At 45.2% G+C, this 121,896-nt stretch overlaps 4 protein-coding genes across 8 annotated transcripts in view; 2 read left to right on the top strand and 2 right to left on the bottom strand.

The window, feature by feature from the left end:
- Positions 1-3,604: 3,604 nt before the first annotated feature.
- On the bottom strand, positions 3,605-15,850 carry star (steroidogenic acute regulatory protein). The gene is made up of 7 exons (XM_041209897.1): positions 15,787-15,850; positions 14,101-14,214; positions 12,536-12,663; positions 10,858-11,016; positions 8,573-8,757; positions 7,114-7,207; positions 3,605-3,715 (listed from the first exon to the last, which is right to left on the bottom strand). Exons 1-7 carry the CDS (start codon positions 15,848-15,850, stop codon positions 3,605-3,607), a joined length of 855 nt encoding a protein of 284 aa, XP_041065831.1.
- A 16,588-nt stretch (positions 15,851-32,438) lies between these two features.
- On the top strand, positions 32,439-55,611 carry LOC121289983 (phospholipid phosphatase 5-like). 4 transcript variants are annotated; one of them, XM_041210024.1, is made up of 8 exons: positions 32,439-32,457; positions 38,692-38,803; positions 40,088-40,196; positions 40,618-40,708; positions 43,500-43,563; positions 45,560-45,684; positions 48,206-48,376; positions 52,447-55,611. In XM_041210024.1, the coding sequence occupies exons 2-8, from the start codon at positions 38,733-38,735 to the stop codon at positions 52,611-52,613; spliced, it is 798 nt and encodes a 265-aa protein (XP_041065958.1). In that variant the 5' UTR covers positions 32,439-32,457; positions 38,692-38,732; the 3' UTR covers positions 52,614-55,611. The 4 variants fall into 4 exon arrangements, with proteins under 4 accessions (XP_041065958.1, XP_041065956.1, XP_041065957.1 ...); XM_041210022.1 differs by lacking the exon at positions 32,439-32,457 and adding an exon at positions 34,254-34,291; XM_041210023.1 differs by lacking the exon at positions 32,439-32,457 and adding an exon at positions 38,387-38,405.
- A 9,128-nt stretch (positions 55,612-64,739) lies between these two features.
- Positions 64,740-102,492, bottom strand: LOC121290085 (phospholipase DDHD2-like). 2 transcript variants are annotated; one of them, XM_041210241.1, is made up of 17 exons: positions 102,350-102,492; positions 93,496-93,875; positions 91,405-91,615; positions 90,217-90,410; positions 88,748-88,837; positions 87,709-87,901; positions 80,763-80,904; positions 79,442-79,650; positions 75,560-75,666; positions 74,620-74,709; positions 74,112-74,207; positions 72,301-72,468; positions 71,487-71,642; positions 70,211-70,313; positions 68,822-68,986; positions 67,302-67,464; positions 64,740-65,637 (listed from the first exon to the last, which is right to left on the bottom strand). In XM_041210241.1, the coding sequence occupies exons 2-17, from the start codon at positions 93,856-93,858 to the stop codon at positions 65,556-65,558; spliced, it is 2,532 nt and encodes an 843-aa protein (XP_041066175.1). In that variant the 5' UTR covers positions 93,859-93,875; positions 102,350-102,492; the 3' UTR covers positions 64,740-65,555. The 2 variants fall into 2 exon arrangements, with proteins under 2 accessions (XP_041066175.1, XP_041066176.1); XM_041210242.1 differs by lacking the exon at positions 102,350-102,492 and adding an exon at positions 101,951-102,263.
- Positions 102,493-113,142: 10,650 nt separating this feature from the next.
- LOC121289615 (matrix metalloproteinase-21-like) overlaps positions 113,143-121,896 on the top strand; it is a 12,623-nt gene continuing 3,869 nt past the window's right edge. The window contains exons 1-5 of the mRNA XM_041209237.1: positions 113,143-113,286; positions 113,950-114,637; positions 116,319-116,458; positions 120,482-120,623; positions 121,580-121,837. Of these exons, the coding sequence (XP_041065171.1) occupies positions 113,143-113,286; positions 113,950-114,637; positions 116,319-116,458; positions 120,482-120,623; positions 121,580-121,837 (1,372 nt within the window). The remainder of the gene's footprint in view (positions 113,287-113,949; positions 114,638-116,318; positions 116,459-120,481; positions 120,624-121,579; positions 121,838-121,896) is intronic.

Genomic DNA, 121,896 nt, shown 5'->3' with positions numbered 1-121,896 from the left:
GGGAGCACTTGTTTCCACAAAGCTTTGAAAAGTAAAAGCTTCGCTGTTAGTAACTATCTTTTAGTCTGACCCAGAAGATTTGACACTTAGCATGTCTGACCTTCAAGTGGCTATGGATCTTAGTTGTGAGAATAAGCAGTTTGCAGGATATATTTGTGTGGTGGGGGGTTGGGAATTAATAGTCTGTCTAGTGTCCAAAGGATTAGAGGTGGTGTGGAGAGGCTGATGGAGGAATTAACTATCAGTCTAATTCTGTGTCGGCTGAAGGCGAGAGGGTGGTTTGAGTGAAGTAGGACTAATGGACACCACAAGCTTCATTAGAGGCCAAACCCTGGAATGGGTTCAGCAGTTGAATAGAATGGGAAATCGCTGTGGTCTTAATACATGGAATTGTGGAAAGGGAAGGTGAGAGTTGATAAGCTAATTGCCCAGTGTAGATCAAAAGATGCCAGGTTTAATTCCTGCGCTGCTCTCAGTCAATTCAGCAATTGGGGCACGGTCAGGCACGAGAGTGAAAAATCAGCCCAGTTGATATCTGTGCTTGAAACCTAAAAGGGAAATGCTTGCCTATGATCAAATAATGCGCATCTCCTAAATCGTGAGGCAGATACAGGAATAATGGGTCATTAGGGGAGGTGGCAGATGGCTGTCTTGGGAATCCGACCCCAGCAATCGGCAGCATTGAGAGGAAAGTATGGCGAGAACGTCTGGGGGAGCTAATGAAAAAAGTTCTGCTGAATGAGCCCTAAACCTGTTGTGTCCTGACACAACTCTTCCATTGCACAATTCAGTGTTCTGACCTTCTCCACTATCCTGAAGTCAGCCGCTACAGCTGTTGACCATCCTCTGTTTCAGAAAACACATGTAGCCCTCAGCTTGCCTTCTCCCTGCCTCAACCTGTCCTTTCAATCTTCCTGTGCTTCATCCATTGAACTATTTGATACATCTATGAGGTACAAGTGAGGAGTGTGATGGAAAACTCTCCACTTGCCTGGAAGAGCGTAGTTCCAACATGACTGAAGAAGCTTGACATCATCCAGGACAAACCACTACCACTTGTTTGGCACCCATCATCCACCAGCTTTAACATTCACTCTCTCCACCACTGATGAACAGTGGTGGCAATGTGTACCACCTTCAAGAGGCACTGCAACAACTTATCCAGCCCCCTTAGGCAGCACCTTCCAAACCTGTGATCCCCACCACCTAAAAGGACAAGGGCAGCAGATGTATGGGAGCACCACCACCTACAAGTTCCTCTCCAAGTCATGTGGAAATATATCACAGTTCCTTCGTGATCACTGGGTCAAAATCCTTAAGCTCCCTCCCTGACAGCAGTTTGGGTGTACCTACACCACATGGACTGCAGCAGTTCAAGAAGGCAGCTCACCACCACCTGCTCGGGGGCAATTAGGGATGGGCAATAAATGCTGGCCGAGCCAGCAACACACGCGCGCTCTATCAAAGAATACGCAAAAAACACCTCTACAGCACCTCATCTCAGCAACACTGCAAGAAGGCGGCAGAGGTGAACAATTCAAGTACCAATGATAAGTATTTCCCCACTGGTTTCATAACAGTTCCAATTTCGAGAAGGATTTTCATAGTGCTCAGTGTGGAAATTTATTTAAAATATGTAATAAATACAAATCACAGAGCACTTTATTTGCAGTGTGCTTGTTATTAAACATTAACATCAATAAATAGCAAAGTTAATAATGCTGTGCATTTTCAATTTTAAATATAAGAACTGGAGTATATACATATAATATATATACATACACAGTGCAAAACCCAGGCAGCATCACATTGCCATCTGAGGACATGTCTATGACGAGGTAACCCAACAATTTCATTTGTTAGAAGTTTTTCATATCTCAAGTACAATATTGCAATAAACCTTCAACTGTTGAATGGGAAATGGGAGGAGGTTTGTGTGGAGGCACAAATTTTGTTCCAAAGCTGGTGATTGACATCTACCTGTGTCCTGTATGTTCTGCAAAGGAGGGAGGAGGCTTTCTACGTTATTGCCCTTGCACAAGGCTGAACATGACTGTGCAAATATTTATTTTAAAACTCACTGTATCATGGGCATCAATCTCTTCAGAACCGGGGTCGGGTCCTGAAAACTTCCAGTGCTGTTGGTTTGATCCTGGCTGCTCTGTACCTCCACTCTCTTTACCAGCCTCTGCTTTTTGCTTCAACAATAAAAGCTGACTTGTCTTTTAAAGAATCAGAAGAAAACCTATCAAAGCTGGAACTAACCAAGCATCAGGCAGGTGCTGTGTATCTGTCAGTATCTGGTACACGATCAAGCAATGCAAAAGGAAGGGGCAATTAAAACTGGGGTAACTAATGTCATCCGAAAGATGAGTTGAAGCTTACAAGCACTGCAGTGCTTGGTTTGCACCTGTTCCTGGTTGCACAGTCAGCCTGTGGTTTGAGTTTTACCTTTGCTGCAGGCATGTCAGAAGGAGATAGTAACCCCCAGGGCTTTGGTCCCTGTGTTCCTCCTGGCCTTGCATTGTCTGGAACCTGATAACAGGTTTGTGTGAGGCTTGGCGCAAGAAGAGCAAGGGCAAAGGAACAAAACAGCAGAGCACTTAAAGCAGAATACTGCAGATGCTGGAGATCTGAAATAAAAGCTCCAATCAGTCCAACATGACTCGTCTTCAGAACTCAAAAGAAGAGCTCTGGAGCAGAGTCATATTGGACTTGAAACATTAACCACGTTCCTCTCTCCACAGATGCTTCCAGAGCTAAGTTTTTCCAACACTTCCTGTTTTTAAAGCAGTCGAACAATTTGAAATGTTTTGCTCCCCTCACCTGTGGAGCACGGGGGTTTGCTCACAGGTTATGAGGATCCAGCTCTTGTAAGCTGGACACCTCAGTAAAGATCTGTCTGTATCAGGGACCTTGCGGTTCTGCGCTTGCTTGATGAAAGTGATGGAGCCTCCAGTGATATAGATTCAACGCAATTCTGCAGAGAGATGGCTCAGGGTGAAAAGTGGACCCTTTCACCTTTTTGAAATGTGGTTTTCAATCCTCCCTTCACCACCAGAATCAAAAATTTTTTTTTGCCAGTTTTAAGAACTGTGCAGCAAGTCTTCGGTCATGGATTGGGTGTCCAACTGGAATCAACTCCACAGCAAATTGGTGTCCAGTAAATGAGCAACCTCAGTGTACTCGAAGCACAGGGGACTGTTATGGTTCATGAAAAAGATGTTGGCAGGAAAATGAAACAAAAGGAGAGGGCTAAGACAGGAAACTTTCTGTCTCTAACCTGCTTTTACACGTGACCTGGGAACACTGACACACAAGGCCAAAATATTTTATTGACCATCGCTAACGTCATTCCCTTGACTGAGCAAAAAAACTAATACATGCAACTATTCAGAATAGTGACTTAGATTAACCATTGATTTTTGAAGATTTAAAATGTTAGAGGTTGGAAGTTTCTCTGTTTCTTTCAAAAGGATCATTCCCACAGGTCACAAAGTGGATACTTTTTTTGAAGCCATAGGGCGCTTGTATATTAAAAAAAGTTTCTGTTGAAATGAGATGTTGAACAGAGATTTCCCACCGCTGATGAACATGGGCAGCTTCAGCAACTGGGTACAGCAGTGCTCGAATCCATGTGCCGACGTAGGTGCTGAGCAAAGTCGGCTTGGCTTTGAGAAAGAACTTGGTCGATGAGAGACTTTGGCAACCAGCCCTAAAACGGTGAAAAGAATATATCGTTTAATCATTCAGATATTGCAGTCAAACGACAGGAGAAAAGGATGCAAAGTGTTTGCTTTCCTTGCAATTCTGTCTTTCAATGAGCACAGGAGGCCAATTAGGCCATCTCAGAGCCATCCAGTTAGTCCTACCCCCTGCTGTTTCCCCGTAGCCCTGCAGATGTGTCACTTCAAAAATTTATCCAACTCTTTCGAAAGTTACTGATGAATCTGTTATCACTATTTCAGGTAGAGCATTTTGGTTTGTTCTCCCTCAGCGGAGCAGAATTAAATCCCCACTCCCGCCATCTCACTTGACGAGTTTAAAAACTGATACTCATCAGGGGTCAACCAGGTTGACCAATAGCCCATCCACTGTGGTAAACATCTGCTCCGTCTGGAAGCTAAGGTGGGTACTACCTACAAAATGCTTTGCAGCAGCTTGACCAAAGCATCTGCAGCAGTGCCTCCCAAACCTGACACCTCGGTCACCAATAGAGATCAGAGCAGCAGCTACAAGGGAACATAGTCACCTCCAAGCTCCCCTCACTCCTCATCGCCTCGCCTCCTGACTTGGAAATAATATCACCATTCCCTCACGGTCGGAGTGAAATTCCTGGAACTCCCAACCTGTCTTCACACAGACTGCCAACAGTCCAAGAAGGTGGATCGTCATTATCTTCTCAAGGGCAATTAGGGATGGGCAATACATTCCAGAACAGGCAAGTCTTACTTTAACTATGAGTTGATTGCAGCAAGAATGCTTCAAACTTTGGTCTGAATGGGTGACTTCACTGGACCACACTTAAAGCAATGTTCTCATGAGTTTGTAGGCAGTTGGAGTAGCGAACATATGCTGTTCTGGTTCTGTTAACTCTTCTGAGGAAGCAACTTACTTTCAATGAAGCCTCAGAAATACAGGTGATTTTTATTTTTGGGGGGGGGTGGGGGCAAGTTTAGAAACAGGAATAGGCCATACAGCTCTGCTCTGCCATGCAGTTTGATTATGGCTGCCCTGCACTTCAACTCCATTTCATTACCTTTGCACCATACCCTTGATATTCTTTGCCCCAAACATCTGTTTCAGTCTGGTAAGCTGCAATTTTCCCAGGGTTTTTAGGTGGAGCTCCAGATTTCTAATTCCCTGCATTGGAAAAAATGTGCCCAGGTTTTGCTCCCAAATGGCCCAGCGGGGAATTTTAAGATGCTGTCCTCTCGTTCTTAATTTCACCCAACAGAGCAGATAGTTTCTCTATCTGCCTTATCAACTCCTTTTAACAGTTTAAATGCCTCAATCAGATCGCCCCATAATCTTCTAATTCTCAAGGAAATACAAGTCACATTTCCATATGCTCTGCTCAGGATTGAACCCTCTAAATCCTTGCATCATTCCCCTTGTTTCTCCTCTCCCCCACCTCAAACTGAACCCCAGCTCACCAGCCCAGTCCCATCATGCGCACTATTCATTACTCATCAGTACACACAATGCAATTGAGGATGTTAACCCATTAACTGTAAAAGCCTGGATAGAGACTGAGGATTGTCTGTAGGTTAGTGTAGTAGTCCTGGAAATTACTTAGGTTATTATGGGCAAGTATTTCTCTATAAGAACATAAGAAATAGGAACAGGAGTAGACCATTCGGCCCCTCGAGCCTGCTGATCATGGCTGATCTCCTTGTGTTTGGATTTCCACATTCCCATGTAACCCCAATAACCTTTGATTCCCTTGCCTAACAAGAATCTATCTACCATGGCCTTAAAAATATTCAATGACCCCCACCTCCACCACCTTCTGAGGCAGAGAGTTCCAAAGTTGCACAACCCTCAGAGAAAAAAATTCTCCTCATCTCTACTAAAAGGGCAACCCCTAATTTTAAAACAGTGGCCCCTAGTTCTGGACTCACCCACAAGAGGAAACATCCTTTCCACTTCCACCTTGTCAAGGCCGTTCAGGATCTTGTACACTTCAATCAAATCACCCCTTATTCTTCTAAACTCCAGTGGAAACTCATTCCAGATATCAATCTAGTAAACCTCATTCAAATCGCCTCCAATGCATTTACATTCTTCCTTAAATAAGGAGACCAAAACTGCACACAGTACTCGAGGTGCGGTCTCACCAATGTTCTGTATAAATGAAGCATAACATCCTTACTTTTATGTTCAATCCCTCTCGTAATATAGGATTAGCCTTCTTAATTGCTTGCTGCACCTGCATACTAACTTTTTGTGACTCATGTACTAGAACACCTAGATCATGCTGCATCTCAGAATTACGCAGCCATTCTCCATTTAATTAATATTCTGCTTTTTTGTTCTTCCTGCCAAAGTGAACTTCACATTTTCCCACATTAAACTCCATTTGTCAGATCTTTGCCCACTCATTCAACCTATTTTTTTCCATCTGCAGTCTCTTCATGTCCTCTTCACAACATACTTTCCTACCTAAAACAAAAATAAATATACCTGGAAAAACTCAGCAGGTCTGGCAGCATCTGCGGAGAGGAACACAATTAACGTTTCGAGTCCATATGACCATAAGTCATACGGACTCGAAACATTAACTGTGTTCTTCTCCACAGATGCTGCCAGACCTGCTGAGTTTTTCCAGGTATTTTTATTTTTGTTTTGGATTTCCAGCATCTGCAGTTTTTTGCTTTTATTTTCCTACCTATCTTTGTGTCATCTGTAAATTTAGCTACCATGTCTCACTCCCCTCATCTAAGTCATTAATGTAAATTGTAAAAAGTTGAGAAGAGACAGGCATCAATTTTTTTCATTCATTCATGGGATGTGGGCTTCACTGGCTAGGCCAGCATTTACTGCCCATCCCCAATTGCCCCTTGAGAAGGTTGTTGTGAGCTGCAGTCCATGTGGTATAGGTACACCCACAGTGCTATTAGGGAGGGAGCTCCAGGATTTTGACCCAGCGACAGTGAAGGAACGGCGATATGTTTCCAAGTCAGGATGGTGAGTGACTTGGAGAGGAACTTCTAGGTGGTGGTGTTCCCATCTGTCTGCTGCCCTTGTCCTTCTATTTGGCTGTGGTCACAGGTTTGGAAGGAGATGTCTTTCCACTGTTGTGCTCTTTCCACTGTTTTAATGTCACTTAATTATTAAGCTCTTGATGTCTTCTTGCCACCTATGCAAAATGTTGCAATGTCAACTGGTGATATTTAATTCATGATTAGGTTAATATTGGAAATCTATGATCCAGCAACAGGCTGCCATGACTAATTGTGCAGTCTTGCAGAAAATAGTCTTGTTTCCATCAGCCGACTATCCATCTCTTGCTTGCATCCCTTGTTCAACACTTGGAGAGGTCAGAGTTCTGTATTTAGGTACTCAGATCAACACCCAGAATTGTTAACCTCTCGTCATCAGCTGCCTTACCTTCAGGTCAATGCTCAGTAGCCACGTGAACTTGGTCTTGTTTGGGTCATCAGCAGAAGGACGGAGGACAATGCAAGTGGGTCCATTCTCAGCCCTGAAAGTGAACAAGGTAAGCCAATAAATTTTAACTGGATGTTGTAATGTAAACAAACTTGGATGGAAGCCATGCCACACGCCAAGCGAATGTGGGAATGGATTATACAAGGCATGTCATTGGCCCCAGTCGCCTTATTGAGAATAAGCTTTCCTTTTGTATTGCATTGAGGCCTAATGTAGGCATTCTGATCACTATTTGCACTTTATGTACCCTAAAGCCGACAGGGTGCATTTATATAGTGTTGTTAATGTAGAGAAACATCCCAAAATATTTCACGGGTGCGTTATCCAAGTCACTTTTGAAGATGTTCAGGCAGATGATTGAAAGCTTATTTGAAGAGATAGGTTTTGAATAGCCTCTTAAAGGATTAAAGAGAGGAGGGGAGCTGTGGGGAGGGGATTCCAGAGCTTAGGGTCCAGGCAGTAGAAGGCACGGCTGCCAATGGTGGAATGACGGATAGCAGGGGACATATAAGGCCATGTTTGGAGGAGTACAAAGATCTGAGAGGGTTGCAGGGTGGGAGGAGATTACAGAGATACGTAGAGGGGCGAGTGCCATGGACGGATTTGAAAACAAACATAAAAATTTTGAAACTGGGACATTGTTGGAGCGGGTGCCAATGTAGGTCAACGAGCACGGGGGCCGGTAGCTGTGCGAGACTTGGAGCGAATTAGGATGCAGGCAGCTGAAACTACAGTAACTCTGTGAAAGCTGATTTTGGAGCTGAAATGCACAAGCAATCGTCAATCTCATTAGTCTAGCACCCAGAGACTAACCTGGCAACAACAGCCTGTCTGTTGGGAGCAGAAACAAGAGGCAGATGAACATTGTGGACACTAGAGTATAACATGGTTCTGTTTGTATCTAATGGCACGTGAGACATTCAAATAAAATCTTAGCAATGAATAGGGCCACAAATGTGAAATTGCTCCTTCTGAGGAACTCTTAAAATCTTTGTTGCTGAAATCCCTGAAAGGATTAGACCCAAGACTCATAAATATTATTGTGGATTCGTTGGAAGCTGATTGGTAATTGGCAACTCCTGACACAGGAGTTTAAAATTAGATGTTGTCCAGCATGGTTAAAACTAGACTTTCTCAAACTTTAATCAGGAGACCCCAAAAGCAAATGGGCAGAAATTCTTGACACCAAGGATAAAACCGGCTGTTTCTGTGTCCCTTAATTCTGCATTGTAAAGGGGAGGAACTGCAACAATACTCAGATGTGTAAATTAGTGTCTGGATTAGAATTTTTCATGTCTGTTAAGTTTGGTCATTAAAACTGTTAAAACGCTTCACAGTCTTTTCCAAGCTCCTGGGACCAGTCTGCTGATAGATGTTTTAATCTCTGATGGTGTGTTACCTGATGAAGCCATTCTGCTCGGGCATCATGTCACAGTGGGTGGATATCCCTGAGAGGAAGCAGGTCGAGCCTCGTCTCTTTGAGTAGCGTACACTCACAAAGTCCCTTGGGCTGATGATGTTGCCTGCAGTATCTGCAGAAACTTCGTGGGTAATCATCGTTTCATTGTTGATCTTTTTCAGGATCTGAAAATTTAGGTTTCAATGAATAACGACAAGAGAGATAAGGAGGAGACGAAATTGAGCTCAGACTTCAGTCACTTTATGTTTCGGCCAGTCAAAGCTCGTCTCCAGCCTGAGGGAATTGCAGCAGGACACGGCACAATGGAGGCCACTTGGCCCATTCTTTGCATGTTAGTTATTTGGAAGAACTATCCCTTTCATCCCGCTCCCCCTGTTCTTTGTCCACACCTCTGCAAAACATCTGCTTTCACTGCCCTTTCAGGCAGAGCATTTCAGACGTTCAAAACTCACCACATTAAAGAAATTCTCATCTTTCCCCCCACCCCACCCCACCCCCTGTTATTTTGCCAATTATCTCCATCTATGACCTTTCCGCCAATTGATCCAGTTTCTCCTGGACTACTTTCTTGAAACCAAACATAATTTTGAATGCCTCAATTAAATTTCTCCTTAACCTACTCTGCACCAAGCAAAGCAATTCCAGCTTCCCAAATTCTTTCTGAAGGTCCTCTTACTGTGGTGGAGTTCACCCAATTGCTGTGCATTTGAACTTGCAGTTCAGAATGCTATGTTCTGCTGATCGGCATTGAAGGGAATCTTTTAAAAATTCATTCACAGGATGTGGGCATTGCTCACTGGGCCAGCATTCATTGCCCATCCCTAATTGCCCTATCTGAGTGGCTTCCTATGCCATTTAAGAGTCAACCACATTGCTGTGGATCTGGAATCACACGAAGCCTAGACCGGGTAAGGATGGCAGACTTCTCTCCCTGAAGGACACCAGTGAACCAGATGGATTTTTAACGACAGTTTCATGGTCACCGTTAGACTTTTTTGAATTCCACATTAAAGCTGGGACTTCTTTTGCAGATCAATGTTTGCAGAAGCTGTTTTGGATAAGCCGCTCGCTGGAAGCTTTCAAAATCTAACAATACACCATGTCCTAAGATGTCGCTAACAAATCCCTCTGCATGGGAGGCAATAAGGGAACTAGGATCAAGGTGGAAAGAGAGGCGGCAAAATACCAGATGAAAACTGGTGAAGTCACTTTTTGAAAAATTCATTTTTCTCCAGATCTGGGCATGACTGACGAGGCTAGCTCTTATTGTCCATCCCTATTTGCTGTGAAGTCATGGCCTGCGTTTGGAACCATTGCAATTCTGTGGTCAGACTGGGCAAGGGGGGCAGTTTTCTTCCCTAAAGGATACAGGTCTGCTTACCCGGTTTTCCAAAATGTGCCAAGTATGCATGTACCCCTTCAGTCCCCAGTTTGAACTGTGCCCAAGCATGCATGTACCCCTTCAGTCCCCAGTTTGAACTGTGCTCAAGTATGCTTGTATCCTTTCAGTCCCCAGTTTGAACTGTGCTCAAGCATGCATGTACCCCTTCAGTCCCCAGTTTGAACTGTGCTCAAGTATGCATGTATCCTTTCAGTCCCCAGTTTGAACTGTGCTCCATTTGCAACCCATGGACAGTTCATTGTTTCTCCAACGCTAACCTGAATGTAAAGTCAGCTGCTAATTCCATTGTGGACTTTTGACTTGGTCTCTACCTAAGCAACTTGTGAATTAAAATAACATTTAAAAAAAGAGATAAATTTATATTGTGCTTTACACAACCAACAGATGCCTCAAAGTTCTTTACACCAGGAGTCACTGTTGTGGTACAGGAAAAGCTGCTGCCAATTTACGTACAGCAAGATCCCACAAAGCAGCAATGCGACAATGGCCAGACCATCTGTTTTTGTGATCTTGGATTGAGGGATAAATATTGCCCAGGACACCAGGGAGAATACCCCACCTCTTCTTCAAAATGGTGGCCATGCAATCTTTACATCCACCCCACAACAGCTCCAACAGTGCAGCACACCCTCAGTACTGCAGTGGAGCGTCAGTCTGAATTCTTTTTCTCAAGCCCTGATGCAGATCACCCATCGATCCGAGCATATGGGTTAAACCTCACTGCAACTTTGCATGGCTGTCTGTTTTGCAAGTGGTTGTTGGATTAATTTTATCCCCATGGAATACTGACCACTAAAGATTATATTTATTTCAAACCTGGCTTTTAAGTGGATACTGAATGTGCCCCTGTATAATATCTTACCTTCACTTGTTTCACGTTTGGGTTCCACTCTCCCATATGTTCAATTTTGTCAAACAATTCGCTGTAGAGTAGGTCCGATGGCTTGTCCATTACAACCTCAAGCTTGAACACTTTGCCAATATCTGGAAGCATTTTACTCGCCACTTTATCACCATTGGCCTGTTAAAAATTCAACATGTTAAATTCTTCACTCAGTTAAGGACATAGAAGCAAAAAGAGGCTATTCAGCCCCTCGAGCCTGCTCTACTGTTCAATTAGATCATGATTTGCTCCATCACCTTTGTTTCATATTCTTTCCTTACCAAACAAAAATTGATTTCAGGCCTGAAAGTTCCAATTGTTTTAGCATCCAGAATCTTTTGGATGAGAGTGTTCCAGATCATGACTACCCTTTGTGTGAAAAAGGAAATATATGCCCTGACCTTCCAACCACCCTAGTGAGAGAGAGAGATAGCTTCCTGGTAGCTTAACCCACATACACTATTCCTGTTGAATAACTTCACATGGACTCTGCAATTCTGGATGCCATTGACCAGGGTGGCCATTGCTTTTGACCTCTGTATTTATTGGATCTATGATTCAGGGAGTTACAAGAGGCAACTTTATTCATGTGTTTAACCATTTTTCCCCCCAACACCACCCTCACCCCCACAACCTCACAGGGCCATGTCACCTGTTCTTATGTTGTGCTTTCACAGAGTGCTGACCCTTGTTCTGCTCTTAACCCATTCTGCTATCTTACCTTTATTCCACTATCAGCACTTTCTTTAATCTTTAACACTACCATTAACACTCCCTTTGGCATATTTGTCAAATTTCTCCTTAGCTCCCACCTATCCCTGACCTTTCTATTTTGCTCCATCTGCTCCACCTGCTAAACAGTATAAAACCCATCGCATTTCTACCTCTCTTCAGTTCTGAAATGTTAACTCTCTCCACAGATGGCGAAAGACCTGCACAGTTTGTCCAGCATTTCCTGTTCTTATTTCAGATTTCCAGCATCTGCAGTATTTTGCTTTTGTTCATGTGTTTGTTCGGTATCATCACACACTTGTTTCCCTCTGGGGAATAGTGGGGACGTATTCGAAGGATTAGTAGGCTGATTATCAACCTGCTTGAACCGTGTCATGAACACTAGTTCCATGAGTAACCAGCCCTGGAGTGGGATTTTAACCTGGAGCTTCTGGCTTAGAGGTTGGGACACTGCCCACTGAACCACAAGACCTCCTTATGAAGCGTGTGGACTTGATGCAGACCAGTGAATTATGTTAAATTTACAGCACAGAATTAGACCCTTCAGCTCAACTGGCCCTGTGCCTGAGTGCAAGATCCACATGAGCCTCCCACCTCCCTTCACTGAAACCTGGCAGCATCACGTTCTACTCCTTTCAACCAGGGCTGATACTCATCAGGGTGTAATAGAGTGAAGCAATACAGTCCATTAGGATCGATGCTCTGCTTTATGTCCATTCAACAAGTTAAGTTTGGTTTTACGAACTCAGCTGTCAGAGCCTTTACTGTTTTGGCATTTCGTTTCACACTTCTGCCCAATTTTCTTCCATTGTAAACAAGGGGGTCCTGATTTGTGGTGACATTTTGTACTTCAATTTAAATGAGCTATATCTATGTGGCAACAGGTGCGGTATTGGCTGAATAGAAATATGACAGCAGAACTCACTGCCTCGATCTCTGTTTTCCATCCATTTGCATCTTGAATAATGGAGATGGACTTGTGAAGGGCTTCTTCACCTTGTTTAACGTAGGCCATTTCTGCCTCAGAATATGGCTTCTCTTCAGTCCTACAACCTAATTTGGTGTGGGGAGGGAGGGGGAGAGATAAAAAGCAAAAGAAAATGATGCAAAACAGATTTTGAGAACCCTGACCAACAAAAAGAATAGTTTCTCTTGGTCTTGCAGGGGGGACTTTTAAAGATATATCATTGACACTATCCAAGGATGCAAGATCAGGTGGTGCTCAGCATCTGACAATCCCCACAGTCAGTATTAATACAGGACCCCCCACCACCCATGTCTGATCCATTATAGGGACAGCAAAGGGGGAAACCTCCCAATGCCACCAACTTAGCCTTTTCAATTTTTACATCTATTGTTCCAGACCAACTAGTAAACACAGCTCCTGAGCTTTCCGAACTGATGATTCTTTAATTAATTCAACCAATTAAATGTATGGATAGGATGGGAGTGCGATTGTGACAATAAAATCTTGCAGCATGGGAGGAGGCCATTCGGCTGATCGTGACCATGCTGGCTCTTTACAAAATCTATCCAATTCAACCCATTCCCCCTCTTTGTTCCCATTGACCTGCAAAAAATCGCTATGGTAGATTATAACAGAAATTGCATCATTGTAGGTTTTACTGACTCTCGCCCGTCGGCTAAGTTATTATCATGTGGCCACCCTGATTATTTACACAGAATGTACAGCATACAAACCTGCCAATCCGCCCAACCATACAGCTGCTTATGCTCCACATGAGCCTCCTCCCTCTTCATCTCACCCTATCGCCATATCCTTCTATTCATTTCTCCCTCATGTGTTTATCCAGCTTCCCCTTAAATACATCTATATTCACACCTGTGGTTCTGAGACCTGTACACTCACCACTCTCTGGGTGAAGAATTTTCTCCTGAATTCCTTATCAGATTTATGAATGACCATCTTACATTTATGCAGGTGGGAACATCTTCTCTACATCGACCCCTTCAACAATTTTCAGGTCACTCTTCATGCCCTCTCTTCTCAGGAGAGAACAGCCTCAATCTATTCAATCTTCCCTGACAGATATTGCCTCTTGGTTCTGGCAATGTCCTTTGGTAAATCGTTTTCACAACTTCTCCAGTCCCTCTATTTGCAGTTTTATTTAAGACGGAGACCAGAACTGTGGCACTCTAAGTGTGCTCTCGCCAAGATTCCATACACGTTGAACTTAACTTCTCTGCTCAGAAATGAATCCCAGAGCTTTGTTATGTTTTTACAAACCTGCACTGCTACTTTTAGTGATTTGCGTATCTGTACACCTCCATCCCGTTGCTCCTCTATCCCCTTTACTCCTATCATCCAAGGAGTGGGATGGTTTCCTGAGAGTTCCGGACGAAACGCAACACCTCACACGTACCTAACGTTTATCTATTTCTTCTTTGGTGAAAGCTTAAGATGAATCCGGAAGTATGGGAATCGCGAATTGCAAGTGAAAGCCGAGGACTCTAAACATCTGTACTCACTGATTAAGGAGCTCCTCCTGCGAACCTGATTTACCCATGCACTGGGCCCTTGACCCTGAAGCCTGAGGTGATGAAGTTTGTGTCCGAGAGCTGCCATTGCCGTATGTCTCAGGCCTAGAGACCAAAAGAAGAGTGTGAAATTCTAAACACAGAATCTTAAATCAGAAGTCCTGCCACTCTGAAAGACCGAACACTGTAATATCCCAATAACTTCTAATGAGTCCCTCCGTACAAGGAGGGAAGAGCACCGATCCCCTTTTCTAAAACTACAGCATCCCTTCAGAAACACAGCAGTCCAATCATTCAGACACCCTGTGGGAGCTTCCTCTGAAGGTGAGCTTTTATGCTGGCTCCTTCTTTCCTTGAGGAAATTAAGAGGCAGCATCATCCCAGCTTTAATGCAGTTCAATTCAGATTGAACAAAACAGAGTCAGAGGAGGATGTCATTCAGCATGCCCCGCTCTCCCCTTGCCAAACCTATTCCACCATTTTATTAGATCAGGGCTGACCTGTGCTTCAGCTCCACATGCCCACCTTTGAACCCTCGCCCATAACACCCTTATGGAGAAAATAATGTTCAGGTCATGCATGAAATTTTTAATTGACACCCGGCGCCCAACACTTTTTGGGGGTGAAAGAGACAGTTCCAGGTTCCATGAGCATTTTTGTTTGCAGGAGTGCTTGGAGATTTCATCCCTGAATGGCCTGGCTCAAGTGGTTAGATTTTTGTCTCCTCAATCTGAATTCCTGCACCAGAGACAGTAGATTCTCCAGATCGATCCAATCAAACCCCATCATTGCTTTAAAGGTTCTGATTGGATCAATCTCTAAATTCAAGCCAGTGCAGGAGGAATTGATGTAGCTTTCTTACTTTACTATGGGGAAGGGTTTGGCTTCCATTTGCCAAATGCCCACAGGGGAATGATTGAGGCCAAAGAGTTTGTATGGGTCATTGCAGCCGCTGACTTCATGGAATTGCATCCTGCCAAGTGACCCCTGCGCAAGACCGAGAACGAGGTTCTCAAGTGACTAAAATAGTGATACAATTTGAAGGGGTGGTGTGGGATTGTCCAAACTTCTTAAACTCCACTTTGCAAAATTCGGGAAGATTTCTCGATTGTAGCATTCAATATTCTCTGCCACAGTCAGTCAAGGCATGGAGAAAACTGTTGGTAAGTTGCTCTTTGGGAGGAGCGGAGGTGCCACCTGTTGGAGGTTCCCACAGAGATGCAATGCAGCTGAAAGCCCAGAAAGCAGTCAGTGCATTGATGACACTCTGTGTCGCTCAAAGTCCTTGCAATAGGACATTGATAAATACACTCTGGTCGAGGCAAACTTCATTGGCTGAACAACACTCCAGGTAAGAACAGTCTTGGCAGCTACTGTCGAATTAATTGAGAAGGAACAACAGTTTATTCAAGGAGTAAACTCTCTTATTATTTCTTATTATTAATGTATATGCTTTTTAAAAGCACTGACGACTTTCCATCATGTCAAAATCCCTGGCTTTTTAAGTTCCTCAAGCATCCAAACACAAAAGCCAGTTCAAGACCTATACTGCTCCCCAGCTCCTTTCAACAATCTGCATTTACTACTACACTCGTGCATTCAACATAGACTGCAGCAGAGAAGTTTTACCAGTTAACTATTATTTAACAAACAGGTATAATAACTCTTCCCAATTACCTGTTGCAGTTCGTAAATGCTGGTAAGAGATTGCTGCACAGAGCTTGAAAGTGGCTGGAATCATCTTGTTTACTGATCACCTTAGTCACTCGAATCCTCTTGGGTCCTCTGTCAGTCTTCTTGTTTTGTTTTATATAAGTCTGTGAAGGACACACTGATGTCAGGTCCAAAATTTATGGGTGTGACCAGGACAATGTCAAGTACATTCTTGGCAGCTCTGCTGAAATGCCAGGAATACTCATCCAATTAACTTGTGTAATTTATCAAGGTGCATTAAAGTTTCCATACTAATTGTTAAAAGGTACATGACCATATTTTTATGGAAGTTGAGCATTAAAGGTGAATGATTCAACTGTTTCTTCTTCACCATCCAGTCATCAAGCTGACAGTTGTCATACATGATGCAAACCAGTGAATGTTTCACTGCTGGTTCATTTACACCATTGTGTTCCATTTCAAGGAAGTTCCCTCTTGTACAAGCTAGCGTGATAAACCCATACATAACGTGTCCCCTGTGGAACCCCCAACCTACCCCCAATCTCTCTGCAGTGTTTGGCTTTCTGGCTGAGAGCAACATTAGACCCAATTCTTGAGGCAACAAACCTAATACTACTGTCGTGTGCCACTCGATGGTCCTGTTGTTGGGGCATCATGAGTAGTTGCGTAGTTTCACCAAAAGCCTGGAGAATAGTGAGGAACCCAACAACAGGCCACCATTCTAGGGGAAAGCATCTTTTCAGTGAGGGAAAGGTAAGTGTAGCTATCACAGGCTAGGATTTTTCCTAATGACAATTGGAGCAGAGAAGACTGAGGGGCGACGTGATCGAGGTGTACAAGATTATGAGGGGCATGGACAGGGTGGATAGGGAGCACCTGTTCCCCTTAGTTGAAGGGTCAGTCACAAGGGGACATAAGTTCAAGGTGAGGGGCAGGAGGTTTAGGGGGGATGTGAGGAAAAAATTTTTTACCCAGAGGGTCGTGATGGTCTGGAATGCACTGCCTGGGAAGGTGGTGGAGGCAGGTTGCCTCACATCCTTTAAAAAGTACCTGGACGAGCACTTAGCATGTCATAACATTCAAGGCTATGGACCAAGTGCTGGTAAATGAGGTTAGGTAGGTCAGGCGTTTCTCAAGTGTTGGTGCAGACTCGATGGGCCGATGGGTCTCTTCTACACTGTGATTCTGTGATACTGGGTTTATATCTCAAAAGTTATTTGTCCTTTGCAGAATTCCCAATGGGCCATGTCAGCCAATCTATGGTGCATCATGACCTACCTGCTATTACGGTGCTGCAATTCTTCTTTCTTTACGCAGCACTGGCCAAAACATTCATACCAGCTCCCAGGTGGGCTTGCTACAATTTTATTTTTTCATGGGATGTCAGCATCGCCGGTTAGGCCAGCGTTTATTGCCCATCCCTAATTGTCCTTGAGAAGGTGGTGGTGAGCTGCCTTCTTGAAGCACTGCAGTCCATTTGGTGTAGGTACACCCACAGTGCTGTTAGGGAGGGAGTTCCAGGATTTTGACCCAGCAACAGTGAAGGAATGGCCGATATATTTCCAAGTCAGGATGGTGAGTGACTTGGAGGGGGACTTCTAGGTGGTGGTATTCCCATCTATCTGCTACCCTTGTCATTCTAGATGGGAGTGGTCATAAGTTTGGAAGGTGATGTAGAAGGAGCCTTGGTGAGATGCTGCAGTGCATCTTGTGTATGGTGCAGGATGGGGTGCCAATCAAGCAGACTGCTTTGTCCTGGACAGTGTCAAGCTTCTTGAGCATTGTGGGAGCTGCACTCATCCAGGCAAGTGGGGAGTATTCCATCACACTCCTGACTTGTGCCTTGTAGATGGTGGACAGGCTTTGGGGAGTCAGGAAGTGAGTTACTCTCCACAAAATTCCCAGCCCCTGACCTGCTCTTGTATTCACAGTATATATATGGCTGGTCCAGTTCAGTTTCTGGCCAATGGTGACCCTTAGGATCGTGATGTAAAGATCTTTCTTGTCACTGGTAAAATGAACCATGGATGCAATAAGCTCCATCAGAGATGTGGGTTAGAATGGTAGTAACATTTCCCAATTTCATTGATCCCTTTGCATGGCAGAATGCATGATCAAAGGGTTGTCTGTTGGATAATGAAGACAAAAGTAGTCTGTGAACCCACTAATAAATATTGCTGTTGCCCAGTTGAGCCAGCAACTCTTACTTAAACATTGTAAGCTGCCTACTTTGCCTTGTAATGTATATTCTCACATGGTGCCAAGGCATTGAGCTGCTTTAATATGATCTTCACAACAATGGATACTGATACCATGTGTGGCAGTGTGTGGGCCAAGGGAAATCAGTGCAATAAGTTCATTATACTTCAACTTTTGATCAGACCCCAGTTAGATGGCAAAGTAAATTTTACCTCCTGAAAAATGAGTCTGCAGCTTTGGGATTGACATTCCTGCACTGCAGTGAATTGGGTTTTGTTATCATTGGCACTGTGTTTACATAGTTCTCCAGCATGCCAGTGAGAATGGTCACAAAATAGTTTCCACATCTTTCAGACAAGACATCAAACCAAGGCCCCATTTACCCCCTTAGGTGGATGTAAAAGATCCCGTGGCACTTCTTTGAAGAAAGCAGGGGAGTTATGTCCAGTGTTCTGGTCAATATTTATCCCTCAACCCACATAACTGAAATCAATGGTCTCACTGCGGTTTGTGGGAGCTTGCTGTGTGCAAATTGGCTGCCATGTTTCCTCCATGACAACAGTGACTACACTTGAAAAATATTTCTTTGGCTTTACCCTTAGAGCGGTAAGAATATGGAGCCTACTACCACAAGGAATGACTGAGATGAATAGCATTAAACCCTTAATGGGAAAGTGATATAAACACATGAGGAAGAAAGGAATAGAAGGATGTGCTGCAGGGTGAGATGATGTTAGGTTTAGTTGGGAGAAGTCTTGTGTGGAGCATAAATGCTGACATGGACCAGTTGGGCTGAATGGCCTGTTTCTGTGTTGTGGACGTGACATAAAATGCTTTGGGATATCCTCAGGTGGTTTGTAAATGCAACTATTCCTTTTCTTATAACAGAGCGCAATGTGAAATACCCTGCTTATTCAGTGAGTTTGACATTCGGCATCAAGTAGGAAACCCAACCATGAATACAGCATCCAAACTGCAGCCTACACCATAGGCATTGCATGTGGTATCTGTGGCAAATTTGTGTGAAGAATTGTCTTGGAATGCCAGAGAACCAGCTTTGAGGAAATACCCCACCACTGCTGTGGCTGCACTCGCCTGATGAGTATGCCTGGAACATGTTTGCGGTACTGGAACCCTCAAAACTCTTCATGTAAAGATACAGTTTGTTTGGAAGAATTGAGTTGCACTTTACACCAGGGTAGCAAGTGCATGAGCTGAAATCCATGCAGCTCTGAATGACCGGCTCACTTCACACGTCAAGATTTGCATTTTGGCTTAATTGCAGTGTACCTCAAGCTCGACCAGTGGGTCTGGAGAATTCTCTCTTAATATGATAGCGATACACCTCACAGAACTGAACAAGGCCTTACATTTCAGAGATCTAGCCACAAATCACATTGCACAAGCCTTGCTTTGTCAGTCAAGGTTCCTGTGACTGTGTAAACCTGACACATTCAAACATGAAGCCATTTGACAAGGTGATGGGTAATTGTGTACCGTTCTCTCCACGCACATCCTTGACTTAAGGCCAGCAAAGTGCAATTAGTTAAAGTACTGGCCTCAGATAAGGTTACCCAATAAAGATGTTTATTTTGAGCTTACACTTCAGAATCAACTGCTTACGCATTGTGTTTCTGAGACTTGTGCCCAATTCTGAAAATGTAAGAGATTGAGCAATGCAAGAAGTGTGAAAAATAAACTTACTGAAATGATAATCTGGTTCAGCAGGAGAAATCCCAGATGTTTTAGGTATAACTGAGACATGCCTGGATTGAAATGATGATGCAGTAATACCCTGGTTTGAAAACACTCCTGTGAAGCACCCTGGTAAAGAGATACATACCAACAATGGAAGCAACTGGCTGGCTTCAGCTGGCCTGAGCCAGTTGCTCAACATTTATGAGCCTGTGAAGGAATAAAGGTCAAAAAATACGGAACTAATCCAGGTATATTACGTTAAAAGTTACTTTGGGAAAACTCAAAGTAAAACATATTTTAACAGCAGTGAAAACTAGCTTGCTTTACAGCAGGGTTAACTCTTTTCACAATAATGTCGATTCACCAATAAGAAATGCAAACACTTAAAAAAAACAGTAATTCTATGGTTCTTGCTATTGCACAAGCTTATAAACACGCAATGCGTGCTATTGCACAAGCTCATAAACACGCAACGCGTGCTATTGTACAAGCTCATAAACACGCAACGTGTGCTATTGCACAAGCTCATAAACACGCAACACGTGCTATTGTACAAGCTCATAAACATGCAATGTGTGCTATTACACAAACTCATAAACATGCAACGTGTGCTATTGCACAAGCTCATAAACATGCAATGCTCACTCTGACAATCAGATAAAAGAATACTAGGCCTCAAGTCTTATTATCTTGCTAGACACCCTACCTTGAGGAAGCAGCGTTGACCAACATGACTGTTACCCTCAGGTCCAGTTTTCAGGGATAAATTCAAAACAACATTTCTTCAAAATTGAATTGAATAGAAATTAAATTAATCAGGAGGTACACCAGATCTTGGAAAAACCTCGGTGAACAATCTCAGATTGTAATCTCCCAGAACTGGTGAAGACCTTCAGGACAGGCATCTCCAACTCATGCTAAGCTTTTTTGTGAAGGATTCTAGCGTGGGCCTTTTCTTTTAACTGAACTCGAGTGAGGGTCAGGTGAGAGTGACTGTCCATGACATCAAGTCAGCATTTGACTGGCATCAGAGCCCTGGCAAAATTGAAGTCAATGCTAATCAGGGGAAAACTCTCCACTGGTTGGAGTTACCTGGAACAAAGGAAGATGGTTGTGGTTGTTGCAGGTCAATCATCTCAGTCCCAGGACATGATTGCAGGGGTTCCTCAGGGGAGTGTCCTAGGCCCAACCATCTTCAGCTACTGCTTCAATGAACGTTCCTCCATCATAAGGTCAGAAGTGGGGAAGTTTGCTGATGATTGCACAATGTTCAGCACCATTTGTGACTCCTCAGATACTGAAACACGCCATGTCCAAAGGCAGCAAGACCTGGACAGTGTCCAGGCTTGGGCTGACAAGTGACAAGTACAACTTGTGCCACAGCAGTGCCAGGCGATAACCATCTCCAACAAGAGAGAATCTAACCATGGTCCCTTGACATTCAATGGCATTACCATCACCGAATTCCCAAATTATCAACGTATTGGGGTTTACCATTGACTAGAAGCTGAGCTGGGCTAGCCATATAAATACTGTGGCTACAAGAGCAGCTCAGAAGCTAGGAATCCTGCGATGAATAACTCACCTCCTGTCTCTCCAAAGCCTGTCCACCATCTACAAGTCAGGAGTGTGATGGAATACTCCCCACTTGCCTGAACGAGTGCAGCTCCCACAATACTCAAGAAGCTTGATATCCAGAACAAAGCAGCCCACTTGATTGGCACCACATCCACAAACATTCACTCCCTTCGCACAGTAGCAGCAGTGTGTACCATCTACAAGATGCACTGCAGGAACTCACCAAGGCTCCTTAGACAGCACCTTCCAAACCCATGTCCACTACCATCTAGAAGGACAAGGGCAGCAGATAGATGGGAACACCACCACCTGCAAGTTCCCCTCCAAGCCACTCACCATCCTGAGTTGGAAATATATCGCCGTTCCTTCCCTGTCGCTGGGTCAAAATCCTGGAACTCCCTCCCTAACAGCACTGTGGGTGTACCTGCACCACATGGACTCAAGAAGGCAGCTCACCACCACCTTCTCAAGAGCTATTAGGGATGGGCAATAAATGCTGGCCCAGCCGACGAAGCCCATATCCCATCAATGAATTTAAAAAAAGACCCCGCAAAACTGGGCCATTATAACAGCTCAGAAGTTACAGTTATTCCCCGTGATCCCCAAAATAAATGTAGTCAACAGCATTTGCTAGACTTACCGATACACTTTCCAAGATTATTGGTGTTTGATTTCAAAGTAGCAGTCGTATTGCTTTCAGGATACTAGTTTATGACATTTCGTTCCACTCGCTAGCTGGAGGATTGGATAGTTTCAGTATCTTTGGGGCGGTGGCAGTGTTTCGGAGTCCTTGAGTGATTTGTAAGTAGTTCTTCAGTCGCAAATTTGCACATGACTCCTCATCCCCTTTGCTGAGACAATTGGATTTGACAAAATCATTAATCATTAAATATCTAGAGCTGTTATAATTGAATGTTGCTTTGGGTTGTCTGACCAATAGTTGCAAACAGAGCTGTTTTGCGTCAAATGTTTAAAAGACACAACTCAGCTGCACAAACAAGTCTTTGAAATTATATCAGCAACACTAATTTTATCGATGTAAACTCCTCACCCGCACATTTTTATCAGAATATTGGAGGACCAACACAATTTTTGCAGATGAGTTCTGTTTCAATGGGTTAGCGGCAATAATGTTATCAGGCATGACACCCAAGGATTCTTGGCCTCCTCTAGAAATTGTATCCAAGTCAATAAGACTTTTACGAGAGAAGTTAATAACACGAGGCCAGAGAATAAAATTCCTTTGGTCTGTGATTCCATCAGTTAGGTGTCAGCTGTGCCTCATTGGATAGCACTCGATGCTCTGAGTCAGAAGGCTGTGAGTTCAAGTCCCACTCGAGATTTGAGCACATAAATGAGGCGGAATCTTCAGTGCCAGTATAGAGGTTTCGCTGTCAGAAATGCCACAGTTGTTCCCCCCGCCCCTCCTAATCCACAGGTTGGAATGTTGATTTTATTCTGGTAGCAACATTTCTTTGGATTTCCACAAAGCACAGTTCAGGCTGTAACACTTAAGTTGGATTTAAGTCGTCCAATCACAATCAAATCGTTCAGTTTGGCTCATGAGAGATCACCAGGCGAGCCTCATCCATGCACTCAGTCTGTAACTCGCTGGCTGATGACAGCAAAACACTGCGGATGCTGGAAATCTGAGGTATAAACAGAGAACACTCAGCAGGTCAGGCAGTATCTGGAGGGAGAGAAACAGAGTTCGTGGGCTGCATTTTACAGGCTCCTGCCTGGTGTGCTTCCAGCTGTGGGGGCACGTAAAATACGAGGGGTGGCAAACCCACCGCCTTTCCCCAGCCCCCACCCCTGACCCACTCGCCATAACATGGTGGGTGGGTGGGTGGGCACTGAAATTGGCAGCCTGCCCACCCTTTTTCAATAACTAATTAATGGGCAATTGAACTTGTTACCAAGCCTTTTGAGCCGTATTTCTCTTGGGAGTGAGGAGCCCACTTTTGAAAAATATTTTTGCGAATGCAGAAAGGAAGTGGGTGCACAGCATTTGGGGGAACCCCCACCCCACAAAAATGCTACTCTCATTTGTCTCTCCCACCTGTCCTCCAAACCCACCACCCTCACCTCCACCACACCCCCTCGGCACCTCCCCACTTCCCCAGCTGTCCGATTCCAGCCCGCCCAAAAGGCCCGAGTTATTTAGCTCCGACGCTTATCTTCTCTTCTTCCTGGACCTGCTTGCAGTTCTGGCACTGCTAGGACTGCTGAACTACCAACCGGCATCTTTCGAGGGCAGGATTTCCTTCCGCTCAAAGGCGTAAGTCCCTGTTATAAATTGTATCATCTGTAAATATCTGTAAATAGCTAGGGACAACTTAGCTCTGAACTAATGTGTTCTATGTCAGTGTTCCATTACATTGCACTGGAGACTGATGAGAAGTATAACAGAACCAGTTCAATCCAGTCCTTCTTTGTACCAGGCTATTTCCCCAGTAGGAGAGACTAGGACCCAAGGGCACAGCCTCAGAGTAAAGGGAAAACCTTTTAGAACAGAGATGAGGAGAAACTTCTTTAGCCAGAGAGTGGTGAGTCTATGGAATTCATTGCCACAGAAGGCTGTGGAGGCCAGGTCATTGAGTGTACTTAAGACTGAGATAGATAGGTTCTTGATTGGTAAGGGGGATCAAAGGTGACGGGGAGAAGGTGGGAGTATGGGGTTGAGAAACTTATCAGCCATGATTGAATGGTGGAGCAGACTTGATGGGCTGAATGGCTTAATTTCTGCTCCTATGTCTTATGGTTACAACCGCAGCTGATGTTAATGCTGAACAGGCCAGATCTCAGTTGGAAATTCGTCTCATCTGCTCATAATCTTTTTTTTGCATTGTAGAAACGAGGAGGGTAAGTTACTGAACACAAAAGCACTGGACTCCAGTGATAAATTTTAAAATTTTAAGTATTAAAAATGTTTATTAAAAGTTAGGAAAACACAAAAGATAAAAGATGCACAATTAACCAACCCCCAAAATGTTTTATCAAAGGTAAGCAATAAAACTATCTTTTTGGAAACAGCCCTTATAGATTCTTAACCATGAAATCCAAGAAATAGTACCAAACCGAGAAATTACTTTCATTTTAAACAGAAATACAATCCATGATTTCCCAGAACAAATCCATGCTGATGTGGTTTTTCCAAAGGGAAATTTAAAACAAACTGTTTCTTAGGACAAATATTCTCCTGGCCCAAAACTTGAGTTGCTTTTCCTCAATTAAAAGACATTCCCAGCCTTCCAGGGCACACCGCACACACAAGAATTGGCCTTCAGTGAAACTTGCCCCATAGTAACTCCCGACAGCTGAAATCCTGTATCATAAATACCCTTTTCACCCCTTTCATCCTCGCCCTCCATTATCTTCAAATATCTCTTTGAAAACTCGGTTTCCCAAATATTAAAACATTTCATGTTCCTATCTCACCACTATTTTTGGGTCAATAAATTTTAAAACACCTGCTCCTGTTTACTCACGCATCTCCAATGAAATGCAAATAATCTTTGCTACCTTCAAAAATCCTTTGAAATGCAATAGCTACACGTCAATTTCAACACTTAACCCCAAATGCAAATTTCAAATCTACTCTGTTTGCTTGTAAGTTAAAATCCACCATAAGGCCTCAATACAAAATGCAAGAAGATAACACCTTTAGTCTTTCATCCCTTAGATTGTACAGACAATCTGGCTCCAACAACCTCACCTTTGATTAACCCTGGACACACACAGACACAGCTTACCCTTAACTACACAGAATATACACATAAACACAGAAGTACAAAAATATACACGCATCATCACACAGAGAGTGTGACCATACTAAACATAGCTATTGATACTTCAAAGCTTAAAGTGTGATTATTAATGATATCTGGGAACCAAAAAGACAAGAAGAACAGTCAGCAGTCCCAATCTCAGCCTGTTTAGCTGGCCTGCATTGTGTTTTAGGGCGTGGACAGGGGATGGCGAGCAATGCACCGTGAGGGGATTCTCTTTCAGGGCACTGAGTTTTCTTTAGAGTTGGAAGGTGAACAGCTTTTCAGCAAAAACAGAAGCTGGGGGAGAAGGGGGCGTAGCATATAAAACAATAGAGAAATGTATTGTGGGTTCAGACTCTCCTCCAGGGACTCGAGTACATGACAGAGGTGGACACACCCAGTGCAGTGCTGAGGGATGGCTGCAACATTGGGAGGTGTCGTCTTTCAGATTTTCAGATGAGACATTAAACCAATGTCTCCTCATCTTCACTCTCGGCTGAATGTAAAAAAAAACTCATGACATTATTCAAGGAAGAGCAGGCATTCTGGTCATTAATTCATTCCTGCTTGTGGGAGCTTGCAGCTCGTAAATTGGCTGCTGTGTTTCCCCTATTACCACCAGTGACTGCACTTCAACAAGTGCTTGATTGGCTGTAAATCACTTTGGAACAGTCAGAGGGTGGTGAAAGGTGCTATAGAAATGAAAGTTGTTTTTCAGCTGATGGGCAGTTGCCCTTGTCCAATCAGTCCTGGTCGACAGAGAATGGCATGAGTCTATTTTGAGCACCAACAGCAGCCCAGGTTCAAGGGTTAACGTGAACATCTGTGTTCCACATATTTAATACAGTCACAAGATAATGCCCAGATTGTGCCAAGTTTGGGAGTCACCCACAGACCATGTCCTACAAGTTGATACATGCATTTGGCAATATGATGCAATAGGATTACGGTCTGGGAACTGGCTGTCCCAAGCCACCCAGAGTCCTTAAACTTGGATTGAAAGACTGACAGTGCAATACGGCGGACATTAAGAGTTTGAAAATGTTATCTTCCAATTTCATCATTCGCACAGCTCTGATTTCTGCCTTAGCTGGCTGTGAATTTCTGTTATAAGATAAAGAGAAAATTGTCAGAAGCAGCGAGCACTGATTTCCAGCTGATTGGACATTTAGTTGGCTGCAAAACACTTTGGGATGTCCTGAGGTTGTGAAAGCAACTCCTGATAAGTTCTGCATTGCATTATTTGAGGAGGTATCTGACATGCTAGATGGAGGAAAATGCTGTGGATGCAGTGTACATGGACTTTAGACAAAAGTTACCATACAAGAAACTGGCAATTTAGGTTATGGATGTGGTGAATCTATGGAATTCATTGCCACAGAAGGCTGTGGAGGCCAGGTCATTGAGTATATTTAAGACCGAGATAGATAGATTCTTGATTGGTAAGGGGATCAAAAGTTATGGGGAGAAGGCGGGAGAATGGGGTTGAGAAACTTATCAGCCATGATTGAATGGCGGAGCAGACTCGATGGGCCAAATGGCCTAATTTCTGCTCCTGTGTCTTATGGTCTTATGTGGGGGAAAGATAACAAATAGAAGCAAAAATTGGTCAACATGGAGAAAAATGAGATTTCGAGTTAAGGGCAGTTTTTCAACCTGTTTGCAAATACACAGTGGTGTGACAGAGGGTTCACAGTACGTATCAATTATGTGGGCTCGCAAGTTACCTTGGAGGGGCATGATAACTCTCACAGTTATTGAGATGTTTCAACATTTGATGCTGTGTACCCTTAAGATCAGCGCAGAGGAACCTCACTCATCACACAGAAATAATTCAAAGTCCAAAAATCATTTACAGGAGGTCACTGTTTAAAAATAGGGGGTCACTCATTTAAGACAGAGATGAGGAGAATTTTTTTCTTTCAGAGGATAGTGAGTCTTTGGAACTCGCTCCCTCAAAAGGCAGTGGAAGCAGAGTCTTTGAATATTTTTAAGGCAGAGTTAGATAGATTCTTGATTAACAAGGGGGTGAAAAGGTTATCGGGGTAGGCAGGAATGTGGTTTGAGGTTACAATCAGATCAGCCATGATCTTATTAAATGGTGGAGCAGGCTCAAGGGGCTGAGTAGCCTACTCCTGCTCTGGCCTTGTATATTTGTATGTATGTTCATATGTTTGTTAGTAGAACAATTGATATTTAAGGAGTTTTATTGCAAGAATCTGAATCAAAATCCAATCTCATTTTCAAAGCCATACAAGAAATGATGTGCAAGCCTAAGAACAAACTTGCATTTATTTATGACACCTTTCACAGCCTCAGGTCATCCCAAAGCCAATGACAATGGCACATGTTTCCTCACAATTCAAATTTGTATTGGTCAACACACACATTTCAGCACGTTGTCTTTGACTTGAAGGAAGCAGTTTGATGTTCCAAGTGTCAAAACTGTGTTCCTTTAAAGCTGCCCTGACAAGGTGTAGTAATGTTCCATCACTCAAAGTGATGACGAGTATATTTTCAAGTATATTGGAACAAAATGGGTGCCTGTTGATTTCTGTACCACTGCCAGTGTGTGAAACGCCATCTAGAGAAATGCTTGTACGTTCCCTCAATTTTGGTGTTCAGTCCAAATCATTACCTAAATAAGTTGGCAGATGTATTGTCACTGAGATTTCAGTATAAAGATTTCTCCTCCAGCTGACCTCAGACCAATGGTACTCTTGCTCCTTGTTGTTCAAAGTTTTTATTTGTTTTTACAAAGATGTAGTTTAAACAATCTGACTTTGATGATTCCAAATGGAAAGTAACTGGCCAGTACAATTCACCATACAGGATAATGTGGTAGTGTCGGTATACGAGGTCAGCCACACAGTTGTAGCTTGACAACCTGAAATGCTGCTCACCTTTAACTTGAGTCTTGAAATTTCCCTATCCTTGGAGCTGTAGCTGTGGTTACCAGAACCTTCTAACCGGGTTTGTGGTACAAGGGTCTGGCACATACAGGGACTGGGACTGAGTACAGTACCGACCACACAGTGATGTAAGAAGGCACATGACCCAGACCTAGGATCAGTGTGGTGTTGGCCAGAGACATGTTAAGACCTAGACATAGAGAAAACTCCATTACTCTATATCTGTATATAATTATAAGTCATTAATAAAGACATGCTGTTAATATATGGAAGACTATGAAGCATTCTTTAACAGACACATTCTGTGACCAACACCATCCCAACAAGGTTATGGTTTCTTGAGGCTTGAGATTTTTTGCCTTGTTTATCCAATCATGTCAACAGACATGTTTGAATATATTAAATCATTTTGGGTCCAACCAATTTGTCAGCTGTGGCTCAGTAGGGAGCAATCAAACCTCCAGAAAATTGTGGGTTCAAATCTAGTTGACAAGAGTCAAGGCAGACACTTACTGTCTGGTCCTGAGGGAGTTGGACATGTTGTCTTTTGGATGAGACATTGAAGCCAGACTACATCGCCTCACTTAGGTGGACTGTAGATGATCCTAAGGCAGTCCCTCAAAGTAGAGCTGGGGATTTCTCCCTGGTGTCCTGGCCACCCATTCATCCCTCAATGAACATCACTGAAACATGTTATTGATCATTAACATGTTGCTATTGCTGTTGCTACAAATTAACTGCTGTGCTGCCTACATTTCAACAGTGACTAAGCTTCAAAGAGCACTTTGTTGGCTAGAAAGCACCTTAGGGATGTCCTGAGAATGTGCAAGGTGTAATATAAATACAAGTATTTGCTTCTTTTTCAGTGTCTGAGAAGCTAACTATTTATCTGCTTCTGATAACATTTCTTTGACTGACACTTGTTGCACTATTGAAAAATCTTGCCCTCCGTATATTTTTTGAATAAAACTGCTGCAGCCCACTTTGCTAAAATGTCAGTCGCTTCAGCCCAGCTGCTGTTCACTGACAAAAGTCAGTTGGCACAAAACATTGACGCAAACGGAAACAAGCTGAGTCCTTCACAGTCGCCAGCGACTAAAGCTGGGCTGTTTAATTGTGCTGTCCATTAACCTATCTCTTGGTGCTGCCCTTGGGAGATGAGACTTGATGTACCCAGTTGACAAATGGTGACAGATTGAAGGCAATAGAAACAGGGACCTCATTGTTTCCATTGAAAATGAATCCTGAACAAGGTTATGCATTTGGCAGTGAAAAATGGCCATGACATCCTTCTTGCAGTGCATTACCGATATGAGTAATGGCCTACTTTTGATGGATCATGGAAAACTGTCTGTAGCATTGCTGGCCCCTGCCCCTGCTTCAGCTCAGATGCTGCGCCTATCTAAACCTGTATGCAACTGTCACCTGTAGACTTGACTGTTCCAATGTACTCATGGCTAACCTTCCATTTACTAATCTACATAGGCTTGGGGAGCAGCCTAACTCGCACTGAGGACCATTCATCCATCACCTCGGTGTTTATGGACCTACATTAGCTCCAGGTCCAGCAACATGTCAATTTTAAATTCTCATCTTTATCTTCAAACCCTCCATGGCCTCACCCTTCCCTGTCTCTGTGGTCTCCTCTTGCACTACAAGCCTTCGAGATTTCTGCGCTGCTCCAATTCTAGCTTCTTGTGTACCCCTTGCTTTAATCGCCTCACATTGGCAGCCCTGCCTTCAGCTCTCAAATTCCCTCCCTAAACATCTCCACCTCTCTTTCTTTAAGATGCTCCTTAAAACCTATCCAAACTTTTGGTCATCTCTCTTACGTTGTTCAGTGTCAACATTTTTGCTCCTGTGAAGTGCTTTGGGATCTTCCACGACATTAAAGGTGCTATATAAATGAAAATTGCTGTGGTCCTGGGGGTCAACTGACTTATTGAGTGTTCAATTGTCCTGTGAAAGTCTTTTTCTTGCCTTTTGGCATTTACTTGGTTAATGAAGGTAGAACACTGAGTCAGAAGGTCTTTATAGCCAACAACAGAACAACGTGTCTTCATGCACTACAACACCTTTAATGCAGAAAAATATGGCAGAGAGAATCAAAAAAAAAAAAGAAGAGACAAACCATGGTAAAGAAGATATTGAAAGCTTGGTTGAAGGTGAGTTTTGAGAGGTTTTGAAATATAGAGATCGAAGGAGAAGAGAAATTGGATTTAAGAAGGGGGTTGAATAATGGGATTGAGGCATTACTGATGGGGGAAAAGATGTAGTGATGGAGAAAGCTAGTCCCAGCACTGAGGAAATGTCCTCTCCCAGAATATATAGGAACATAAGAACATAGGACTTATGAGCAGGAGTTGGCCATTCAGCCCTTGAGCCTGCTGAATCAATAAGATCATGGTTGATCTGCCTGTGGTCTCAACTTTGCTATCTGCCCCCCATAACCCTTGACTCCCTTGTTTATCAAAAATCTGTCTAACTCAGCCTTGAATAAATTCAATGACGCACTGCTTTCTGGGGAAGAGAATTCCACAGACTAACAGCCCTTTGAGAGAAAAAAATTCTCCTCATCTCCATCTTAAACAGTAGACCTCTTATTTTTAAACTGTGTTCCCTGGTTCTAGTCTCTCCCACAAGTGGAAACATCCTCCTGGTAACCACACTATTGAATCCCCTCGGGATCTTTTATGTTTCAATATGATCACCTCTCATTCTTCTGAACTCCAGTGGGTATAGTCCCAAACTGCTCAACCTTTGTTCATAAAATAAGCTCCTCATCCCAAATGTATTCTATTCCTTCATCAATGATCTTCTTCAGATCCTTTATGCAACTCTTTATCTGAACGTGCAGTTCAACAGCTCCCACTGCCTTGCTCTGGAGCCCATTCTATACACTTACTCCCTGCTGTGGAGGGAGAAGTGTCTAGCCAACAGTTTGATGGATCAGCTGGGCCTTTTCCTGTGTCAATTCTGTCCATTCCTTTGGCTACGCAGCCCAAAATCACATGTGTTCTGTTCACTGCTGTTACACAGTATGTGGATGGCTTCAGTAATCTACCCTCCCAGTACCCTCAATTTAATCTACTTTCAATGCTTTGTCCTATTGAGCAGTGCCGTGAGGTACTTATTTAATTGTATCTGTTTATTTTTAGAACCTTTGCTTTGGATGTTGGTATGCAGGGTCATGAAATGGACCCAGGCATGGTTGACCAGAGTTTGTACAAGATTTCACCACGTTATCAGGCAGGGGAGCAGATGAACAAGCTCCACCATGGTGGGGCTGGGGCTGGGTTGAGAGGTGGGGATGGGGGAGGTAAAGTGATTGCTGACATCTCACTTTGGATCACACATGCACCCTCCTCAAAAAAAACAATCAGTTGTTGTACTCAGTGACATGAATTGGCACACTCTGTGATCATTGAGAGTGACAAATCTGAACAAGGAGTCGGGGGAAACCCAGCCCAAATTGTTCAAGCAATTTCTTGCTGGCCTGGCTTGCTTTGCATTTGTACCACTTCCTGTGTAGTATTGTGATGCACACATGATCTGAGACTGACATCATGGTGTCCTGCCCTTGTGACATTTTTTGAGAGTTTCACATTGCCTGGCACATCAGCTGGGCAGAGTTTGAGCTGTAGAATTTCCTTTTTCCTCATTTGCTTTTTTCCCTTTGTTTCACTCTCCTTCCACTACCCATTCCAAAACATCAAACCAAATCACCCTAAAAGTGACAACTCTATCTCTAGGTTCACATTTCCCTCCAGAATTTGCCCCTTTTCTCTTCTCTTTAATTACCACTTCAATTCTTGCACCGGATAGGCTCACTTAAACATTCGTGTGTCTGTTCTAAGGTAGGTGTCTGGTCTTGTTTTCTCGTTTTGATTTCTCCCTGTCAGACTTTCCCTGTGTATAGCTTGTGAATTTCATTCTGGTTCTTAAGTGTCAAGGTGAAAGGGATGGGAGTGCAAGTGTGCCGGTTGCGAGGCTGACAGTCTCAAACAGAGAGGAGGATCAGAAACAAAAACATAATTACCTGGAAAAATTCAGCAGGTCTGGCAGCATCGGTGGAGAAGAAAAGAGTTGACGTTTCGAGTCCTCATGACCCTTCAACAGAACTGATGCTGCCAGACCTGCTGAGTTTTTCCAGGTAATTCTGTTTTTGTTTTGGATTTCCAGCATCCACAGTATTTTTTTATATAGGAGAATCAGAAGTTCTGATTTACTTCTCTCTCTCTCTCTCTCTCTCTCTCTCCCTGTCTCTCCATGAGAAACATTAATGAAGCACTCAGGCTTGAGATTCAAGACAAGTTGAAGTTAAATCCCAGAACAGTTTTTAGGGAATTCCTCAGAATCCATGATCAGGCAGGGAATTGCTCCACTGTTAATAAACAATAATTGATTTGTACATTAGACCTGCTTAGGTCCTCAACAATGAAGAGAGTGCCAGAGAAAATGGGAGGAGCAGCAAGTACAAAGAAATAATGGAAACCAGCTCCAGCAAGCCCAAGGTGAGCAAGGGGAATCAAGAGAGATGCACAGTGAGTGGCAAAATCTGCCTTACAATGGTGTATTTGATCAGAGCACATTGTAATCTCATTACCTCGTTGATCTGTGTTGGACTAATTGATCGAGATTGATGGGTCAACAACTCCAATGTTATTCTGTGGAATAGGATGGCAGAAGGTGAACAAAATGAACTTTGGCCTTTTGTTCATTTAGCAAGTCCTCCACTCTGATTTACCTTCCCATGTTTGCTAATGGTGACCTGCAGTATCTTCTGATAAACTTGTTGTGGTAGACACAGCAAAGTAAATATCCAGGAGGAAAGTATAGTTTGCAGGCCAGGAATGAGATAAAAACTTTTTACCATGGGCTCCCAGGACATTTTATCTGGAAGTAGACAATAGTTGTTGTGCTGCCCCATGTAACTCCAGGCAAACCTTTTTGGAGTATTTTTTCTGGATTGTACATTGCCTATCTTACTTCCATGAAAGTTGGTTGACTTTCTTAATGTTTTAATCAAGGATTCTTTCCCCTTTCTTCTGGAACTTTAAGTACAGGAAGGGAGAATTTGCAATTGTATAGTACCTTAAGTGACCTCAGCACATCCCAAAGCCCCTCACCTCCAGTGGAACGTAACAATTGTTGTGTCACAGGGAAACAGAATTGGAAATAGAGACTGCTGAGAAATAGGGCTGGAATAGACAGCGCAAATCCAGCAAGAGCAAAATACTGTGCAGAAACACTGGAAAAAAAACCCCACATAATATGCTGGAACCCCTTAGTCAGCACCCCCGGAAACAGAGAGAAACAGTTAATTTTGTCAGTTGATGCTTTCTCCTTTTCTCTGATATGAAACAAAGACAGGCAATGTTGATTTTGTATTGAAATCTTTGATCTTCTCAACGTTAAAGATCAGATTTTATAGCCACAATTGATGCAGCTGATGAAGAGTTGGGAAGGTATGGATCCATTCACTTTCAAGAGATATTCAGTAAAATGGAGGAAAATGACTTGCCACTCTTCTGGCTGATCTCATGTACATAGGCAGCTCTGTACCTGGTTCATACTTTGTCATGTTCATCATCACCAGTTGAGCTTGTCATCTATTATAGTGGCTGTGCCTTCAGCTACTTGGTCCCTCAGCTCTGGAGTTCCCTCCCTTGTCTTTCTGCCTCCCTAACTCTCTTTCTGCCTTTAAGACGTTCCTTAAAATCTACTTGTTGGACAAGGCTTTTTCTTCATCTAGCTTCTGCTTCTTGTGTGACCCGGTGTGAGAGCCCTCCTGTGAAGTGTCTCGGGGTGCTTATAAAGGCGCTATATAAATGCAAGTAGTTGTAATGTGGCTTCCAAGTGCTTCAAAGGGAGGTTGGGACACAAAGTTTGACATGTCACGAGGTATTGGGGGCGGTACACAAGAAATAGGAGCACGTGTAGACCAAATGGCCCATCCAGCTTGCAGACTTAATACGACTGAAGGCTTGGTCAAAGAGGCAGGTTTTCAGGAGTGTCTTAAAGGAGGAGAAGAGAAGGTGGAGAGGGCATAGGGAGGGGATTTTTTTCAGAGTTTGGGGACTGGGCTGCTGAAGGCAAAGGCAAGGTGGATGTGGGTTGCAGAACTGGGGGATTGCACAAAACAGAAGGGAAGCAGAGCTGGAAGTGGGCGCTGTAGTAGCGCTCCCAAGCTGAGGAGGGGCGCTGCGCCAGGAGGACCGTGAGGCTTTCCGGCGGCGGCGGCGGCGGCGGCGGCTCCTCTTGCTGCCACGTCAGTGTGTCGGTGGGGGTGGGGCTGGGGCTGGGGCTGAAGTGGGGGGAGGGGGCGGTTTCCAGGTAACCGAGCCGGTGAGTGCAGGTGGTGGGTGGCGGGGGACCGGGAAGGTGGGGGGCGCTGCCGCTGTACCGGGGCGCGGGGCTGTGGGTCTGGAGGATTTCAGTCCCTGTGCCGGGCGGGGCTGCAAATGAATGAAAGATTCAGTGGGTCAGATTCAGAAAAGGGGATGAAACGGCCCCGATACCGGGGAAAGCGGGAATTGGGGTTAATCCTCGGAAAGGATTGTCCACCCCCACCACTGGGACAGGAATCTGGTCGCTCTCTGCCTCATCTCTCAATTCTGAGAATCGGTTTCACCCCCTCTCCCTACACGATATTCCCCCTTTGTGTCATCCCCTTGTAATGCCCATAGCTGTTGGGCTAGTACAGGCACAATGGGCTGAATGGCCTCACCTCCCCTACCCCTTTGCTCCTGCTGTACAATCTAAGGTCTGATTGTAGCTTCTCACTCCCCCCACACTCCCCCCCGCCACCACCTCCTCCCTGCTGCATCCCCCATGTCCCTGCCTCCCGCCCTCCCCCCCCCATTGCTGGATCCCTCATGTCCCCGCCCTCTGCCCCCCCTGCTGGATCCCTCATGTCCCCATCCTCTGCCCCCCCTGCTGGATCCCTCATGTCCCCATCCTCTGCCCCCCCTGCTGGATCCCTGCCACCCCCCTGCTGGATCCCCCTCGCCCCCCCCCCCTGCTGGATCACCCTCGCCCCCCCCCCCCCCCCTCCCCCTTGCTGGATCCCCCTCCCCCCTGCCTCCCTGCCAGATCCCCACCCCCTGCCTCTCAGCTGGTTCCCCCCCACCCATCCTGCTTCCCTACTGAATTCCCCCCCTGCTGGATCCCTCCCTGCCCCCCTGCTGGATCCCCCTCGCCCCCCTGCTGGATCCCCCTCGCCCCTGCCTCCCTGCTAGGTCCCCACCCCCTGCCTCTTAGTTGGTTGCCTCCCCACCCCCCCATCCTGCTTCCCTACTGAATTCCCCCTCTGCCCACCTGCTGGATCCCCACCCCCTGCCTCTCAGCTGGTTCTCCCCCCCCCCCCCCCCCCCCACCCCCGACCCTGCTTCCCTACTGAATTCCCCCCTCTGCCTCCCTGCTGGTTCCCAGTGCCTGTCTCCCCGCCACCCCCGCCCCACCTTCTTGCCTGCCTCCTTGTGCTGGATCAACGCACACTTGAGGAAAGCTGTGAAAGGTCCTTGGGAGGCTGTCGACCAGAACAGTTGCCAGGGGACGAGGGATTTTACCTGCCTGGCTGGATTGGAGAAGATGGGCTTGTTCTCCTTGGGGTAACGGAGGCTGAGGGGGGATTTGAGAGAGGGGTTACAAGATTTTGGTGGCAGGTTTCGAGAAGGTCGACAGAGTAAAGCAGTTCCCCTGAGCTGATGGTGCAAGGGCTCGGGAACACAGAGTTAAGATTAAGGGCGGCAGCAGAAGTAGGAAAGAATGTTTCTAATGCGGCAAGTGGTCATAGCCTGGAACTTGCCCATGAGAGTGGAAGCAGAGGTAGTGAATGATTTCAATAGGAAATTGGGTGGGGATTTAACCTTGCAGGTTGGTAGGGTTGGGGTGGGGGAGTGGGACTAACTGGGTGCTTTCCAGAGAGCCTGAATGGACTCGAAGGGTTGACTGGCCTCCTTCAAAGCCCATGTGACTCTGATTGTTAATATCTGCCCAGTTTTCCCTTTGGAATCTTCTCCCGCTCCAACCAGCTGCCTGCCTGTGTAAAGTATGTCCGACCTCCCAAGCACTCCAGCCACAAAGGCAGCTCTTTATCTTCAGAGGCTGGGCACCTCGAATGTTTCATGATTCTGAATCCAAATTTCCAGTTTTGTTTTTACCAGTTCTGAAAATAAAATTGATTTGCACCAGTGTGTTTAACAGGAAAGTGTAGTCAATCAAAAAATGGATTTGGTTGCAGTTGATTCTGTGTTCAGCTGAACGGTGCTTGCTGACACCTTGGTAGCTTGTGACATGCAAGAGGCTTTGTTCTTTGTGCTATCTGACGCTCCCACTGTCACAGGAGCCAATCATGAAGCCTTATGCTGGTGGGGCATCAGTGGATGTTGTGGAGTGTTTGTGCTGGCAGGAGGGGGACCAGAGGCGATAGATTGTAAATAACTGGCAACAAAAATCAGAAGGGAAATGAGCCATGTAACGGTGCAGTGAGTTACGTTGATCGAGGAGATGCACATCTTAAAGGGCAGTGGAAGCAGATTCAACATGCACCATGGGCAGACTGGCATAGTGGTAATGTCACTGGACTAGTAATCCAGAGGACCCATGCCCGAGGAACAAGGGTTCAGATTTCACCATGGCAACTGGTGGAGTTTGAAAATATTACATAAAAATATTCAATTGATGAATTGAAAATAAAGCTGGAATATAAAGCTTGGCACATGAGACTAACACAGCATTACCGTCTGTGTGTACTTTTTGAAAGAATTCTCCAATTCATTCCAATTCCCTGTTCTTTCCCCATAACCCCGCAATTAAATGTATCACCAGTTCCTTTCTGAAAATTAATTGACTATCATCGATTGTTGTTAAAAACCCATCTGGTTCGTTTGTGACCTTTGGGGAAGGAAATCTGCCACCCTTACCTTGTCTGGCCTACATGTGACTCCAGACCCACAGCAATGCGGTTGGCTGTTAAATGCCCTCTGAAATGACCAAGCAAGCTATTCAGTTCAAGGGCAATTAGTGATGGGCAACAAATGCTGGCCTTGCCAGCGATGCCCACATCCCATGAACAAATTTTTAAAAAAAGGCTGTGTGACTGATTCCAGGCCCACAGCAATGTGGTTGGCTCGCAACTGCCCTCTGAAGCTACTCAGTTCAAGGGCAATTAGGGATGGGCAATGAACGCTGATCTCGCCAGCCCACACACCGTGAAAGAATAAAAAAAAATTAACTTTCAGAAAGGAATTGGTGATATATTTAATTGCAGGATTGTGGGGAAAGAACAGGGAATTGGAGAATTCTTTCAAAAAGTACGCACAGACGGTAATGCTGCCTTAATTTTAGGGCAGCAAAAGTAGAGCAGCCATTCACTGGCAAGACAGCAGAATCAGATTGTGGCTGCTGATCTTGTGTTGGTGCTATGATAGAGCGAGTGATCCAAGTTACCGACTGACCTCAAAATTAGGGACACGTGCTCGGTGAAATGCATGACAGAGATTAGTTTGACATGCTTGTTGTGCTGTTTGGCCGTAATCACAGCAGGTTAGCATCTTCACTCTTTGAGTATGGTCACAACTTGTCAGCATCCATCCAAGTTTTTCTGCAGTTCTAGCACTTCAGCTACTTATTTTTCGAAAGCAAAGGAAAAAACACCCAAGTGCCTGTTTTCACAGTGAGGGATGTTTAAAATCACCAAAGGATTCATGAGGAGAGGTGACAGAATCTATTTCCAGTGATGGGGGGTGGTGGGGGGGGGGGGGGACATCACCTGAACAGGACAGAGAGGAAAATCCTTTTTCATACAAGGGGTGCTATAAATCTGGAATTTGCTTCCCCAAACGCTGGGGGACAATTGGAGCTTTCTGCACCGACATCAATAAATCTTTATTGGATAAGGCTGCTGAGGAACCTGAAGCAAGGACAGGAAAATGGAACTGAATTCCAATGCAGCCGTGATGCAGTTGAATGGCAGAGGGGCTGAATGGCCTTCCCCTGTAACTCTGTTCCTGTAGTTTTAAACTTCATCGAGGCTGCTTGGATAATTGCAGCTCGGTGTGTAAAATATCATTCAGCTTTGCTGGAGGCTGCTTCAGCCTTTGGAAATGGGAGCTTTGGTACTTTTGAGTCGGTATGTCTGCCCTCAACTCTTAGCTCTGCCTGGCCTTTTGCAGAGGATGCATATTGCGTGCGTGATTGTAAACTCTGAAAGACTGGAGAGGAGAATAGGGTGAACAGGTTCTAACAAAGCCATGAATAGTTAAGCAGACCGGAGCATAATTTGATATCTCCCAGTTAGGTTCCAGCTTGCCTGAGACAAGGTGATGCATCAACTTCATACAACAATGTCTCAAGTTTAAAACCAGACTCCTTGGAGCCGAAGCTGCGTGTCTTATTAACACTGCTGGCACTCTCCCTTCCCCATGTGAAAGCTATCCTGGGTGAGGCAGGAAGTCAGGTATTCCTCTCCCTCCCCACTTCGTGGACTTGGTTTGAGAAAGCTCACTCAGATTGCAGTTGGCCACTTCTTTTACAATGGCATTCGATGCCACTGTAATCCTTGCTCATGGGATTTGAAAACTAGGACGTATCAAATACCTTTTCACTAATCTGCATTTGTTTAAACTGACTGGGACAATGCAGAAGCTGCAGCGAGAAAACGCTCCTCAGTAAGTGCAAATGGCTGCGACCTCACAAGTTGCTCATGTAACAGGATGTCTAACATGATGGTCTTGTCTTTCCAGATTGGCACTGAAACACTCGACCGAATAAACCTCGGGTCACCATGCGGAAGAATGCCATCGTAAACTTCATCTGCGAAGTGGCACTAAGATTATTCCTGTTTGCAATATTCCTGTGAGTGTGAATGGTGTACAATCCTCTTCATTGCTTTTTCTCCCGTGTGAAGCTTGAGTATGGGCGCAAAGCGACAGCATCCATCGCTTCCAATGGGTTTTCTGCAGTTCTGGCACTTGGGCTGTTTGCTTTTTAAAAACAAAAAAGTAAAAGGGCTCTCGATGCATTCAAGAACTGCCATTTGACCCTGACCCGTGGTTTAAGAAGCACTGCTGTCTGAGAGTTTTTGATGGTGACAGACAGTGCAGTTGTGTATGAGCACTTGGCACGTAATAACATTCAAGGCTATGGGCCAAGTGCTGGTAAATGGGATTAGGTAGGTAGGTCAGTTGTTTCTCACATGTTGGTGCAGACTCGATGGGCCGAAGGGCCTCTTCTGCTCTGTGATTCTGTCATAACATTCAAGTTGGAACACAGGCGAATGTCAAAACCAACTCCTGAAGGGACAGAATGGCCAGCATCTAGTGGCTGTGAGGAGCCTGTGTGAAATGAGTTTGTGCGACGTGAACCACAGGATGAAAGAAAGATTTTGCATTTATATAGCACCTTCCACGTCCTCAGAACATCCCAAAGCACCGTTGGAGCGTAGTGGCTGACCTAATGCAGGAAATGTTGCAGCTGATTTTCACACAGACAGAAATGTGATACTGACTGGACAACCTGTTTCAGTGGTGTTGGTTGGAGGATGATAAATATCAGTCAGGACACCAGAGAGAAGTCCCCTGGCTCTGCAAATAGTGCTGTGAAACCTTTTCCCTCCACATGAGAGGTGGATGGGGGCCTTTGTTTAACATCTCATCAGAAAGGCGACCTCTCCGACAGTGCAGCATTCCCTCAGTGCTGCACAGAGAGTACCAGCCTGGGTCATGTACCTGAGTCCCTGGAGTGGGACTTGAACCCAGAATCTCTGACCTTACGGTGAAAGTGTGATCACTGAGTCACATTAATACTAAAGTGCACCGGTTGGTTCATGGCGAGAGACGCGTCAGTGTTGATTGAGTTTTGCTCATCAGAGCTTGAAGCTGCGGCTCTTTATTGGGGGTGAGGAGAGGGAGAGTTGCCTGGTGAGTAATGGGTGCAGTACTTGACCCGGTGAAGGTTGATGATGTCTTTTAGTGTTGCATTCTCCAGTCTCGGTGCCTTCACCTTCAGTCCAAGTGGATTTTTATTTTTCAGATAAAGTTGTCTGGTGCATTCTCCTGCTGATGGAATAAGGGGTGAACACAGCGTTAAGAGATATTGAACGAGCATTTCTTTTAAGTGTCTGCTGTTTGTATTGTGCAGGATTACTGAGACACTAACTCCATTCCACCGGATTATCCATCCAGAGGAGATGTGGCTATACAAAAACCCTCGGAGTGAGAGGGATACAGTTCCTACATGGCACATGTTTGTAAGTAAAAATGCTGTGACATTCTGAGTCAAGTTGTAATGTTGTTGTGTTTCCCATTTAACAACGCTAGAAAATGACGAAAATTAGCCCAGTCAGACAAGCCACCTCCTGGGCAGATGTGGGCAGTGAGATCCTGACAGATTGTTCTCTCTGGCCCAGGGACTCTGAAACTAATTGTCGTACCTCCCACCAACTCACATCCTGGCTCACATGTACAAATACAGCATTGCCTGGGATCAAGCTTCATCCTTTAGGCCTTCAGATCCCCACTCGTAAAGTTCTGGAACCAAATGAGCCAGTGCAGGAACTTGGCTTGTCATTGAAAACCCCTCTCAGGCACTTGACTTCAGATACAAACTGCAGAGCCCGTGTGCCTATTTTATAGTTCCACAAATAACATCTCGTGTTCTTCCTTCAATAGGCCATTTCCTTCCTGACACCATTGATGGTGATACTTCTGATGAAGGTGCTGAATCGAACAGAAAATGGGGATGTAAAGGAAGGTTGTTTAGGTGAGTGAATCCGATTGGTTCAGTGTCAACACGAAGCTAGTTTCAACCCAGTGAATATTCCTGTTGAACTGGCTCTGCTATTGATGACATCAGCAAAGAAAAAATAAAAGCAAAATACTGCGGATGCTGGAAATCTGAAACAAAAACAAAAATACCTGGAAAAACTCAGCAGGTCTGACAGCATCTGCGACGAGGGATACTGTTAACATTTCGAGTCTGCATGACTGTTCACCAGAATTAAAGAGAAATAGAAATGAGGTGAAATATAAGCTGTTTAAGGGTGGGTGGGACAGGTAGAGCTGGATAGAGGGCCAGTGATAGGTGGAGATTGCCAAAAGATGTCATAGACAAAAGAACAAAGAGGTGTTGACGGTGGTGATGTTAACTAAGGATTGTGCTAATGGGGACATTAAGAGTGGAAAGCAGGACGAGCAAGGTACAGATAGCCCTAGTGGGGGTGGGGTAGGGGGAAGGGATCGAAATGGGCTAAAAGGTGGAGATGAAACAATGGATGGAAATAAATTTAAAAATAATAGAAAGAGGTGGGAAAAGAAAAATATATTAAAACATCTTTTTTAGAAAAAAGGGGGATCGGAAAGGGGGTGGGGATGGAGGAGAGAGTTCATGATCTAAAGTTGTTGAACTCAATATTCAGTCCGGAAGGCTGTAAAGTGCCTAGTCGGAAGATGAGGTGCTGTTCCTCCAGTTTGCATTGAGCTTCACTGGAACAATGCAGCAGGCCAAGGATGGACATGTGGGCATGAGAGCAGCGTGGAGTGTTGAAATGGCAAGTGACAGGGAGGTCTGGGTCATGCTTGCGGACAGACCAAAGGTGTTCTGCAAAGCGGTCACCCAGTTTGCGATTGGTCTCTCCAATGTAGAGGAAACAGCATTGGGAGCAGCGAATGCAGTAGACTAAATTGAGGGCAGTGCAAGTGAAATGCTGCTTCACTTGAAAGGAGTGTTTGGGCCCTTGGACAGTGAGGAGAGGGTAAGTAAATGGGCAGGTGTTGCACCTTCTGTGGTTGCATAGAAAGGTGCCATGGGAGGGGATTGAGGTTTATGGGGTGATGGAAGAGTGGACCAGGGTGTACCGGAGGGAACGATCCCTGTGGAATGCCATGGAGGGGGTGAAGGGAAGATGTGTTTGGTGGTGGCATCATGCTGGAGTTGGCGGAAATGGCGGAGGATGATCCTTTGAATGCGGAGGCTGGTGGGGTGATAAGTGAGGACAAGGGGGACCTTATCATGGTTCTGGGGTGGAGAGGAAGGAGTGAGGGCGGATGTGCAAGAGATGGGCAAAAAAGAAGACTTTCCCTGCCCTCATAACACCCCAAAGTGCTTCCCAGAAAAACTTTATTTTTGCAGTGCAGTCATTCTTGTTATGTAGGCAAATGCAGCAGCCAGCTTGTGCACAGCAAGATCCCAGCAAGAATGGGGATGAATAGGTTGCTTCCTTTTTGCGGTGTTGCTTGAGGGATGAATGTTAGCTACTGGGAAGAATTCGCCTGCTCTTTTGGAAATAATACTCGCCATGGGATCTTTTCCGTGCGTCTGAGAGGGCAGATAGGCTTCGGTTTAACATTCTGAAGCAAGAGGCTGCAGCTCTGACTGTGCAGCCCTCCCTCAATGCTTCACAGGAGTGTTATCCTCAATGTTGTGTTCAGTCCTGGACTGTGCCACACTACTGTGGCACTTGGGCACAGCAGCTGACTAATGTGCTGCTTGTCCTGGGAGTTGGGGAGCAGAGAGTCAGCCTGAACCTTGCTCCTGATTATTGTCCAGTGGTATACTATATCAAGTTGATATGTTTAGGGTCGAATGTGACAGCAGTTCAGCTACAATTATCAGTTTGATCCCTCCTGGGCTGGTGAAAGGCTAAGAACACACAGTGACACTTCTCACTACACAAAGAGCCAAGTGTAAACTCGATTGTGGTGACTCCTGTTGATTCTGATTGATGAGGCTGGTGTATAAGTAACGACAACAAGATTAAAGAAGTATATCCCACCAGTAAGTGTGCATTTCTGCATCCATTTCAGTTCCCTGGAAGTGTCATATGTATCGATCCAAGGTGTAAGAGAGTTCTTGGGGTAAAGCCAACACAAGGAGGGATCCTGAATTATTTTTATTGATACAACTGAGTGTCTTCCTAGGACATTCCAGAGGGCAGTTAAGAGTCAACCACATTGCTGTGGGCCTGGAATCACATGTAGGCCAGACCGGGTAAGGACGGCAGATTTCCTCCCCTAAAGGACATTAGGAACAACCTGGTAGTTTCGTGGTCACCATTACCGAGAGTAGCTTTTGATTCCAGATTTATGTCATGAACCGAATTTAAATCCCCTTTGCTACAGGGAATCCGATTGTGGCCTTGTAGCTATTCAATTTGGGCTGATGGCACAACTGTCATCTCTGCAGGTCTCCCTGAAATTGGGGCTCTGTCTGTCTCACTTTGTGAGGGGCTTGATGGACAACATTGGTCCCAAATTAGGGATTGTACGCTTTTGGGGGTGGAGGTCCAGGCAGCTTGGCTCTGCATCTAGCCAAGCAGGACCTGACCTGGAAGTGCTTGATATAGAGGGGAAAGTGTTCCATTCCAGCCAGCGCCCTTGTTTTGGGAGTGAAAAAGAATACTTGTGCCTCTGGTAACCCCCATTGGAAAGTTAAAAGCAGGTTTCACATTAAGATGGCCAAAGTTTCTCTTTTTGAATCTGTGTCAGGGTCAGTAGTTTTTCTGTTCTGTTCTGATGGTTTAAATGTGATGTAATGGTTATGTTTTCACTTGTAGCTGCATCTCTGGGCCTGGTTTTGAACGGAGTGATCACAAACACCTTGAAACTTGTGATTGGAAGGTAAGTGAGGATCTGCTCTTGTGCTTTGTTGGAGTGTCACGAACCTTTGCATAGCCTGAGGATTTGCGCAGATTCTGGCTCTGAATTTATTGTTGGGTTATTTAAAAGCTCAGTGCTTGGCCCTGGCTCACTTTCAGCAACAAGCGCTGAAACATTCGACTTCAGCACCTGGCTTTGGAACTAATGCAGAGTCACCAGCCATTGGGGCAGAGTTGGCTGGGGATTGGACTTTGGCACGCTTTGTTGAGCTGATACAAAGCAGAATGAAACTGCTGCAGCTCAGCTTGATTCTAATCATTCGCCTCTGGTGAGAGGCAATGTAACTCGTGACTCGCTCGCCTTCCTTGCCCAGCAATAAATGAGAGACTTCCTGAAGCAGCTAGCTCACCTTCCATCAACCCTTTTGAACCCTTCTTTCCTGACTTGCTGGGCATTGTCCAGGAAATCTCAGACCATTCTTTGAGCTCTGCTGTTGTCTGGGGAAAGAGCCACTTCCTGACATCTGACCTTAGACATGTTAAAATTTTGACCCCTGGCCCTTCCTAACCTACTTAGTTGGAACAAGCTGTCTTTTCAAATGCCATCTATTCACTTTATCACCTTACAATCCTTGATCAAATTACCTCCAGCTCCCTGCTCTCTAAGTTGTTGAGTCCCAGTCCTGTTAGCTGACCTTTAAAACTAGAATGCTTCAAATTGGGAATTAATCTTGTGGGCCTCCTGTGCACTCTTTCCAAAGCCTCTTATCACCCATCAAGTAAAGGGACCAAAACTGGACATTGCATTCCAGCCGAGGCCTGACCCAGATCTTGTATCAGTACAAAATAGATCACCTGCTCTTGAGTCAGTTATCCTATGAATGCATCCCATCACCCTGTGCTCTCGAATTGTTGCTTCACAGCGCTGCTCATGGACCTTAGAGAACACAAGAAATGTACCAGAGCATCTCAATCTCTCTTGCATGTTTTTTTGTTTGGATGTTGAGCATTCGTCCGACCAACAGGCGTAATACTGTATTTATTTTGGTTTGATATCATGGTTTATTGGGTTTATGACTGGCAACTGATGTTTGTCTTAAAAAAGAGCCCAAGCTCCCAGATTCACCTGAAGCAGTCGAGCCTTGCCTACAGTCCTAACGCTCGCACAAATCTGAGTGTCACCTCTGTGCTCCATCCAGATCACTAAAAATAGGCCCCAACACTGTTTTATGTGGAACACCACTGGTGACCAGTCTCCAAAACAGATCCAAATCTGCTATAACTACTTTCTAACTCCAGCCTACCTACCAGTTTATAATAGTTCAAAATAAGTGGCAGAGGATTAGCTGTCGTTTGGTCACTTGTCAAAAACATCCAGAAGTGGCAGCAGACTGAGCGTTCCTTATCCGGTATCTTACCGACTTGTTGAAAAAAAATTGTAAACACACTTGTAAGACATGAAGCCATGTTCAGTGTCCCTAATGTGCTCCTCTCTATCTCTCTGTTGTATCCTGAATGATTTCCTTGGGCATCTTCCTCATTCTCCATCTGACAGAAGGAGGTGTCGAATGCTGCAGCAGGGAGCAGATGGCATCCCCAGCTTCTCCCTTGCCAGGCTGTTCAGACAGGCAGAGGCTTCAGATGTTGCCTACCTCCTTGAAGCTTTGTAAAAAAACAGCTTTAAAAATCAAACATACAGCCAAATGGGTCTTGTTCCACCTAACAGCATATCCTTTTATTCCTTTCTCACTTGTGTAATTATCTGGCTTCTCCTTAAATGCATCTGTGCTATTCAGCTGCATCACAATTTATGGTAGCGAGTTGCACATTCCAACCACTCTCTGGGTAAAGAAGTTTTGCCTGAATTCCTGATTGGATTGTTAGTAGGTATCTTGCATTTATTTTACATCTCTCACTACCTCTAAGTGCTTTTCAGAGAATGCAATACTTGGGCAGCATCATCAATTTTGCCATGTGTGTGAATGGTTGAGCTGGTGACTGGTCCTCAATATTTGCAGGCCTCGGCCAGACTACTTCTACCGCTGCTTCCCAGATGGAGTGGTGACTGAGGACATGCAGTGCACTGGTGACCCTGGCGCCATATTGGAGGGAAGGAAGAGTTTCCCCAGTGGCCATTCTTCATGTAAGTACATGTCACTGTACCTTCATCATATCACCATGTAGATAGATCAGGAACATACATTTCTTGTTTTATTCATTCACAGGATGTGAACGTTGCTGGCTAGGCCAGCATTTATTGCCCATCCCTAGTTGCCCTTGAGAGGGTGGTGGTGAGCTGCCTACTTGAACCGCTGCAGTCCATGTGGTGTAGGTACACCCACAGTGCTGTTAGGGAGGGAATTCCAGGATTTTGACCCAGCGACAGTGAAGGAACGGTGATATATTTCCAAGTCAGGATGGTGAGTGACTTGGAGGGGAACTTGCAGGTGGTGGTGTTCCCATGTGTCTGCTGCCCTTGTCCTTCTAGATGGTCATGGTCGTGGGTTTGGAAGGTGCTATTTAAGGAGCCTTGGTGAGCTGCTGCAGTGCATCTTGTAGATGGTACACACTGCTGCCACTGTGTGTCGGTGGTGGAGGGAGTGAATGTTTGTGGATGAGCTGCTGATCAAGTGGAGCTGCGTTGTCCTGGATGGTGTCGAGCTTCTTGAGTATTGTTGGAGCTGTGCTCATCCAGACAAGTGCGGAGTATTCCATTTCATCCTGACTTGTGCCTAGTAGATGGTGGACAGGCTTTGGGAAGTCAGGGAGTGAGTTACTCCCAGAATTCCCAGCCTCTGTCTGACCTGCTCTTGCAGCCATGTTATGACCGATGCAGTGGGTACAGTGGAGTTATTTAAAAATCCCAGAGGGAAACTTTAAACAACTGTCATAACCTATAATTTTAAGTGTTATATTTTGAGATGTGACTCTAAATTCAGGAATCAGACCACCAGTTCTCGAGAGGTTTTATATTAAACTAAATGAAACATTAATTTACACAGGTTAACATATATATATATATACACATGGCTACGAATTATTACTATGATAACTTTTAACAAATTCCTAAACTAATCTCCATTAAGGCAACTGCAACCCATAGACTTAACCAGACACCAGGCAAAGCATTTTCACCTTATGAATTCAAAATGAGGTTCTTTTCACTTTGGTTCCTATGGAGACAGTTGGAGGCTTACAGCTGCCTTTTGATCTTATGTTGCCTCTTCTCTGCACACTCGAAAACTGCTGAAGTTATACCTACCACTGCCCATTGAATGTAAATTCTCATTGTATCACCAGCCTCCTCTAACAATAAAACCCCTTTCATAGCACCAATTTTATTAGTAATATAAACATATTGCTTCGTATCTGCTAGATAGGTATCAGTTTTCACCCCACTTCTTGAATGCTCTATTCAAAAAATGCAAATATACTCTATCTCTCTTACATATCAATACTATTGCACATCAAAGCACCCAGACTAGCTGGCTTTGATCCAGTTAAGACGCACCCACAGACTAAACCTCTATCTTAAAAAGTATTTTCCAATAATATTATACACATTAATAGCTTCGTGACAAGCCATAGTATTCATATGGCTTGTCCAGTTCAGTTTCTGGTCAATGGTAACCCCTAGGATGTTGATAGTGGGGGATTCAGTGATGGCAATGTCATTGAATGTCAAAGGGAGATGGTTAGATGTCTCTCTTGTTGGAGATGGTCTTTGCCTGGGACTTGTGTGGTGCGACTGTTACTTGCTACTTATCGGCTCAAGCTGATAGGTCAACATTCTGTGGGTGAAATGAAAAGCAACCATATTATGGCACCATGAAGGGTTTGACACTATGTCCAGCTCTTACTCAGCCTCCTAACTTCATTACCTTGCTGAATTTTTCTTTGACCTCAGATACTGATTGCTCTGGGCACTTGCTTCTATGTAGTGGAACTTCAGTATTTGGAGCTCAGTCACGGATTGGCCAGTGGAACAGACTTGAGGGACTCAGTAGCCTCCTCTTGTTCCTATGTTGGAAGCAGGTGGCATCAGTGTTTAGCCAAGTTCAACCTGAATTGCCCAACTTCAACTCATTGACCGATTCAAGTGTCTGAAGGAGTTTTTCCAGTTGTTGTGAGAAGTCAGCTGCTCAACCAGCTCTGTTTCTTTGGGCTGATGCTGTCTGATACTCAATGAATGTCGTGTTATCGCTGTGACGGACATAGTTCTGCTCCATCTTCATTGTTCACGTGGAGCTGGTGTTGTGATTTCACATCTAAGAAGTGAAAATTACTTCACCCTCCACCCCCTCTTTTAACTGCCTCCTTGGAAGGATGGGCCCAGTAACACAGCACCTTGGCAAGACTACGTGAAGGCAGTGAGCTTCCCATGTAATCAGTCAGAGCTGTTCATCATCCAGCAGTGCTGGGGACCACTGGTATATTCATTCTTTTCCAAATCTCCCTTGGTACTGACTTACCCGCTGACTTTGATGTTCCCAATTTTGCGGTGGGGGTGGTGGTGGCGGGGGGGTAGTAGTGGATGTGTCCTGTGCTGTCAACTTTGACCCTTGACCTTTATTCCAAAGCTCCGCCCCACACGGGCACAGCACAATCTGCCTGAAAGAGAAGCAGAATTGTCTTTCAGTCTTGTTCTTTCATTGTACTTGCAGTTGCTTTTGCCGGCCTTGGGTTCACAGCCTTCTACCTGGGAGGGAAGCTCCACTGCTTCACATCGAGGGGCCGTGGAAAAGGATGGCGACTCTGTGCAATGCTGATGCCCTTCTACATCGCAGCCATAATTGCTCTGACACGTGCCTGTGACTACAGACACCACTGGCAAGGTGAGCAGCACAGGCAGTTTGGATTGCCTCAAATTGAAGTATTTCTATCTATTGTCGAGTCTCTAATGTCCATTCCTATCAGCTAAATTGATCAATCCATGAGGGTGAAAGGAGGTAAAGTCAGATGGAGCAAGGTGGGTGGAGTGTACATGTGTTGACTGGTTGGGCTGAACACTTCTCTCCTGCACCTTCCATATAAATGGTGCTAAACATTTCCTTTCCTCCCTCACACACATTCCATTCATTCTCTGCCCATAGGCAGGTCCTTGCCTCATTGTCTGCTGATGTTTCATCCTGGTGGTTTGCAATTACCTTCCACTCTCAAGGGTAGGACGAGGAGGTAAATCCCAAGCCCATCTCAGCCAGAGCAGGAATCACAGAATCACATGGTGCAGAAGAGGCCCTTCGGCCCATCGAGTCTGCACTGACACGTGAGAAACACCTGACCTACCTACCTACCTAAACCCATTTACCAGCACTTGGCCCATAGCCTTGAATGTTATGATGTGTCAAGTGCTCATCCAGGTACCTTTTAAAGGATTTGAGGCAACCTGCCTCCACCAGTCTCCCAGGCAGCGCATTCCAGACCGTCACCACCCTCTGGGTAAAAAAGTTTTTCCTCACATCCCCCCCAAACCTCCTGCCCCTCACCTTGAACTTATGTCCCCTCATTACTGACCCTTCAACTAAAGGGAACAGCTGCTCTGTATCTACCCTGTCCATGCCCCTCATAATCTTGTACACCTCGATCAGGTTGCCTTAGTCTTCTCTGCTCCAACGAAAACAACCCAAGTCTATCCAACCTCTCTTCATAACTTAAATGTTTCATCCCAGGCAACATCCTGGTGAATCTCCTCTGTACCCCCTCCAGTGCAATCACATCCTTCCTATAATGTGGCAAGCAGAACTGCACACAGTACTCCAGCTGTGGCCTCACCAAGGTTCAATACAACTTCAACATGACCTCCCTACTTTTGTAATCTATGCCTCGATTGATAAAGGCAAGTGTCCCAAAAGCCTTTTTCACTACCCCACTAACATGCCCCTCCATCTTCAGAGATCTATGGGCACACACACCAAGGTCCCTTTGTTCTTCAGAACTTCCTAGCGTCATGCTGTTCATTGAATATTTCCATGTCAAATTACTCCTTCCAAAGTGTATCATCTCATACTTTTCAGGGTTAAATTCCATCTGCCACTTATCTGCCCATTTGACCATCCCGTCTATATCTTCCTGTAGCCCAAGACACTCAACCTCACTGTTAACCATCCAGCCAATCTTTGTGTCATCTGCAAACTTACTAATCCTACCCTCCACATAGTCATCTATGTCGTTTATATAAATGATGAATAATAGGGGACCCAGCACAGATCCCTGTGGTACGCCACTGGACACTGGCTTCCAGTCACTAAAGCACCCTCTGTCTCCTACAACTAAGCCAATTTTGAATCCACCTTATCAAATTACCCTGTATCCCATGTGCTTTTACCTTCTTTATAAGTCTCCCATGCGGGACCTTGTCAAAGGCTTTGCTGAAATCCATATAAACTACATCAACTGCACTACCCTCATCTACCTCATCTGGTCACCTCCTCAAAAAATTCAGTCAAATTTGTTAGGCATGACCTCCCTCTGACAAAGTCATGCTGACTATCCCTGATCAAACCTTGCCTCTCCAAGTGGAGATAGATTCTCTCCTTCAGAATTTTCTCCAATAGTTTCTCTACCACTGACGTGAGACTCACTGGTCTATAGTTCCCTGGCTTATCTCTACAACCCTTCTTAAATAGCGGAACCACATTAGCTGTTCTCCAGTCCTCTGGCACCTCCCCGGTGGCCAGAGTGGAATTAAAAATTTGGGTCAGAGCCCCTGCAATCTCCTCCCTTGCCTCCCTCAGCAGTCTGGGACACAAATCATCTGGACCTGGAGATTTGTCCACTTTTAAGCCTGCCAACACCTCCAATACCTCGTCATTCCCTATATCAATTTGCTCAAGAACCTCACAGTCTCTCTCCCCAAGTTCCATACCTTCATCCTCATTCTCTTGGGTGAAGACGGATGTGAAGTATTCGTTCAACACTCTATCGATATCCTCTGGCTCCACCCATAGATTTCCCCCTTGGTCCCCAATGGGCCCTACTCTTTCCCTACTTTTGAATATCTTGGGATTTTCCCTACTTTTACCAGCCAGAGCTTTCTCATATCCCCTCTTTGCTCTCCTAATTGCTTTCTTAAGCTCCACCCTGCACTGTCTGTACTCCACTAATGCCTCTGCTGATTTGCTCCCCTTGTACCAGCTAAAAGCCTCTCTTTTCCTTTTCATCGTATCCTGAATATCTCTGGTCATCCATGGTTCTCCGGGCTTGTTACTCCTTCCTATCACCCTACAGGGAACATGTTGAGACTGTACCCTCCCCATTTCCTTTTGGAACGCCCCCCACTCCTCTTCTGTAGATTTCCCCACAAGTAGCTGTTCTCAGTCTACCTTGGCCAGATCCTGCCTTATTTTACTAAAATCTGCTCTCTCCCAATCCAACACATTTTTTGCAACTTGTCTATTTCTTTGTCCATAACAAGCTTAAACTGTACCATGTTGTGGTCACAACCACTAAAATGCTCCCCCACCACCATCTCCGCCACCTTTCCAGCTTCATTCCCCAGAATTAGGTTCAGCACCACACCGTCCCTTATTGGACCCTCTACATATTGACCTAAAAAGTTCTCCTGTACACATTACATTATGTCTATCCCAATTAGTGTTGGGAAAGTTGAAATCACATAATATAATTACCCTATTGTTATGTTTTTATGTACCTCCGCGAATGTGCACATATTTGCTCCTCAATTTCCCGCTGACTATCTGGGGGTCTATAATAAACACCTAACAATGTGGCTGCCCCTTTTTTATTCCTAAGCTCTACCCACAAAGCCTCATTCGATGCCTCCTCCAAGATATCATCTCTCCTTACTGCACTCGAACCTGTGTTGCTGGCAGTTTTCCCTCCCTAAAGGGCATTAGTGAACCAGATGGGTTTTTACAAAAAAATGGCCATGGTTTCGTGGTCATTCTCAGACTTTTTAAATTCCAGATTTTTACTGAGTTCACATTTCACCATCTGCCGTGGTGGGATTTGACCCCGGGTCCCCGGAGCATTGCCCTGGCTCTCTGGAATGCTTGTCCACAATGCCACCGCCTTAGCGCCTCATAATCACATTTGTATTTAATTTCCTTCATGGGTTGTTTGCGTCTGTTTTGAGCCCCCAATCTCTCTTTGGTAACAGTCACCCAGTACTCATTTAGAAGTAACTGCTCTATCGATTTAAGAAACCTCATTCCTCCCACCTGTAAATCCTTCAGTCGGTAATTTGGGAACGTTCATGTAAGTCCAGGTGAGCCATCTGGTCACCCCAATTGGAACTGGAGCAGCTGGGAGAGTATTGCAATTCAGTTCGCTTTTGTTTCCTTCTCTCTGTCACCTGAAGGCGATACACCGTCCTAACCTTGGGAGTAGTCTTGTAGTTTTTTGCACCCTATATTTTAAACTTGAGCTCATGTACTACTCTGCTGCTTATACTCTAACTCACACCAAATGCATTTCATCCATCAGTCCTGCGCTTACTGACCTACATTGGCTCCCAGTCCCACCTTGAGCTGTCTGGGCTCTAATCCTCTGGAATCCCCCTTCCAAAACCCCTCCCACTCTCTTGCTGTCCCTCCTCCTTGAAGGTGCATCTTAAAACCTAATCTTTTGAGTGAGATTTTTGTCACCAATCCTAACTTCTGCTTGTCTGATTGAGTGTCAAATGTTTATTTGGCAATGCTGCTGAAAAGTGTGTTGGGATGTTTCACAATGTTAAAGGCGCTTTATAAATGCAGATTGCTGGCCTTTCCTCTGATTAAATAAGAACAGGCATGGCATTGTCAGCGATCACTCCCAAAATATTCACTCTGGAATAGTCAGCAGAACCTTGGCTCTGGGGCCTATATACAAACTAGCCATTTCAAAACTGTTGTGTGCAAGGAAACTGGTGTTCTGTCCATGAGTAAAGTGCGATTTTGTCTTACAGATGTGGTGGCTGGCTCTTTAATTGGACTGACTGTGGCGTATACCTGCTACCGACAGCACTACCCGTGTCTGTCCGACCCAGATTGCCACAAACCATACTTGAAGACCAAACTGTCCACGACGCAAGAGCGCAAGCTATCGAACTCCAGCTTCAAACTGGACGTATAGAGAGCCTGCACCAGGAAATGCCAACCTTTTCCTCACCATGTAAACTTGCTTTCCCTCTTTTTTTTGGGCATCATATGCACATATTTATAATGGGACCTTCTGCAACAGTAACGGGCGGGCATACACGCACAAAAACACACAACACATACAGAAAAACACACACAAACACACATGCACAGTACATGAGCAAAGCAAGGGAATTAAATGGACCAGCAAGACACCAGAGCATTTCAAATTTTATTGCTTCATGAAGTTAAAATAGTTGATTTTACCCTTTTTTAAACAAGACTCTTTTTTGTCATTTTTGCTGGTATCTAAAAATTCACAAATAAAATGTAGACGGTATGAAGGCAATATTTCACCATGGTTGTAACAAGTAAGTGCGTTTCGACTTTCAGATGGGTCAGTTTACTCAGCTCGTGCCAGTTTGAGTATAATGCCTTGCTGAACCCACTTGTTCTGTGGAATTAACTTCAGTGTGGGAACAAATGACTGAAGTGATCTGCCCCATCCAAACTCTGCATGGTGCTGCGATTGCCAGCACAAAGTGACTCAGATCTGTTCCACAGAATGAGCTGTGCCACTGTTGATCAGGCCCCTTGACACATACGTCTTGTTGCAATTCAGGCTGTGATGGCTGGTTATCAATGGATTTATTGTGACAGGGGAGGTGTGCGATTGTCCACCATCTGAAAAGGAGGTTACACGCCCAGATTCAGGTCCCACAGAAACTTAAAATGACAGAGAACGTGCTCTTTTACAGAATCTTATTTCTGTCACTGTGGGGGCTAATTCTGTTGCTGTGACATTTCTGTGCCCAGGGTCTTGACTATGGCTCCTTGCCCCACCCCAAAAAATAGTTCCTGACGAGTGGACAATTACAAGCTCCCTGGTGTGGACAAGGCGAGCTGATATCCTCTCTCCATCTTGAAAAGGCTGTGGAGGAAACTGGTGTTCGTTCTGAGTTCCCCTTCCCATCTCCCTTGCAGTGTCAGAATTGTGAGATGAGGTGACCAGCTAAGTTGGGGAAAAAAAAATCCTGGTTTTTTTTGAGATGATTGTGGTGTACCTTCTTCAACTGGGAGGGTGAGATTTGACACAACTGATTGACTTGCTAGGCCACTTGTACAGACAGGTAAGAATCCACTGTGTGGTCTGAGATGGGGAAAGGACAGCAACTTTCCTTACCTGAAGGACAGATTGAACCATTGAGTTTTTACAAAGATCCAACAGCTTCACGGTCACTTCGACTGACGCTAGATTTCCTTTTTATACCAAGTTTATATCCAAAAAAAAAATGTTGAGGTCAAATTCTCCAATTGTTGTGAATTCCATCCAGGCCTCTGGGGAACTGACCGAGGAGAACCACGACACCACCGTCCCCCTTTCAGAATGTGTCTGTGGATTGAATTTTTAAAGGATTTTATACCATGAATGGTGACAGCCATTCTCGCGTAGCACTTGCTCACGTTGTGAGAAAGTCATTGTATTTCCAAGGAGATGGGTCCAGTCCAGAGTGAAGTTGGGAATCTCATTTACCCACACCACAATGGTTACATCAAGGTTGTAAATTAATTCAGTTCAATTCAAAGAATGGTTTGTCGCCTTGTGAGTTCAGTCTGTTCCTGTTCCGTCTGGTGCTTGTTATTATGGTGGCTGGCTTGCAGGGCGGGAACATGTGAAGTTTTGTTTCCTGTAAGGATTGAGGTATTGCTCTTGGGGCCCCTGGGCAGACGTACTCTCGATTATTCCAATCATCTTTCCATATGGATCATAAATGAACAGCCTTGCCCTAAGGTTTTACTCTCAGATCTGTCTGCTTGGTGAACCTATGAGTGCTGTCATTATGTAGCTGAGTTGTTGCTTCATGTATTTTGTACAGAATTTTATGTATTGTTTCAATTGTTGTGAACAGGAGCTACCTGTTGCCCCCAATATGCGTGGAAGGGAGGGAGGGAGTGGACGTTGTTTCCCAGTGACCATAGATGAGCTGTTCACATTCCATTTCCTGCAGGGAAGGTCTGGTGTTCAATGCCAGGGGAGGATTTGAGCTTGCCGTGGGATGTCATGTTGAGATAACACTTCACCCAATTCCATCTCAATTCAGACGGAGAGGTGGGGATGGGGTTGGCAGAATGTGATACAACGCCTGTTCTAACAGAGACTCTGTCAGCAGGCTCCAGTTTAATCAAAGCTGCAGAATTGGCTCAGTGCAACAGTGATTAAAATTCACGCCTTCCCCACTTGGCTTTTGTGCCACTTTGAACAAGACTACAGTGCTCCAAGGGCAGAGTCTTATTAGATACATTCCACCTTTCATATTATATTCCTGTTATTGACACTAATCTTAACCATGGAAAAGAGCATGACTGCAACCTCCCTGCTGTCTATTGAATAGTCCGCTGGCTGGACCTCAACGCAAAATTGTTAAGCTTATTTCTGTCCACCATGATCTGTTGGCTCCTGTTTGGCAGTGTTTAAATAGAAATTATTTCCAATTGCAGGAAAATTAATCTTGGTGAGTAGTGCTATCCCCAGTTGCGCATGTGGTTCTGTTGTGCCTTGTGCAGCACCTTTTCACGCAAGTGTAAATCTCAAAAGATATATAAATATATATATATGTAAACAAGTTGTCCATATAACCAAACTTACTGCTTCCTTTCGAGATTTAGGGGCACACTGTAACCTGTTAGAGTTGGAGTCTAGCCCAAGGCCAACAATGCGCCAAGTGGCGCGCGCACAGGCTGGGATTTTCCTTTCCCATTTTATGGAATGCAAGTTTCCCCAGAATTTGGTGGCTGCAGGAACCAGTGTTGTCCCTGTGAGTCTGTCAATTCACTTTACTGTACTGTAACTGTACAAGGGGAGACTGTGACAAGTTTTAATCCTGTGTTTCATCACACTGTTTGAAGCAAATAATCTTAAATCAACCCTATGTATTAATGGAAGGTATTCTGTTTGTGTTGAAATAAAACAAAGACCAATATTTAAAAAAAAATTTTTCTTTGGTATTTTTCCATTAAACTTTTACTTGCATCGCACACTGAGTTGCGTCCTTAGCTAGCCAAACTTTCTCTAAGTCTTCAGGCCATTGTAGAATCCAAGGCCTTTCAGAACCTCAATGTCCACTCCCTCCAGCTCTGATTCTTGTCAGCACAGAAGCTCTTCCATGAGAAACAACAGGGCCACTTTTTATGGAAAAATAAAATCCCAGTGCATCCGTCTATTCATATGGAAATATTGAACAGCGACAGAGATAAAAACAAAAACAAATGGAGGTCCAATCCTTCTACACCTCCATCCCCCATCAGGATGGTCTGAGGGCTCTTAGCTTCTTCCTCGAACAGAGGCCCGAACAATCCCCATCCACCACTACTCTCCTCCGTCTGGCTGAACTTGTTCTAACACTGAACAATTTCTCCTTCAACTCCTCTCACTTCCTCTAAATAAAAGGTGTGGCTATGGGTACCCGCATGGGCCCCAGCTATGCCTGTTTCTTTATGGGGTATGTGGAACATTCCTTGTTCCAGTCCTACTCCGGCCCCCTCCCACAACTCTTTCTCCGGTACATCGATGATTAATTCGGTGCTGCTTCATGCTCTTGTCCGGACCTGGAAAAATTTATTAATTTTGCTTCCAATCTCCACCCCTTCATCATTTTCACAAGGTACATCTCTGACACTTCCCTTCCCTTCCTTGACCTCTCTGTCTCAATTTCTGGTGATAGACTGTCCACCAATATCCATTACAAGCCTACCGACTCCCACAGCTACCTCGACTACAGCTCCTCACACCCCACTTCCTGTAAGGACTCCATCCCATTCCCTCAGTTCCTTTGCCTCCATCGCATCTGTTCTCATGACGCTACCTTTAAAAACAGTTTCTCTGACATGTCGTCCTTCTTCCTTAACCGAGGTTTTCTACCCACGGTAGTTGACAGGGCCCTCAACTGTGTCCGGCCCATCTCCTGCGCATCCGCCCTCACGCCTTCTCCTCCCTCCCAGAAACATGTTAGGGTCCCCCTTGTCCTTATTTATCACCCCACCAGCCGCCACATTCAAAGGATCATCCTCATCCATTTCCGCCAACTCCAGCATGATGCCACCACCAAACACATCTTCCCTTCACCCCCCCTGGCGGCATTCCGTATGGATCATTCCCTCCGTGACACCCTGGTCCACTCCTCCATCACCCCCTACTCCTCAACCCCCTCCTACGGCATCTCCCCATGCGAACGCAAGATATGCAACACCTGCCCCTTCACTTCCTCTCTCCTCACTGTCCAAGGGCCCAAACACTCCTTTCAAGTGAAGCAGCATTTCACTTGCACTTCCTTCAACTTAGTCTACTGCATTTGTTGCTCCCAATGCAGTTTCCTCTACATTGGAGAGACCAAACACAGACTGGGTGACCACTTTGCAGAACACCTTTGGTCTGTGAGCAAGCATGACCCAGACCTCCCTGTCGCTTACCATTTCAACACCCCACCCTGCTCTCATGCCCACATGTCCGTCCTTGGCTTGCTGCATTGTTCCAGTGAAGCTCAACGCAAACTGGAGGAACAGCACCTCATCTTCTGACTAGGCACTTTACAGCCTTCCGGACTGAATATTGAGTTCAACAATTTTAGATCTTGAACTCCCTCCTCCATCCCCACCCCCTTTCCGTTCCTTCCCCTTCCTTTTTGTTTTTTCCAATAATTTATATAGATTTTTCTTTTCCCACCTATTTCCATTATTTTTAAATCTATACCTATGTCCTTTTAGTCTTATTTCACCCCACCCTCACTAGAGCTATCTGTACCTTGCTTGTCCTGCTCTCCACTCTTAATTAGCACATTCTTTGAGATAATATCCCCACCTTCAACACCTCTTTGTTCTTTTGTCTGTGACATCTTTTGGTTATCTCCTATCACTGCTTGCTTGTCCCAACAACCACCCTGACCCCTTCTACCACCCCCCCCCCCGCCCTTAAACCAGCTTATATTTCACCCCTCTCCTATTTTTACTTAGTTCTGTTGAAGGGTCATTCGGACTTGAAACGTTAACCGTGTTCCTCTCCGCAGATGCTGCCAGACCTGCTGAGTTTTTCCAGGTATTTTTTATTTTTTGTTTTGAACAATGACAGGTTGGAGCCTGAGGCCATTCAGTGTCCACACTCTGCTTGTTGGTTCACGTTCCACCCCAGACACTTGAGCATGTCAGCCTGGCTGACACTGTAAGTGCAGCACCGAGGGGACCTGATATACTGTTAGCGCTGCCGTCTCACAGATGAGACATTGTGCTGAGGCTCCATGTGCCCTCGTCAGATATTTCATAGCATTATTTGAAGAGGCAGGGGTGTGGGGTGATGCTTGTGGTTTAACCCCTTAACCAGTATCCCTATTATGATTACTCCAATTGTTTTGTTTCCATGACATCTTTGTCATTTAACCTCCCCCTGCCCTTTAACCTGTCCCGGACCTTCGATTTTGCTCCACCTGCCCCTCACCCACCCTTTTTCAGCAACAGAATACCCATCACATTTCTGCCTCTCTCCAGTTCTGAAGAACAGTCATAATGGACTCAAAATGTTAACTCTGTTTCTCTCTCCACAGTTGGTGCCAGACCTGCTGAGTTTTTCCCAGCACTTTCTGTTTTTATTTCAGTAAAATAGATTATCTGTTCATTATCATAATTGCCGCTGTTTGTGGGAGCTTTCTGTTTGAAGGAGCTTCTTGAACCGCTGCAGTCTATGTGGTGTAGGTACACCCACAGTGCTGTTAGGGAGGGAGTTCCAGGATTTTGACCCAGCGACAGTGAAGGAACGGTGATGTATTTCCAAGTCAGGATGGTGAGTGACTTGGAGGGGAACTTGCAGGTGGTGGTGTTCCCATGTGTCTGTTGCTCTTGTCCCTCAAGGTGGTGGAGGTCCACTTCCCCAATCTTGGCAGCTACCTTTCTCAAAAGGTCACCATCGAAGATGAGATCCAGCACAGAACCAGCTGTGCCAGTGCAACCTTCCTAACAACCGGGTCTTTGAAAATGGAGATCTCCAGAAGAGGGCAAAGGCTTTAGTCAACAACACTTGATATCTCCACCCTTCTGTATTGCAGTGAGTCTCGGGCACTGGAGAATTTTCATCATCGCTGTCTCCACAGGCTACACAAAGTCAAGTGAGAGGACAAATGGACAAACTCCAGTATCATCACTGAAGCCGATTCTTCCAACATCACAACCATCATCTTGTGAAATCAGCTTCATTGATCTGGACACCGCATCCGCATGTCAAATAATCAGCTCCTGAAGCAGATCCTCTCTTCATAATTTGAGGAAGACAGCTGATCTCAAGAAGGACACGGAAAATGTTTCAAGGACATTCTGAAAGCCTCATTGCAAAGGGGAAAAATTGACATTGGCGCCATCAGACAGCGCCTCATCCAACAAGTTACAACTCAGTCAGAAACTGATCGTGTAAACTCTGCTGCGGAGAGATGAGAAAAGTGTAAGAAGAGAGCGGATACCTGGCTTGAGAACCCTCTCTTGCTCAGGACAACACTTGTCACCTCTGCCCAAAGGCCTGTGGCTCCGGAATGAGCCAACTGTGGACACACAAATCATGAAGCGTGCCAGACATCACCATCATTTCCAGGGAGTGACGACGATGAGGTCACAGGTTTGGAAGGTGCTGTTGAAGGAGGCTTGGCAAGTTGCTGCATTGCATCTTGTTTCTGTGTGTTGGTGGTGGAGGGAGTGAATGTTTGTGGATGGGGTGCCAGGCAAGTGGGGCTGCTTTGTCCTGGATGGTGTCAAGCTTCCCCAGTGTTGTGGGAGCTGCACTCATCCAGGCAAGTGGGGAGTATTCCATCACACTCCTGACTTCCAGATGGTGGACAGGCTTTGGAGAGTCAGGAGGTGAGTTACTTGCCACAGGATTCCCAGCCTCTGACCTGCTCTTGTAGCCACAGTATTTAAATTTGAAAGGCAAATCTAAAACTTTATCGTTCAGAAGAAAGAAAAAAATGAACAAGATGGAGAGATGGCTTGAATGAAAACTGCTGGCGAACAAAGGGAATTTGTAGCTAATATTATGAAACCATCAAAAATGCAACAGTTTAAAGGGTTAGGGTCCATTTGAGTTAGAAAAGGAGACCTTGTGAATGGCAGAGGGGGTTTTTCACAGAAAGGTTGTTGTGATGGTACTGAAAAGGCTGAAGAAAGGGAGGAAGTGGCTCAGATATTGCAATGAGATAACAGATAATCATAAAAACAAAAAAACTGCGGATGCTGGAAATCCAAAACAAAAACAGAATTACCTGGAAAAACTCAGCAGGTCTGGCAGCATCGGCGGAGAAGAAAAGAGTTGACGTTTCGAGTCCTCATGACCCTTCTGAGAGAAGATGTGTATCAAGCAATGGAGGAGCGGGTGGGTTTGCCTCCAGTCCAAGAGGTGAGAAAGTGCCAGCAAGCGATTGGAAATGTCACGTGCTCAGCACCTCGAGTTGCAGTAAATTGATGTAACTTTTTCTCCCACAAGTCTTGAGATAATATCAGTGCATTTTATGTGGTCTGTCCACAGTGCTCTAATCCTGTACATGTGTTAGATGCCCTATTTTCTCAGCCCGAGACACAGAGTGGAAAAGAAGCTGTGAATTTTCAAACTGCTTTTCTGAAGACTTTCATCAATATAGCTCCTCACAGGATGTCCCAAAATACCTTACCCATGCACTGAAGTAATTCTGAAGTGTAGTCACTGTTGTAATAGAAGAAACATCGGCATCACTTTGCACACTGCAACTTCTACAAAGTGCCATGTGATAATGACTAGATATCCTGGATTTAAGAATGTTTGTTGAGGGATAATGACATGAGGGAGAATGCCCCCTGCTCTTCTTCAAAATAGGATCTTTTGCTTCCAATTGAGAGAGAGCAGGCTGAGGGACCTAGGTCTAACCTTTCTTTTGAGAGATGGCACCTCCGATGGTGCTGCTCTCCCTTAACACTGCACTGAGTGTCAGCCTCAACTTTTGTGCTCATCCACTTTTACAGCTCAATGATCTGGGTGTTGGGGACCATTATGCTTCAGACTCCCATTGCATCTCCTTGTTCTGCATTTCCTTGTCCTTAATGTCTGGGGCCTCAGATCCTGCTGATTCTGACAAGTGCTCCCCCCATAATGCAGAGAGCTTGAACCTTGATCATTTGTGAATCTTTCTTTTGCAAGGAGAGGAAAGACTGTCTTCCAATGATACAAATGTCGTGAAAAGGCCAGCACAGGAACTGTAAGTGAAGCAGCTGAGTTTGGTTTCATGCTCCAAAGTGAGTTCCATTTTATGGTAGACAGTATGACATGGCAACGCTGAGTATGAGTGCAAAAGCTGCTGTGTACAAAGTACCCAAGGTGGCTGATAGATTGTATGTTTGTATTATAATGTTGATGCTGTGTGAGGAATGGGTTCAATCACTTTTAATTGAGGGAGGAAACCACATGTACAGATCAGGGAACAGAATAGCAATGTGGAGAATAAACCTTTAAAAAAATCCCAGGAACTTGTGTAGTTCAAAGACTACAGCTTAGCTTCCAACATCTTGATCTTTGGTTTTAATTGTCATGGTGTAAATAAATGAAGCATTAGAATGTGAAGCATGTTAAGCAGAATGGAAATGTTAAGTATCACCCAATAGATGCTAATAGTAGCAAGGCTAAGTGGCTTGGTGAGTAAGAGAGCTCTGCCTGTGTGGGGAGGTTTGTGTATGAAGTGAGTTCAAATCCTAGGAGAGGTTTTAACCAGTGTGCACACTGTACATATTTTCATCTGGAAAGACACGAAGGGAGCAGAGATGTTAAGTATCAAATCCAAATACTTTAACACTGTGGAAGGCAGAGTGGCTGAAAGGATACAAGTTCACTTTCCTGCTATAAGAGAATGTAGAGACTAGGTTCAAACCTACTGAAAGGCAGTAATAATGAATAAAAGTAAGTCTGTATAAGGCTAGTGGGGTTAGGTAAGATGCTTGTGGTTCAGGGGCAGAATAACAATGGGCAGGAAGGTGGAGGAGCAAGGATAAGTGAAGGGACCTTGTCTCTCTCCATAGGAGAAGAATAGAACACCAGTGGATGCCATATGGATAAGGGCAGGTATGCCTCTCCTCTGTGGAGGGAGCTGTAAAACAGGAATTAGTGCACTCATCATCTATACAGGGGAGCAGGACTATTCCAACTTTATCCTATTGTTTCCTTTCCCTCACTCAGCTCTGTTTTTATTATATCTTCAGCTGGTTTACCTGTGGGCCAAGGCCCTACACTAACCCAACAATTTCTACACAGTCTCACTCCAGCTCTCTCTTTCTCACTTTACCACCCTTGGCTGGTTTTGAACCAGGCTTCTTTGTACTGTTAATGCATGAAGGTTTCAGCCACTCTGCTTTCATGGTGTATGGATTTAATACTTAACATCTCTAATCCCTTCATGACTTTTCAAATGAAAATCTGTGCACTGTGTGCACTGGCTAAAACCTCCACTGGGACTTGAACTCACTTCATGCACACAAACTTCCCCACACAAAGAGAGTTCTCCTACTCACCAAGCCACTCAGACTTGCTTAGTGTCAGTACCTACTAGGTGATACTTAACAGTTCCAATCTGTTTCACATGCTTCCCATCTTAATCCTTTTCTTCATTTACACCATGGGAATGAAACACAAGGAAGCTTTGTTGGAAACTAAGCTTGTAGGCTTTGAATGAACAGCTCTGCTCTCATCATTACTTTATCAGCATTTCACAGGACTTGGAAACATGGTGCCCCTTGCACCCCACCTAAAATCACCAACTTGATCCACACACATAACCTCCAACGCCAAGAAGCAAACTCTCTATTTCTAAGCCATTCAGCCTTCCTTGCCGGAATGCCATTTGTCACCTAACATCTTCATTCCCTTTCGAGTACTTTAAATTATACTGTCAGCTTTTTCATATAATGAAAATTGAGCAACAAACCCATGAACTGGGTTCTTGTATAGTAGCATCATGCAAAACCAACCTCACATGCCCTTTGCCAGTCTGAGTCCCCTGCATGCTATCAGTGAGTTGTTACTTCACATCTTCCTTCCCCCTTCAGAATGCCTGAATACACACAGCCAGCTTCTTGACCACAGAATATTAAACCTACTGCGGCTGCTTCTTATAACACAACAGCAGCAGCGAGATGCAAACACGCATTCTCTCAGTCACTGTCCCCTTTGCTTGAAAAGCTTTTGCTGAGAGAGCTGTCCAATTCTTGGTGACATCATCTCATTCTTTTCCTTACCTCTTGACCGTGGCACATGATGTTCCGGTACGACATCAAAGTTGTTTCTCCTGCTTCTGATTGACTGCCACCCAGGTTTCCCTCCCACCCCCACTCCTGCCTTTCACTTAAGGGAAAGCTTGGGTTTTTTTGTGTGGGCCTCGCTGGCTTGGCCAGCATTTATTGCCCATCCCTAATTGCCCTTGAGAAGTTGATGATGGATTTTTATTACTTATATTTTTGATACTTTTTAAGTTGATGATGCATTTCTGTCTCAGGTGGGACTCATTGTTCAGCTCTTTCAAAGAGCTACTAACGTACAGTCCTTCTGCTGAGGGCTGGAGCTGTCTCAGGGCGGGGCAGAGATCATCTTGGAAAACAAGCAGGTCTGCTGTGGATTAATTCAATATCAATATCTCCTGGACCAGTTTCCATTTGCTCAGGAGGACTGGACAGGTATTCTCCATGACCCTCCCACCCTGATGTGGGATTCTGGAAATATCACACGTTTTCCCCAAAGGCTGGCTGATAGGCTGTTATTTTCATGTTGTCACACAGCCATTCAGAAACATTTTGTAACATGATTTATGCAACAACTCCATTATCACAACACATAATCCTTCTGTGCACCCAACCCCGGGTCAAACTGCCTGACGCTATGAGCCCCACCGCCCAGGCCCTACTTGCCCTTTCAGGTTGACATGAGAAGACCCCCTCGCATTATTTCAATAAGAGGAGGGCAGTTTTTGTTAGAGTCATACATAGCCAATGTTTATCCCTCAATCAACATCACAAAAACTGATCATCTGGTCATGGTAACATGGCTGTTTCTGGGATCTTGCTGTGCACAAACTGGCTGCCACATCTCTTACATGAAAACTCTGGCTACATTTTGCAAACTGTGTCATTGGCTGCAAAGCGCTCTGGGATGATTCTGAAAAAGCATTGCATAAATGCAAGATTTTCTCTTTCCCCTTTTGTGTAACCATTGCCCCAAGTGATAATCAGATTTCAGCCTGGGAAATGAAGATATTCCCAGGGTCAGATGGTGAGGATTTGTGAAGATTTGGTGTGGGCATGGGTGAATCAGCTAAGTTCTGGGTCATGGTTATGGTGGAGGACCTATCAATCACACTGGTGCCATTGAAGGGAAGGTTCCTTTTCTTTCTGGACATGGATTGGCCCTTGTCTAATCCATTTGTTATTTGACACAAGGTGAGAGTGTGTCTAAGTCTTGCTGTCAGTCAGCAGGAAGTGCTTCCTCATCACCAATTTTGTGATTGGAACTGAGCACTGCAACATCCACAATCCCCAGCCCCCATCTTCAATGTCAGGAGAGAGTTGGAGTTGGACCATGGACACTGCCCTGAGCTCTGCCGCAGGGATGGTGTGAGAACACAATGAGTGCCTCGAGAACTTGGCCCCCCCTCTTCTGTGGCCATTACAACTGCAGAGGCTGAAGCATTTGCTTCTTTTCTACAAGCAGGAGAAGGGTCTGTTAGCGTCCTGCAACAGAGGTGGAAAGGAAACCCTCCATCAAAATGTCAAAGATCACAAATGGTAACTGTCTGGCTTCGTGACCATGAAAGGAAATGGATAAATAGTTTATAGAAAGGACAGAAGAGAAAATTGAAGAAATAGTAAGATGGTGGGACTGGGTGTGGGAAGAGAATAGGAGAAAGAAAGAGGAGGAAGGGGAAGAGAAGACAAGGAGGAGATAGGAAGAGTGCCTGAAGTTTATGACTGATGTGTTGTTCAACTTCTTGTGTTTCCAAGGAGGTCTGGGCTTGAGTGTGCAGCTACCATACCCTAGCTACAATTCAGAAAACACACACTGCCAGTAAATTCCAACACACAGGGATAGGCTTGAGAAATAGTCTTGTATTTATTGCTGGTACATAGGTGACACTGCACTCAGTTCACTGCAATCATCCCAAAGTATTGAGAGTGCAGGATTTGTATTCTCAGTGAGTGAGGAAGAGAACATCCAAATCTGAAAATGATGTTAGAAAGCAGCTTTACCGTCAGTCATATTTTAGGAAGCTCAATAGTAAACTGGTGATTCATCAAATAAGATTTGCAATGTTTTGGTTGAAACCTGCTCATCTTACAAGTGCAATTTCAACGCAAATGGAGAAAAATAATCAGTAAGTAAATCTGTGCACACTGGTCCAATCAGAGCCACAGTTCCTGTGTGCAAACTGTGTCAAGGGCAATTCACACTTTCAGATGCTGGAGACCAAACTTTTCACTGGCCAAAGTTAATCTTCCATGAGGTGCCTCCCAAGAGTTCATGGTCATTATTAATTGTGTTTGTGGATGAGTCACAGGCAGCTTCATGGGCTTCTTCAAGCTCTTTCCACTACCTGCGAACAAAGTAGAAAGTCTCTGAGAACAGAGGCACTGGTGGTCCCCCCTGAGGGGCAGCCCCTCTTCAGTGCTGCTCAGACAGAAAGCTCAGTTTCAAGAGGTTTGTAAAACAACCTCATCTCTGCTGGATGACAGATCAGGTCCATGTGCTTTCTATGAGGGAAGATACACCAACCAGGTAAGGTCAGGAAAACTGCTCCAAATTCGTGACTTAACTTTAAAAAGGTGAAGGAGTTACACCAATTCCTCTCCCAGGTCCCATCAGTGTCCATACTATTGGTGATGGTACGTTCAAGTTCCACGTGTATCAGTGCTGTGCTTGTTCAAGGCTGACTCCCAGCGTCCGGTAGACTTCCTTCAGAATTAACAGTGCCGTGTCTTCAGATTCCCTGCAGGAGCACAGAGTAAGTTTCACTCAGTTTCTAAGGAAATGGCAACATTTATCAAGGTAAAAGTGAAAGAAAAGATGCATCTCATTGTTGAGTGAAAGGATATCAAAGTCAAAGCTGTGTAGCAAAGCAGCAAAGGCAGAAAGGCTCACTGGGGCCATCTGCCAAACCCTGCTCTTCATTTTCCCATGGGTTAACTCGTCAGGATAAAGGCAACTTAAATCAACAACAACTTGCACTTATCTATCAGCTTCAACACAGAAATGAAATCCCAAAGCTCTTCTTAAGAAGTGTATATCAGATTTAAAAAAAACATAGGTGTCATGAAGCTATTATTTGAAATTATTTTTATTTTAAAATAGAGGTTTAGTCTGTGGGTGTGTCTTAATTGGATTAAAGCCAGCTTGTCTGGGTGCTTTGATGAGTACTAATTTTGAGATGTAAGAGAGGTAGAGTGTATTTGCATTTTTTGAATACAGCGTGCGAGAAGTGGGGTGAAAACTAACACCTATCTAGCAGATACCAAGCAAGATGTTTATGTTACTAATAAAATTGGTACCATGAAAGAGGTTTTATTGTTAGAGGAGGCTGGTGATACAATGAGAATTTACATTCAATGGGCAGTGATAGGTATAACTTCATCAGTTTTCAGGTATACAGGGCAGAGGCAATGTGAGATTAAAAGGCAGCTGTAAACCTCCAACTGTCTCCACAGGAACCAAAGTGAAAAGAACCTCATTTTGAATGCATAAGGTGAAACTGCTTTGCCTGGTGTTTGGTTAAGTCTATGGGTCGCTGTTGTCTTAATGGAGATTAGTTTAGGAATTGGTTAAAAGTTATGATAGTAGTAATTTGTAGCCATGTGTAAATATATTTTAACTTGTGTAAACTAATAAAATGTTTCATTTACTTTAATGCAAAACCTTGGGAACTGGTGGTCTGATTCCTGAATTTAGAGTCCCATCTCAAACATAACACTTAAAATTATAGGTTATGACAGTTGTTTAAAGTTTCCCTCTGGATTTTTTAAATAACTCCACTTCACCCACTGCATCGGTCAAAAGAAAAGGGCAAATCAGAGAGAGAGGGTGAGGTTACAGAAAACTCAGTCAAGGACAGGGGCACAAAAAGGAAAGGGAGGCAGACAGCCAGAGGAGAAGTCACTCCAGAGTTTGGGTCCTGGCAAGCTGAACCTACAGCCAGCAATGGTGGCCAAAGGGCAGGGGGAAGAATGAACAAAAGGCCATATAAAGGCAGTTTTACTTACACATCTGCTGCATTTGCAGTTTCTCTCCACTTGATATGCCAGAACAATGTAAGCCAGGAAAAAACAGGGGACTATTTCTCAGGAAAGAACGCTTTTTCAGTCCGGGTCATGTTTTGTAACACTCATTGATTGTCCTTCTGAAAATCCTTTCACACTAACCAAGAGAGAACCTTTAACAGAGCTGCTCTGACACAGCACTGGTCCAGGGACTACACTGACATGATCACGATGACTTTTGACACTGCTGCCTGAGTCAGGGCTAACCCCAGTCATGTGACAGTGACTCAGGGTCAAGACTCACCCAGTGTTGTAGTCACAAACTCAACCAAATTAACCATCAGATCTCTTGGCCCTCTCTCCTGTCGTTCACCAAACTCCCACCGTGTTGCTCCCTTACCAGTAACAGAGGTGGCTCTGCAGGGCAAAGAGGTACTCGTTGAAACTCTCGATGGGCTTCTCCTGCAGGACATAATCGATACGGCGACCACCATTTAACATTCCAATCTTCATTTCCTCTTTCTCCTCCTCCAAGGAGGAGCTGCTGTCTGTCTCCAACCCAGCTTCAAAGAAAAATAACAACTCGATTTACTTTGGGAATTTCATGTGATGGAACATCCCAAGCGTTCACAGGAGCATTAGAAAGCAAAGTGTGAAAGCAAACCACATCAGGACATATCCAGTCAGATGACGGAAAGCTTGGTCAAAGAGGTGGGTCTAAGGACTATATTAAGGGAGGAAAACGAGGTGGGGAGGCAGGGAGGTGTCGGGAGAGCTTGGGGCCTAGGCAAGCCACCGCTGGTGGAGCAATTAAGATTGGAGATGCTTAAGAGGCCAGAAATAAAGGGCAGAAATCCGAGAGTGTTGTGGGTCTGGAGGAGATTACAGAGATAGGGAGGGAGAGGTCCTGGAGGGATTTGTAAACAAGGATGAGAATTTTCAAATCAAGGTGTTGCTTGACTGGGAGCCAGTGTAGGTCAGTGAGCACAGGGGTGATAGGAGAACAGGACTTGCTGTGAGTTAAGGCAGGGGCAGCAGAGTTTCAGGTGAGCTCAAGTTTACAGAGGGTAGAATGCGAGAGACCAGCCACCAGTGCTTTGGAAGAGTAGAGTCTAGAGCTAACAAAGGCATGAATGAGGGCTTCAGCAGCTGATGAGCTGAGATAGGAGTGAAGTCAGGCGATGTTACAGTGGTGGAAATAGGCATGATGGCACCAATGGGGTGGGAAGCTCATCTCAAGATTAGCAGCATTTACACAGTGCTCTTTGCTGTAAAGCCTCAGAGCTCCTCATGCCCATATCAGTGAGTGTGACCCCCCTCTCCAGCTGGAAGGGGAGCAGGGAAAAGAATAGTTCAGGAAAAGTGGCAGCCACTCTACTCATGTTCTGGCCATGTGTTAGTAATACCACATGGTCCAGATCCTGGGAAAACTCTCTGCTCCTCGTTGGAACAGACACTGCCGACCAGGCAGCATTTGCTTGGGCACTGAGCCAACAAACCAAGGACCCTTGGGTCAACACTATCGTCTGCTGATGCACAGGCCAGCGAGACCAATGACTGCGCATGCAACTGTCCTTAGGAGCTGGCATAGCTCCTCGAGAGAAAGGGCATTCAGGCACTTCAAGGCAAGAGTGGTGAACTATTTACACATCATCCCCCTGGTGCCAAAACAAACACTCCTACTTGCATTTGTCAAGACCTTCGGGTTGAATTCAACCATCCACCACTCTGAGCAAGAGACCATGGGTTCAGATGGAGAAGTGACCCTGTGGTGTTGCAGCCCAGTGTCACCCTGATCCTGATTATGTACTGGGAGTGCAGCACTGGTGAAATGACCCCATTTCAAAGTGAACATGTTTTATGAGATAGAGGGGGAGAGAGAAAGAGATGGAGGGCAGGAGCATAGGGAGTCGCTGTCACCTTGCTTCTCCTTGGCAGCTGGCTCGTTGGCTTGGTGACCCATGGCAGTTGTGTCCGGCAGTTGAGGTACGGGGGACCTGGTAAATGATTGCCAGGCATTCCGCAGGGAGCAAAATAAACCATTCTTTAGGTCAGAACCCATTCGTGTCAGACTGTCCTTCAGTTCTGTTTGGATAGAAAGAAAGACAATATGGGAGAGACACCTTCACTCAGCGACCCTCCATTCAGAACTAACTAACTGATGTCAGCTATCATGAGATTGGAATGAAAAAAATCAACATTTTTGATGAAGTGTTTGGCTAACAAAAGAGTTCTTTTACTGGCACCCATTTTCTCTTAAAAAATTGCATTCAATTCTAATGAAGAACAATACACTCTTAGTGTCCCGCCTCCACTATTTGAGTTGAAAGCAGGCGTGGCCCCAAGAAACCTCATGGCCATTTCTGTAGTTTCCAGTTACACAGGGACACAGAGCGCCACACAATGACAGACATTCCTCTTCAGTCAGTGGAACAGACAAAACAAAAACAGAATTACCTGGAAAAACTCAGCAGGTCTGGCAGCATCGGCGGAGAAGAAAAGAGTTGACGTTTCGAGTCCTCATGACCCTTCGACAGAACTGTCGAAGGGTCATGAGGACTCGAAACGTCAACTCTTTTCTTCTCCGCCGATGCTGCCAGACCTGCTGAGTTTTTCCAGGTAATTCTGTTTTTGTTTTGGATTTCCAGCATCCGCAGTTTTTTTGTTTTTATCTCAGTGGAACAGACAACACTGGGCTGAGAGTCACACAGCGTTACATCCAGCCAATCCTCCAGCCATGCAATGGCATGCTTGTGTGACATTCCAAGGAAGGTGGGATAGGCAGTAGACAACATGCACTCACTCCAGCTGTGACTTTACCAAAACTGGGGGTTGGAGTCGGGGGCGGGGGGGCGTTGTTACCAGGTGAAATGGGCACCTCCACCACCACAACCACCAATTCCCTCAACCGCTGGTTGACTCCCTCCAAGTAGAAGCAGCTTTGTACTGGCCATAAGAGGTTCAAAGGAAGCTGAAAGATTGTAACAACAGGCCTGGATGGGGGGGTGGGTGCCATGTGGGAAAAAGGGATAATTGGATTGCTCTTTGCAAGAGCTAGGCAGACATGATGGGCTGAATGGCCTCCTTCAATTGATTCGATGCATACAACAAGATACTTTTCAAGGATCCTTCTGAACTCTGTACAGAGGCCAGTCAGATTCAGTGTTGAGAAAGTTGAAATTAAGGTGATGAAAGGTAGGAAGTCACTGGCAGCACATGGTCACATCTCCTACTGCTTGAAAGGTCTGATCAGCACCCAAATTCTGGATGATGGGCAGTATTTAGGGAGGCAGGACCAGGGTCCCTTACCCAGGTGCATTCTCTTCCTGCCCTTGTGATGAGGGATCAGCATAGGCTCCAGTTCCACATCCGGCACAATCATGGGTTCAATCCTGTAAGCGACAGGATCAAACTGCAGGGGAAAGACAGACAACAAAATGGTCAAACCTACTGCAAGTGTAACACACTGTCTTACCTCTCAGCACTTCCCAACTTTCAACTCAACCCTAAGGCACCAAGATGGAGGACAGAATCACAGAGGAAATGGACAAGCGGGCAAAGTAACCTTGAGATTACCACCGTGGAATCCCCCATTATCAACATCCTGGAGGTTAGCACTGACCAGAAACTGAACTGGACTAGTCATATAAATACTGTGGCTACAAGAGCAGGTTAGAGGCTGGGAATCCTGTGGCGAGTAACTCACCTTCTGACTCCCTAAAGCCTGTCCACCATCTACAAGGCACAAGTTAGGAGTGTGATGGAATACTCCTCACTTGCCTGGATGAGTGCAGTTCCAACAACACTCAAGAAGCTTGACACCATCCAGGACAAAGCAGCCCGCTTGATCGGCACCCAATCCTCCACCATATATGGATGCACTGCAAGAATTCACCAAGGCTCTTTCGACAGCACCTTCTAAACCCACAACCGCTACCATCTACAAGGACAAGGGCAGCAGATACATGGGAACACCACCACATGGAAATTCCCCTCCAAGTCACTCACCATCCTGACTTGGAAATATATCACCGTTCCTTCCCTGTCACTGGGTAAAAATCCTGGAACTCCCTCCCTAACACCACTGTGGGTGCACCTACACCACATGGACTGCAGTGGTTCAAGAAGGCAGCTCACCACCACCTTCTCAAGGGGCAATTAGGGATGGGCAATAAATGCTAGCCCGCCCAGCGAAGCCAACACTCATGAATTTTGGTGAATCCTGCTAGTGAGTCAGACAATCCAGAGCCGTACCACTACCTGGACTATTCCTTTCCCTGACGGAGTGGACAATGGAAGCAGCTTTCTATCGCACTGTTCTGGTCTGCATCCTTAACCTCCAATGGACAGTATATTAAAACTTCAATCAACCCCTTTGTAACTCAAATTCCTTTTGGGCGATTTTAAGGGATGAATGCGCAATCCATTTCAGTGCAGGACTTAGCTCTTTAACAGAGACTTTAAGCCATTGACTTTATGAAGTGAAGGACATTATTTCAATGCGATAAGACTTGCCCCACCGCTAACTGTTTAGATCCTTTCATCATAGAACATATCCTGTGGAGATGTTGAAGTGGATACGTACAGGGTGATAAATGTTGAAGAAACTCCTGCATGTTGGCAACGTGTAGTTGGGGTCGATTCTCTTCAATCCTCGGACTGTCAGAAACATTCCAATCGGTGAACCGAATGCAAAGAAGATCTCTGGCTCAAAGTTGATGTGTGGATAATTAACGGAAACCTTCAACACAGGGGTGGGGGGTGTTGGAAAAAAAAAGTGTGCTCTTTTTAAAAATTCACCATAAAAGCCAGCCTGCACAAGGTTACAGAGAAGCTCTTGCTCGTGCCTGGCAGCCTCATCATTCAGCAAGTCCGCCCACTGATTGGCTCCTGGGACAGAGGGACAATGTCCTCCCACGCGGACAGATTGAGCCAAAGTCTCTGCAGGTTGTAAAAATGAAGCATCTAATATTCTTAGAGGGCTTGACCGGGGAGATGTTGAGAAGCTATTTCCCCTGGCTGAAGAAAATAAAGCTGAGTCAGAGATTTAGGACTGAGATGGGGAGAAATGTCTTCATTTAAAAAAGGGTTGCGAATCCTCGGAATTCTCTATCCCAGAGAGCTGTGGAGGCTCAGTGAGGAGACTCGAGACTTTCCGTGTGAGAATCGTTTATTGCCCAGCTGTGACCAGGGGCAGCGGGAGGAAGATGGATACTCTGGTTAGGAGCACTGAATGAAGTGAGCTTGTGCCCGAGAGGCTTGTACAGTTACATCTGGTTAGTGATCATTTTATCTAACTTCAATGAGCTAACTCGACAAACCAAATCTAGGCCAGTGGCCTTCAGAAGTTATGTCTGCTCAAACATTTTCTTTCTGTTGTTGGGTGAATAGTAGCTTACCTGACCAATGCCAACGTCAAATTGTTCATAATTGACTGAAGTGACACTGCTTGTGGATAGTGCCCGTTGTGATTGCTCTCCACCACCTTCCTCCTCTGTGGCTTGGCTGCATCTCTCAATTACGGTCCTTGGCACTGGCACTCCCACTTGCTCCTCTTCTTTCTTCGCCTGCCAAACATAACGTGAACACTTAGAATAATGGCATCACCCTGCTGACTGTTCAGGGAAAAATTTCAGCCTGGCAAGTGGCCATTTCGCTAAGGGGCAGGCCAGTGCTCACTTCATTGCAACACGAAGAGTCAACTCTAGTCCTCCTCCTGCTGCTGCTTCTTCAAGCACATGGTCTTAAAACAGCTTGTTTCATGCCAAATCCCTTCAGTCGATTTAGCTTCAATGGCCACTTGTGGCAGTGTGTTCAACAGCCACCTACCTCTACTACTTCCCTTGACCTTCCCCCTTGATAACGATGCAGAGTTACTGCCTATCCCAGGCTGACAGCAGAGAATGACCAAGCAGCTCAGCACAGTAGGAGGAAATGGTATACCTGTACATGAGCCCAACTTCACAGTGAGAGAAGGGGGTGTACCTGTACATGAGTGACCTTCACAGTGAGAGGGTGGTGTACCTGTACACTAGTGACCTTCACAGTGAGAGTGTGTGGTTCACCTGTGCACTATGTACATTAGTGATCTTCACAGTGAGTGTGTTGTACCTGTACACTAGTGATCTTCACAGTGAAAATGTGGCGTACCTGTACATTAGTGACCTTCACAGTGAGAGTGTGGTGTACCTGTACACTAGTGACCTTCACAGTAAGAGTGTGAGGTTCACCTGTGCACTATGTACATTAGTGATCTTCACAGTGAGAGTGTGGCATACCTGTACACTAGTGACCTTCACAGTGAGAGTGTGGTGTACCTGTACACTAGTGACCTTCACAGTGAGAGTGTGGTGGACCGGTACACTAGTGATCTTCACAGTGAGAATGTGGCATACCTGTACACTAGTGACCTTCACAGTGAGAGTGTGGTGTACCTGTACATTAGTGACCTTCACAGTGAGAGTGTGGTGGACCTGTACACTAGTGATCTTCACAGTGAGAGTGTAGTGTACCTGTACACTAGTGATCTTCACAGTGAGAGTGTGGTGGACCTGTACACTAGAGACCTTCACAGTGAGAGTGTGGTGTACCTGTACACTAGTGACCTTCACAGTGAGAGTGTGGTGTACCTATACACTAGTGACCTTCACAGTGAGAGTGTGGTGTATCTGTACACTAGTGATCTTCACAGCGAGAGTGTGGAGTACCTGTACACTCGCGATCTTCACAGTGAGAGTGTGGTGTACCTGTACACTCGTGATCTTCACAGTGAGAGTGTGGTGTACCTGTACACTCGTGATCTTCACAGTGAGAGTGTGGTGGACCTGTACACTATGCTACACTAGTGATCTTCATAGTGAGAGTGTGGTGTACCTGTACACTAGTGACTTTCACCATGAGAATGTGGCGTATCTGTACACAAGTGATCATCACAGTGAGAGTGTGTTACTCCTTACACAATGTACACTAGCGATCTTCACAGTGAGAGTGTGGTGTACCCTAGTGATCTTCAAAGTGAGAGTGGTGTCTCTGTACACTAGTGATCTTCACAGTGAGAATGTGGCGTACCTGTACAAGTGTGATCTTCACAGTGTGAGTGGTGTACCTTTACACTAGTGATCTTGACACAGAGTGTGGTGTAACTATACACGAGTGAGACTGTGGTGCACTTGTACACTTGTGAACTTCACAGTGAGACAACGTGGTGTACCTGTACACTAGTGAACTTCTTTGCCAAATTTAGCATTTTCTTTCTTGGTCCGAGAGGAATCCCCAGGTCCTTCAATTCAGCATCTGAACACATCACCTGATAAAAACAAATGAACAAAATCTGAAGACTCGCTTCTCCATCCAAATGAAAAGAGTTTCTTAAGATCTCATTATAACTCCGTGTAAATGGTTACGCCTTTTCGGCCAAGCTTTCCATATCTCCTGTGGTGTTGGTCCAAAAGTGCACCAGCTCCGCACAGGCTTAGTCATGCATGTTTACAGGTGGGGTGGAGTTATCCCATAGTGTGTCAATGGCATAACTCAAAGTGACCAACAAACACCTCATTGTTTCTTTCGTATTCTCCACAACCCCGCTCAAGGGACATGTATTTTCCCCAAGCTTTCAGAAGTGCTTGTGAAAAGGTCTTCAATTGCTTTATTTGAGAGAAATGGAACCGGCTTTACTGAAAGATATTAAAAAAAAAGCACGATTTTCAGACAGATCTTACCAGTGACTCCAAATCCAGCTTTTCCTTTTCCAGAAGGGTCAAGAATTCAGACAATCCGTGTAATTTCAGAGATTCTTTCAAACTCATGTCCTGGGGCAGTCAATGGAGAAGACAAGAGCTTTAGCATCACATCCAGTTTCAGCAAGGTTCCTGTACCCCGGCACCATCCAGTCATCCTTTACTCTAAAGGGAATCTCACACAAACTGATTCAACAGTTGGACATGAGTATTCCTGTGATTTCAGTAGAAATACCTCATTGGGGCAGAGGTAGAAGGCAAGATCTCAAATTTCAGTTTTATAAATGCTTACATATGTAGAACGAGGAACAAGAGCACCGAGGTCATTCAGCCCTTCGATCCTGTTCCATCATTCCATTCAAACATAGCTAATCTGGAGTTGAAATCCATTTACCAGTACTGGCTTCACATCCCTCAAAATCCTCCCCAACAACAAAAATAACATTATCCAGCTCAGAGTTTAGAATACTTGTTGACCCTCAGTCTTCGGGGAAGGAACGCCAGAGTTCCAATGCCCTTTGTTTGGACAACATGCTCATTGGTTTCACTCCACAAAGGTACAGATTTAATCTCGAGGTAGAAAATTTCTCCTTCATCAGGAATTGGTCACTTGGAAAACTTTGACAACATTCCATTCAAGGCAGTGTTCAAGCTCTCTTGAGTGTGCTGAACCCATGGTTCTCACTCCTGTGTCTTGTGCCACTGCTCTGTACAGCTCCCAGGAGTCAGTGATGGTGGGAGAGGAGGTTACATTCTACTTATACAAGGAGGTTAATAATTGCAATCAAGGTCACAAAAACAGGGAGCGAACAGTACAACACTCAACTTATCCAGCCATTCACCAACCCCAGTCAAACCAAGCACCTTAATGCAAAGCTGTGACTTATGTTCTACGCCTCCAAGCAGCAATAGCCAGAATTACCTTCATGCAGGATCGACAATTCTTTGTTGCGATGTGTTGCCACGTATTCCGTTCTTTGGAGCTGGAACTGGCCTGGTTGGTCAGAATATCAAAGAGTATCAAAGAGCCTGCAAAACATGGGACACGTTTACGTTCAGCAGTGCGAGAGTGTTCCACATTCTCACCACTCTCTGGGTAAAGATGTTTCTCCTGAATTCTCCACTGGATTCATCAGTGACCATCTCACTGTCATGAAAATATAACAATTTTCATAATATTATTGTGATTTATTGTAAAGGTAGGTTAATAGTGGGGTTTGAATTAGTTTCTCTGTGTGGATGTGTGTGTGTTGGCAAGTGCCGTTATCAGAGAGAGCAAAGGAGATATTGATTTTTGTGAAGCCAGATGGACTATATCAGTTTAAAGTCATGTCATTTGGTATGAAAAATGCACCTGCAACATTTCAAAGACTGACAAACAAAGTTAATTGCAGGACTGAGCAATTGTGCTGCGTATATTGCTGACTTGATAGTTTTCAGTCAAACGTGGGAGTAGCATTTACAACATCTGGAAGAATTGTTTAGTTGATTACAAGGAGCTAATTTGATGATGAACCTGGTTAAAAGTGAATTTTCAAAAGCACAAGTTATGTGTCCAGCCATACCATCCGAGAGATGTGGAAGTCAAAGCTATTGTGAATTTCCCCATGCCTACAACAAAATGAGGAGATTTCTGGGAAAGAATGGGTTTTACTGGAAATTTGTACCAAATTTTAGCAGTGTGGTTGCTCCATTGACTGAGCTATTAAAAAAAGGACAATAAATTTCAATGGACACAGGGGTGTCAGAAGGCTTTTACAGTTTGAAAACTGCATTGATTACGACACCAGTTTTGGCAGTACCCAATTATGCCAAGCAATTTAAGCTGGTCGTTGACACAAGCAACATAGGCATTGGGGCTGTATTGTTACAAGAAGACGACACTGGAATTGAGAAACCACTAGGGTACTTTTCACGGAAGTTAAATGTACAACAGAGACGATATTCAATGATCGAAAAAGAGACTCTGAGTCTGATGTTAGCATTGCAGCATTTTGAGAGTTATGTCGCAAACAATTCATCAGAAACAATTGTTTATACAAACCACAATCCTTTAAAGTTTCTGGACAAATTTCAAGACAAAAGTGCAAGGCTATTCAGATGAAGTTCATTACTGCAGATTATACGTGTGGCTGGACCAGAAAATCTAATTGCAGATGCATTGTCAAGCGTTTGAAGCTGAAAAGGGAAAATTGGACATTTAAAAATCTGCACACTGGACTGAAATGATTTCTGTTGATAACAAGGATTTGTATTTATATTGTTATGTTAACACATGCACCTGGCAATGTAATAATGCGAATAGATGGATAAGTATAGGAGGCAGTGTAAGATGGGTTAAGAAAATGAAGCCATCTTTGTAAATTATGACAATTCGTTTTCCAGTAAGGAGGGGGATGTCATGAAAATATAATAATTTTCATCATATTATTGTAATTTATTGTAAAGATAGGTTAATAGTGGGTTTGGATTAGTTTCTGTGTGGATGTGTGTATGTGGTGGATTTAGTTGAATTGCAGACAGCTGGTCTGGAGATTTTGAGTTATCAAAAGGGAAGCTAGGTTTGAAATGCTAAACACGTAAACATGGCTGAAGTTGTAGAACGCGAGGTGTGAGGAATATTTGCATTTTTAGATAAACTAGAGTAGTTTGAATTTCAAAGAGATGATGAGAGGTTATACCTAGCCATAGGAAGCTAAGCCAAACTGTGTTTATTTTTACCAAAGGTTACTAATAATATGAGTACTATGAAAGATTTATATTATGAGAAAAGTAAAGTTGCATAGACACATTGGAACAATGGAATTTACATTAAAAAGGGAGAAACATGTATAAAGGTTTCTGTCAGGGGGAGGCATTCTATGATCTAACACAAGTGTGAAAAACCTCCAGCCTATATGCATCAAGATGCTGTCTACAGGAACTGAAGCTAAGAAAACTCAATGTGAGTATCACTGTCCAGGGTATTGTGTTGCTTTGCCTGGGTCTGTTGAAATTTATTCGTTTTTACTGTTGCCTTTACAGAGGTGTAACTGGGAGTCAGATTAATTAGGGGAGCTAGGAGCTCGCACTAACTTGTAGATATATGCAGGTGCTTAAAATCTTTTCCTTTATTAATAAATGTTTAATTTAGTTTTGTAAGAAAACCCAGAGTCACGGTGGACTCATTACTACTGAGTTCAAAGCATGCATCTCAGAATAAAATACAAATTGCAAAACAGTTATGGCAGCTGTTTCAAGATCCCCCCTGGGATTTGAACAGCTTGGCATTTACCATCCACTGTGCCATAACATTATATTGGTCCCTCACTCTGGTCTCCTCAACAATTGAAAACATCTCTATGTTGATCTTCTTATACCCTGAAGGACCTCGCTAGTATCAGCCCTCAATGTTCGTTGGCATTAAGTACCTTCTTGAGTGTGTCTGATGCAACTTAACCTCCCTCATGATCCTTCACATCATAAAGGCTCTTCACCTGCTCACCCACAACAGGCTTCCCTGCAGTCAGAACAGGAAGGTGTCAACCTGGGAGTGAGTTCGAGGCACAATCCAATCGAGGCCTCTCAATGTTTATATTTATGATTATGAATATACCACGTGCACTTCAAACATCATCTTTCTATTGTCACTGGGTGGAATCCTGGAATTTGCCACCTGCACTTTGTGAGAAAGGGCTATTAAAATGATCCCAGGACTGAGAGGTTACAACTGCTGGAAAGATTGAACCAGCTGGGGCTCTTTTCCCTGGAAAAAAAAGCTGATAGAGGAACTGAAGATAGGGTCAATGTAGAGAAGATAGGCATGACCAGAACTAGGGTCCATATGTATGCAAAAACAGTCAGTTGGTAGTACAGAACTCGAATATTGCTGAAAAGAGAGACATGTTACTGAAGCTCTGTGTATTGCCCTCATCAGGACAAATGCAAGAATACCAAATTTCAAATGATCACACAACAGTTTATACTATAGGAGAAAAGGGTACTGATTGGTTGGCAAGTCAACTCTGATTGGCCGAGGCATTGCCATCTTGCGATCACATGAAATTTGACATTTTTGCATTTGTCCAGGTAAGTGCAAGACGAAAAGCTTCAGCAACATGTCTCTGTTTTTAGCAATATTCAAATATAGGACACTCACAAATTAAACTCATTGGGAACTCAGGAGAAACGGCTTCACTTGGAGTGGTGAGCACGTGGAACTCACTACCACAGGTTGAGGTGAATAGTATAGATACGGTGCTAAGTATAAGAGTGAAAGGGATAGAAGAATACGTTGATGGCATGAGATGAATAAAGGTTGGAGCAAGTTGGTGTTGTTCATAACCACTGCATGGACTCGAATGGGCCAAATGGCCTCTTCTCTGTATTGTGCCTTGTGTGTAAAAGCAGACAGGCTGGAAGGTGTTCAAAGTGTGTGAGCCACCAACCCTGGTTACGTTGCAATGGTTAACTTCACCCATATCCCAGGCACAAATAGGAATGAAGCAAATCCCTGAGAGCGAGTTCCAGCTGCTTGCTTCAGAAGGATTGTACGTCACTGCATGGGAGTACAGTGAGGGTTGAAGCCTAACTGAGGGTTTCATGCAACAAACATGCAGCCTGTAACTCACCCAAACCCAAAGCATGAGTCACATAAAAGTGATGGGACTGGATTCCAATCTCACCACTCGTAGGTGTCTGTTAGCTTTCTGACAACGTGTTGGATTCCCCCCTTGATCCCAACCGGCTCAGAGATGACCAGGAGAAATGCCAACATTTGACTGATAAACAGAGTCAGGAAGATTTAAGAAAACTCCCACTTTACCGAGACTGTGCCCAGCCACTGAGATGCCCCCTTCGAAGTCTGGATTACGTTGCTGAAAAATGGTCAAGAGTTGGTTCATCTCGTTGGCCACTGTGTCTACGATGGTCTGGCAGTACGTGGGGCTGTTATAAAAGAAGAGGTCGAGCAGTGTCTCGTTGGTGAAGTGTCGCAGACGGCTGATGCTTGGCAGAGTTATCCTTCGAATATCTCTAAGAGGAAACAGAGTGAGAGGGAGACAGACTGAGTGCAAACTGGCGATAGATCCATCAAGTTTCACCAATAAACCTTGATGAATGTTGAGGAGATTCATCACCCCAAATGGGACATTTGAAGAACACAGTTTAGATCAGGTCTAGAAGCAGATACAGACTAAGTTTGAATAAAGCTCCCTTGGCTGTATCCTGCCTCAGTGATTCCATGACAATGGACCATTTTAATTCCAGCATTTGACATTCTTTGGAATTAGCTCCCAATTTCTACCAGAGAAAGAAGCTCCACTGGACCTATTGCCATTGTAGCATGGTGACCTCTTAACTCACAGGTGTGAAATGGTTCTCACCAAACTCCGGAACTACAACAGGAAGACAAACCACATGAATCCCATCAGGAGCGCAGAGGAATGCACTTACACCTGTTGGAGAGAATTGACAGCATTTTAAGTGGCCATTCAGCCCAACTGGTCCACGCTGGTCTTTATGTTCTCCATGAGCCTCCTCCTACCCTCCTTCATCAAAGCCTATCAGCCTATTCCTTTTCCCCCATGTTCCTTCCCTGCAAATATATCCACGCTACTCGCTTTAATTCTTCCAAATGGGAGTCAGTACCACGCTGTAATTATTCTGTGTGTTACTCAAGTGCCACCCTACTCTTCACCATCCCCACCTATCAGACCCACCTACCAGCTTCTCATCAAACAGAGCTTCAAATCCCAGTCCCAGAATTAAACTGATTCCAATCTGTCAGTCTTTCAAGACCTCATGTTAATCTGAACCCCACCAACATCTAAACTGCATCCAACAGGTCACATCAATAAGATGATCAGGAATCTCTCCTCCATCCATGAGCTGCGCATCAGCAGACCATATCAACGAGCAATATCGATCAAACCCACATTTACCAGATCTCAAATCCAGCTGATTCCCATTAATCAATAAAAACGCCATGAGAATCAGCTCCCAATTAGTCAGTAAAATCGATCAAACTCACACGTATCAGACCGGGTTAATCTGTGCCAATCTGAATGACAATAATCATGCTGAAAGACACAACCTGCAAGACTTTTGGGTTACGAAGCTTATACAGCAGGTCACAGAACACTCACTCATCTACTCCTGTGGCATCTCCATGCAACGTGCAGTACCAATTAACTGGGAGAAATTCCACCCGGCCAACCTTCTGCTCGTCTTGGGCTTTCTTGAAGTGCGTCTGCAGCAGGTTGAGAGCAGCGTTCCGGAAATCGTTCACTGGAATGAGCAGGAAAAGTGGGTTAACCAGCAGCTGGGGAGCTGCAGGGGACGCCTGGAACCCAAATGATGCCTCTAAGCACACAGCAGCAGAAGGCAACGCTCCCTTTGGCAGCTGTGCTCCCGTCATGGACCAGCTGCCACAGTGAAGATAACTGCACTCGGTTCTTGTTCCTGCCTTCAGGGAGTGGGTGCTCTTTCTCGTGACACCACTTAGCACATTTTGAACACACCTGATGTGATATGGACTCCAATAAAGTAACCCCAAGGGAAGAGGAGCTGTAGAGATCAGCATTCCAGGTATAGCTGAATGGTAGATGTGAAAAGCTACAATAATGCAGAGATGGTCTCCCTAATTTAGGCTTTTCAACTTGCCAACGATCAGTATGCAGGTGGGGGAGACGGTGGCATAGGGGTAATGTCACTGGACTAGTAATCCACAGGCCCAGGCTAATGCTCTGGGGACATGGGCTCAAATCTCACCATGGCAGCTGGTGGAATTTAAATTCAATTAATAAATCTGGAATATAAAGGTAGTCTCAGTAATGGTGACCACAATAACTATCATCGATTGTTGTTAAAAACCCATCTGCACTAATGTCCTTCAGGGAAGGAAATCTGTCATCATGGCCGACATGTGACCCCAGACCCACAGCAATGTGGTTGACTCTTAACTGCTCTCTGAAATGGTCAAGCAAGCCACTCAGTTCAAGGGCAATAAGGGATGGGCAACAAATGCTGGCCTTGCCAGTGACGCTCACATCCCATGAAAGAATAAAGGGAAAAAAAAGTCGCGGGGCAAAGGAGTGACAACAGTATTCTTCCCAACACTTCAGCGTACCTACCGATCCCTGGCAGAGTTTATAACTTTGGAGTTCATTAGTTTATTTAAACAAATTAAACTGTTTTTACTTCCATTTTAAGAGAAGCAAGTAAACTTGAGGTGCCAATGAGTAAACACATCATTCACAAAGAAATTTTGGTTTGAATTTCCGCTTTGAATCTGTCAGCCCTTTGCACAGTCACTAGACCAACTGCAAACAAGCAAAGCCATGCAGCCAAGAACAACCCCAAACAATGCTTAATGACTCACTGGGCACACAAACAGCAAGAGTGTGTAAGATACCCGAGTGGTGTTTATGTACAGATGTTGGATTGGGATTTGGTCTAATTGAGTGGTCGAGGTGTCTCGAATTCTTTCAGTTCAAAATGGCTTGTGGACTTGACCCCGTGGTGAGAAGGTTCAAGTTGTTCATTTCTAAGCTGCTTTCGGGACAAGTGTGACATGGTAGAATTTAGCTTCTGTTCCAGAGCCTCATTGAGACCAGGCTTGCAGTAGTGTGCACAGTTTCGGTCTCCTTACCCAAGAAGGATATACTTGCCATTGAGTGAGTGCAACAAAGGTTCACCAGACTGACTCCTGGGATGCAGGATTGTCCGTGGAGTTTGGCTTGAGGAGACTGGGCCTGTATTCTCTTGAGTTTCGAAGAATGAGAGGTGGTCTCATTGAAACCTATAAAATTCTTACAGGGTTGATGCGGGAAGGTTGTTTCCCCTGGCTGGGGGTTGGGGGGGGGGTCTCCAACCAGGGCACACAGTCTCAGAAAAAGGGTTGGGTATTTAGGACTGGGACGAGGAGGAATTCCTTCGCTCAGAGGGTGCTAAATCTCTGGAATTCTCTACCCCAGAGGGCAAGCTCAGACATTGAGTCTGTTCAAGAGACCGATGATATCTTGAACATCAAGAAATCTAAGGGATATGGGGACAGTGCAGGAAAATGGTGTTGAAGTGGAAGGTCAGCCATGATCTCGTTGAATGGTGCAGCAGGTTTGAGGGGCCGAACGGTCTGCTCGTGCTCCTACTTCCTACTTTCCAAGTGTGGGATGTACGATTTGTGCCTGTTGACTCCAGCTTGTGAAACAAGGTAGCCAGGAGAGTCTTCAGGTCGGAAGTGGGACAACAGGTCAGGATGGGGAACAAATTGACAACTGGAGTCTTTTTTAGGAAGCATGTCATGACTGGGGCTCTTATTCCCAAGAACACTTGTCACGCCACAACGAATGAGCCGTGTGTTTGGGAAGTGACCTTTAACAATCCGGAGCTTGCCCTGTCAGCTTTGAAAGGATGGATGACGACTATGTTTTCCCCCTGGGGAGAAACAGTCAGGTCAATTATTTCTCTGCTTTGCACGTATCTGGGCTTGATCAAATACAATAGGAGAGATGACGCTACAATCATATTTGACTTCCCAGGAACAGATTTTCACAAACAGTTAACAGAGAGGAGTGCGAAAGGAGGGCCCTGGGACTGACAGTCAGCAGCACCTAGAGGAGAGTGCAACAGGAGGACCCTGGGACAGACAGTCAGCAGCACCTAGAGGAGAGTGTGAGAGGAGGACCCTGGGACAGGCAGTCAGCAGCACCTAGAGGAGAGTGCAACAGCAGGACCCTGGGACAGACAGTCAGCAGCACCTAGAGGAGAGTGCAACAGGAGGACCCTGGGACAGACAGTCAGCAGCACCTAGAGGAGAGTGTGAGAGGAGGGCCCTGGGACAGGCAGTCAGCAGCACCTAGAGGAGAGAGCAACAGAAGGACCCTGGGACAGTCAGCAGCACCTAGAGGAGAGTGCAACAGGAGGACGCTGGGACAGGGAGTCAGTAGCACCTAGAGGATCTAGTCTATGGATCTAGTCTATTCACAAGTAAGAGTAAGGGTAACATAAAAGGGTCCATATTCTATTTAGTTAAGATATGTCTGGGGAGCTCAGTCCCGCGATTTGCACATCCTGCGCCATGTGGGAAATCCTAGACGCTCCTGGCTGCCTCGATGACCATGTGTGCAGGAGGTCCCTCTGACTGGAGTAACTTGAGCTCTGGTTTTTAGAGCTTGAGCAGCAGCTGGGGGCACCACGGTGCATTCACGAGGCTGAGAAGTTCGTGGATAGCACGTTTCAGGATGTGGTCACCCTGCAGCTTAAAAAAGGGCAAGCAGAGAGGGAATGGGTGACTGCCAGACAGAACAAGGGGACCAGGCAGATCGTGAGGGAATCCCCCAAGTGCATCTTACTCGCAAACCGTTTTTCAGCCTTGGAAAATGGTGAGAGTGATGGTTCCTCTGTGGAGGCCAACTGGAGCCAAGGCCTTGGCATTGTGGGTGGTCCAGCTGCCCAGGGGGAGGAAGAAATGTGGAAGGGCAATAATGATAGGGGATTCATTAGTGAGGGGAGCAGATGGGCACTTCTGTGGCTGTAGACGTGACTCCAGGATGATATGTTGCCTCATGGGAGCCAGGGTCAAGGATGTCATGGACCGTCTGCAGGGCATTCTGAAGGGGGAGGGTGAACAGCCAGAGGTTGTGGTCCATGTTGGGATCAATGTCATAGGAAGAAAGAGAAATGAGATCCTGCAAGCAGACTTCAGATGTTAGGTAAGAAATTGAAAAGCAGGACTTCAAAGGTATCTCCGGATTACTCCCAGTGCCATGCAGTAGTGAGTATAGGAACAGGGGATAGAGCAGATGAATGTGTGGCTGGACAGATGGTGCAGGAGGGAGGGCTTTAGATTCCTGGGGCATTGGGACCATATCTGGGGAGAGGTGGGACCTGTACAAGGTGGATGGGTTACATCTGAACAGGAACGGGACCGACACCTCACAGGGAGATTTGCTAATGCTGCTGGGATGGATTTAAACTAAATTGGCAGGGGGTGGAATCCTGAAAAATAATTCAGAGGGGAGAGAAGCTGAGATAGAATCAGAAGTTAAAACGCTAGTAAGTGAGTCTGGTAGGCAGAGGAAACATAGGCCAGATAAGAAAGAAGTGAGTTTAGCAAGGCTAAATGGGATATATTTTAATGCAAGGAACCTGAGGAATAAGGCAGATGAGCTGAGGGCACAGATAAGCACATGGGAATATATCATCATAGGTTTGACTGAGACTTGGCTAAAAGGGCAGCTCAACATTCCTGGTTATGGGTTATTCAGAGAGTGGGAGTGGAAGAGAACAGCGGGTCTCAATGTTGATCAAGGAATCAATTGTAGCAGTGAGGAGGGATGATATCTTGGAAATACCATCAAATGAAGCCATATGGGTAGAAGTAAAAAACACAAAAGGGGCAAACATGCTGTTGGGTGTGTACTATAGGCTCCCAAACAGTCAGGGAGAGATAGAGGATCAAACATGTAAGTGAAGTATAAGAATAATAAGATAGTAGTAGTGGGGGATTTTTAACTACCCAAATATTAACTGGGATAGTTTTAGTGTGCAAGGTAGAGAGGGAGCAAAATTCTTAAGTTGCATCCAGGAGACCTTTTTTGGCCAATATGTAGAAATGAGCCCGGGCAGGTGTAAGGCAAATCAGTAGGGGAGCATTTTGGAGATAGTGACCATAACTCAGTTAGATTTAGGATCGTTATGGAAAAGGATAAGGTTGGGCCAGGAATAAAAGTTCTAAACTGGGGAAAGGCTAATTTTACTAAGATCAGATACGATTTGACTCAAGTGGCCTGGGAGCAGCTACTTGCAGATAAAACTGTGTCAGAGCAGTGGGAGACATTCAAGGAGTAAATAGCGAGAGTACAGGGCAAATATGTTCCCATAAAGACAAAGTGGGGGGGTGTGTGGGCAAATCTTGGAGAACCCTGGATGTCAAGAGAAATAAAGGTTAGGATTAAGGAAAAAAAGAGAAGCTTATGGCAGATACCGAGGGCTCAATACAGCAAAGTCCTTAGAGGAGTAAAAAAAATGCAGGAGGGAACTTAAAAAGGAAATTAGGAAAGCTAAGAGGGTGGGTAGAATAAAGGAAAACCCAGAGGGTTTTTTGATATATATAAAGAGCAAGAGAATAACTAGGGAAAGAGTAGAACCAATTAGGGACCACAGAGGTAACCTGTGTGTGGACCCGATAGATGTGGGTGCAGGCCTCAATGAATACTTTGCATCGATCTTCATAATGGAAAAGGACAACGCAGGTATAGACATTAGGGTGGAGAACTGTGAAATATTAGAGGAAGTTAACATAGAGAGAGAGGAGATACTAGTGGGTTTAGCGGCCTTAATAGCGGATATATCCGCTGACCCGGATGAGGTATATACCAGGCTGTTGAGGGAGGCAAGGGAAGGGATATCAGGGGCTCTGGCAGTAAATTTCAAATCCTCTCTGGCCACAGGTGAGTGCCAGAGGACTAATAATGTTGTCCCATTATTAAAAAAAGGAGGAAGGGTTAGACTAGGAAATTACAGGCCAGTCAGTCTAACCTCAGTGGTAGGAAAGTTACTGGAAAGAATTCTGAGGAACAGAATATATCTGCACTTGGAGAGACACAGATTAATCAGGGATAGTCAGCATGGATTTGTTTAGGGAAGGTCGTGTTATGACTGAATTTTTTGAGGAGGTAATCAGGAATGTTGATGAGGGTCCTGAATTTGATGTCTACATGGACTTTAGCAAAGCTTTTGATAAGGTCCCTTATGTAGACTGGTCAAGAAAGTAAGTAGCCCATGGGATCCAAGGCAAAGCAGCACGTTAGATCCGAAATTGGCTGAGAGACAGGAAGTGGAGAGTGATGGTAGAGGGACGTTTGTGATTGGAAGTCTGTTTCCAGTGGGGTTCCGCAGGGCTCGGTGCTGGGGCCCTTGCGGTTTGTGGTGTACATAAATGATTTGGACTTAAATGTAGAGGGTATGATCAAGAAGTACATGGACAACACGAAAATTGGTAGGGTGGTAAATAGTGAGGATCATAGCCGTAAACTGCAGAAGGATATCAATGGAAAGGTCAGATGGGCAGAGCAGTGGCAAATAGAATTCAACCCGGAAAAGTGTGAGGTAATGCACTTGGGGAGGGCTAACAAGGCAAGGGATTACACTATGAAGGGTAGGATACTGGAAAGTACTGATGATCAGAGGGACTTGGTGTGCATATTCACAAATGTAAAAGATTATGAGGGGCATGGATAGGGTGGACAGGAAGGCACTTTTTTCATTAGTAGAGGGGTCAATAACCAGGGGTCCATAGATTTAAGGTAAGAGGTAGAAGGCTAAGAGGGGAGTTGAGGAGAAATTTTTTCACCCAGAGGGTGGTGGGAGTCTGGAGCTGCCTGAAAGGGTGGTTGAATCAGGAACATTGAAGAAGTATTTACTTATTCACTTGTGTTGCCATAGCCTCCAGGGCTATGAGCCAAGCGCTGGAAAATGGGATTAGTGTAGTCAGATCTTAGTTGACCGGTGTGGACACGATGGGCCAAATGGCCTCCTTCTGTGCTGTAGATGTCTATGAGAGCTACTGTCAGCTGCGGAACTGTCCCACAATGGAACTCCGCTTCATGTTGAGCTCACCCCTTTTAACAACAAGGGCTGCATACGTTTGGCTTTGGCACCTTGCAGGACTGTTCCTGCTCCTGAACATTGGCCAGAAGTCAGTACAGCAGGGCAAATGGATTTGGGACACTGGGTTTGCTACAATTAGCCTCAGTGTCTCTGAATAAGGGACCAAAATAAATAACTTGTGTTCATAATGTTGAGTGTGCAAAGTATTGACAGCAAACTGGGAAAGTGTTGGAATAGTGTATGGCATCTTGGCCTGCTTTTCAAGACACAGGGATGGGTCTTGGTGCTCTACCTCCAAGGATGACACCTCTATCAACATAATACTCAATCCGAGTGTCAATATTGACACCAGTCCATGGTGAATGAAGAGGGAACAGGGTGAAATTGCCAAGACTGACAGAAAGAATTTGCTTTTCCACAGAGATTTGTTAACCTGTGAAAAAGGCCAACAAGACCATGTCTGGGACAGAGGGAACTCACCACACTGAATGATGCTGCGGAAACGAATGTCACACGCTGGTCCGATGCCATGGACCATGAACACCAGGTGATCGACCTTCACAGGCTCGCCAACCAAGATATCGCCATACGTCTGCTCTGTCCCTCTCTTTACTGTCCACGGCTTTGTCTGATCAGAAGCTGCTGTATTCCACTCTTGGAAATGCATCATGAGCTAAACCAAATCCAAAGGAGAGAGAAACAGGGTGATATTAGTTGGTGAGTCACAAGGACAGATCTGTTTGAATGTTGCCAGCCTTGGCTCTGTGGGTAGCACTCTTGGTTTGAGTCAGAAGATTGTGGGGTCAAGCCCCGCTCCAGAGACTTGAGCAGAAACCCCAGACCTGATACGGTGGTTTGGGGGGGGGCTGGCGGCTGCACTGTATCAGTACAAGCTCCTCCTCTCTTTTCTTTTTCATGGTGCATATTTGCACTGGCAGAGGGGTCGAGAAGTCAAAAAAAACAAAGAGCCCAGTCAGGGTTTCACAGCCAGTTTTCCTGGTGGGTACACGTGTGTCACAACAGACATAGGCAGGAGACAGCTATGGGCCTGAATTTCCCAGCCTGACAACACTCACTGTCTCAGACAGCAGATACTCGTCACTTTGCAACATTAGAGAGAGTGGGTGTCACAGCAAGAGCCTGCACACTGCAGAGACATTTTTATGTTTTTTAAAAAAAAAAGATGCTTTCTTATTCCAAAATCCTTAGATTATACCTAAGTGAAGAGGCCTCTCTCCTGCATTATCATCAGAATCTCACACAACTTTCATCAGCATGCACGGAGTGCCATTGTTTTGTTCACTCTTTGCTCTGTGCCTGCCACTCCCCCAGCCCAAGCCAGACACCGTGGGGTGAACGCACAGCTCGGAGTTCACACTTGAAATTCAGACCTGCTTCATTCCTTTGCTTCTTAACCACTCGCAATGCACAACACAAACCAGAACAGGGGGAAGCTTTCTCTATTCCTCTCCATGTTTTAGAGACTGTGACGCTGCTACAATACTGAACGTTTTGTCACCTTTGGATTGTGCAAAATAATGACTTCTCCCGTGGGAAATTCCACCTTCTTGCTCCACTCGTTCGTCACCACTGCTTCCTTGTATGTTTTCTGTGTTGGGAGAGAAGAATTCTATGTTATAAGCCTTTCAAACAAAGAGTCTGACTTCCAAACTGAGTTTTTAAAATGGACAAACCCTGACTTAGTATTCATTGTAGTCCAGTTAGTGGCTGTCACAAGGGGACTATTATTCTGCTCACGGCATCTAGTGTCAACCTCAAGAAGTCGCTTGTAGCACAGGCTGTGTATAGAGTCAGTCAGGCTCTGCACTCCCTCAGTGTCTGCCAGGCTCTGCACTCCCTCAGTGTCTGCCAGGCTCTGCACTCCCTCAGTGTCTGCCAGGCTCTGCACTCCCTCAGTTTCTGCCAGGCTCTGCACTCCCTCAGTGTCTGCCAGGCTCTGCACTCCCTCAGTGTCTGCCAGGCTCTGCACTCCCTCAGTGTCTGCCAGGCTCTGCACTTCCTCAGTGTCTGCCAGGCTCTGCACTCCCTCAGTGTCTGCCAGGCTCTGCACTCCCTCAGTGTCTGCCAGGCTCTGCACTCCCTCAGTGTCTGCCAGGCTCTGCACTCCCTCAGTGTCTGCCAGGCTCTGCACTCCCTCAGTGCCATCGTTAATCTGCTGCAGGATGCCCATGTCCCACAACAAATCCTTCATTTGGCAGTTTGCAGCAATATAGCCAATCCGGTATCTTGTTACAAACCATGCACTTCTCAATGCTGTGGACTTGTGCCCATTGGGAACTAGGCTGAGATGTCCTCATCTCATGCCTTGTAAAAGTGCCAGAAGAGGCTAAAGAAAGCCTGGAGTTTCAAGTGCTGGAAGTCCCAGAGACACGGGGTTATTATGGCCCAGAAGGAAGCCATTCGGCCCATCGAGTCAGGTGATTCACTGCAGCAGCCAGTCAGGCTGATTGGGGCAATCTCCATTAATGCACTGTGACAAAAAGTGAAGGGCAAAGGCTGGCATCGAATCCAGGACGGACTGCTCCGCTTTGAATTTCCTGATCCCAGCTCCCAAATCTGTCTGAAAGGCTGAACAAGCTGACAACATAACCGCAGAAGGTGCTCTCATTTCCTTTGTCTGCCCTGCTGCCCTGTACCGCCCAGTGACATTCCCTCCTCGAAGACAAGCCAGCCACAAAGAAGGGGCTTTTTAAAAACAGTTCCAATCACACCACTCAGAACAAAAACTTCCGAGGGACGTGTCGAGTTCCTGACATCTGAACCTCTGCTTCCCAAGTGCTAAATGATCAAACTCTCGCCCGAATTCTTTCCATCTAACACAGGGTGCCAAACAGCAATGGGAACATAATGAAGGCAAGACTAGAGTCGCAACTGGCCAGTGACAGCCTTCCCTTGAGCTGCAACAAGTGTTCGTAATTCTGGTGAGACAATGGGTGAGAGTTCAGACCTCAGTGAGTGACACCGTACCTCAATCAGCTCACTCAGCTCCTCTGTGTATGGGCTGTATCTGCTGTCCTTCTCACTTTTGGAAAACCAGGTACATCTCCTCACTTGAGTGGGTGCCTCCTGCCAGTACACCGCGTGCCTCATGCGCTTGGCCAGAAATACATCATAACGCCCACCATCTGTTGGGACCGCCTCATTCTTCGAATCCGACGCTTCTGAAAAAGAATGTTCCTGAGTAGAGACACATTCCACCTCGGTGCTTTGCATCAATCTCCCCCTCCCCCTATTGTCATTTTACACTGTCTCCTGCTATTCTCCCAACTCTTTACCTGCCGAGTGGGCAGCCTGCTCCAAACAAGACAGTGAGAGCGAGAGAGAGAGAGAGAGAGAGAGAGAGAGAGAGAGAGAGAGGAGTTCCTGAGATTTGGTCTTTCTCTGCTCGAAAGAGGGAGGTTGACTGGCTCCTTGACAAAGCTACAGCAGTGCCACTGAGTCTACGTGACAGACGAGTTGTGGCCACTTGCCATTCCTGATTCGAAATGCACCACCACCTTTAGCTGCTTGGACTGTAAGCTCTGGAATTCCTTCCCTAAACCTTTCTTTCCTCCTTAAAACCCACTGCATTTTCCCCAGGATCCCCTTCCATGGCTCTGTACAAAAAGTTAACACTACTACAGCTTGCTTAGCAGCAGGGGGTGGGGTCGTAGATTCTGTTAGTGAAGGGGCAGACAATGGCGTAGTGGTAATGTCTCTGGACCAGTCATCCAGAGAACAAGGTTCAAATCCCATCATGGCAGCTTGTGGAATTTAAATTCAGTTCAGAAATCTGGAATATAAAGCTAGTCTCAGTAGCAGTGACCATGAAACTACCATCCATTGTTGTTGCCCTTTAGGGAAGAAAGCTGCCATCCTTACCCGGTCTGCCTACATGTGACTTCAGACCCATAGTGATGAGGTTGATTCTTAACTGTCCTCTGAAATGATCTAGCAAGGGCAATTAGGGATGGGCAACAAACGCTGACCTTGCCACTGATGCCCACATCCCATGAAAGAATAAAGGTTCTCCTCTCAGGCTTTCCACACCCACCCCACCCTTGTCTTTCTCTCCAAGTTCACAAAATGCTAAATTTCAGCAGCTAGCTCCCATCAAGTGTCAGGTTCTGGAATGAGAGTCCCTGACTAACCCTAACCCTGAAGACCAGTTCTTACCAGAGCAATGCTTGGTCTCCAGCGTGTCCGAGTCCATTTGACTGAAGGGAGTCCAGATGGGTTTGGAGTCCTCCACCTTGCAGTAGAACCAGTGAGGCTTCACTGCTTGGTAGGGGTTCTGTACAGGTTTCACCTCGGCAGCTTCACCATGTTGGCTTGGCAGTGACAGATCGTGTTGGCCTTCTCCGGAACCCAACGTTCCTGGGGGATCCTAAAAGATTTGAACAAAGCATTGGCAGAGTTTGCACATGTCCAGAATCAACACACACATTGAATGGTATGGAACAAGCCTCAGGTAATAGCAGAGAAAAGTGCTCCAGGGATTAAGAAATCTAGGCTCTTGCCTCCATCAAGAGTGAGGAGCTGGTTCTTCCCTCGACCATTTCCTTGCAACTTTTGCCTCTTCAGCCCTGAACACACCAGCACCTACATGAAGGCCTCCAGTTCATAAACCACGTGCTTAATCTCATTATCAACTGGGGCAATATGTGCCAAAGGCTGTTGGGACTGCAGGAGACATCACAGCTAGACTTAAATTATCCACACAGCCGCTCTTTGAGCCTGAAGTGTGGGTTGACTGGGTCGCAAGGTATGGGGACCCCAGTTGCTGTGCAACCACTTTAGCCCAAGGGCTATGCAGCACACCACAACCTGTAGAGATCAACTCAAAGTGACACCCAATAACTGGAGCTCAAGAGGGCAGATCACAACAATACAGCCAACAGGAGGGGGCACGGTCAAACTGAAATCAGCCACATTCACTGCAGGAGCCTAACAGGGAACAAGTGAGCTTAATTGTTTTTTTGAAGACACCTTAAGTACTTCTACAATCTGTGGAAGAAATGACCTGGCAGTATTTGACCTGAGCCATCCCAGATGTCTGCCTGCTCTGATGGACTTAAAAGATCCATGGCAGGATTTACAGAGGAATTCTCCCAGTGGGCAGGCCAATGTTTAGCCCTCAATGAACCTTCTTCAATAAAGTAATTCTGGAGCCATTTCTCCAATTGCAGTGCCACAATTTACAGCAAATTACAGCAGTGACTGCATTTTCCCCCGCTTTGAACTCTTTCCTCTTTTACTGAGGACTTGAAATGTCCGGTGTGAACGCAAGTTCGTTTGTTCTCCCTTGAACATCAGACTCGACTACACTTCAGGACGCGAGTGGAGACGAATGTGGATTTCTACAGCCATCCCAAAGTGCTCCACAACCAACAAGCTGCAACTGAAGTTAAGCCAATGCTGTTTGGGAAGGAATAACATCAAGTTAGCTCAGCTACACTCCATCTGGTTCAGGGCTGAAAACTGGCCAAGACTCAAGATAAACTGGTTAAGATATCCTGCTCATCTTCAGATAGTGCCTTTGGATCTTTTACAGTCAGTTAAACAGCTTAGCATCTCAGCCGAGACACCAAACGTGCAACAGGACAGCATTCCCTCAGAACAGCATCGGCCCTACAACTCTTGACTCCGGGAGCAAGTGCTGTACTTGAGCCAAAACCGGAATCTGTTCAAAAGGTCCTTGAACAACAGTTTGATGCTTCTCTCGGAGGTCTGGACAGCAGGACAGGGAAGGGAGCCTTGGGGGGCATGAATCTCCACAAAGTGGGTTTGAGTCTCACCCCACAGCTGGCCAAATCAAAGTCAGCTCTGCCTGAGAGAACCCAAGTTTGAAAGTCTCAGTCCGACAGAGAGTGGCTGCCGGTTCACTTTGTCAAACTGTCCCGAGCCGAACACAATTAAATGAATCTTTTCACTCGGAGGGCCAAAGGGTGGTTACTAATGGGGACTGGAAAAGGACAGACTGGCACAGGGGGCATGCAGGAAAAACATAAGAAGCTGTAATCTGTATCCAACAGTGCTGATGGATGGGCTCAAGGTGGAAACTGCTCCATTCTCCCTCAAGCCACTATGATGAGGAAGCAGTGGCATCCGAGCTTCCCTCACCTCCTTCCCGAGCCCTTCTCAGCTTCCAGCACTGCAAGGTGACCTGCTCCCGGGACTCTGTTCCCATGGTGAGGAATCCTTCCTCCCCCCACTTATCAAATTCAACAACAGCTCAACCACAAGCTTGAGTTAGGCGGCACTCACCTGGTGGGCTGGAGTGGCTTCGGGAAAGGTGTGCTGCTGCGGGTGCTCAGAATGGAAGACGCCCATGTTGTTCCCCTCCCGTTGCACGTTGTGGAACATACTACTCTCCTTCTGAGCCTCGGAACTGGCCCCTTGGCCTGTCTCGTGCTCTGCTGCTTCCTGGCACACCGCACTGCCAAATGGTTGAACACCACTCATCAAGGGAATAGGTGGATGAAGCGTTGGCTGGCAAGATGACGCCTGGGTGCTTGTTGTCAGTGGCATCAATTCTACAGGCTCCGTCCCAAGGTCGGTATCCAAAGTTCCACTTGCATTTTGCAGCCCATCGCTGCTGCAACTAATATGAGAGGGTGGTCTGTCCATGTCTCTAACTGAAGGAGCTGCATCACACAAAAAAAACCACAAAAAATAATCGAGTGTCCCAGTTCAATGAAATCATCGACATTTCATTTTGCAAACTATACCAATAGATGGTCTGCTGAATCAACTGACCTGTTTTTCAGTCTCTCTATCCTACCATGTAATCCAGTGACTCCCTTTACATTAATATCACCAGTGTAAACCCCATGGCGTCACTCCCAACAAAATCTTGCACTTGGAACCCACCTTGAACACAGAAAAGCATCCCAAGTGATCAACTCAAAAGCATTAGTGGATGTCAGGCCAAACATGGGAGTGATGAGGAGGGAGTGACCAAAGGCTGGTGCCAACTGATAGGCTTCAAGAAGGGGGTGAGGTGTGCATGGGTTTTGGGAGGAATGTGGGTGGGTTGAGGGATGCTCAAGAGGCAAAGGTACAGAGAGGGGAGGGTTATGGGGCCCAAAGAGGTCACAAGAGAGCAGAGTGAAGGGTTTGAACAAGGAGACTACATTTGATACTTGGCAGGACTGGGAGCCAACTAAAGCCAGCAAGGACGAGGATGATGGATGATGTTGCAAAAGAGAATTTTGAACTGGTTGAAAGAAAGAAGGATGTCCATGAGATTTAGAACATGTCAGGCCTGCAGAGACAAAGACCGGAAAGAGGATTTCACAGCAGTTGGCCTCAAGTCAGCTGGAGAGAGGTGACATTTGTTCAGTGGCATAGCTATCTCTGCCATGGGAAGGATATGGAGGGCAGAAGCTCATCTCCTGATCTGGCAGGATGCAGAGGTTCCCAACAGCCTGATGGTCACCAATGGCTGGGAGTGCATGCAATTGATGGTTAAGGGCACGGGATTTGGGATGGGCGCTGAAGACTTTTAACTGAAGCAAGTAATGGATATTGGATAGATCTGGCTACCCAAAGGCAGTGTGGGAGCTGTGTGAGGTGCTGAGGTCAAATTAGGTGTCATCACATGGGAGCAAACGCCAGGTCCGCAGGTGAAGTTGGCAAGAGGCATCAGATTGACGAAGATGAGCAAGTCACCAAGGATGGAGGTAATTGTGTGGGGGAAGAGAGGTCATTTCTGAGATGCTCTATGATTCCACAGTGAAGAATGAGTCAAAAAAAACAAACGAGGGCTGACCCACTTTTATGGTCAATGGCACAACTTTGGAGGGAGCTCAAGAATAAATCAGCAGAGTTTTGGAAAGAATTTCCTCCTAAGTGGGATACAAATCCATTCAAAAGGAAAAGTTTGCCTGGAGCTTCAAACTTGAAGTCTTCACTGGAATATTCAATATTAAATTTGTGTGGAAATAGAAAAGAGAGGTGTAAGTGGTCCAAGTGTAAGGCAAGCAGGCAGGTTTTCCCAGTGCTGAAACTTGATAAACATGCAGCAACCAACTCAACAGTGCACGGTCACGCATTTTGCACTCCATGCAGTACTTTATAACAGTTCCACAATTCTTAACTTAATTACCCTCAGAGCTACCCTTTCCCCTTTCTGTTCAACAACTAAACTCTATAGAATTTCAGTGGCTTTACCACACAGTGCTTTTTCCTTGGGGTGTCCTTGGAGCTGACAGCAACTGGGTCTTCAGGTCTGGCCTTGCTCACACTGTCTTCTGGGAGATCTGACCAGCTACTCGTTCATATAGGCTTCAGAATTCCCTTAAATGCATTCCTTCCCTTTGATCTCCCTATTGCCTCAAACAGTCTCTTGAGAAATGCTTTCTTCCTAGACTTGATTAGACTATACTTTAGCTCTCAAGACTTGTAAAAACAAACTTACCCTATCTTTACCTTATACAACCTGCATATATCCCCCTTTGAACTAAAGCAACTCAATTCAAAAAACACTCCTGTTACTGTTTTATGTAAAACTCTGACGGAAGTTCCTCTTGGTTCATTAACATATCAAAACCACTTACTGCTGGTTTTAGACTCTTGCAGTCACTCTGGCTCTTATTCCAATTACCATATTTACACACCCAACAGCCTGTCTTCCAGTATATAAGAAATATGACAGGGTTATGAACAGAAGAAAAATATTAGAAGTTTATGTCTTCTTGACAGAAGCTTCTTGAATACAGTCACGCTTCACACTTGCCATGCGCTGGAGAGAACAACAGGCACGACAGAAAAAAGGCTGTTTGGCCCATCATGCCTGTGCTGGCTCAGAGATATCCAATTAGTCAGACTCCCCCTGCTCTGCAAATTTCTACCAGTTAAAAAAAAATCCAATTCTTTTTAGAAAGTTACTTTGGAATCTGCTTCCACTACCCCTTTTTTTGGACAATTCCAAATCACAACCACTCACCATGTTAAAAATAACTCCCAAAAGCCCCCCTGAAATATTTTCGTCAATCTGAAATCTGTCCCCTCTGGATGACTGACCTTCCTAACAGTGGTAACCATTTCCCCTTATTGACACGATTCAAAACCTTTGATCACCAGTGACCCCCAACTTGCGGTAAATTCAGTCAAGCCAGAGGACACAACGGAGACTGCTGACCAATTGGACAGCTTGTTTCAACAGATTGGAGGGTTGGGAGACAGAACACAGATGCTGAAATACAACTGGTTTTGGTATGTAAAAAAATTTTCCTGTCACTGAGAAATTGCAACATATCAAAGTGGACCAAAGTTTAGCAAGATCAGTTATCAGTCCATTTCTGATTAGACTTTTCTCCATTTTCTAACATCAACTCTCAATATATTTCTGTCATTTTACATGAACATTTTGTGCAATCACTGTTTTTTTTGGGGGTGGGGGTGGGGTTTGTGTCCCTAAGAGACGGTCACTATTTGCCAACAGCCCCCAAGACTGCTAGTATTTATAAGGGGTCCACTAGTGCGCCATTGTTTGCAGGATAAGCCCAATTGCAATGGGGAGATTCCCTAACTTTGTTGTTTAAGTTATTGTGGGCAGCAGAAACAGCTGGTGCTTGTCCAGCCGTCGTATATAAGGCTAATATCCAGTAGCAGTTGTGACTAACTTGAGAGTCCAAAGTGAAGTCATATTCCCTCAGTTCTATAACTGTTCCTCCACGGCATCTGTATTCTTGTTAATTCTTGCTTAACATCTACAAATACACTAAGATAAAAGCAAAATACTGTGTTTGCTGGAAATCTAGAACAAAAACAAAAATACCTGGAAAAACTCAGCAGGTCTGACAGCATCTGCGGAGAGGAATACAGTTGACGTTTCGAGTCTGTATGACCCTTCATCAGAAATAAGACATATAGAAATGAGATGAAATATAAGCTGGTAGAAGGGGGTGGGACAGGAGCTCGATAGGGGGCCAGTGATAGGTGGAGGCCAAGAAGAGACTGCCAAAGATGTCATAGACAAAAGGACAAAGAGGTGTTGATGGTGGTGATATCATCTAAAGGATGTGCTAATGGGGACATTAAGGGAAGCAAGCTAGTGGCAGATAGTCTGATGGGGTTGGGGGGAGGGATCAAAATGGGCTAAAAGGTGGAGATGAAACAATAGATGGAAATAAATTTAAAAATAGGAGGGAAAAGAAAAAATATATAGCTGTAAAAAAAATGATGTTATTGGAAAAAGGGGGATCGGAAAGGGGGTGGGGAAGGAGGAGAGAGTACATGATCTGAAATTGTTGAACTCAATATTCAGTCCGGAAGATGAGGTGCTGTTCCTCCAGTTTGCATTGAGCTTCACTGGAACAATGCAGCAGGCCAAGGATGGAATGTGGGCATGAGAGCAGGGTGGAGTGTTGAAATGGCAAGTGACAGGGAGGTCTGGGTCATGCTTGCGGACAGACCGAAGGTGTTCCGCAAAGCGGTCATCCAGTCTGTGTTTGGTCTGTCCAATGCAGAGGAAACCGCATTGGGAGCAGCGAATGCAGTAGACTAAATTGAGGGAAGCGCAAGTGAAATGCTGCTTCACTTGAAAGGAGTGTTTGGGTCCTTGGACGGTGAGGAGGGGGGAAGTAAAGGGGCAGGTGTTGTACCTTCTGCGGTTGCATGGGAAGGTGCGGTGGGAGGGGGTTGAGGTGTAGGGGGTGAAGGAGGAGTGGACCAGGGTGTCCCGGAGGGAACAATCCCTGGGGAATGCTGCCGGGGGAGTGAAGGGAAGGTGTGTTTGGTGATGTCATCATGCTGGAGATGGCGGAAATGGCGGAGGATGAGCTTTTGAACACGGAAGCTGGTGGGGTGATAAGTAAGAACAAAGGGGACCCTATCATGGTTCTGGGAGGGAGAGGAAAGTGTGAGGGTGAATGCGCGGGAGATGGGCCGGACACGGTTGAGGGCCCTGTGGGTGGAAAACCTCGGTTAAGAAAGAAGGAGGACATGTCAGAGGAACTGCTTTGGAAACTGGCATCATCAGAACAGATGCAATGGAAGTAAAGGAACTGAGAGAATGGGATGGAGTCCTTACAGGAAGCGGGGTGTGAGGAGCTGTAGTCGAGGTAGCTGTGGGAGTCGGTAGGCTTGTAATGGATATTGGTGGACAGTCTATCACCAGAAATTGAGACAGTGAGGTCAAGGAAGGGAAGGAAAGTGTCAGTGATAGACCACGTGAAAATGATGGAGGGGTGGAAATTAGAAGCAAAATTAATAAATTTTTCCAGATCCAGACGAGAGCATGAAGCAGCACCGAAGCAGTCATCGATGTACCGGAGAAAGAGTTGTGGGAGGGGGCCGGAGTAGGACTGGAACAAGGAATGTTCCATATACCTCATAAAGAGACTGTCATAACTGGGGCCCATGCGGGTACCCATAGCCATACCTTTTATTGGAGGAAGTGAGACGAGTTTAAAGAGAAAATGTTCAGTGAGAGAACAAGCTCAGCCAGAAGGAGAGTGGTGCTGGATGGGGGTTCCTCAGGCCTCTGTTCGAGGAAGAAGCAGTGAGCCATCAGACCATCCCGGTGGGGGATGGAGGTGTAGAGGGATTGGACGTCCATGGTGAAGAGGTGGTGGTTGGGGCCAGGGAACTGGAAGTGTTGATGTGATGTTGGGTATCAGAGGAATCGCGGATGTAGGTGGGAAGAAACTGGACAAGGGGAGAGAGAATGGAGTCAAGGTAGCAAGAAATGAGTTCCATGGGGCAGGAACAGGCTGACACTATCGGTCTGCCGGCAAGTCCTGTTTGCAGATTTTGGGTAGGAGGTAGAAGCGGGCCGTCCAAAGTTGGGAGACTATGAGGTTGGAAGCTGTGGAGGGAAGATCTCCAGAGGAGATGAGGTCAGTGACAGTCCTGGAAACAATGGCTTGATGGTCAGTGATGGGTTCATGGTCCAGGGGGAGGTAGGAGGAAGCGTCTCGAAGTTGATGCTCAGCCTCTGCGAGGTAGAGGTCAGTATGCCAGACAACAACAGCACCACCCTTGTCAACAGGTTTGATGACAATGTCAGTGTTAGACCTGAGAGAACGGAGTGCGACAAGTTCAGAAAGAGACAGGTTAGAATGGGTGAGAGGAGCAGAGAAATTGAGACGACTGATGTCACACCGACACTTCAGAGAAGGTAAGAATCCAGAGGGAGGGGTCCAGGTGGAGGGAGAATATTGGAGGCGGGTAAAAGGATCCGTTAAACGGAGAGAGTACTCCTGCCCAAAGAAATGAGCACTGGAACATTCCTTGTTCCAGTCCTACTCCGGCCCCCTCCCACAACTCTTTCTCCGGTACATCGATGATTACTTCGGTGCTGCTTCATGCTCTCGTCTGGAACTGGAAGAATTTATTAATTTTGCTTCCAATTTCCACCTCTCCATCATTTTCATGTGGTCCATCACTGACACTTCCCTTCTCTTCCTTGACCTCTCAGACTCAATTTCTGGTGATAGACTGCCCACCAATATTCATTTCAACCCTACCAACTCACACAGCTACCTCAACTACAGCCCCTCACACCCTGCTTCCTGTAAGGACTCCATCCCATTCTCTCAGTTCCTTTGCCTCCGTCGCATGTGTTCTGATGATTCCACTTTCCAAAACAGTTCCTCTGACATGTCCTCCTTCTTTCTTAACCAAGGATTTCCACCCACAGTGGTTGACAGGGCCCTCAACCGTGTCCGACCCATCTCCTGCGCATCCGCCCTCACACCTTCCTCTCCCTCCCAGAGCCATGATAGGGTCCCCCTTGTTCTCACTTATCACCCCACCAGTCTCTGTGTTCAAGGGATCATCCTCTGCCATTTCCGCCAACTCCAGCATGATGCCCACAAAACACATTTTCCCTTCACCCCCCTCCCCCGGGAGCATTCCGCAGGTATTGTTCCATCCGGGACACCCTGGTCCACTCCTCCTTCACCCTCTACACCTCAGCCCCCTCCCACAGCACCTTCCCATGCAACCACAGAAGGTGCAACACCTGCCCCTTTACTTCCCCCCCCCCTCCTCACCATCCAAGGGCCCAAACACTCCTTTCAAGTGAAGCAGCATTTCACTTGCGCTTCCCTCAATTTAGTCTACTGCATTCGCTGCTCCCAATGCGGTTTCCTCTACATTGGAGAGACCAAATGCAGACTGGGTGACCGCTTTGCGGAACACCTTCGGTCTGTCTGCAAGCATGACCCAGACCTCCCTGTCGCTTGCCTTTTCAACATTCCACCCTACTCTCATGCCCACATGTCCGTCCTTGGCCTGCTGCATTGTTCCAGTGAAGTTCAATGTAAACTGGAGGAACAGCACCTCTTCTTCCAATTAGGCACTTTACAGCCTTCCAGACTTAATATTGAGTTCAACAATTTCAGATCATTAAACCTTTCCTCCATCCCCACCCCCTTTCCGATCACCCCTTTTCCAATAATTTATCATTTTTTACAAGTATATATATTTTTCTTTTCCCTCCTATTTTAAAATTTATTTCCATCTATTGTTTCATCTCCACCTTTTAGCCCATTTTGATCCCTTCCCAGCACCCCACCCACACTAGGGCTATCTGCCACTAGCTTGCTTCCCTTAATGTCCCCGTTAGCACATCCTTTAGATAATATCACCACCGTCAACACCCCTTTGTCCTTTTGTCTATGACATCTTTGGCAGTCTCTTCTTAGCCTCCACCTATCACTGGCCCCCTATCGAGCTCTCCTGTCACACCCCCTTCTGCCAGCTTATATTTCTTCTCATTTCTATATGTCTTAGTTCTGATGAAGGGTCATATGGACTCGAAACATCAACTGTATCCCTCTCCGCAGATGCTGTCAGACCTGCTGAGTTTTTCCAGGTATTTTTGTTTATGTACAAATACACTCTTGACATGTTCACTCAATGTCCTGTTCCCCTTCCCTCAAAGATTCAAAGATACAGTGGATGGCCCTCCTGTACCTCACCCAAGTGTGCAGTCTTCCTGTAGAGGCTTGACTTCTGGTGTCGGCACACTGTTTACACAACTAAACCATCCTGTGTCACAAGGAGCTTGCACCCAGTCTCCCATTCGTGGGCCCCTCTGAGCATTGATCACTGGGTTCTCAGAAGGAGCAGGGACCTTGGCTCATTCCCATCCTCCATTTCCGCAGCTCAGAGCTGACTAGAGCAACAAGGTGTCAGGTGACTCAGACTGAACAATCCTGAATACAATGCCACATCAGGTCTCGGTGGTTTCAGTTGTGCTTGGCTTTTGGTTGACCGTCTGGGCCTTGCATGTAAACTCCCTGTTGCTTTTATATTTCCACATGTTCGACTCAATCGAAATGCAGGATCTTGGTTTAATATATCACCCAGAAATCAACACATTTTTTTTAACACAAATATAAGCAGAGATTATAGATTCAAAGTGGGGTTTGCCTCCAGAACCTTATGCCCAAAGAACCCTGTTAAATTCGGGATCCGCTGATTTTTGGACTTTTCACGGCCTGGTGGGAAGTTGGGAGAAGTTTTGGCCCAGTTTTGCGGCTGAATCCTCATCAGGAAGCTAAGATCAGTTTATGATTTTTGTAAATCAATGGGAACATGGCTTCAAAGAGGCCTCACTGTGAGCATCCAAGTGGCCCTTCTCCGGGGGGGAACCAATACGAGAATGGGGCAGGCCCAGCTCTGGCCGTCAACAAAACAAAACACGGAAGCCACAGACCCGTCCAGCCAAACAGCTGCTCCAGAAGCTGGAAAATTAGCTACTCACACGAACAGGAGGGACGGGGACTGATGACAGCAAAAATCCTTTGCGAAGGACGGGTGGACTTCCAAAGCGTTTGCAAGCATTCATTTAAAAAACAGAAAAGGGAACCAGCAGATTTCAGCTCACTGCGGCTCTTGGCCCTGCTCGGTAGAGAGAGCAAAGCTCCTTGTGTGACAAAGAAGCCTCCCCTCTTTCTCTCCGGAGCAACATGAGCAGTTGGAAGCAAATTGTAACCATTTCAATTTGTTACTCGGGAAATGGAACGTCGCGACTGTTTCAAATGATACAAACGCTCAGGGCAACGTTCCAAAGGAGGTGCGCACGCGCCGCCCGCAGCCTGAAACTGAGCCGCTTGTCGATTGCTGCCTGGTCGGGGGTAGGGAGGAGGTGGAGACTCCATACCTGGATGTGGCTCGCTCTCTCTCTGCGATCAGCACAAGCAGCCACCTGTCAGCCTTGCAGCGAAGTCGCCACCTGCACCCTTCCCTTTCTCTCTTCCATCATTTCTCTTCCCCCACCCGATTTTCCAGCATTTCAACGTCAGCCACCCGGGGTGGAAAGGTCATTGGGCGTCAGCACGCAGGCACGGATTTGCAGATTGGCGTCTTTGCATTGTCTGCTTCAAACAGACATCTGGGCATTAGGTTCAAAAAACAATTCTCTGCTGAACTGCATTGCTCAACGTTTGGCAAAGGGGCACCTCTTTTTCTCTAAATATTCCCCCCGTGGAGGCTTTACGACATAGCCTTGCAAATACAGGATAAGATATAACATCCTGCATTTTCCAACTCAACTGCCATACATAACTCTGTAACATCGCCCGTTAACATACATGCAATAGGGCAGGGAGGGCTGTGCTGTGCATTTAACAGCAACTCCTTTTATTGGAATGGGACTTTAACCAATCCTTTCAGCACATGGGGCCATGAGCAAAAAAGGGGAACACTCTTAGACAGAGGCCAGGACTGCTGCTCCAGCGACAAGCACTGAATTCAAATCCCACCCTGGCAGCCCTGGAACTGAACCTCAGCTAGGAGATAAATCATTGTATGATGACAGCACAGGACCAGGTCACTTGGGCCCATGTGTCCTCGCCAAAACCTGGAATCTAAAAGTCATCTCAGTAATGGTAACCACGACAACCACCATCAATTGTTGTAAAAACCCATCTGGTTCACTTAAGGGAGGGAAATCTGCCGTCCTTACCAGGTCTGGCCTTCCTGTGACTCTGGACCCACAGCAATGTGGTTGATTCTTAACTGCCCTCGCAAGCTACTCAGCTGTATTTAAGGAGGTGGCTCACCATCAGCTCAAGGGCAGGAAGGATGGGTAATAAACATTGGCATTGCCAGCAATGTCCACTTCCCATGCAGGATTTAAATTAAACATTTGTAAATACAAATGGCACCAGAAATGCGAGCAGATCCTTCCTCCCCTCACCCCATTGCCACTTCCTCCTTGGGGCAGTGTGCAGGGAAACTCCTGGGATCATGCTCCAAGATTGGGATTGCAAGCTGTAACCCCCATCCTACCCCCCACCCCAAACCCAGGGCAACAAGAATTCCGAGCAGGAACAATGCTGGGAGCCACTCTAGAGATTGGGGTGGGGCTGGGGGACAGGAGACCGGGAGATCAGTTTAACCTGGGCAGTGTGAAAAACAAATCCTTTGGGGCACATTCTGCCATTGGGAATTGGGAAGCGAGTGTGAAAGTCTCTCTGAATTGGGAGAAAAAGAGCATTAAACAAGGGAGTGGTTTTAATTTGGAAACAGTAAAACATGGCAAGATACTTCAAGTGTGAGACTTCAAACAATACAGACAGGAGTCAGCAAACAGGAAGAGAAGAGCCTCCTTGTTAGATCATGTTGGATGAAACAATCTGTCGCAGTGACCAGCCTAGTACAGAGCCAGACACCCACTCTACCACCAACTGTGACACTGCACCTCCCTGCAGTGGGAACACCATGTGTGTGCCATACATAACTCTGTAACATAGCCCAGGACTTGCTTTAACCTCTCACCCTGACCTCCTGTCCAGGGACTATGACTGCCTTTCACTCAGTTCTCCAGCTCCTTGATGAATGTTCACAAGACTGTTTCCCTTCCCCACACCCCTCCACTCCATGAGTCTTTGTGCAACCCGCCCCTCTTGTGCTACACTAACCCCCCCCCCCCCAACTTTCATTCTCTAGAGTCCACATGCATCCCCTCTGCCTCATGCAAATCAAATTCTATCCACCCGCTTCCATGTCTGTGTCCTACTGTTCCTTGACAGGCTGTAACTTCCCCACTCCCAATCTTCCCTCTGCCTGCCATCGTCCCCCTCCTCTCCAACCCTCCCAAACCCCTTCAACCTCATGTCCCTGTCATTCCCCCCCCCCACCCCCCCCTGCCCAGTCGCCATGCTGCTCTCTGTTTTAAAGTGCAGCTCTGCCTGAAATTCATGGCACACAATACAGTCCTGCTAGAGTAGCACAGCAGGCACAGTGAGCAGCCCAGCTCAACACCCGAGGTAGCCATGGTCAGCTGCCCCACCAGTGTGGCATAACACTGGCACCGCTGAGAAACCAGAGCGGCGCTGCTGCGGGTAGGCTTTGAATGTTATACTCAACTCCAAGTCACAAGTGAAGTGAGGGCGGACAGCTGCATGCTGTTTACATCTGGTTGTGATTCAGGCCATTCGAATTTCCCGCTGGGGTGGCACGTAATTGGGAGGGGGAACATGATTCCGGTGAGTTGCGTTTTTAATGAGTGTTCGTGACATGCTAATTCATGCAAATGATGTTCCCAACATGAATCGGAAGGAAAGCCCTCATCCTGCCATGAAAGTTGCAAGGATAAAATTCCGACTCATTTTACAGCCAGTGGGAATCCGACATTTGGCCTCATTCCAAATTTTCTGTTCCCCCCTCCCCAGCCCCCACCCCCACCACCACGAAACTCACTACTGGCTGGAGCAGAAAATTCCACCCATTAATAAAGATTCAGAGAAAGTGTTCCCACTTAGGCATCTCCTTTTGCTGCAGTCCCAGGGTGGAATGAATACAAGTGAATTACTTCAGGAATAACATTTTTCTTTCACAGATACAACAAAATTAAATTATAAAAAATAACCTGACATGTGTAGCGGAGTGTCTGACCATTTGACTGCACTCAATATTGTGTCTTGTATGATCGAAATCCCCTCCAACCGGGAAATTTGTGAAATATAATTTCAAACTCACAGACGTGTTTTGACGTCATGATTGGAGCTATTAATTTCAAAAAGATAAGCTGCAGTCAGAAGTACAGAGCTCAGCAGCAAAGGGTTAATTCGGACATTTAGTGAAAACACAGTGCCTCATCAAAAGGGTTTGTACATTCACTAATGTGATCGAGAAGTCTGATTACCCAATACAACGGCACAAAGGACATATAACCAATACAATACACTCGAGGAATTATTCAACCCCCACAGACAATAGTATTGGAATAGGGTCACTCAAACCCTCATTAAATTTGGAGCCAGGTGCTGTTACTGTGCCACCTCAAACAGCAGAAGAATTACTCGTACAATGAGAACTGATAATGTTCATCTGGATACATCTTCCATGGAAAACCCTGTATTGGTACAACCAGCAGGAGCTGATGACATTTGTCTGGACTTTGCATGGAATCAACTAATGGATATTGGAACAACAGGAAATATGTTTTGACATGTCTGAGTTAAATTATTATAAAAGAGCAGATCTGAACATCTGGGCTGCAACTGGAAGAAGAGTCAAGTTTGTCACCTTGACTCAGGCCTAGAGTCAACACTGGACAGACAAGTCGTGCTGGGGATTGTAAGTGTTTTCAGCCATATCATGATGATACTGTCTGAGGGTTTTGTGAAGATTTGGGGTGAAAACTTTGTTTTTTGCTGGTATCTTGTAACTTGTTTCAGCCATATCTTGGTGATATTGGTCTGAAGGTTTTTTTCTTAAGGTTTCAGGACAGGATGTGGTGTTTTGCCTGTGTTTTTGTACGTTTTAACCAAGTCGTGGTGACTTTGTGTCAGGTACTGGGAATAGTTGTAAATTTTGGGTTTTGTACTGTGGGGCTGTGGGTGATTCAACAAAGCAATTGTGAATTATCAGAAGCAACTTGTCTCACTGGTCATTCTGTTCAAGCCACACACTTGGGAACCTGGTGTCACAGATTTGAGTGTAGGGAAGGTCTCTGAGGGGAAAGAGCAGTCTCAAACTCTGCCCAGTTCCAAAACAGCACAATCTTTTCGGAGAAAGTAGTTGGCCAAAGAACCAGATGTGACATAATGCAGCGAGTTGTTATAATCTAGAATGGACTTAATCAGACTGGTGGAAACGGATACAATAATACCTTCCAAAAAGGAGTTGATGTGGAAACATTTGCAAAGCTATGAGGGAAAGAGACTAATCAGACAGTTCTTACAATGAGCTAGCATTGGAGCAATGGGCTGAATGGTCTCCTTTCATGCTGTATCGTACGAATACAGAATAATTCAGAATCTGTTCAAATTGCTAACTTTTGGAAGATGCTTTCTGCATCGAAGCTGCTACTTTTAACTCCTTAAACATGAATGTTAATGCCTCTGAGGAGCTCTGCACTCTTTTCTATCTCCCAGATCACAATACAAAAAAAATCTGTCATGCAACCCTCCAGTTAGTATTGAAGGTTACTAAGTAATGCACCAATGCATTCATCAGTAATCCAATTAAATATCTCAGATTTCATCACACACCAAAGAAAGATAGGATTGTGTCTGTTGAAATACAAATAATGAACATCTCCTGATTTAATGGGGGTTTGTCTTTTCCAATACTTGCTGATGCTTACGTCTTATAAGAAGTTTCTCGAAACAAACGGAGTCCCTTATTAGTGGAAACTGTACCTGCTTTACAGTTGTTTGTGTGACTGACTGCCTAGGTTGAACATTTAACTTGTCATTGTGCACTGCAAATCACATGGGATGACCTTCACCCACCCCATCCAAGCCAGAAAAGAACACACCACCAGACCAGTGGGTACAGGTTAAAATTATTTGGTCAGATTTATTTGATGTGGAATTTATAAAAAAACAATTGCAGCAGGTTATTGGAACAGCAGAACTTTTGTAAATAGCAGCAGAGTCAGTCCAGAAGAGGATAGCATTGCCGCTGCTGCTAAGCGTTTCTGATTGTTTCTCAGCACTTGGTGAGAACGGACCGAGTTTCGGATGTAGAGCAACTTCGGATTAGTTTCTCAGACAGACCTGATGAATATGCATTACCATGTGGTCAAATTTGACATTTGAAGTTCTAAATGTTCAGACGCCTTGTTCTCAGACGGTTCATTGACTTATTCCAGACAGTTCGGCAACTAAACCATAAACCACTTTTAACATTTTGAACAATTGCTTGTGCAGCTGAAAGCACAGACCCAGTGAGTGGCATTTAATGGAATTCAGTCACACAAACAACTGTAAAGCAGGTACAGGTTTCCACTAATAAGGGACTCCGTTTGTTTCGAGAAACTTCTTATAAGACGTAAGCATCAGCAAGTATTGGAAAAGACAAATCCCTATTAAATCAGGAGATGTTCATTATTTGTATTTCAACAGACACAATCCTATCTTTCTTTGGTGTGTGATGAAATCTGAGATATTTAATTGGATTACTGATGAATGCATTGGTGCGTTACTTAGTAACCTTCAATACTAACTGGAGGGTTGCATGACAGTTTTTTTTTGTATTGTGATCTGGGAGATAGAAAAGAGTGCAGAGCTCCTCAGAGGCGTTAACATTCATGTTTAAGGAGTTAAAAGTAGCAGCTTAGATGCAGAAAGCATCTTCCAAAAGTTAGCAATTTGAACAGATTCTGAATTATTCTGTATTCGTATGATACAGCATGAATTTAATGGATTCACATGAAGAAGCCCTTGTCCAAAAGACCCATAATTGGGATTAAAAAGTCTGTTGAGACTTTTAACCACGTGAGTACTACCCGTGGCTTGCACTTTTGTCAAATCATCTCTTTGTTTCATTGCATCAGAGTCCTCACAAGAGGATAAATCAGTTCTTCATAACTCAAGGCAAACTGGGATTGAAATCAAGCGAACAATCGTTTTATGTCAAGGACACAAGATGAAGACCAAGGTCAAAGAAACAAATGATATAGCCTTTCTATTACATCAGGTATCAGCCTCTTGCCTCCTCCCAAGTGTAATTCAACAAAGGATTGTGGAAGGTAATCCTGTTATTTTCTTCAATTTGAAAAATAATTCAATAATGCTGGAACTCCAACATCACAAAATCAATATAGCAAATGCTCAGCATCACTGGAACGAGTAAAGATACCATTAAAAATAGAAATGAACAAAGAAATCTTGATACCCATCATCAGATTCAAAATAGTGCAGCAGGTTCTTCAATGCCTACCTGAGAGAATGGACAGGGCTATGGCTCAACATCTCATCTGAATAATAGCACCCCTGACAGTGCAGCACTCCCTCGGTGCTGCACTGGAGTGGCAGCTTGGATTAGTTCATTCTGTGGGACTTAAACCCACAATCACTTGGGTGAGAGGTGAGAATGCAACCCACTGAGCACAGCTTGTTAATGTTGGAATCCTGTCACAATGAAGTGCATACTCTCATTGTAAGTGACAATAGCTATTACTCATTGAGGAAATGTTAGGGCATTATTCCAAAGGATATATATTTTTAACGGGGGGTGGGGGGTGAAGCTCTCCCTGCAAAAAGTCAGGATAAAGTGGATTTTCCTGGGAGTGCATTAGTGACCGTGCAGGTGCCGGTACAGGTACAGGTACAGGGAGGGGGACCAGCAACCTCTTGTTATTTTGAATTCCATCTCGTGGTAGCTGTGTGAAACTGCAGGTGTGATGACAAGTCATAATATAATGAACCCCAATATGAAAGAGTTAATTCAATACATAACTAGTCCATCACTTGCAGCATTGCACAACATAAGGAAAAACTAAATTAGTTTGCAGGAGAAAGTGACCTAATAGCGGTGGGGTGGGGTTGGGGGTGGGGGGGGGGGTGGTTGTTGGGTGGGGGGGGATGCAGAGATAATTAAACCAGACACCATTCAGTATTTTAAAACCATACCTCAATCAGCCACCAGGGTCTGAATCCAGGTCATCAGGCAGTGTAGGGAAGCAATGATGTGTGCACTTGACTTGTGTAACTGCACAGGTAATCCTTCAGCATTCTATCATTGATGAATTCCTTTTCATTAAATTCAGCTCCTTAAAGAAACTTGATTCCTCCCAAGTTTTTTTTTGTTCAAAGCCACACATGCTGCCCATTTTTATGTTTCAGTGATCAACTCCTAAGTTCGCATTCGATAATAGAATCCATCTGTTTAAATTTGTTTTATGGCTTGGCTCTTTACGTAAAGAGTGGATAAATCTCCATCTGTGGGAAGGAAGAATCTTAAGGCACCAATGGCTGGATTTGATGTTAAAACATCACATTTTACTTCAGTCCAGGTCACCTGGCAGTTCTGGAAACAAGAGTCCTTCACTCAGTCTTGGTAATGTGCTCGATTTCAAATGGAAGATTGCATCTGCTTAAAGAAAAATACACATAACATGCCTTTAATACCGAAATAAGAATCCGTTGGTTACATCGGCTTCTACAGCACAGAAATCGACCATTTGGCCCACCCAGTCCACATTGGTTTGTCACAAGGTTTAGCAGTGGAGGGACAGATTATTAAGGATGTCAGACAGCTTTGTACAAGATTGTTACAGGAAGGCACACGCTAACCCCACACACTACACAGGAGATGGGGATCAGGCATAGGGTGGTGACATTCCACTAAACTGACATACTAGAGTATGTCCAGTTTCCCCGAAATATTCACCCTGTGCTACGCATGGCTTTAAAACAGACAACTGCTGAGAGCATGGTTTTATTACCAGGTTGTTAATTAGGGAGAAAATCTGTCATTTTTCAGTGAAAGCAGAATGACATCCCCGGTAGTCTCAGTTCCTGCCAAGATACGTTCAGTCAAAGTCCTCGCAGAGTCATGTGGCAACATATGTGGGGGTGGGAGGGGAGGGGCAGGGAATAAATATGACACAAGAGGAACAAACAAAAACTTTGGAGGAAACAAGCTTCTTCAAGGAGTTGAATTTAATGGAAAGGAATTAAGAAATTACAGAATGCTGAAGGATTACCTGTGCACTTACACAAGCCTAGTTTACACATCATTGCTTGCCACTGCTGCTTGTGGAGCTGGAGTCTGACACCAATGGTTGATTGAGGTTTGTTTAATTTGTTGGCATGTAAAAGGACTCCTTCAGAAATGAAGGACACCGAATGACGGTCACAAGGTGAAGTAGGAGCTTGCGCTATGTCAAAATGCACAATAGCATCAATGGTTGTAGTCGGTTTCTCTGTCGAAATGGTCGCCTTCTAAAAGAGGTCACTGTACAATTTTGGGGGGATTTCCTTTGTGTTTTTCTACTTTAAAACTGAGACAAGACATGTCAGATAAGATCCAAATTTGCAGCAGTGGGGCATCTCATGTTAACCATGTTTCTACACGCTCCATCTCAAAATAACTTGTGTGCTCACAGTCACTGGCAATGCGAGCTGCTCATGGTGGCTGAGGGCAAAGAGGCATCTCGGGTCTCAAAGGACAAACAGTGTTGCTCTGTAATCCGTGAGATTTAAAGATTTGAGGAATAAGCAGAGAAGGGTGAAGTCAACGTGAAATCAGTCACAGACAGCGAAATAGAGTGAAAGTTTGGATGAAGGGAGAAAAATATCGGAAGGAAAAAGTTAATATTTCAATTTAAACATTGACTTTTTAAATCTCCAACAACAATTCATTTCTTGAAGGAATGACACTCCATACCTTATACTGTTCAATTTCTGGGTAAGGGAAGTGGATCAGCAGATATTAAAAATCACCACATAATTGAAATGGTACCTAGACTACTCATTACTCACACTATTACTGGTGAGTTTGCTGGGCAATTAATGTACAAATAAAGCAACTTCAGATAGCAGAATTGGCTGAAAAATAAAACATGAGAAATGATGCACGTATTCACCCATCAACCTGTGCTTGCTGATTTATGTTGTAGGACCTGGACCAGGTGCCAATGTCCCAATTTTTAAAACTCTTCTTTGTTTTCAAATCTCTTCATGGCCTCACTCTTGCTTGACTCTGTAATCTCCTCCAGCATGACAACATATAGTGGATTAGAATCCTAGCCCTTCTTTAGGACTATTCTGGATCAGGCGCACTCCATGGATGATCACTCATACTCAAGTTTGAGAAAGACACACCTCACACACACTTAAATGGATCTGAAGAAATGATCAACTTCTTCCAGAAAGAAAGGAACTATCAGAGAAAATAACAACCTGAATATTATAAGGGTCTGGGTATCTCTCCTCAACAATGCACCACTCCACTGAAGAGTGTACGGAGATGGGTTCATCAGTTTGGATACAGAAGACTACATGAAACAATACATTTTCTAAATTATTTATCAGTTTATTAAAGAACTGAACATGCAATTTACATTGATGGGGATCACAACATTGATAGTTCTAGGAAAATAAAGTATAATCTTGTTTCTATTAGAGAATCCAGGTTCAAGTAATGTTTGAGAGATATATTTAAGATATCCATCAATATTTCAAGTTGTATTTACCTTAAATTCCTGATAAGAAAGCTACAGAGTCCAGCGAGATACCTTGATCCCAATTACGGGGAGAGCTATTGTTGCTATACTACAATAGCTGTACCTTTACATTGAGAAATGTTGGAGTGAATCCAGCGAATCTAAAAATCCTACTGTGTGGTTCCAATATTTATACTATAGAAGAGTTAAACCAGCAGGAAGCATGAGAGGATGTGTGCTGGACAACATCCTTCCTTCCAGTCAACCTCCTTTGAGCAAACAGGATACTGAGAGATAAAAACAAAAAACTGTGGATGTTGGAAATCCAAAACAAAAACAGAAATACCTGGAAAAACTCAGCAGGTCTGGCAGCATCGGCGGAGAAGAACAAAGTTGCCGTTTCAAGTTCTCATGACCCTTCAACAGATACTGAGAGATGCAGATGGTTGGGACTTCCTTGCTACACAATTCTCTCTTAAGATTAAAACTCAGTTTCCTGAATTCAGTTGACGATTGATTTAGGTGCATCCTTAAAATTTAAAGTTATCCAATGTTAGATTGTGGTATTTTACAATTTATCAACACCTTACTGAGGTGAAATATCTTTACCAACATCTTACTGAGGTGATGTATCCATGATTTGCAGAGGCCAGTTCCTGTTTTTCAGGAACTGCATGTGTTCGAGGGTATACCATATCCTGTACCATAGGATGTTGGTGTTCTCAAGCACCACAATTATGCCCAAGCATCTTTATGAATTTATGAACCTCTGTCCAGTAGATTAACTCTGCTTTTAATTTTTAATCCCTACTTCATAGACTCACTCTTTTTAATCTTTTAACTCTTTATTATGGCTAGATTCCTTCACTAAAAATCAGAGATACCTGTGTTCCTCCGATTCTTGTGTCAGGCATATTCCCAATTTTAAGCAGGTCCAGAGCTCTGGAATTCCCTCCCTAAACTTCTCCGTCTCTCTCTCTCTCTTCCTTAAAGACTTCCAATTACCTCTTGGACTCAGCTTTTGGTTACCCTGTCCCTAATATTTTCTGTAAACTCAGCGACGAATTTTGCTCGATAACACTCCTGTCAAGTGCCTTGGGATGTTTCACAATGTCAAAGATGCTCTGTAAAAGTTTCCTTTTTTTGAGCCTTCACTTGTGAAATTGTAGGGAATCATTTCCCTGCAAAGAGAGAAATTAAGAATCATTCTTTTACCTGTTTAACTGTTTAAGTTTTGCAACTTATGAAAGTCAGCTGGAAGAGTCAACTCACCTGCAAGAGCTTTTGTAATGGGCTGAGAACTGGAAATTCAAGTCAGCATAATGCACTGGCCAACTGCAGCAGAGACTTCAGTGTGCTAGCCAGGCGTGACATATTTCTGATCTCTTCTGCTGTGAAGATTATCTGGCAAGAGAGCAATCTGTTTGCCTCGATGATTCAGAGGTGGAGCCAGTTAAGAAAGAATCCAGATAAAAAAGAGAGAGTCGGAACACTCCCTCCATTCCTGCAGAACCCCTTCCATATGCTGAAAGGGATCGAGTCCTTCAGGAATGAACTTCCTCGCTGGCTTCTCGGTCGTTGCCTGGATGTTCTGCACCTTGGCCACAGCAGAGAGAATCTTTCACCGCAGAGACCGTTCCGATATCAGAGTGGCTCATCAAGCTACCCCCATCAGCGCTCAGCATTCTGCCCAGGTAAGAGACTGACTCAAAGCACTCACGCTCCGTCTGTCTTACAATCTAAATCTGTGATAAACCAAGTTCCTCGTTGCTAAGTTTACATGTTGGGCACATTCTTTGCGACACCTGTACCTGTCCCATACAAGTTGGAAATGAATTCCAATTTCTCCTGCTGGCAGATTATAAGGCTCTGAAATAGAGAATGATAAGGTCTTGACTTGGACAGTCTGGCTGTAATCCACGAAAGGAACCCTTCTCCCATTTAAACTTTTAAACCCCAAGATAGACATTGGAATCACGAGATCTTCATTCATTTCCAATTTCTGAAAATACCACATTGCACAGGGCAAGCCCAGCACATGCAATGCAAAGGACAGTGTTGTTACACCATATTGCAAGTGGCCATTTCTGGCCAAGACCCACTCAAACCCAAGGTCCCAAGGATTAATAATGAGTCACATCCAATCTCTTTGCTCAGGCCTTCATTTGAAAAGCTGCAGTGGTTCAAGAAGGCAGCTTACCACCACCTTCTCAAGGGCAATTAGGGATGGGCAATAAATGCTGGCCTAGCCAGCGAAACCCATATCCCATGAACAAATTGAAAAAAAAACATTTCAGCAGAAGTTTGGAACCAGCTATCTTTCAATGCTCACCAACTTTGCCTTTCTATTCTATCAGAAATTCCTTGCCAGGTATGGATGGACAAAGCCCGTTAACTGGGAGGACATCTTGCATCAAGATGCAGCAGTATCCACTGAAGATCCAGCCCCTCCGGACTTGATGAGTCTCATCAAAGAAGACTTGGAAGTCTCAAAACAGATGGATCCTTCAACAAACCAAGTCACAGAAAGTCCAGCTTTTATCCAGGCTTTGAAAGCATTCCAAGAATCAAATGGACTAGCAGTAACTGGCATCCTTGACCCGCCTACAAGAGAGGCAATGAACACACCCAGATGTGGGGTGCCAGATCGGAAATCTATTCCTCATGTTCAGCTATCCCTCAACGCGACACTGTCTATGAATGGCACGGACAAGACCAACCAGACATCTGAGACAAAAGTCAGTGTGACAAGAAGTGGTCTTGTGCGCAAGAAGCGATTTCTGCACCGTCTCTTTCATGGTCGGAAGTCAAGAGGGAGGAGAAGGGAGGTTGCCGATGGCAATGTCTCTGGCCTGGCCTTTGGCAAACGGAAACTCAAATGGCGTTTGCTTAGCGAGGGTTACAGCTCTCAGTTGTCGGTTCTTGAGCAGAGAGCTGCCATTCGACTTGCTTTCAGGCTGTGGAGTGAGGTCACACCAATAGACTTCGAAGAGGATCTGAGATCATCAGTCTCAGTCATGGATATCACCCTAGCATTCGGAACAGGTAACAATGTGACCAGAGATAAAAACAGAGACTGCTGCAAATAATCAGCAGGTCTGACGCTATCTGTGGAGAGAGGAACAGGGTTAACGTTTCAGGTCGGTGACCTTTCATCAGAACTGAGGAAAGTTAGAAATGGGAGCAAGTGGAAGTGGGGAGGTTAGGACGAAGAACAAAAGGGAAGGCCAGTGAGAGGGTGGAAGACAGGAGAAGATTAAATGAGGATACGATTCATGGTGCAAGGTCACAGGGGGTGGGAATGGGACTAGTAAAGAAACAAAATATGCATCTGGATGAGGATAGCTGTTGCCCACAAGAGAAAAAACAGGAGTAAAATCCAAACCTGCAATGGTCAAGGAAGCAAAATGGGGGCAGAGGTTACAGGCTGAAATTGTTGAATCGAGAAGGCTGTGAAATCCTTCCCCCTTTAAAACCTTTCTAACTATTCCATTTCAGCTGAAAGGTTATCGACCTGAAACTTTAACTGTTTCTCCTTCCACAGATGCTGTCCAGCATCTTCGGTTTTTATTTCAGATTTCCAGCATCTGCAATATTTTGCCTTTGTTTTGAAGAGGTCACCAGACTGTCTCCAATCCAGTACTTACATTCAGTGATCGCCAGACTGAGCAGCACTGTGTGTTACAAATATATAGACATGCACTCAATCCACAAGTGTCATGAGCAAGAGCTAAATGCTGCTCTTTGAAAACACAGTGAATGTTCCCATGACTGCTCAACACCAGCCACTGAATGCCCAGCTTCCAGTTTTACTTGACACTTGTGATCGTTGAGTTTTTATATTGCTGACATCACTTTCCAGGAATTAACGTCAGTATTACAGACTGGAATTGACACAACTAATCACAATTTCTATTTTGACAGCTGCTGATTTTTCTGAGTCACAGCGCAGCCACAGGGATCCTTGTTTGCATCATTCTGAATTTGGATTTGTGGAGACCATCTTAACTATTTCGTCCCAGAATGTGAATGTGGGGGCTGGAATGAAAATAAAAAATGGGAGAGCAATGAGAGGAATGTGGGCTTTTCCAATGCATGCTCAGTGTGGGAGGCTGCTAATGAGGCTGAGAAATGTGGATTTCTATAGCACTTTTGAACACAAAATTCAAGGCTGACATTTCAGTGCAATTCAGTACTGAGGGAGTGCTGCACTGCTCAAGGTGGCATCTTGCATAAGATACATTAGACAGGCTCCATCTGGCTGCTGGGGTGGATGTAGAAGATCCTGTTTTCCAGGGGAGGGGTGTTATCCCTGTTGTCCAATATTTACCCCCCCAATCAACATTACAGAAACAGATGACCCAATCACAAACACATTACTGTTTGTGGGAGCTTTCTGTGCACAAATTGGCTGTCATGTTCCCTATTACAACAGTGACCACGCTTCCCAAGTGCTTCACTGGCTGTGAAGTGTTTGGAGATGCCTGGCGGTTGTGAAAAGCGTCCAAAAAAATGCAAGTCTTCCTTTTACTCTTTCATTACCTTTGGGCACTCCAATGTTCTTTCCAGCCAATGGAGTGTAGTCACTGTGGTCATGTGGGAGATCTTATTCAACTGTGTCCAAAATGTTGCACTATAACGTAGACATGAAGACAAGCTTCTGCCACAAAAAACTCAATAAAAACCAAGCTCAGTAAGCTGAATCACATCTTCACTTTTTCCTCAGGGCACCATTTAGGCTGTTCACAGGCATTTGATGGAGCTGGGCAGGAGGTGGCACACTCGTGGCAGAATGGAGCCATTCACTTTGATGATGATGAACATTTCACTGCAGCAAACAGTAACCAGGGAATCAGCCTGCTGAGGGTAAGCAACAGGGGAGGAGATGATCCAAAAGCAAGGCTGTTAAGACATGTGCAAAGGGAGCACCTTGAACAAGAGCAGCAAAAGCATACTCAGCAGGAGCTGCAGCCCATGGCGCAGAAGCATTAGGTCAGAGAGGAGAAGGTTGCAGTCTGAGTGGAGCAGTCTAATTTCAGTCAGAGAACTAGAACTCATGCAAACTAGCTACTATTCTCGAGCCACCGACTCCATCTCTCTCCCTGGCAACAGTCTGAGATTAAGCCACTCTATTCACTACTTTGGTGTCACATTTAACCCTGAGATGAGCTTCTGACCTCATATCAAAGCTATCACTACGATGGCCCATTTCCACCTCCGTAACATCGCTCACCATTGCCCCTGTCTCAGCTTGTCTGCTGCTGAAACCCTCATTCATGTCCTTGTTACCTTCTGACTTGACTATTCTGCACACTCGTGCCTAGTCTCCCATATTCTACCCTCCCTAAACTTCAGGGCAACCCAAATGCTGCTGCCCGTGTCTTACCTCACACCAAGTCCAATTCTCCTATCACCCCTTGACCTCCCAATCAAGCAATGTCTTGACTTCAAAATTCTCATCCTTGTTTTCAAATCCCTCCACCTCTCCCTATCTCTGTAATTTCCTATTGCTCAACCCTCTGGGATATCTGCGCTCCTCCAATTCTGGTGTCTGGTGCATTCCCAGTTTTCATGGTTCCACTATTGCTGGCCATGCCTTCAGGTGCCTACGCTCTAAGCTCTGGAATTCCCTCCCCAAGCCTCTTTATCTCACTTTTTTTCCTTTAAGACACTTCTTCAAACCTACCTGTTTGACCAGGATTTTGGTCATTTGACCTAATATCTCCTTTGCTTTAGAGTGCTCCTATGAGGCATGCTGGGATGTCTGATTAAATTAAAGGTGCTGTATAAATGTAGGTTGTTGTAAAAGAACATGAGAAATAGGAGCAGGGGTAGACCATATGGCTCCTTGAGCCTGCTCTGCCATTCAATGCGAACATGGCTGATCTTGCACTTTAACTCCATTTTCACATATGTTCCCCATATCCCTCGATTACCCGAGAGATGTTGGCCTTTATTGCAAGGGGGTTTGAGTACAAGAATAAAGAAGCCTAAGTACAGTTTTGTGAGATAAAATCTGGAATACTATGTGCAGTTTTGGTCTCCACATTTAAGAAAGGATATACTTGCATTGGAGGTGGCACAGTGAATGTTCACTAAATTGGTCCTGGGATGAGGGGGTTGTCCTATGATGAGAGGCTGAGTAAATTGGGCTTATATCCTCTGGAGTTTAGAAGCATGAGAGGCAACCTCACTGAAACCTACAAGATTCAGAAGGAGTTTGACAGGGTGGACGCTGAGAAATTGTTCCTGCTGGTCGGGGGCTCAGTCTCAGGAAAAGGGGCCAATCACTTAGGACTGAGATGAGGAGAAATTTTTTCATTCGGAGCATTGTGAATCTCTGGAATTCTCCACCCCAGAGGTTTGTGGATGCTCCAGCATTGAATACATTTAAGGCTGGGATAGACAGACTTTTGGTCTCTCAGGGAATTAAGGGATATGGGGAACGGGCAGGAAAATGGAGTTGAAGCTGGAGATCAGCCATGATGGTACTGAATGGTGGAGCAGGCTCAACAGGCCCTGTGGTCTACTCCTGCTCCTATTTCTTATGTCGATCAAAAATTTAAACATACTCAATGATGGAGCATCCACAACACTTTGGGGTAGAGATTTCTAAAGATTCCTCCGCTTTGAGTGAAAAAAATTCTCATCTCAATCCTAAATGTTTGAACCTTTAGGTTGGAACACATTGTGGAGCTAGCATGTAGAAACAAGATGAAAGCAGCCAGGGTTCCCTCTCTGATCACTTTCCAATGAGCTGTGATTGAGTGTGAACATGTGGTGAACTTTAAAATCAGGTATGATTAACTCCCCCAGCCTCACAAAGATCAAACAACATAAATAAAGAATGATGACTTGGGTCAACTACTTCAGGGGGGCAGGCTTTTGTAGAGCTGTCCTTATTTACCCTTCACCCAACATCGCTTAATCAGGTTATCTGGTCATTATCTCATTGCTTTTTGTGGGAGCTTGCTGTGCACAAACTGGCTGCCACTTTTCCTGTATTAGTAAAGGACTATACTTCAAAAGTACTTCATTGACTATAAATTGCCTTCGAATGTTCGATGAGATCTCGGAGGTGTGACAGAAATGCCACTCTTGCTTTAACAGCTACCCTATGGTATGAACTTTAAAAAATTTATTGTTTCATGGGATGCAAGGCCAGCATTTATTGCCCATCCCTAGTTGCCCTTGAGAAGGTGGGAGTGAGCTGCCTTCTTGAACTGCTGCAGTCCCTGTGGTGTAGGTACACCCACAGTGCTGTTAGGGAGTTCCAGGATTTTGACCCAGTGACAGTGAAGGAACGGCGATATATTTCCAAGTCAGGATGGTGAGTGACTTGGAGGGGAACTTGCAAGTGGTGGTGTTCCCACATGTCTACTGCCCTTGTCCTTCTAGGTGGTAGTGGTTGTGGGTTTGGAAGGTGATGTCGAAGGAGCCTTGGTGAGTTCGTGTAGTGCATCTTGTAGATGGTACACGCTGCCACTGTGCATCAGTGGTGGAGGGATTGAAATGTTTTTGGATGGGGTGCCAGTCAAGCGGGCTGCTTTGTCCTGGATGGTGTTGAGCTTCTTGAGTGTTGTGGGAGTTGCACTCATTCAGACAAGTGGGGAGTATTCCATCACACTCCTTCTAGATGGTGGACAGGCTTTGGGGAGTCAGGAGGTGAATAACTTGCCGCATGATTCCCAGCCTCTGACCTGCTCTTGTAGCCACAGTAGTTATATGGCTAGTCCAGTTCAGTTTCTGGTCAATGGTAACCCGTGGAATGTTAATAGTGGTGGATTCAGTGATGGTAATGCTATTGAATGTCAAGGGGAGATGGTTAGATTCTATCTTGTTGGAGATGTTTTACTGGGCTTGTGCTCAAGTGTAAAGGAAGATTTCAGCTGAAATTACAAACTTGGCCTTTCAAACTCAGATTACTAAAGCTGCTGCAGCTTTCCATCCTGCCCTGATTTACTGTCAGGTATCGAGCAGGTCAATCATGACCAGAATGCAAATCGTGGTTACAGGAAGGTACAAAGCCTCTTTAAAGGTGGCAGGATGAGTTGGTAAATGTGTCAAAACTTTTGCTTTTGTAATGCAAGCCCCTGTTTATAAAGACAAGAAGATAGGAGATTTTTTTTCCCAATGTAAGATATGTTCATCATGCACGAGTGTGTCCAAATGGGCACCGCACTGTCAGAAAGGTATCAAGGGCTTGGACAGGGTATTGGAATACAGGACAAATATCCTTCATCTGTACATCCAAAAACTGAACTTTTTTCATGTGGCTATGCAGTTAATTTGTATGTTGATAAAGCAGCATAACATCATTCAACAGGTGAAGTAAGTGTTAACAGGTCAGAAGTAGGGCATGAGAGAGCTGACAAATGGGGAAACAACCGAGTATTTGTCAACTATATGAGCCTCAGCTTAGGCAATTGTAATGCAGGTCGTCCCCGACCTCTAGTAGAGATGGTAGATCCGAAAATATCTGAATACTGAAATGCAATCGGTTTCAGATAAAGGATACCCAAACTGTCATAGCAGGGACTTCAGTTTTATGCACAGATTGGAGAAGCTGGGGCTGTTCTCTTTGTAAGAGAGGAAGTCCAGGAGAGATTCAGTAGAGGAGTTCAAAATGGCGAGGGGCTTGGATAGAGTAAATAGGGAGAAACTTTCCCCAGTAGCAGGTTGGCTATCAAAGGGCACAGGATTCAAGTTATTGGCAAGAGAATCAAAGATGAGAATGGGGGCATGGAAGTAATTATTGGTTCTGCGAGAGCTCGCACAGGCTCATTGGGCCGAATGGCCTCCCACTGTGCTGTGTGATTCTATAAGGCTAAGCTCAAGTTCCCGAAGATACATGGAATAACCACGCATGTGCTTTTTCCCCACTTTTAGGTGGCTGTGCATGAGGTAGGACACGTCCTGGGCTTGCCTCATATATATGGCAGGGGGTCAATAATGCAGCCCAACTACAGTGCGGTGGGCAGAGGCACAGAGCTGGACTGGGCAGATAGAAAAGCCATTCAACAGCTGTACGGTAAGAATTGTGGCTGTACATCTTGAAAGCTGTCCAGGCACAGGACGCCTGGTTCTAAATTGTGTTTTTTAAACATTCATTCTCAGTATTCTGGCAGGGCTGGTGTCCACTGTCCATCTCTGATGTCCCTCGAAGGTGGCAGTGAGCCCTCTCCCTGATCCACTGCTGTCCACATGGTGAAGGTGCTCCCTCCCACAGGTAGGGAGACTGCTGGGTGCATGACATGGACAGGAACTTGGATGGGATGGTGATGAGGTAGACTCGAAACATTAGAAAGATGCTTCCTGAGACAGTCAAAGGAAGCACATCCTGTGAGCCTGTGGTTACACAGCTTGTGATTCTCTGATAATTAAAATTCACAGCCATGGCCTGAGGAGCTGTAGTTTCCTTAGATTTGCTCGTCTTTTTTTATTAATTGATGAGATGTGGTCTTCGCTGGCTGGGCCAGCATTTATTGCGCCTTGAGAAGGTGGTGGTGAGCTTGCCTTCTTGAACCGCTGCAGTCCATGTGGTGTAGGTACACCCACGGTGCTGTTCAGGAGGGAGTTCCAGGATTTTGAGCCAGCATCTCTCCTCACTGGGAGCCCCAAATCACATCACTGCCACATTTGTTTCCAGCCTGCCAGCACTGGTACTTGCTGGGCTTCGGTTTAGTACAAACTGGGAGCAAACGTCTTTGAAACTGCTATGTTGGTTGAAGGTGTCTTTCAGGAAGTAGGTAAACGAGTATGTGTGGGTCAAGCAGATGTGGGAGAGAAGTTCCTCAATGTAACCTTATGAGTTCAAGTCGACAGATCACAAGTTACAGATTTAAACCACCTTACGATTTCTCTACATGTAGCTAGACGGGCAACCTGAAAATAAAAGAGCACTTACCTTTCACTGGGGCGTGTCCTCCTGCTTCCTTTATTAATTAAGCTTTCACAATGTGGGTTTGTCCTTCTCTTCCTGGACAGGGGTCTGCGAGGGACCATTTGACACAGTCTTTGATTGGGTCCGAAGGGAGAGGGGTTCGGATGGCAGGCTGGTTATCAGTTTCAACACGTACTTCTTCCGGGACAGTTGGTACTGGATGTACGAGAACCGCAACAACCGCACTCGTTACGGAGACCCCCTGCCAATCTGCACTGGCTGGCGTGGCATTCCCACAGCAGGAATTGATGCCTTTGTCCACGTCTGTACCTGGTCAAAAGATGCTGCTTACTTCTTCAAAGGTAGTAGACAATCCAGGCAACAGCATAGGAACGGAAGATTTCCGCTCGTTACTGAATGG

This window comes from Carcharodon carcharias, chromosome 17, assembly GCF_017639515.1.
Source record: "Carcharodon carcharias isolate sCarCar2 chromosome 17, sCarCar2.pri, whole genome shotgun sequence".
Lineage (NCBI taxonomy): Eukaryota > Metazoa > Chordata > Chondrichthyes > Lamniformes > Lamnidae > Carcharodon > Carcharodon carcharias.
Note: the sequence above shows the minus strand (reverse complement) of the source record. Positions and strands in the feature narration are given on the sequence as shown.

Coding starts and splice junctions, on each gene's coding strand:
- star (XM_041209897.1), bottom strand. CDS start 15,850: ATGATTCCAGCCACTTTCAAGCTCTGTGCAGCAATCTCTTACCAGCAT. Junction 11,017..12,535: donor GGAAAACAGAGATCGAGGCA/GTGAGTTCTGCT, acceptor AATTTTTAACAG/GCCAATGGTGATAAAGTGGC. Junction 7,208..8,572: donor GAGCAGAATGGCTTCATCAG/GTAACACACCAT, acceptor GTTCACTTTCAG/GGCTGAGAATGGACCCACTT.
- LOC121289983 (XM_041210024.1), top strand. CDS start 38,733: ATGCGGAAGAATGCCATCGTAAACTTCATCTGCGAAGTGGCACTAAGA. Junction 40,197..40,617: donor TTCCTACATGGCACATGTTT/GTAAGTAAAAAT, acceptor TTCCTTCAATAG/GCCATTTCCTTCCTGACACC. Junction 43,564..45,559: donor TTGAAACTTGTGATTGGAAG/GTAAGTGAGGAT, acceptor CAATATTTGCAG/GCCTCGGCCAGACTACTTCT.
- LOC121290085 (XM_041210241.1), bottom strand. CDS start 93,858: ATGGACAGACCACCCTCTCATATTAGTTGCAGCAGCGATGGGCTGCAA. Junction 88,838..90,216: donor AGCTGAGTGAGCTGATTGAG/GTACGGTGTCAC, acceptor CTCCCAACACAG/AAAACATACAAGGAAGCAGT. Junction 87,902..88,747: donor TTATTTTGCACAATCCAAAG/GTGACAAAACGT, acceptor GATTTGGTTTAG/CTCATGATGCATTTCCAAGA.